This window comes from Diadema antillarum, unplaced genomic scaffold, assembly GCF_040938485.1.
Source record: "Diadema antillarum isolate AM-2024a unplaced genomic scaffold, OU_Dant_1.0 scf00000033, whole genome shotgun sequence".
NCBI lineage: Eukaryota > Metazoa > Echinodermata > Echinoidea > Diadematoida > Diadematidae > Diadema > Diadema antillarum.
Window position 1 is genome coordinate 205,764 of NW_027270922.1, and position 144,179 is coordinate 349,942.

At 38.7% G+C, this 144,179-nt stretch overlaps 3 protein-coding genes across 3 annotated transcripts; all 3 read left to right on the top strand.

The window, feature by feature from the left end:
- The first annotated feature begins 21,604 nt into the window (after window positions 1-21,604).
- On the top strand, window positions 21,605-37,295 carry LOC139743009 (uncharacterized). Its single transcript, XM_071653518.1, has 10 exons — window positions 21,605-21,699; window positions 22,547-22,906; window positions 23,912-24,238; window positions 26,846-27,169; window positions 27,602-27,886; window positions 31,413-31,664; window positions 34,326-34,451; window positions 35,662-35,735; window positions 36,147-36,278; window positions 37,001-37,295. Exons 1-10 carry the CDS (start codon window positions 21,606-21,608, stop codon window positions 37,220-37,222), a joined length of 2,196 nt encoding a protein of 731 aa, XP_071509619.1. The 5' UTR covers window position 21,605; the 3' UTR covers window positions 37,223-37,295.
- Window positions 37,296-57,623: 20,328 nt separating this feature from the next.
- Window positions 57,624-117,929, top strand: LOC139743020 (ATP-binding cassette sub-family C member 4-like). The gene is given in 33 exon segments (XM_071653529.1): window positions 57,624-57,694; window positions 59,291-59,404; window positions 60,330-60,390; window positions 60,392-60,448; window positions 62,996-63,211; window positions 68,919-69,008; window positions 69,950-70,113; window positions 72,794-72,919; window positions 75,283-75,532; window positions 76,175-76,285; window positions 78,362-78,451; window positions 82,014-82,205; window positions 82,929-83,110; window positions 86,586-86,682; window positions 87,790-87,792; window positions 88,411-88,608; window positions 90,546-90,689; window positions 95,697-95,765; window positions 96,293-96,506; window positions 97,836-97,915; window positions 98,633-98,783; window positions 99,551-99,773; window positions 102,099-102,112; window positions 104,717-104,817; window positions 105,983-106,177; window positions 106,891-107,046; window positions 107,754-107,843; window positions 108,472-108,644; window positions 109,350-109,455; window positions 110,156-110,323; window positions 111,333-111,485; window positions 112,147-112,362; window positions 117,535-117,929. Coding segments are annotated over 33 exon segments (4,530 nt in total). The 3' UTR covers window positions 117,790-117,929.
- Window positions 117,930-129,494: 11,565 nt separating this feature from the next.
- LOC139742650 (uncharacterized) lies at window positions 129,495-130,873 on the top strand. The gene has a single exon (XM_071653180.1). It carries the CDS (start codon window positions 129,510-129,512, stop codon window positions 130,689-130,691), a length of 1,182 nt encoding a protein of 393 aa, XP_071509281.1. The 5' UTR covers window positions 129,495-129,509; the 3' UTR covers window positions 130,692-130,873.
- The last annotated feature ends 13,306 nt before the right edge of the window (window positions 130,874-144,179 follow it).

Here is a 144,179-nt window from a genome sequence, read left to right on the forward strand (position 1 = left end):
ATAATAAGGAAATACAGAATATTTTTAATCAATTTCTCAATATTCCATGTTATGTCACAAGTGCGCAGTATTACTGGAAAGGATTAATTTTGCTCTATCTGATGATTGACTTATGTTGAACTGTTTAGAATTGGTACTTAGCACATTTTTGCAATAAAACTCTCCACTTGTAATTCCATGGTACTGTCATCCAATTATTTCTGTTTTGTTTACATTCAGTGAAAATATTTAAAATCGATCTGATTTTATCATCCAATGCCAAATCTCAATAGAATATCACTTTCAATGTCAAATCTTAATAGAATATCACATCACACTGTTCCCTTTACTTAAATTTGTTTTATCAATAAATCGAAATCGAATAAACAGTGAAGTGGCTCTGCGGTTCATTTTCAAGTGTCCTAAACTTTCTGTGATTTTCCTCATTGAAATGTGAATCTGAGTGAAAGTACAAACTCTGTCACAGTGACGGAAACAGATACACTATACGGAATTGCAACGCTGGCACGTTTGTTCCTATATACACGTATTTAATTATGAAAACCGCATCATGGAACGAATGTGCTTGCCAACGATTCCCTTTCAGCGTTCGCACTACTTGATATATGAAAGTCACGTCAGTTTCGTAATATTCACTGTGCTTCTATTGCTTAGTCGCTTCACATGCAGGAAATGATATACATATTAATATAATAACCGATCTTTAGATCCTCGACGCAAATACTGAGGCGAATGTGCAGAACACCATTTTTGGTTTATATTTTTTGGTACCCTTTTATATAAGACGTTAACTGGAATGTTATATTCATGACGGAGCGTAATATTTTAACTGTTTTTTGTCGACGCATTAACTCATGTGAAAAAATACCGTTAGCACGCCTTTCATTGTTTCTTTTCAGAAGTTCCCTTTCACGCAGCATACAGATAATCATTTGCGTGTGTGTGTGTGTGTGTGTGTGTGTGTTTGTGTGTGTTTGTGTGTGCAGTTTGGATGTCTTAGAAGGGATGGTTAAGAAACACACAAACAAACACACACACAATACACAGATGACCTTATAATAATATGCCATATATATTGTACAAGAAATTCCTTTAAAAAAAAAAAAAACTCATTTCATCCTTCCTATACCTCCGAACTCTCTCGTAGATCCAGCGATAATCTTTAGACCTAAAGCATCGACGAACTGGAACGGTGAGAGTTGTACAGCCTCCCTGTCGTGCTCGTCCGACGCAAACCCACCAGTTAATCACTTCCGGTGGGTCAAGGTTGGGGCAGAACGCATCTCCAACTCAAGTCGAACTCTTCACGTCATTCATGCTCCTGGAGGATTGGATGACAACGAGAGAATAGGAACACTTCTCATCGAGGACGTCCAGGCCTCCGACTACGGCTCGTATCAGTGCATAGCCTATGACGAGGACGGGGAGCAAAATTTGACGAGTGCAAAGCTATCTTTTCTTAAACCCAGTAAGCGCAAAATATAAGATACCTATGTTATTATAGAGGTGGGGGAAGTATTGAAGAATGTATTACTATCATTTTTTTTTTTTACTTGTCTTGATCCAGAAGGGGAAATATCTGTGTTTTCGAAAACATAGTTAACAAGTCCTTTGGGGTTGGTTTTATGGATGTTAAAGGGGAAGACGTGACGCATATACAAAAGTTGGGGATTTCGTGCTTGACATTCTCAATAATGGAGATATTGACTGGAATGGACAATGATCAAATGATCGCGATTGTCAAGTAATGTCAGAATAATTGTTACTGCACTTTACGCGAGACAGATTCATTGGTGTATCAATCTCAGCTATAAGTAAAATCTTTGAATGCTAGTTTTATTACACTCTGCAAGGAGGAAATAACATAATTATTTGTTTACAGGAAATGTAGTAATTCTTCCTTCAAAGGCGACACGAATGATTATATTCTGGTGATTTCCCAAGGCCAGTTATACCGACCAAACCTCACAGCATATCCCGGCAGAGCGTCAGCATCCTCCATCCATGTTGCTTGGCAACCAAACCGCAATGACAGCATGGATGGCACTGCCAGAGTAGAATACTGTCGGGTTAATACGTCAGAGGAGGACTGCAACACCACCACCAGTGCATCAGGTGCAAATACCACCTTGACTGGACTCCAGTCGTTCACCTGGTATCGATTGACTCTTAACTTTACAAACTGCTCTGGAACTTTCACCACCCAACCCCTGCTGGCATCGACAGCTCGTAAGAAACATTCTCTACCTTTGATTACTACACATGCATGAACGAACAAAATGTATCGTAAAACGATAGGAATATCATTCCAACCCTCATGCTTCAATCAACCGGTGTTCCTGATATATATATATATATATATATATATATATATATATATATATATATATATATATATATATATATACATGTGTGTGTGTGAGTGTGTGTATGTGTTTATTTATTTATTTTATTTTTATTTATTTATTCTCCACTCATGGGATGGATTGCCCTGGTCAGCTAAAAGCTGGTTTTCACAGGGGTCCAACCAAAATACAAAACATGCCATCAGTACAAACAACAAATCAATCAATAATATACAACTGAAATTACATAAAAAAGCCAGAATGGCATAAGCTATACAATTTAACTAAGGAAACAAAAAAAAAACCTACATACTAAGAAATTAGAAACCATATAATATAATCAACATCAAAAATCGAGGAATAGGGGTGGGGGATGGGTGAGAAAAATCGTTCTTGTACAATCTCAATTAATAATCTACTGATTTCGTTGACTCATTATCCTGCAAAAAATATGTATATCGGGGCTGTGATTTACGTAGCGTTTGAATGCTTCAATTGATACAATTGTTGAAGAGGGATAATGAAGCTCATTCCAAAGTTTGGCCCCTCGATAAGATAGGGACCGTTTACCATAGTCGGTCTTCGGTTGAATGAGTTTCAATTTGGACGGGCCGGACCTTGTGCTATAAGCAGTCTGTCGAAAACAAAACATTTGATTTAAATAGGGAGGGTATAATTCATGTAATGAACGGTACATTGTACATGCCAGTTGTTTAGCCCATCTCACATGTAGCCGATCTAATTTCAATTGTATCATATAAATTATCAGAAGGATGCATATAATCAACATTCATAACAATACGAAGTGATCTATTTTGTAGTATTTGTAATTGCGAAAGGTAAGATTTGGAGGCATTTGCCCAAACCGGACTACAATAATCAAAGTGACATTGCAAAACTGATTTATAGAATAACAAGGCAGTGTCATTACTAATATACGGCCGCAATCTCTTGAGAAGATACATACATTTAATAACTTTTTTCTTAACATGATCGACCTGATTATGCCATAAAAGGTTTTGGTCAATAACAACCCCTAAATACTTACAAGCTTCAACCTTTCTAATTTCACTGTCATCTATATAAACATGGCAATCATTAAAGAGGTTATTAACTCTTTGTAGCCTTTGGCGTGAACCAATAAACATCACTTCACATTTCTTTGGATTAACCATAAGCTTATTATCTTTTAACCAATTTGACAAACTCAACAAATCTTCATTCAATTTTCTTGTAATGTCCCTTGGATCTTTGGATGAGGTGAATAAACAAGTATCGTCAGCGTATAAAGCTAGATCACAACAGTGTGCATTATTCGGCATATCATTAACAAAAATAGAGAAAAGTAGGGGGCCCAATAAAGAACCCTGGGGTGCTCCGCATACTATATCTTCTTCATCAGAAATGTAGCCATTTACAGAAGTGAATTGTTTCCTACCAACAAAATAATTCTTAAACCACTCCAAAGTTATTTCACTGAAACCATACATTTCTAATTTTTCTAATAATGTTTTATGATCTACCGTATCGAACGCCTTTTTTAGATCAATCATTACCACCCCAACTATATTACCGTTATCAATTGCAACCAACCATTTATCACAAACATTTAGAAGGGCACTCTGAGTCGAATACATTGGCCTAAAACCCGATTGGCAATCAGATAAAATATTATTCTCCGTTACATAATGAAATAATTGCTTATAAACAATCTTCTCCATTATCTTAGCTAGGATAGGAATGACAGAAATCGGACGATAATTCTCCATGCATGTCTTATCACCTCCTTTAAAAATTGGGGTTACACGTGCACATTTCCATTGACTGGGAATTATACCCGTACGTAAAGATTGATTAATGATGTGTGTTACTGGAGGGGAAATAATAAGAGCTACATGTCTAAGGAGCTTGGCTGGGAGATTATCCGGTCCAGTTGCTTTATTCAGCGGCAACGTCTTAATCATATTTTCAATCTCATCCACTGTAACAGCATTAAAAACAAATTGAGCCTTATAAGAACTGGGGGATTCAGTGTAACGCCTCTTTACATTACCATCAAAATTATCATGCAAAACTTTACCAATTGTTACAAAATATTCATTAAAGGCATTTGACACCTCTTGACCATGAATGTAATTATCATTCACCTTGATAGAAGAAGCACCGCTGTCAGCTTTCTTTTCAGGCGCTAAGTAGCGAAGAGTTTTCCATACCTTTTTAACATCTCCTACGGCAGATTCAATATTAGTGGAAATGAAATTACGTTTTGCTTGACGAATATGGCTTGTAACTATATTTCGAGCTTTTTTATATTTTTCCCAATCATCTATGCTTTTAGATTCTTTGGCTTTATATTTCAAACGATCTCTTTTGCGAATTAATTGTAATATGTCGATTGTCATCCAGGGAGATTCTTTTTGTTTAATTCGTGTATTCCTGAGTGGGGCGTGTTTATCAACAATTGGCATTATTAATGAGAAACATGTATAACCATGTGTGTGTGTGTGTGTGTGTGTGTGTGTGTGTGTGTGTGTATGTGTGTGTGTGTATGTATTGTAAGCATTTCAGGGAGATAGATACGCTTAGCCATTAGATCAACTTACTTTGATGATATATTATGTTTAACATTACTTGATTTCTGCACTATGGTTATCATGATTGAAGTATCCTTCTGAAAACAAATGTTGAATATTCAACGATTAATGAGAATTAAAAAAAGGAAAGAAATTTTTCATATTCTAATCCTTTATATCCTAATTAATAAGGGATGACTGTGCAAAGTTGATGGAATCATAAATGCCTACTGGATTTAAAGCAAGAGATTATGAAACAGAGGGGTGAAGATATGAGGTATATGAGTTTTCTTCAATTTGTCTGCCCTCTGCTGGATATTTGTTACAAAAAGACTAGTGATATCTCATTGTTCACACTGTACCAAGGTATATTGAGAGATAATGACGTCATCACCAGGTCTAATTTGCATGATTGATTGAGACCGATATTACTGTATCATGACTGATATGTAAAGCAGGGGATTAAATTAATTCCTGTTGTTCGGATTTTTTTCCTCCATCTTTTTCATCTCCATAATCATGATCAAGCCCTGTCACCCGTCGAATATGGTAAGTGTTGTTATTACCCATATATTGGGAAGTATTCGTTTTTAATCATCCATATCCACTTCCCCTAGAAAATATGTAATTTCTACTTTTGCAATTTGTTTACATACATACATCCATACGTAAATACATAACATGATATCTATATGTTAATAATGTATTGTATCATAATATATATATTATATATATATTTATATATACATATATATGATATATATATATATATATATATATATATATATATATATATTTATATATAGATGTATATAGTGCGATGAAGGGCATGTACCATGTACAGAGATATAGTATCGCTTCTTCATAGTAGCCATATGTAATGAGAAGTCGGAAGGAGCAACAGGCGTAGCTATGGATTTCAACAGGTTTTATGCCTTATAACTTTCGATACGGACGGAGCGAAAGCTCGGAATAAAACCTGTTGAAATAGATATAGCTACGCCTACCGCTCCTTCTGACTTGTCATTACAGGTATATGTATATGTATATAAATATATAAATATATATATATATATATATATATATATATATATATATATATATATATATAGATATAATGATAGAAAGAGAGAGTAAGAGAGAGATGATTAACTGATGTGTAATATCATCATTGATGCAAATGTACACGAAATATAATATCCTTACCCATTGAACCAACTTCCTATGTACATAATTAATAAAAGAGAACCAGTGCTTCATGGGCTGGTAGAATTTCCCTCTTACATACTGCAAGAGAACAGTGCACTAGTTCCTGGTTGTGACTTTGTCTGGTAAAGGGTCTGGTCTGTTACACTGGCATCCAGACAAGCGTTTTGAATTACTCATTTTCTCTTTTTCTTTTTCTTTTTTCCTCCTGTTTATATAACACACCAACTCTTGAAATCACATCTTTTTTTCTGTTTCCCATAACTTTTATTTTTCATTTCAAGTGTGTCACAATATGTAGGTTTTTTTCTTATTCCTTTTATGTCAAATGTCCGTGTTTGTTTCAATTGCAGAATATTCTAAAACCGTCTTAATTGTTAAATTCATTACCGATTTCTTTCATTGGCAACGAATTTTTGAGAGATTAAGTTCCTATTTTCTCCCCTCAGATTCAAAAATATTGTCTAAATTTTCTTTCTCATTTCATGCTGATTTTATGAATTGAACTAGTTTCATCACTGTCTCTTTCTCCAATGTAAGTGTTACGCAGTTAAAGGTCCCAACTCGATGATGAGAAATCATAATTTCTCCAACAAAAATCCCCTATGTAGGCTTGGTGGGTAAGATGTTATGCTTGAATTAATATTGCATTTCGTATGGGTTTATCTAATGCAAAGTAATATCATAATCTTTCCGTCACTGGTCATTCCTCTATATGCTCTTTTAATGTGATTGGCTCACAAATGGTATTCTCCTGAAAAGATACTTAATCATACTATTGTTCACAGTTGAATCACAATACATCGGCATGTAAACATGAAGCACCCTAGTTTCTTTTTCTTTGGCTTATGTCATTCCATTTTACGTTCGGTTTGCAATTAATTATCGGCATTATATCTTTAAATACATTTTATTGACCACTTAAGACGAAAGCAAGTTAGATACTTGGAAGCAGAGGACATATCAGTTTCGTCTCTGTTGTATGGAATCAGAACTAAATTCTTAAATGAACTATGCGTGACGTGAGTAATCAATTTGATTGAATACTGCATCGAGATATAGTTGAAAAAACATTGCACTAACTTATGCACACATTGATTGAAAAGGTACATCAATCAAACATAGATATTATTCGCGGAGACACAAATACACACAGAGAGATGTTATAACGGAAATCTGCTGAAAAACAGAGAATGTAATGAGAATATATCAGTTCAATTTCGGTTTAGTTTATTTTACAGCAAGCATTAAAAACATACAGAACATACAATAAAACAAGAAGGTACACATGACGTTCATGAATCATACAACATCCAATGTGGAGGTATGAACACAAACAAAGACAATGCCATTGGTGGGGGAAGCAGCAAGAAAGGAAAAAGCCCTAGTGAATAGCTTACCCATGTGCTGTAACATACAAACCATTGACAGCTTAATGTCAGTTAAGTTGACAAAAAAAATCAAAACAATACAAACATTACAAAACAAATTACGAAGGTATGAACGATAACAACATGAAAAAGCAAAAAATAACAAATACCCCTTAAGTTAGCTATGTGTATAATCTTTCAAAGGAATTTTTATGGATGATGACGCTTTAATTTCTCTAGGGATAAAATACCATTCATATGGATCCTGAAATGTAACTGCATTCTTGAGAATATGATTATGATATTATTAATATAGTCATTAATGTATACTTATATAAGATGTTAACAATCATAAAGAATATATGATTACTAGTATTTTTAATACAGTATAGCTTCAAAAATATTCCTTGTTATGCAATGACTATACAGCATCATTAAAAAGATTCTATTTTCCTGTATTTGATGATGACCCTATTTTAAAAGACGTGAAACTGGCGTTTATCCAAAACTTCGAGTACGAAAGATGCTGAATCACCTTACACTTTTGGTGATATTAATGATAATTGTTTCTCTTTAAGGCATCAGACTTGAGTACGACATGCAGAAAAAGACGTTGAACGTATTAAAATCTTCGGAGAACCTCACCGTGCCCAACGAGATCTGCTTTAAGCTTTTCGAGATCTTAGATCCCATAGACTGTTCAAGACATAAGGAGGAGCAATGCGTTCCGGCTGGCTCCACTCTGCACAAAGTGGTTCCCCTGGAGAGTGGGTTTGTGGGCGTCGTCAGCTACGGTCGGAAAACTTGCAGCGTCCCGTCTTTCATACGAGGTGAAGATAACTGAAAGTTCCTTTGTTCTGCACCTTATAATAACAGCAGCGTCATTAACTGATCTCACAGCAGCTGATAAAATGAAACACCCTGTGATGAGTCCTAGCACTCGGCTGTTTAAACATAACGGAGCAAATAATGGTGATTGGCAGAAAATAGAAATAGTTGGCTCTGGGTCGATGATGACTTGATGACTTAATCAGGAATTTACTTCTTAATGTCACTATTTAGTTCTAGATGTTATTTCTGCAAAGTATATATGCATTGTTCGTTTTTATACCTTTTCACATTCATTCGCAAATACATTAAGCACTTTTCTTTATATACGTATACTTATTTCCTTTTTGCATTTTTCTTTGTATTTTGTTTCGCCTTTTGTACGATGGAAACAAAGAAAAATGAATTGAAACAGTATCCACCCATCTAAATTTCCCTGTTCTTGACACAGAGGCAAAACAAAGATAGACAGCTTTCTTAATACAAAATGAATAGGGAAATAAGCGCCGGCCTTTACAAGAACACCTATACGCTTGTATCAATCAAGTGTGTGGATATAACTCATTACTTACATGACTGGAATGAGAGGGGTTCTATAGTTGCGGATATGAAACTAAATCGTTTTCTCTACTGAATATGATGCTTATCTTTTGTTAGATGTATGAATGGCTGAACAGACGATTTTATAACCCTTCCTTGTGAAATTCCCAAGAGCCTTTTTTTTAATTGTACAGCACCCACCAGTCAATAGCGTTCAAAGATTTTCTTATGCCTCTTTCCCTAAGACTGTTTGTCTGTAGAACTGCATACAATAGGATTAGATTGTGAGGAAACCATCGTGTTACATGATACTGTTACGTGTATTATGAGCGTGTTTCTTTTGAAAACGTATCGAATGTGCCTAGTTGTGCATAAAGTATACTGTATACTTCAGTATACTGTCACCGCAATGACTATGAATTTTAGTTCCTTGATTTTTAAAGGCCGTCGGATGATTGCGCGCTGTCGAAATAGCTGATAACCAACAGTCATAACCAGCTTACTTCATTACCTTTTGTTGTCCAGAGTTTTCTGTTTTCTTGTGTACAAGTTTTCTAGTTCGTTTTGTAGATTAAATTGCGCTTATCGTATTCACAATGAATCAAGATGCCATGAGCATGGCGAAACTCAGAAGTCAATATCTATACTCAACAGCCTCATCCATTTCGCACATTATTGCCAGTCCAATATTAAGCATCTCGCTGTCTACATCTATCATTATACGTGTATGTTGGTCTTCAAACACTCATATTGGTATTTTCGAAGGGCGGAGCGCTGTGGCATAGTGAATAAGACTCCCGACGGGTCTAGGGCAATTACCCCCTGGGCAATTACCCCGGGCCCTTCCCCTGGCCCTAATCCTAATCCTAATCCTGAACCTAATCCTAACCCTAACCCAAACTCCTAACACTAAACCTAACCCTAACCCTAATCGGAGGACACGAGTTCGAGTCCCGCCCAGTGCTTACGTCCTTGGACAAGATGTTCCTATACCCACCACGTCCCTCTCGACCCAGATGTTTAAATTTGTACCTTGCTACGCTAGGGTAATAGTAATGGCAGGGCCCTCTGGCAGAGCAGTAACAGCACTCAAGAGGCTACCCTGGATAAAGAACGCCTTATTTTTATTATTGTTGTTGTTATCATTATCATTATTATTATTATTATTATCATTACTATTATTATTATGATCGTTATCATTATTGTTACGATATTAATCCATATTTCAAACGTTTCGTTACATGACAGTGCAGTTATTAGCCTACATTGTTGATGATGCTGATTCTTTATCATCATCAAAGCGCTTAAAGCTCAAAATGATTATGTGAATACGTTAAAGGGATCGTACAGTTCTGGTTGAGACCTAATTTCAGGTTTCTAACATTTTTAGGTGAGATAATGAGAAATCTCTTATGAAATATGAAAGAGCATGTAATTCTATGAGGAATTCAACGTTTGTTTGATAAAAATTGGTTTTGAAATGGCTGAGATATCCAAAAAAGAGCGATTCTAATAAATTGTGGGACCCACACTTTGTAACGATTGCTTTGTTTTACTTTGTTTTTGGATGTTTCAGTCATTCCAAACCCGATTTTCATCAAATAAACTTTGAATTCCTCTTAAAATGGTATGCTCTGTGCTATATCACAAGTGTTTTCTTGGTATCTCGCAAAAATTTAAAAGCCCAAATCTCATCTCCACCAATACTGTACTATCCCTTTCACGCATGACTGATGAAGGCAATGATGATAGAAAATAAAAGTTTATATCTTTGACAGTTGAGAATCGAAACTCTTCAACCCCACACGTTTTCCTACTGACGGTGACGGGTGCGACTGTCGGAGTAACTGTTGTGATTCTCGTTTTTGTATTTGGTGTCATGATACTGGCCAGGCTGTGCAGTAGAAAGAAAGGTAGGCCTATGATTACATTGCCTATTAATGTTCCCATCCCATCAGTTTCTTACCAACGTCTTGTCCCCATTACCGTAGGCCTTAATTATGGTAATGTTCTTAAAAAATCGTTCCTCACACTCTTTCTTCATTTCTCCATCGCCCTCTCTTTCTTCTTCCCACCCGTCCACCTTCTCTCTCCCTCCCTCCCTCTCTCTCTCTCTGAACTTGTTCCAATACTTCTGTCTAAAGCTCTTCCTTTAAGGATATCGAGCACTTTTCATAGAAGGATAGAATCACCAAGAATATATATATATATATTCATATAAATTCATATATATATAGAGAGAAATAGAGAGAGAGAGAGAGAGAGAAATAGATAATCAGTGTATATATATATATATATATATATATATATCCCGAGTTACTGTCATTATGTGGTGTGATCTTCTCAGTCTCTCTGTCTTTGTCTGTCCCCATGATTTTCCCAACTGTCATACTCAATCTCTTTTTATTGTCCGTTTCAGTTTCATTATTTCAATGTTTCTCCATGCACTTGCGCAAATTAATTCGTTATGAAAAATCAGCAGCGATCACCTTAAAATATGAATGACTGTACTTGAAGAGTAAATTTAAAAGAAGTATAAAATATCCAATTACGTGTATACAAAAAAGTTCATTTTTGCCGCATATTCTATCTGACAAGTAAGTAGAGAAGACCGTCATTGTCAATTTCTTTTGACTTCACGTTCTGTCTGTTCGATCATATAACAACTACTTTGTTTTCGTCTAGGATATACCAACATCGGCAGAAGAATATAGAAAAACAAAATTATCTTGCTAGTTGTGAGGACAGTTTCCTATTCATTTGTAATTGTTATTCATTTCTTAACATTTCTCTTTTTTTATCAACGCTGTCCCATCCAATACTTGTTGGCATAAGTTATCGTAATACACAATGCTTAAGAAAGGCTTGAAATTATTATTTTCCTTTACTTGTTGGTCTCTTTTTTTTCTCGCAAACAGCTACTAGACAGCATGAAACCTCTGCAACTTACCAAAGATCTGATGCCCCGGATCTACGTGGCGACGCAAGAACGGTAAGTAACACGGGGTACGCGGAACACGATGACAAATGTGGAACATTTAGCCACCTCAAGCGGGAATTCCTTGCAATCATATATTCTGCTTCTTTACACTCACTCTGTCTGTCTTTCTTTCTCTATCCCTCTCTTTCTTTCTTTCTCTCACTCTCTCCCTCTCCCTATCTCTCTTGCTAAATCAATCTAAAGTAACCTAAACTTCGTAACCAATTCAAAATGGAAAGAGAATATCACGATTTCCTAAGCCTGCATCAACATTGCAATTAACTTTACTGTATGTTGAGTCAGCTACTTACTAACGCATTTTGCAGAGCTTGCAATCACTCAGTGATGTCAATGCGTGAAGGAAATTGGACTGAATTATAACAATCATTATTGATACACCACGACTACCACCACCGTCATCATTACCTTAATCTTAATCCTTATCACTGATGTTGTAAGGTTGACGAGGATGGTTTGATATACATCTCAGTACATCACGAAGAAACTCGCTCTAACCAGCAAGCCACACCCATCCGAACTGAAGATCAAACCGTCTATTCCTCAGTCAGAACTGAAGGCAATGGAATCCACGTGAGTAGAATGTGCCAGTTACCTGACCAGGGCCCCGTTTCATTAAAAAAAAGTTGATATGATAGTGACTCTTGCTGGGTGTTATGGCAATTGTCATGTTAACGACAAGAATCCAGTTTCCTGATTGGCTGTTGCTATGGGAAGTTGCCATTCCAGCAAGAGTTGCCATCCTAACATCTTTTATGAAATGGGGCACAGGTTACAACTTTTTTCGTCGGCCTATTTGAGGATATCGCTCTCTGAAAGTGCAATTCCAGCCCCATTTTCATGTTTTGACCGATAAAAACAAAATGAGATCATTATATTCATGGAAGTTTCATCTAAATCGGATAAAAACTTTTTACCGTCATATTATTATCCCCCCCCCCCAAAAAAAAGAAATAAAATCAAATTTCAAATAATTTGCTGAGATGCTCCTCTTTCTCTAAAGGTGGACATACCTATATGTTTAATATTTTTCATTTCGTCACTAAATCAAGTGACACCTTCTCTCTTTTTATTTTAGTTCATGAGGCGATTTTCTTTGACTTACATGTACGTTATAAAAGTAGAAGTATGTAAGTAAATATATATTTTTTCATCTTTCCCCTTGATGAAGTACATCATATTGGGAAAACGCAATGTTTGAAAGTGCTTCAATGAAGGTACGTTTTTAAGAAGACATCCTCAAAAAGCTCTTACGAAGATCTCAAATCTATTAACCTGTACCCAATATTTCCAACAAGAAAAAACACAGAAAAATAGGTCCAAACTCAGGGTCGGTAAAACAGAATTCAACTTTGTTTTTAGCATTTACTGAGTAAAATTATGCTGTATCTGTTTTATACGTTTTGTCCCTTTAAAAAATGAGGCAATTTTTATATTAATGGTATGAAAGGGTAAAAATATGAAGATATAAAACTTATTTTATGTATGCAGTAACTGACCTTACAGGTCGATGAGAACAATTTGGTCTACTTCAGTATGGCGCATTCACATCGCCCGGACTCGTCCGACGTCCACGAACTCGTCCAACCGGAAGAGACAACGATCTACTCCAACGTCAACGGCAAGAAGACTCCGGTGTCGGCCACGGACGCTCATGAGGACGATGTGCGTAAAACCGATGTCGTCGCTGAACTCTATGCCACCCCTTTCAAAGAACGCAAAGCCTAGGAGGTTTTTGTCAACAGCAGCTGAGTCTTTGATCGTCTATCTTACTTGACAGTACGACCTCACTATTCGGACATGTCGGGACCGGCGCTCTTCCGGATAAGGGATTTGGCCAGATGTGGGAGACTCAGTGTTTAATACACGCAACTGTACTATACCCAATGGTAGCTACATGTATAATGTATTAATTTTGAGTGAACATGTCCCATCCTCGTCAGCTGGTCTGCGTTCAGAATTCCCTGATTATTTGCTCAATGAACGATCGCCTGTACCGTACCCTTTTTTGATTTAAAAAAATATATATATATGTTCATGTTTTTGCGGTGATATGAGAGTAGTGAATGTCTGAATGCATGCTATCTAGATGAAAATTAGATGTGAATGTATGTTAATGATGTTGGGAATGATATGTAATTCATTGGAGTTAGTGTAGGAATTATGATTGAGTTTGAAATTACTCCTTTTCCCGTAATTATCACTTATCAGAATGAAAAAAAAATCACGCCGAGATCGCATCTGGATAATAGAGATATCCGGAAAAGGGAGGCCGGATAGGAGAGGTCGGACTGTATAGGGTTTTTTTTCGCCTGTACTGAGATTGAGCATAAAGTAGTTTTTGCTTGAAAATGTAAGGATTGCGGCTGTTTTTCAAAGTGCCACGTCACTAAAGCACAAATTGGTTACAAATATACAGTTTTTTCATGTCTTTTGCCTTTAATGGTTATACGTGTTGTGAAAATCGATAGGCCTGTTCACATTTTGTTTCATTAATTACAATAAGCAATTAGTAGGCCTAAATCCAATACCCTCAGTTGCGGTAGACTCTGTAGAAGATTAACACGAGTTTGTAAGATTTTAATTCATCCAGTTGAACACCTTTCTTAGACGAAAAAGAATTTGAGTAGTCACCTAATTATCGGTATTTTAATTTATTGTTGAAGACAAAAGCATATACGTATGATTCATATAGTCTATGTCAAGTTGGTCAGGTTCTGTCGGTGTATAATTCTGCTGCTACTAAGAACTACAGTTTGAATGTCTCTAATATGTAACGTGTCTGTTGGTATTTGAGAAAAATATGACAATCATGATGACTTTGATTAAAGTCTACACATTTTTAGGGTTGGAAATATGGTACAAAACCACCAAAAAACTTTTTGTTATACTTTAATCACTACTTTGAAACATGTAATGGATAAAGTCAGATACATTTTACATTTTTGACCAAAATCACAATATTTCTCATGACAATAAAGGTTTGAAACTGCAATATTCATTTCAGACACAATATTTCTCATGACAATATAAGTTTGAAACTGCAATGTTCATTTCAGACTTTTTATACAAGAAAACGCCAGACAGAAGAAAAGATGAAAGAGGAACAGCGTCAAAAAGCACAATACGAAAATGTATATAACATTGACACACTAATACAGAAGTGAAATTTTTTTAAAAAAACTTTACGTATGCAATAAGTTATATTTTTGTAAATTATATCCACGTTGAAATAGTGAAAGCCTCATTTTCAAAAGAATATAAATACAATTTGACCACTTTGCTGCCATCAATTCACTTTGGAAATATAAATGGGGGGAAAAACCCTCAATCTAAATGACGTTTATTTTACCATACGCTTCCAAATCCGGCATGATTGATAAGTTTTCGCAATGGACATGATGGATCGTACCGGTCGTGAATCATATCCCACATGCGCTTCATTAATTTCAAAACTAACAAAATTCAAAAAATATTTTCTTATTGCAATGTCGTTTACCAATAATCATTCCTAACCAGTCTGTAATCTTTTCACATGAAAAGATAATTTCAGTCAAGTCACTTCAATAAAGATTCAGCATAGATCATAAAATCAGGTGTTACCCTTTCACTGAACATTATCGGCTATAAAAAAAAAAAAAAACCTATGGTAAAACTTCAATATGTCTCCTTAATTCATAACCCCATACTCGCTTACGTGCAAAAGAATGGATTAAATTTCATGCAAATGGCAGCGAGGCTCGATATAAACCTTTTTTTTTTGTCCAACGTTACTATTCGATTCAAAGGAAATAAGACGGTTGTGACTCCATTCTCGTAAACCATGTTGTGCTCAAACTCATTCATTTGTTACTGCTATGATATTGCCCACCCAAATGTATGTACTAAGTGCTACCAAGGACCTAATATACCATAGAATATTCACGGCAGTCTTTATCTGATGTAATGATCGTCACTGACACCTGATTATGTGCATCTTAATGAGTACATTCAGATGTCTTGACAATAACGATTGTGTGATCATGCATCGTATCGTTTCCCTCATTTCAGTCTTCTTTCGCTGATGTGCCTTTTTCTGACGGAAATGTTTTTGAATAAATACAGATGATGAGGAGCAGCAAAACCTGAGATCATGACAAATTTTGTGTCAAAAGATGGGCAATTGCTGATTCGCACATTTTCGCACGCGCATAAGACCTTGCCTAGTGGGAGGATATACCTGTTCTCTACCATTACCATCCCTTTTTGCTCTGGAATAAGCTGCGGAAAAGTGAAATATTGAGATCATAAATGACAATCATTGTGCCAAAATGTTAGCTTCTGTGCATATAGTTTTAGATTTCTCGAATCTCCGTCTTGTTATTCTCCCGGCTTGCTGGCGGTGACGGTCATGGGATCAAAGCAGTGAAGTACGCTAAAATGTCTTTGTGGGGTTTTTGAGATGTACAGGTCCATGAATTAATTACGATACGATGAATGTCCTTGTATATTAGGTCCATGGTGCTACAAAAAAAAAATCCCACTTTTGATCTTTAATAGCTCGAAAACTACATATCAGATAACACTGTAATTGCTATGAGTACTGTGTAATAGCTTAATAGTGTACAATTTAGTTGGAGGTAATTTGAATATGAAAGCACGAAGTATTTTCATTAAATCCATGGTTTATTTTAAAGTTAAGTGTCAGACATTGGTCAAATTTAAGCATTCTGTACAAAGTTGAACTTGACACAGGAATGAGTGGTGTGTATGTGAGTGTGTGCTTACAATGACCCTAAACAATAGACATGAATACCATAAATATCACCTTTTTCAGAGCTCTGGTGTCTTGCTCCAAGACATATTGATAAGTTATGATGGATTGCCCTGGACACTGCTGGTCTGAATTCATGGTAAAGGTTAAAATGCAAGCATATGAAAAAGAGTAAGCCTAATTATGTTTGCATGTGCTTGCATGCACATCATTTCAGGATGATAAAGATTAGCTGTGATAGTGGAATTTCTCACTAATATGTAATAGGGCATTAAAACCCTAACCATTGTGTAGGACCATTGTCTGGGTGTCAACTACAACTACACACTCCCACACACACCAATAGTTTATTGAGCCTTGTGCAAAGTTGGTACAGAGGGTTGAAAGTAGAGGAAAATCTGGACCCTAACTTAAAGGAAACCAAAACCCAAAGAGACATGTGCATTGAGTGAAAGCAGGAACTCATTAGTAGCACACATCAGTCGTTGAAAGCTTGAGGAAAATCGGAAACCCGATGCAAAAGTTATGAATAAAAGTTTTGATGTTAGAACTGGATAAGGAGACTACTAGAGATTATGCCGTCATGTGGAGTGAAATTATGCACAAATTATAAGAGAGATGCAAGTAATGATTTGACAGTCAGTATTAATCATATACATGGTGTCTTCGTGGACTTTTATACAGTAAAGCCATGGTAAAGGCCCTGTTTGCAGTGACTGTCCATTACAGCCATTTGACAGGTTGACTGTAGTAATGGTCAGCACAGACCAGGGCCGGCGGAACCGGAGGGGGGGGGGGGGTGGCTCGCCCCCCCCCTCCCCCCGTTGTTTGCATCATACAAAGGAATACATAAGGTGTCACCACTTTCGGCCACCCCCCCTTTTTTTTTACCCCGGAAGTGCTAAGTGGTTCTTTGTATTTTGTTTTGGTTTTGTTTTGTGTTTGTTTGTTTTTTTTTTTTTGGGGGGGGGGGTTGTTTTGTTTTGTTTTGTTTTGTTTTGTTTTGTTTTTTTGCTTGACAGCTGAAGAAAACCCGGAAGTGGAAGCGGAAGATGAGCTGAAGACCTTTATCTTTATATATATATATATATATATATATATATATGGTTGGCATCCATTCGTTGGCGTAGCACTAGCTAGGCAAGAAGTTTGCACTGCCTTGAGTGGCTGTAAAGCCCCACTCTTGAGTGGCAATCCTTAGAGCACGTGCAGCAGATGAAGTCTGTTGGGGCCATTACTAAGACTGCCCGTGCCTTTCTCTTAGCTCTCCTGTCGGTCTGCTGTACGTGCCTTACAGCTTCAGCTCTCTGAACGCCCTCCCTGACGGTGCCTCTCCATAGCGGACGATCTTCAGCTACACCCTCCCATGTGTTGGTGTTGATGTCCATCGTCTTCATGTCACGTTTGCACACATCTTTGAAGCGAAGATGCGGCCTTCTCATGGGACGAGACCCCTCGCTTAGCTCTCCATACAGCATGTCCTTCGGGATGCGACCTGGTTCCATTCGACGCACATGACCCAACCACTTCAGGCGTCTCTGGCTGAGGAGTGAAAACATGCTGAGAATGCCGGCACGCTGGAGGACCTCTGCATTTGTCACCCTATCCTGCCATTTTATGTGCAGGAGTCGTCTGAGGCAACGGAGGTGAAAGGTGTTGAGCCTCTTCTCCTGGCCAGCATATGTTGCCCAGGACTCAGAGCCGTATAGCAGGGTGCTGAGGACGCAGGCTTGGTAAACGCAGAGCTTGGTGTTCTTGGTCAGCTGACTGTTGTTCCATACGCGCCTGTTCAGTTTGGCCATGACTGCAGTAGCTTTCCCTATCCTATTGCTTATCTCATTGTCAAGGGAGAGGGAACTGGAGATTGCTGAACCAAGGTAGGTGAAAGAGTCCACTTCTTCCAGGTGTGTGACATTAATGGAGATGTCTGGAGGAGAGTCAGTGCCTTGGGTCAAGATCTTAGTCTTTTTCAGGCTGATGGTTAGTCCAAATTCGTTACAGGCATGGGACAGACAATCAACAAGCCTCTGCAATCCCGCTTCTGTGTGCGATACCAGAGCAGCGTCGTCAGCGAACAGCATTTCTTGGATAAGAACCTCTCTAACTTTGGTTCTGGCATGCAGTCGGGCGATGTTGAATAGCTTCCCATCCGCTCTGGTACGGATGTAGATTCCCTCTGTGCAGTCAACAAAGGCGTACTGAAGGAGCATGGAGAAGAAGATTCCGAAAAGTGTCGGTGCGAGGACACAGCCTTGCTTCACACCGCTGTTCACAGGGAAGGCATCAGAAGTTCTCCCGTTGTAGCAGACTCTACTTTGCATGTTCTCGTGATAGGAAATGATAATTTGGAGCAGTCTCGGGGGGCATCCAATCTTCTGCAGGAGACTAAAGAGTCCACTTCGGCTGACCAGGTCAAAGGCTTTCGTCAGGTCTATGAAGGCAATGTACAGCGGCTTTTGCTGCTCACGGCACTTCTCCTGTAGCTGGCGTAGTGAGAAGATCATGTCTACTGTAGATCGGCCTGCCCTGAAGCCGCACTGTGACTCTGGATACACCCGGGAGGCAAGACTCTGCAGGCGTGTCAGAACTTCACGTGCGAAGACTTTTCCCACAACACTTAGGAGAGAGATGCCTCTATAGTTGTTGCAGTCGCTGCGGTCTCCCCTGTTCTTGTAGACAGTGACGATACTGGCATCACGCATATCTTGGGGTACGTGGCCTTTTTCCCAGCAGAGACACAAGAGCTCATGGAGGTGTTGCAGTAGTACTGGCTTGCCGCTCTTTAGAACTTCTGAAGGGATACCATCATTTCCAGGAGCCTTCCCGCAGGATAGACGGTCAATGGCTTTGCTGAGTTCTTCTTTTGTAGGCAGGGCATCCAGCTCCTCCATGATTGAAAGGCTAGTTAAGGTGTCCAAGGCAGCATCTGTTACCTTATTTTGGGCTGCATAAAGTTCCAGGTAATGTTCTACCCAGCGTTCAAGCTGCTTACATTGGTCTGTGATGGCTTCTCCAGTCTTTGTCTTCAACGGTGCAGTCTTGATGGCGGTGGGACCGATTGCAGCTTTAATGCTGTCGTACATGTCCCTGGTATTTCCGCTGACTGCAGCTGTCTGAATCCTGCGGCACAGGTTCAACCAGCAGTCATTAGCACAACGGCGCGCAGTCTGTTGAACCTTGTTGCGAGCAGTTCTTAGGACATCGTGTGTGCTAGAGATGGGGTTCTGCTTGTAGGCCAGCAGGGCTTTCCTCTTGGCTTCAACATCTGATTGCATCACATCCCAGTGAGTTTCGTACCAGTCTTCGCTCCGGCGTTCCTTCTTCCCGAACACAGAGAAGGCTGAGGAGTAGATAGTATCCCTAAGGTGGCACCATTTACTATCAATATCATTGTCATTTGGAATTGAAGTAATCATTTTCTCACTGAACGTGTCATGAAATCGTCGACATCTCTCGAGGTCGTTGATACAGCAGGTGTTGATGCGTGGGAGACCTTTGGTGTTGGTTCGATGTATTTTCTTTGTCATCAATCTCACTTTGCTACTGACGAGGGAGTGATCTGAGTCGCAGTCTGCGCTGTGATAGCTCCGTGTGTGGAGAACACTGCTAAGGTCTGTACGCTTGGTGATGACAAGATCAAGTTGGTGCCAGTGTTGAGACCGAGGATGTCTCCAGGAGACTTTGTGGCGTTCTTTACCTTTGAAATAGGTGTTTGTCACACACAGACCACGATGGCAGCACAGCTCCAGCAGCCGCTGTCCATTATCATTCATCTTTCCCGTGCCTTGGTGGCCGAGGCAGGAAGACCAGGTGTTGTAGTCAGCTCCCACTCTAGCATTAAAATCTCCTAGAAGATAAAGTCCTTCAGTGCTGGGGATCCTGGATATCATCTCATCCAATTCTTCATAGAACTGGTCTTTAGTCTCTGAGGTGGAGCAGAGTGTCGGTGCATAAATGCTGAAGATGTTGATGAAGCCCACTGTTGTAGACAAACGCAGAGTGAGTATTCTCTCTGTCCCGCCAGTTGGTGGTTCAATGGTGGAAACCAGAGAGTTCTTCACTGCGAAGCCCACCCCGTGCTGTCTTGGGTCGTCCTGTGACAGACCCTTCCAAAAGAAGGTGTAATTGGCTTCCTTGATAGAACCACTGTCTGCCAGACGGGTCTCCTGTAGACAGGCAATGTCAACATTTAGTCTTGATAGTTCCTTGTCGATAACCGCAGTCTTTCGGGCATCATTAATCTGTTCGATGTCGTTATCAAAACCAGGGCACATGGTTCGAACGTTCCAGGTTGCTAGCCGAAGAGTTGGAGTCTTCATTTTCACTTCTTAACTTCTCCTTCTTACATATATATATATATATATATATGACAGGTTGTCATATATATATTGTCATATATATATATATATATGACAATATATATATATATATATATATGCTTTTTAACTCATGAAACCCGGAAGTGCCCCCCCCCCAACTTTAGAAAACGTGGCGCCGGCGGTGCAATACATACAAGAGCACTCACTAGGAAGATAATGATGTCAGGAGTGAAATACAACATACCAGAGTTTGTTGTCATGCCTGTAGACATCATTATAATTTTTCGGTACATATACAAACGCCTGAAACAAATACATCCTCTTTACAGATGGAACGCATACCATTATTTGTTTTGAAGCTCTTGAATGCTAAGCAACAAATTATGAGATCAGTTGAGAGGGCTGCGACACCTCCTTCACCTGTACAACGCATGCTCTCTTTCAAACCACAATGCGACATTGGCTGTGCTGTGGAATATTCCTACACTATTATAAAACTGTAGTGCTTGCATTACCTATTAATGGAGCTTAAGTGAATTCGGAAAAATATCATAATCGAGAGCAGGAAGTGGTCACTGCCAAGAGACACGCAAAGACAATTATACAGCGCAGTCTTAGTATGCTTTGCTTACTTGAGACCACACAGTATTATGCAGACTGAGAAGATGAGGCAATGAGGCACCGTGAAGCTATCACTATGAAGACGAATAGGCTTATCTTGGCACTCTGTTTGTTCGTCTCTTTGATCTTATCCTGCGTCTCGGAAGGTAAAGGCCACTAACTGTCGATCATGTACATAATACGATATATAGATACCCATTTTTCCGTGTTAATGCCCTTAGAAACGTCAGTATTAAGCGCTATATAAATGTTATATCGTTATTATAATTATTATTTCAGAAGCTATTTTCTCCTATGATTTTATTTCAGTTCGAGTGCGAGGTTTTGTATTGTGCTGACGTTTAGCGATAGCCACAAGCATTCCAGTATGTATCTTTATTCCATTAAAAAAAATCCGTCCATTCTAATCTGAATGGGTATAGCTATGCATGTCATGACATGATCGTATTGAATGAAAAAAAAAAGCACTAACAGGTAAATTGTAAATTAAAGATAACTTATCTTTTTGATACTTAGAAAAAAATATCAAAAGACCTAGTAGATCATCCTATTTGTCACTAGTAATGAAAAAAGTACGATAAGAATTTTATCTCTGTTAGAAGTAAAATAAACTCATATCTTTTAACTGTTTTATGTCCCTATAGGAAACGCTTTATACTTAATACTTATACCAGACTGTAAAGATAGGTGTGTTCTGTCAGAAAGCTTTAGTGACATACTATGTTTTGCTTCATAACTTTCCTCCTTTTTTGTATCGTTATTGGAACGTAGAGATTTTGGGACTGCTTTCGTATAAATCCTCAAAATGTCTTACAAATTTAAAACAAAATTGCAAGAATATAGGAAACGAAACAACAAATGGAAGACCCCACGGGAAAGGGAAGTAATGATGATAACGGTGGAAATGTTAGGTAGATATTAAAGCTGGTTAACACTGGAATGTTCATTACAATGTCGTCAGTCATGCCAATTTCATATGATTTTTGTCTTCAGGAACGAGTGAGCCTACAATGTCAACTTCCGTTCAAGGACAAGGAGTCGAGGGATTTGATGTGGTGATTACTTGCACGTATCGTCCGCAGTCCATCAATACTGGGAAATTCTACCTGTGGTGGTTTGTGGATAGTGATGTCAAATTGGGAGGTTGCACGCATGAAGACCATTCCACTGGAATACAGTGTAACCCCCAAGAGAGGAACACTTCTAAGTACATATTCACGGCCGATGGCGTATGCTGTGCTAATATTACCATAAAACGACTCACCAAAAACGATGAAAAGACTTACCGCTGCCGGGCAATCACCAAGTTTGGCCTTGGATCTAGTGAAACTAGTCTCACCATTATACATCCCAGTACGTTCACTGTTTCTTTATTATGTCATGGTTACCTTTTTCCTAAAACGACGTTAAAGTGACATGTTCCCATGATTAGGGTAATCAGTGGTGTTATTCAGGGAAGCGGAAGAAAGCTCGCACCTCTCAGCTGCATAACCCACATAAACAATGAAGGGCGTTAAGTTGCCACTAAAGCCATCGCGTTCTTTATCATTCTCACCCGGTTTATGTAATTTGTGAAATATATGTATAGCTTGTCATGAACAATGCGTTAACACCCTACGCTTTCTCGCTCTCGCTTCCTCCCCCGCCTGCTCTATCTCTCTCTGTGTATCATAATCGTGTATATTATGATATTGTATATCATGTTATGTTTATAAAAATATTAATGCAAAGAAAAAAATACATTCACATACATAAGATAACATGTACATACACACACATATATAATGATTTCTATGTACATTGTACTATATAACTATGCTTTTCCTTTACTTTGTATGTATATTATGATAAAGCAAATCTAACTGGGATAGGCGACTGTTGGTATGATAATACACATTTTTTTTTTTGTATGTACCATCATATCTGTGCATGTTTTTGCTCAGTAACAGATTGTATTCGCCATTATGTAGGCTACATCACATAGATATATCTCTACATAAAGCTGCTATGTGCAATTAAATGTAACAAAGGACGTTCGAAATAAATTACTTGCATCCATGTAATGTATAGGATGCTTATAGATATGTATGTATGTGCGTATGTATACGTATTGATGTCTTTCATGTTTATTTGTAAGTATTCATTATATACATATGTATGAATAGAATACGTACTTGTACGTGTATATAGATTCATATGATTATACATATAGGCCCTACCAAAATATATCATTTGGTATCCCTTTCAAGATGTGAAGTTGATACTGCCTGATTGCTGGTTGAAATATCAGATTTTGCCGATTTTATCAATCGTACTTTTACTGATTTTTGTTTATGCTTCTTCCCTAAAAATGAGTAGGGCTGCCGGATACACATGAGTTGACTGGTACTGACAACCTCCAAGTCAACCTATCTCAGGAGATCTCGTGCACTTCTGAGGGCAGCTACCCAGCCCCGACCTTCCGCTGGTACATTGATACCCGAGAAGTCACTGCTGACGCCGTAACCCTATCACCCGAGACCGATGGGCAGGGTGGACGTGGAGAGGTCGTCAACGCGACGAGTATACTCATTTACACGCCATCTCGCCAGGACCACGGGAGAACCCTTGTGTGCAGCCTGAGTCTTCGCGTCTCGCCTACCAACCTGACTGTTTTAAATTCTTCGGTCATCCTCGACATCCAATGTGAGTTTGAATGCATTCTTCTCAATTCCTTCTTTAAAGAAATGGATAACTCAATATTTAAGTCGATATAATAAAGATAGTACACAGTAAAATCTAACGAATCTAGCACGTTCCCATACAGAGCCATTATTTACTAAATATAAAATTTTGAAAACTAAGGATTTGAAAAGTTTGTTTGCAAAAACCGAGTCCATATTTGTCAAATGGAGATATTTGCGATTTAAGGTAAAAAAAATAAAGAGAATAATAAGAAATTGTTTGCTTCTTTTGACCATATAGCACTTCAAAAATGTACCTTTATGTGTAGTGACCAATATATCATTTAAAAGTTATTATTTTGTATTTTATGACAGATACCGTACTTCAAAATCTTCACAAATGGACTTATCGGTTTTTGCAAACAAACTCTTCATTTGTATTTATTTCAACTTGGTCAGTTTATGTTTGATTACAATGTAAATGCACTTCCCAATATTTTCAATTCAATGTTCCCACGGAACCAGTCTTTTCATAATTATCCCACTAGACAATCTATTGAGTTTCATTTATTCCTCCTGAGAACTTTACTGGCTCAGAATACATTTATATACACCGGTCCTAGATTTTGGAACTCACTAAGATGTGAAATAAGAAATTCCCCATCTCTGTATTCTTTTAAGCGCAAGTTGAAATTTTTTCCACTAAATCCTCTCTGATGTACTTTTTTTTTTCATTAGCTATAGGTTTCGTCAACCTCAGGGTTCATCATCAATCCACCAATCATTCAATCACTGAATTCATTATTACGTAATGAAGTAGCTATCACAATCCTTGCACAGCTGCATGCAGCGCCAACTCTGAAGCACATTCTCTACCATGCCCTGTTCTATTTCCCTTGTCCAGCGTGTAGGCATTCTCTCATTCTCTCTTTTTCTTTCTTTCCTTCCATTCTGTTCATCCATTCTGGCAAGTTGTGTCTTGTTGTTGTGTTTCTTCTGTTTTGTCCCGTCCTGGCCTATATCATATTTGTGACAAATGTTTGTAAATAAGCAATTCATAAGTTTTATGAGTGGTTCACAATATACAAGCTTTGCTTCTCAGTGGACCTCTCTATTCTTTTTTTTTTTTCAACTGAAGCATGACTTTGTATCATCTTTTTTTTTGCCAGTATGCGCTCTTATGTTTATCGATTTCATTTATCTATTGCAAAGGCAAATGTTTTTGTTTGATTCATGATTATCCTACCCGCCAAAGTGAAGCATTTCACCTTCCACGTACTCGAACAATTTTCGCTGAAAAAACGATAAAGTATACGGGCCCTAGATACTGGAATGACCTCTCCCCCGAAATAACAAGCTGCTCGTCTTTGTACTCCTTTAAACGCAAATTAAAAGTCTTTATTGAGTGCATATCTTGCAGAAACTGAATAATTGCAATGTCTTATGTAATATCGTGGTATGTTATTGTCCGATCAAACATTCTTGTCAACACGCTGCAGATTCCATTTTGGGTCTTGCTGTCAGGCTCTCCGAAATCATCATTAGCAATTCCACATTCTACTTCGTTTCCCTCTCTTCCTCTTTCCCTCTTCCTCTCTCTAACTTTCTATACAGAGCTTGACGGCAGGCACCAAATGGCTTAATAGCTGTACATGTTACTTTTTGTGTCTTACTGATCATATCCTGGCGTTATTTTAATGCAACAACAGTTTATAGTGTATATACCAAAGTAGGCTTTATGATTATGCAAATCATGGTGTACTCCTGAAACCAATGATAGCTCGGTCACAGTAATAGTTCACATTTTGGTATTTTTTTTTTCTTATTTGGCACCGTTACATCATCTGGTCTTATCTTCTATCCGTTCTCCGTTCCTTTTTCACAAACACTGATTACTCGGGGCTTACAGCCAAACAAGCTTGCTTTCATGTAGGTCCCGTCATACTTTTCTTTGATCAACCCCATCTCGATTTCGATTTTGACCAGTTATTATCACATAAGATTTTGACCAGTTATTATCACATAATTATAATTACCGTGTTATCACCATGTGTATTGTTTGGGTTTTGCACATTGTTTACAAGGTGAAAGAACTTGTTTGATTTCTGTTATAATGTCCATAAATGAGAAGTATGGAAGTAAATATATATATATAATAACCAACCGAGATCCGCAAATACTGAGACGAATGGGCAAAACGCCATTTTTGGTCTATATTTTTTGGTACCATTTTATCTAAGACTTTAACTGTACGTTGTAATGTTATATTCATGACGGAACGTAATATTTTTACAATTTTTTTTTCCGACGCATTAACATATTATATTATGTAAAACAGTACCGTTGACACGCCTTTCATTGTTGCTTTTCAGAAGTTCCCACTTCCGCAGCATACAAATAATCATTTGTGTGTGTTTGTGTGTGTGTGTGTGTGTGTGTGTGTGTAGTTTGGATGCCTGAGAAGGGATGGTTGACAAACACACACACAATACACAGATGGCCTTATGATAATATGCCATACATTTTGTACAAGAAAAAGAAGAAGTACAGGTATTCTCATTCCTTTAAAAACAAATTTAAAAACCTCTAGTTTCTTCATTCCTTCCTATATCTCCGAACTCTCTCGTAGATCCACCGATAATCTTTACACGCAAAGCGTCCGCGAAGTGGAACGGTCGTGAGAGGTGTACAGCCTCCCTGTCGTGCTCGTCGGACGCAAACCCACCAATTAATCACTTCCGGTGGGTCAAGGTTGGGGCAGAACGCGTCTTCAACTCAAGTCGGACTCGTCACTTCATTCATGCTCCCGGAGGATTAGATGACAACGAAAGAATCGGAACACTTCTCATCGAAAACGTCCAAGCCTCCGACTATGGCTCTTATCAGTGCATAGCCTATGACGAGGATAGAGAGCGAAATTTGAAGAGTGCAAAGCTATCTCTTCTTAAACCCAGTAAGCGCAAAATATAAAATATGTTATTATAGAGGTGGGGGAAGTTTTGAAGAATGTATTACTATCAATTTTTTTCAACTTAATCCAGAAGGGGAAATATCTGTGTTTTTTAAAACATAGTTAAAAAGTCCTTTTGGGTTGTTTTTATGCATGTTAAAGGGGAATACGTAACGCATATACAAAAATATACAAAAATTTCGTGCTTGACATTCATTGACTGGAATGGGCAATGATCAAAATGATTGTTATTGCCAAGTAATACATGACACATGTTACTATAAGCGAAACATAATCATCGGTGTATCAATCTCAGTTATGAGGTAAAATCTTGAACAGTTTATTACACTCTGCAAAGAGAAAACAGCATTAAGCAAACGTAGTATTCTTCCTTCAAAGGTGATACGAATGATTATGTTCTGATGATTTTCCAAGGCCAGTTATACCAACCAAACATCACAGCATACCCTGACAGAGCGTCAGCGTCCTCCATCCACGTTGCTTGGCAACCAAACCGCAATGACAGCATGGATGGCACTGGCAGAGTAGAATACTGTCCTGTTAATACGTCAGAGGAGGACTGCAACACCACCACCAGTGCATCAGGTGCAAATACCACCTTGACTGGACTCCAGTCGTTCACCTGGTATCGTTTGACTCTTAACTTCACAAACTGTTCTGGGACTTTCAGCACCCAACCCCTGCTGGCATCGACAGCTCGTAAGAAACTCTCTCTACCTTTAATTACTACACATGAACGAACAAAATGTATCGTTAAACGATAGGAAATATTAATCCATTACCTTACTTTTATGATGTATGTATGTATGCATACATACACCCACATGATAATTTTTATATTATATATATTTGATCATATTAATTACATATTATATGAATGTATTATAAGGCTACGACTGTAGTATGGTTTTGTAGACAAAAGGAATTTATATCCTATACAATATCATAGGTTCTACAGTGGTAACGATTTCTAAGTGATGGCTGTGCAAAGTTGAGGGGTTCATACTTATCTTGCCTGCTTGATTGTTCACAAAAGACTGGTGATATCATATTGTTTATATCATACCAAAGTATAATCAGATTATTGTTAGGCGATGACGTCATCGACAGGTTCAATTTGGATATTCAATTGAGACCGATATTGCTGTTACTGGAATAAAAAACAGGCGTTTGAATTAATTTCTTTTTTATGCATTTGTTTCATCATCATGAACATAATCAAGCCCTGTCACCCTTCGAATATGGTAAGTGTTTTTATAATCCATATATTGGGCAGATATTCTTTTTTAATAATCCGTATCAACTTTCCATAGAAAATATGTAATTTCTTCTTTTGTAATTCATACACTTTTACGCACATACATACATTATCTACTTATTATATATATATAATTATATATATACATATATATATGTATATTCATATATGTAATTGTATACATATATATAATTATCTATATATATATACATAATATATGTATATATATATATATGTATATATGTATATAAAGTGCGATGAAGGGTACGTACCATGTACAGTGTTGCTTCTTCAAAATAGCTATATTCTTTAATAAGAAGTCAGAAGGAGCGGTGGGTGTAGCTATTGATTTTAACAGGCTTCGTCTTACGGACGGACCGAAAGCTCGGCGACCATTAAACCTGTTGAAATCCATAGCTACGCCTACCGCTCTTTCTAACTTCTCATTATATATATATATATATATATATATATATATATATATATATATATGTATATATATATTTACATACAAATTAAACATATAATATGTATATATACATGTATATTATATATATATATATATATATATATATATATATATATATACATACATATTCAAATATGTACAGGTATACATACATATCCATATGATAGAGAGAGAGAGAGTAAGAGATAGACGATTGATTGATATGTAATATCATCATTGTGCCTGATGCAAATGTAAACGAAATATAATATCCTTACCCACTGAATCAACTTCCTGTGTATAAAACACCAGTGGTTTAATGGGCTGGTGGAATTTCCCTCTTACAAACTGCAAGAGAACGATGCAATAGTTCCTGGTTGTGACTCTCTCTAGTAGTTTATAGGGTCTGTTCTGTTATATTGGCTTCTAGACAAGCGTTTTGAATTACCTTTTTTCTCTTCTTTTTTTTGTCTCCTTTTTGCTCAACCCACCAACTCTTGACACAATTTTTTTTTGTTTACCTGTTTACCATAACTGTTATTTTCATTGCAAATGTGTCATATAGGGGTTTTTCTTATCCATTTTATGTCAAAATGTTCGTGTTTGTTTCGATTGCAGAATATTCTAAAACCATCTTAAATGTTAAATCATTACCAATATCTTAGATTGGCAACGCATTTTGAGAGATTTAGTTCCTATTTTTTTTCCCCTCAGATTTCAAAATAGTCGAAATTTTCTTTCTCAATTCATGCTGCTTCAATTTATCTAATTAGTTACATTATTATTTCTCCAATGTATAAGTGTTATGCAGTAAAATATGTCAAATTATGATGAGAAATCATAATTTCTGCAACCACAACAAAAAAACCATAAAAGGGCCTGGTGGGTGAAATATTATGCTTAAATTAATATTGCATTTCATACGGGCTTATCTAATGCAAAGTGATTAATGATCTTTCCGTCATTGATTGTCCCTCATACATCTCTACTCTTCCCAGCAGCAGCGAAATGATGTTATTAGATCACAACAGGCAATCTCCTCAAAGATACCTAATCAGACCATCGTTCACATATTGCACATTAAGCCAGTTCGTAATTAGCTCATGTACACATTGGTACAAATGACCTTTCTTTTTTCTCAGTTGGTTAGGCACTTCACTCGTTTTCAAAGCGGCATAATGCATAAGCTTGCACGACTTTACAATTTATGGAATTCATGTCCAAACAAAGAATGAACTTGCGTTGAGATCAGGGTGATCAGAATACTCCATCAGTTGTCAATTTTAACAGGCATCCATTTCATTGTTTTGTTTTGAATGCAATAACAGCCTATTTCCTTCTATATTACGAAATACCATTCTTGCGGTCAGGTGGATGTGCTGGCAAGCACCAGTTAGATAAGGGTCACATGAAAAATCATTGCATCACATCACAGATGCTTATCTCAATGAATTTACAAACCAAAATGCCTCTCGGTACAAATGACCTTTTTTCTGCTCATGCGCAAAGTGGAATTACGAACTGGTCTATACATCGACACACAAACATGAAGCACCCTTCTTTTATTTTTCTTTGGCTGGTGTCATCTACTTACGTTTACTTTGCAATTAATCATCGACATTATATCTTTAAATACATTTTGTTGACCCTTGAGACTAAAGCAAGTTAGATACTTGGAAGCAGAGGACATATCAGTTTCGTCTCTGTTGTATGGAATCAGAACTAAATTCCCACGTACACTCAGTGACGTAAGTAATCTATTTGGTTGAATACTGCATTGAGATAGTTGAGAAAACATTGCACTAACTTATGCACACATTGATTGAAAATGTACATCAATCAAACATACATATTCGCGGGGACATAAATACACAAAGAGAGATGTTATAACCGAAATCTGCTGAAAAAAAAAAACAGAGAAAGTAATGAGAATATATAGCAGTACAGTTTCATTTTAGTTTATTTTACACCAGGCATTAAAAACATACAGAACATACATCAAAACATGAAGGTACACATGAAGTTCATAAATCATACAAGATCCAATGTGGCGGTATGAACACAAACAAAGACAATGCCATTGGTGGATGAAGCTTCAAGAAAGGAAAAAGCCCTAGTGAGTAGCTGACCCATGTGCTGTAAGTACAAACATTACAAAACAAACTACGAAGGTATGAACGATAACAACACACACAAAAAAAAACCAACCTTTAGTTAGTTATGTGTATAATCTTTCCAAAGAATTTTTTATAGATGATGACGCTCGGGATCAGTTCCCATGTACAAGGATCCTGATTTATAACTCATTTCTAAAAAATATGATTATAACATTAATATAGTCATTAATGTATAATTATGTATTATGTATAATCATATACTTTATTATATGATTACTATAAGTATTTTTAATATAGTAGCTTCAAAAATATTCCTTGTTATGCAATGACTATCCCAATGAAATGCAATGACAATGACATATGCAATGACATATTACCGATAATTGTTCTTCTTTATTAAAGGCATCAGACTTGAGTACGACTTGCAGAATGAGACGTTGAAAGTATTAAAATCTTTGGAGAACCTCACCGTGCCCAGTGAGATCTGCTTTAAGCCTTTCAAGACCTTAGATCCCATAGACTGTTCAAGACATAGGGAGGACCAATGCGTTTCGGTTGGCTCTACTCTGCACAAAGTGGTTCCCCTGAAGAGTGGGTTTGTAGGCGTCGTCAGCTACGGCCGGGAAATTTGCAGCGTCCCGTCTTTCATACAAGGTGAAGATAACTGAAAGTTCCGTTGTTCTGCACCTTATATAACAGCGTCATAAACTGATCTCACACCGGTTAATGAAATGGATCCTCCTGTGATGAGCCCTAGCACTCGGCCGTTTAAACATAATGGACCAAGTATATGGTAAAGTGGGGTAAGTGGAACACTTAAGCCTTTATTCGTAAATCGCAAAAAAAAATAATAATAATAATAAAACGCGCCAAGAAATATTCAAACATCACAGTTTGACCATTAACACAATACAAATATGTGATATTGTTTTGGGTAAATGTTATTCATAATTAAGTTCAAGATTACACTTTAGTCATGACTACTCCATTGTCCCACTTACCCCGATGTATTGGGGTAAGTGGAACAGCATTGTACGCATACGATTGTCTACTAAAAATGAGAAAGGTGAAAGTACCCAGAACTGACAAAGTCACCAAGCCATCCATTCATTAATACACGCGTTCCACTTACCCCAACTACATGGGGTTAGTGGAACAGGAAATGTTTTAATGCTGCAATTGATGGAATGTAACATTTCTCCCATAATTTTGACAGTAAATTGAATAAATAGTTCCCTACAAGAAGTTTTGGTGAAAAAAGTAGCACCATAAACACGATAAATAATTATAAAACCAATTTTCAGTAGCGTGTGCATCATTTCGATTTTCAAATTTACCGCCCTGACGTCATGTTCTTATACAAGGCACAAGATGCAATTTCTATGAATAATTTATTCCACAAAATTATCATTTTTTTACTTATGAAATAATCTTCTAAAGACTAAAATGATTCATTTCAGGAGTTTTCTGACCTGTAAACTTTTCAATTAAATATTTTGAAGAAAAAAAATCAGCCTAAAATCAGTCTGAATAGAACAAAGCACTGACAGGAAGCTCTATCACCTCGATGATGACGTCGTTCTCAACACGCCGTCGATCAATATTTAATCTGAGGAGAAAATGCCCGATATTAAAATAAAAGAAAAAGAAAGCAGAAATCTACTTACGTTTTGTTGAACGTCTGGTTACCTGTTGTACAATTTTTCAATCACGACACAAAAATACGCATTTTTAATCAAATAGGACATCAAACACTACCATGTCTTATCCACTGTTGTTTATAAAATAGTTACGACGCAAAATCTTGGAGTGAGGCTGTGGGATGTTCAGGACTTTTGACGATTTTAGCTCTGATAATTCTAACTTTTGTCACAATGAAGGCGTCCATTTTGTTTCTACGTATTGTTTGTACGTAAAAAAACGTTTACTCCACTAATGCCTTCTCCTAAACAATGTACGTACCCATAATCCTTCAAGTGTTCCACTTTACCCCAGTGTTCTAGTTACCCCACTTTACCCTAATGGGGGCTGGCAGAAAATAGAAATAGTTGGCTCTGGATCGATGATGACTAACTTATTGATAACTTTCTCAGGAATTCACTTCTTAATGTTACTATTTAGTTTTTTATGTCATTTCTGCTAAGTATGCATTGTTTGATTTTGTACTATTATACATTCATTCGCACATACATCAAAGCACTATTCTTTAAATATTAATATACTTCTTTCCTTTTTGCATTTTCCTTTGTATTTTGTATAGCCTTTTGTTCGATAGAAACAAAAACATTGAATTTAAACAGCATCCAACCATTGGCAGATGATGATGTTTCACTTAAATTACCTTCTTCTTGACTGGAGGCGAGACAAAGATAGCTTCGTTAGTTCAAGAGGAATAGGGAAATACATACGCGCCGGTCCTTACGAGGAAGATACGCTTGTATAACTCAATTTCGTGGGTATAATTCACATTACATGATGGGGTTGAGAGGGCCTTCTACGGTTGCGGATGCAAAATGAATCGTTTTCTGTACGGAATATAATATTTATCTCTTGAGTATGGCTGAACAGGCGACATTATGACCCTTTCTTGTGAAATTCTCTAGAGCCGTTATAATTATACATGAACATTAATATATATATATATATATATATATATATATATATATATATATATATATATATTTCAATAGCGTTTCCTTTGAATATGCTTCTTTCCTTAAGATTGTTTGTCTGTAGAACTGCATACTGTAAAATTAGGTTGTGAGGAAACCATCATGTTACATGATACTATTATATGTATTATTAATGCGTTTCTTTTGAAACCGTATCGAACGTGCCTAATAGTGTATAAAGTTCAGTATACCGTCACCGCAATGATAATGAACTTGAGTTCCTTGATTCTTAAAGGCCGCCGGATGACTGCGCGCTGTCGAAATTGCTGATATCCAACAGTCATCACCAGCTTTACTTCATACCTTTTGTCCAGAGTTTTCTATTGAAGGATTTTCGTGTACAACTTTTCTGGTTCGTTTTGTAGATTAAATTGCGCTTATCGTATTCACAATGAATCACACGTGGATGGTATAAAAAGTTATCTGCAAACACTCATATCGGTGCTTTTTTGATCTCCGGCATTACTCCGTATTTCAAACGTTTCGTTACATGACAATACAGCTACACTGTATCAAATTGTTGATAATGCTGATTCTTTAATCATCATCAAAGCGCTTTTAACTCAAATAATTATGAGAATACGTTAACGTATGATTTATGAAGGCAATATGCATAGAAAGTAAAGATTTATATCCTTGACAGTTGCGGCTTCAGCCTCACACAGTTTTATACTGACGGTGACGGGTGCGACAGTGGGAGGAACTGTTGTGATTCTCGTTTTGGTGTTTGGTGTCATGATGACAGCGAGAGTGTGCAGTAGAAAGAAAGGTAGGTATAAACTCAATGTGAATTATGGGGTTATATTACAAATGAATATAAAAGGTAATGATTACATAATCTATTCATGCTCCCATCTCATGTAAAGAAAAGAAAGGGGAACTCTTTCTCTTTCCATTGATACCTAATTATGTTGACACATGTCATGCATAACTGAGTACATGAATTTTAAAGACAGCAATGACAAATTGCACTCTTTCCAAGTTTGAGTGTCACATGAAGGAACAGTGAATGTCTTGAATCAATGAGATCTGTCAGTGAAAGTGGCCAAATAAAAAGCAAGCCCGTACGGATGCAGATTTGTGTTTAAGGTCTGTGTTTAGAATTTCTTCTAACATTTTATGGTACATAACCTTCAACATGGCCACCTATCCGATAACGTGGTCACTCCTCTAAGTCCATTTATTCAACTCGTATTCAACACATCTAGCTCGCAGCAACAAACCATGTCTTGAATATGAAGAGAAAAATGGATGATGTGTTGGCCTTTGTGGGAGTGACAAAGTTATCAACGACGATGACCATGTTGAAGGTTACATACCTAAAAATGTTAGAAGAAACCTTAAACGGACATACAGTCATGCAGGCTGGCCTGTTAAAATTGACCACTTTGGTCGATAGATCCCATATACCCCGGCCCCCACTCAGGGATATATATATATATATATATATATATATATATATATATATATATATGAAGAGGTTGCAACCAAAAGGCGCTAAATCCATTGAAAAAAAGAAAAAAAAAAGGAAGCAAGCTCTTCATTGTATATATATATATATATATATATATATATATATATATAATCAAGTCAGCACCATTTACATCAAAATATAAATGATTGTACTTGAAGAGTGATTTCATGAGAAACATATCTAATTATGTGTATACACAAACATACATTTTTACCGTTTATATATAGTATTATATACTATCTTAAGAAACAAGTAGAGAAGACCGTTATTGTCCGTTTCTTTTGACTTCACGCTCTGTCTAGGGAACAAAATAAATCTGCTTGTTGTTAGGACAGTTTCCGTTTTCCTTCATTTATAATTGTTATTAATTTCTTAACATTTCTCTTTTTTATCAACGCTGTCCCATCCAATACTTGTTGGCACAAGTTATCGTAACACACAATGCTAAAGAGAGGCTTGAAATTATTGTTTTCTTTTACTTACTGGTCTCTTTTCCCTCAAACAGGTGCTAAACAGGATGAAACCTCTGCAACTTACCAAAGAGCTGATGGCCTGGATCAACGTGGTGACGCAAGAACGGTATGTAACAAGGGGTACGCGGAACATAAAGAAACATGGAACACTTAGCCACCTCCATCGGGAATTCCTTGCAATGATATCTATTCTGCTTTGTTACACTTATTTTTCTACCTCTGTTTGTATTTCTTTCTCTCTCTCTCATTCTCCCTTGCTAAATCAATCTAAAGTAACCTAAACTTCGTAAACAATTTAAAATGGAAAGAGAATAACACGATTTGCTCGGCTTGCATCAACACTGCAGTTAACTTTACTGTATGTTGAGTCAGCTACTTACGTATTTTACAGAGCTTGCAATCACTACTGATGTCAATGTGTGAAGAAAATTGGACTGAATTATTACCATCAGTATTGATACACCGTGACTACCACCACCGCCGTCATTATCTTAATCCTTATCACTGATGTTGTAAGGTTGACGAGGATGGTTTGATATACATCTCAGTATCACACGAAGAAACTAGCTCTAACCAGCAAGCCACGCCCATCCGAACTGAAGATCAAACCATCTACTCCTCAGTCAGAATTGAAGACAATGGAATCCGAGTGAGTAGACGGTGCCAGTCACCTGACCAGAACTTTTTTTCGTCAGCTTATTTGAGGATATCGCTCTCTGAAAGTGCAATTCCAGCCCCATTTTCATGTTTTGACCGATAAAAAAAACGGTACATCGGATAAAAACTTGTTACCGTCATATTATCATCCCCTCCCAAAAAAAAGAAAAGAAAAGAAATCAAAGCAAATTTCAAATAATTTGCTGAGATGTTCCCCTTTCTCTAAAGGTGGACATACCTTTATGATTATTTTTTTTTCGTCACTGAGTTATTAAGTGACACTTTGTTTTCTTTTTCTTTTAGTCCATGCGGCGATTTTCTTTGACTTACGTTATAAAAGTAGATGTATATAAGTATATATATAATAATATATTTTTCCCCTTAATGAAGTACACCATATTGGGAAATTGCATTGTTTGTATATGCTTCAATGAAGGTGTGTTTTGTGCTTTTAAGAAGACATTCTCAAAAAGCTCTTACGAAGACCTCAAATTTATTAACGCAATATTTCCAACAAGAAAAACACACACAAATATGTCCAATCTGTGTAAAATGGAGTTCTACTCTGTTTTGAGCATTTCCTGAGTAAAATTATGCTGTGTCTGTTTTATACATTTTGTCCCTTGAACAATGGCGTGTGTTTCTTTCTATCAACGGTATAAAAATGTGAAGATATAAAACCTATTCATGTGTATGTTATAACTGACGTTACAGGTCGATGAGAACAAGTTGGTCTACTTCAGTGTGGCACATTCACATCGCCCGGACTCGTCCGACGTCCATGAACTCGTCCAACCGGAAGAGACCACGATCTACTCCAACGTCAACGGCAATAAGACTCCGGTTTCGGCCATGGAGGATCATGAGGACGATGTGCGTAAAACCGATGTCGTCGCCGAACTCTATGCCACCCCTTTCAAGGAAAACAAAGCCTAGGAGATTTATCGACAGCAGCCGAGTCTTTGATCGTCGGCCTTACTTGACAGTCCGACCTCACTATTCGGACATGTCCGGATAAGGGATTTGGGCCGGATGTGGGAAACTCAGTGTTTAATACACGCAACTATACACCCAATGATAACTACATGTACATGTATAATGTATTAATTTTGAGTGAACATGTCCCGTCCTCGTCAGCTGGTCTGCGTTCAGAATTCTCTGATAATTTGCTCAATGAACGATCACCTGTACCTGTACCGTGCCCTGATTTAATAAAAAGTTTTCTATTATATGTTCTTGCGGTGATTTGGGGGTAGTGAATGTCTGAATGCATGTTATTTAGATGAAAATTCGATGTGAATGTATGTTAATCACGTTGGGAATAATATGTAATTCATGGGAGTGTGTGTATAAATTTTGTTTGAGTTTGAAATTCCCCTTTTCCCGTAATTATCAGATTGAAGAAAAAAAATCACGCCGAGATCGCATCCGGATGATAGAGAGATCCGGATAAAGGGAGGCCGGATAGGAGAGGTCGGACTGTATAGGGACTGCACTGAGATTGAACATAAAAGTAATTTTCGCTTGAAAATCGAAGGATTGTGGGTGTTTTTCAAAGTGCCACGTCACTAAAGCACTAATTTGTGACAAATATATACTTAAGTATAGCTTTGTGGTTTTCTTTTGCCCTTTCTATGGTTACGTGTTGTGAAAATCGTTAGGCCTGTTCACATTTTGTTTTATCTATTACAATTCATAATTAGTAAGTCCAGTACCCTCAGCTGCGGTAGACACTGTAGAAAATTAATATGAGTTTGTAAAATTTTGATTCATCCAGTCGAACACCTTTCTTAGATGAAAAAGAATGTGAGCAGTCACCTAATCATCGATATGTAAAAGACAAAAGCATATACGTATAATTCATTAAATGTCTATGTCAAGTTGGTCAGGTTCTTTCAATATATAATATTCTGCTGCTATATGTGTACAAAGAACTACACTTTGAATGTCTCTAATATACATACGTATGTCTGTTGGTATTTGAGAAAAATATGACAATCATGATGACTTTAATTAAAGTCTACAAATTTCTTAAGGTTGGAAATGGGGTATTGAACCACCAATAAGTTTTGCTTTTTTCCCCTAAATCACTGCTTTTAAACATGTAATGGGTAATGTGAGAGCCGATACACTTTAAATTTTTAACCAGAATCACACTATTTCTTATGAAAATAAGGTTTGATATATTCATTTAAAACATTTTAAGAGAAAACACCAGAAAGAAGAAAAGATGAAAGAGGAACAGCGTCAAAAAGCACAAAAGGAAAATTTATGTAACATTGACACACAAATACAGCAGTGAACTTATAAAATATATGTTGTGTATAATATGCAAAAAAGTGACTATAAAAAAATTTATCCACGTTGAAATAGTGAAAGCCTCATTTTCAAAAAGAATGCAAATACAATTTGACCACTTTGCTGCCATCCATCCACTTTAGGAATATAAATAAGGAAAAAAAACTCAATCTATGACGTTTATTTTACCATACGTTTCCAAATCCGGCATGATTGACAAGTTCTCGTTATGGATCGTGACGGTCGTGAATTATATTCCACGTGCAGTTCATTAATTTCAAAACTAACTAAATTCAACAAAATATTTTCTTACTTGCATTGTCGTTTACCAGGAATTATTCCTAACCGGTCTGTAATCTTTTCACATGAAAAGATAATTTCAGTCAAGTCACTTCTACAAAGAGTCAGCATAGATTACAGAATCAGGTGTCACCCTCTCGGTGAATATCATCATCCTAAAGATAAAAATAAATTAGGCCTATGGTAAAACTTCAATATGACTGCTCAATGCATAACCCCATGCGTGCAAGAGAATGGATTAGATCAAATTTCATTCAAGAGGCAGCGAGGCTCGATATAAACCTCCTTTTTTTTGTCCAGCGTTACTAATTCGATTTGAAATAGCCCTTTTCGAAACTAAACGTCACACCCAAACACTTACTAAATCTGTCACTATCAGTTTCATTCTATACGCCTGCTGAGCGACTTAAAATAAGTGTAGTTTGTTCTAAGTTTCGCCTTTACCTTAGCTTTACCTCGCTCTAGTACAACGTAACTATACGATGTAATGACAGTCTATATCGATGATAATGTTGTCCGCATGAATGATGGACCTCGTGTATCGGTGTCGTAAGCTGTGATACTGTACACGCCCATCCCTTCTGCGTAGTTTTAGACTGGAAAAGCAGCCTGCAGCGCTTGAACTACTGTCGTCAATAAATATAGTTAGCGCCATCTAGCGATTCTTCGTGCGTACACTTATCCAAGCGATCGAATGAATGAGTTCAATACAACTTAACGAGCTCAAGCTCATTCATTTGTTGCTGCTAGTGCCCCAAAGCATGGGCGTGTGTTGCAAAGGGAGTTTTCGAAGAACGCTGCATATCAGCCAAGAACTACAACAACAACAAAAATGAATACATATCAGCGAAATTATGCACAAATGCTAAGAGAGATGCGAGTAATGGTTTGACAGTCAGTATTAATCATCCTATACAAGGTGTCTTAATGGGCTTTTAAAAATCAGTCATACTCATTGTGATTACGCCTAGACTCCATACGTGTGTGTTGTTTCAGGAAGATACACTGATTAAAGTTTTTATGTGTACACAATATTGGCCAAGATCACAAGGTTCCTTCAATTTGTATATGTATGACAATATTATCATCATCTTCATTGGAACGTTTTTTCACTTCCAATTATTCTGCTAACGGACTATCGCTCCAACATTCTAAGAACATTAGGTCCAACTTTTCACCTTTGCCAGTGGCACATTGGGAGCACCTTTAGGGGTGCAACTTTCAGACCTTTTAAAGATACTTCCCGTGTTATATGTACTGGTAAAGGTGCAAAATTGAACCTATTTTTCTTAGAGTGAAGGGGGATGTTTACTGAAAATATTAATCCTTTCATATTTGATTCTAAGCATGTTAAATAAAATATCACCACTTCAATTTTATACCAGTCTTCCAATAAATTTCATTCTGGAACGGCTATAGTACAGCAACGATTGAATCGCCCCCCTCCACGTCATACGTGTTGAACAATGAGAGAGAAAGAGCGAGGTAGGATGAAGAGACAGAGGGACCGAAAACGAAAAAGAGAGAAATAAATTAACAAAGAAAGAAAGCAGTTGTTTCATGTCAAGCGATCACGACAACTCCAGTTAAACAGATTAAGTTGGCCTATAAGGACTGGAGACATGCAATGACATTGAGCATATGCATTGCATTTGCATGTGAACGAAATAAAAGATACAACGTTATCACGCAAATATCAACACGCATTTCATTTCACATCATATCATATACGATATATAACATTATGTCAAAATCTGTCATGCAGATGTATCGGAAATCCGCAAATTCTAAAGCTATTTTCTTTCTATTACATTCGAAAATTCACTAGTTTAGACTCGATCTGTGTATAGATACTGCAAAGGACCTAAAGCCCAGTTGAATGGACTATATAATGGAAATCATCGTGAAACTTAATACGCAGATGATTTCCACAAACGGTTAGCGTGAAATTTCGCTGAAAAACACTTCATATGAAATCATTCAACAATGTGCTGTAAGACATGACTGCAATACACACAAACCCATAATATTTCTTTCAAGTCGCTTTTAAATCTAAAAGCCAAATGACAATCAGTTTGCAAAAGAGGATCCGGAGTCCCTACAAAATGTGAAACTTTCGTATTGCTTAAAACAACGGGCCTGTGCACATCGTATATGTCATTATCGTTGAGTTCACATTGAGTCGGATCAAGGGGGCATCCTTGGTCCAGGTATAATTTAAAGCTATTAGTATAATTCAAAGCTATATAGCTTTGAATAAGCCAGTTCGGAGTTAGCTCATGGGCACATTGGTACGAATGACCTTTCTTTTTTTTTCTCAGTTGGTTAGGGGCACTTCACTCGTTTTCAGAGCGACATAATGCATAAGCTTTACGTAACAATTTATGGGATTCATCAATCCCGTTCAAACAAAGAATAAACTTGCGTAGACCAGATGAGCAGAATGATCTGTCAATTCACACTTGAGAAAGCATCCATTTCATTATTTTGCATTGGATGTATTGACAATCTCTTTCTATTGATCTTGCCAAATACCACTTTTGCTGTCAGGTGGATGTGCTGGCAAGCGGCATTACATAAATAATCATTACATGACAGATGCTTATCCCAGTAAATTTAAAAACCAACATGCCTGTTGGTCCGAATGACTTTGTTTCTGCTCATGCGCAAAGTGGAACTCCGAACTGGCTTATTCGAGAACCATTGGTATCACGATTACAGTAACTTTAGACCATACATCACAGAGCTGCAGATAGATAGAGAACATAATTTAGAGCTAGAATTCCACCCCTTGTTTTCGTGATATCAAAAGTAAAGACACGTCATGGATTATCTATGTATTACTGAATTAAGAACATCACGACTTTCTTATTTCATCTATAAGATTGTTAATCTATTATCATGATTATAGATATGCATGTTACCATAGTAATCGACGACCCAGGGGAGAACCAGTGCACACAGACTAAATGCCTTTTAATGCAAAGAACCTTGCGTATTCCTCCTTCTTTATTTTGAATGCCACTATAAAAAACATCAGATTCAGAGTCTACACATTTAAGTCTTCTTAAAAAAAAAAGGATGGGTTTCCTTCTTGAGGTTGCTTCCCTTTTATTCCTGATTGTCGCTATACGATACTGTTATTATCATGACCATACTATATATCATTATCATTATCATTATCATTATTACCATTGTTATCATTATCATCATCATCATTGCGATCATCGTAGTTTACATTCCTTATATCTTGCTTCCCCCCCCCCCCCCCTGCATCAAATTATTTCATGCATTCTTCCCTTCCATATCACGCTATTGGAGAGTTCCCTGTGAAATGAAAACAGACATTCATCCCTTTATGTGTATTGGCAAGATGTGTTATAAGCGTTATAGTGCTTGGCTTACGTATATATTAATGTGTATATAGTTAGACAAAATAATTATCGTCATTCACATTACTTTATATTGCAGCATTGAAGAAAGAATTGAATAAGTAGGTCCTAAGTATGATTAGGCCTGGGTACTTAATTCATATTCATATCCATGCAAGTCTTCTTTGAGGGTCCAGTGTGATATCAGAGTGACATCAATACTATTCCATCCACACACTTACATGATATTGTAAATAATTAGAATGCAGTTTGCTGCATCAATTTTTATGCCTCCGCCACGAAGTGGTGCCGGAGGCATTATGTTTTCGGATTGTCCGTCCGTCCGTCCGTCCGTCCGTAATGAATTTTGTGGACAGGGTAACTATCAAAACCTTTTGAGGTATCCTCATGAAACTTGGCATGTATGTGTATTATGGGGTGAAGTTGTGCCTATCAGCTTTTGGGTGCACATGCTCGAGGTCAAAGGTCAAAAGGTCAAGGTCAAATACATAAAATTTCACTATTTCCATCATATCTATGCAATGCCTGAAGATATTTTTTTTTAAACTTAGTGTATACATGTATTACCCAATTAAGATTCTCTGGTGAAAGTTTGGGTCATGAGCTAGGTCAAAGGTCAAGGGTCAAAAGGTCAAGTAAAATATTAAAACTACACCTTTTTTCTCTGTACCTTAATTGGAAATTGTTCAAGGTATCTTCATGGAACATATATATATATATTAAATATATATAATATGCATGTACTGACTGACAGTGATTATCTAGAGAATTTAGGGTTCATAGGGTCAAAGGTCAGGGGTCAAAGGTCAAGGGCAACACTTCAAAATTTTACTATTTCCCTCATGTTTATTCAATGCCAGCAGGATTATTATTTTTTTTTTTTACACTTGGTGTATGCATGTATAACCTAACAGAGATTCTCTGGAAAATGCAAGGAGAGAAAAAAAGGACAGGAAGTAAGAAGAAGTAGGCCTATACGCGGCCTACGTGGGGAGATTGAAGAGAGGACATTTGGAGGAATTCAATGAAGAAAGAGAATAGAGAAAAAAAGCAAAACAAACAAACAAACAAACAAACAAACAAACAAACATGAGGCACAGAGAGAGAGAGGGAGAGAGAGAAAGAGAGAGCAATATTGGGCAAACATGTCCCGCATATTAAATTATAACAACATCCGGCCGTCCCCTTTTTCGATTCCCCTTTTTTGATGGTGACGTCATCTGGCTGGAAAGCTGTAAACGCCGAAACAACGCACCAGTGCCAATATTTGGCACCGACTCAATATTTCACAGATAATTATTTACAATGTATTATACTGTAAGTGGGGCGAGTTCAAAGACGTGTACGTTTTATCGACGTCACGTCTGGCCACTGGGTAGATTCGACATCACGTGATTTCATTCATCTCTGTACTCTATTCGATCATCCATTGATACGTAGAGTGGAGCTCTCTTCCACTTCCCTGGGTAGCTCCACATGATACTAGTATACTGATCGTCCACACACGATATTCTCCAATATGATTGTGCATTATTTTTATCTGGATGGGGTAAGGAAGGCCTGATGGAGTTGAGGGAACATCGGTGTATATAAAGAGGAAATCCATCAAAAAATAAATCATAAACTTCAAAAAAAAAAAGAGAAAAATGTTCCCTATTAAATGAACGATACAAAAAATGACAAAAATAGGATAAGTAAAGATATGACATTTCGTTATCAAAATTAGGTCATTTTTTTTTCTTCCGGAAAACTATTGACCAGTATCATGAATATTCAAACCAGTGGGGTTGACGGTGTCATGAATTCACAATTTCTTATTCATTTCGTACATATAGAAATGACCGTCTTGGTATGGAACATATGTTTGCTCACAAAAACACTATCATATAATCCACTCTAGTGATGCTACCCGGGGTGGGGATCCGAGCAGAGCATGCCTTTGGCATGATGCAACGTCATTGCTGCGTTGACGCAACGTTGATTTCAAGGAATCGGTTTATTCAAGCGGCTTCACACGTGCACGGGCTGACTGACTCGCAATGGTACTATGCGCCACCCACCCCCCCCCCCCCCCCCCCCCCCCCTTCCTCTCTTCGTTAGCCTGTGGCGCCTGTGTTCCGTCCCATTCGCTGAAACGGACCGTGAGTGCAGTGGTTTCATTCATTGTTTACGTAATTGCATAGTCCTGTAGCTTTAGATGACTATGTGCGGAGCTCCTACAACAAAAGCAGCGGGTGATCTTTAACGCTGAAGTAATAGTGATGAACTGTAGTCATCAAGGTTCCCCAAGGTCTCGCGAATCTTTGCTTTATACCATTAGCCGAGAGAAAGTGGTGACAAATGATGCTTAAAGTGAGTACACTCGTGTCATAAAACTTTATATAGGTGCAGATACAGGTGTAGGTTTCCCTGCATCACCATCTTCCATGTCCGGCGGCCAGACCCGGCGGCGTGTGCACCCTCGCCTAGTGTGACGATTTGGACGCGGGATAAATTTCGATCGATCGGGACCCGTGCAACAAAACCATCGGAACACATGTGTCCTTTCGTATAACGCGGTCGGAAGGTAGGTATCTTACTAGGTTCGTGGCTGTGATCTTTGTACAATGGTTGGTTGAAGCAATGACAGTATCATGAGTACTTTTATTTAACTAGTGAAAATGACATTTCACTTGTGAAAATTTTATTGTTTGCATCTAATTCGTCTCGTGACGAGGTGATAGTGAGGAGTAATTTGAACGTTTGTAATTTTTATCATGTGACACGGTGAAAAATTTCTTCTTTCTTTCTTTCTTTCTTTCTTTCTTTCTTCTTCTTCTTCTTCTTCTTTTTCTTCTTCTTCTTCTTCTTCTTCTCCTCCTTTTCCTCCTCCTCCTCCCTCCATTTGTCAGAGATTGATACCATGGGCCACATCTAGCACAGATATTGTGTTTCCATATGTTATGGTTAGATAGTTGATATATCATGAATTATTATCAGCGTGATCAGGGGGCAGAGTTGGAATAGATTGATGTTCAGTCAGTTAGTATGAAGTTCAAGATAAATTGGAGGAAGCATGTCAGAATATTGGATGATTGTCATCAACAGACTGAGGGAGGTTTTAGGGTCATATTGTAAAAGTGTGGCATAAGTAAACTAAAATGGCAAACTTTATTAGTTTTGCTTTAGTCTGCATACAACTGGTGGAAATTTATGGTGGCAATATAATTCTTTTATATTGCCTTTTAAAGGAGGCTAAAAATGGATTAATCATCGCTGTGCAAGCTTGTTGAATAATGAGCACAGGTGTACCATTGATTTACAAGTTACATGTACCTCTTTCCAAATGAGATGGCGACACCACTAGCTGTATGAATTCTCCAGTCAAACTCTTTTCTGACTTTCCAATTTCGTTTTGGAAGCTGTGCATAGAATCATCCATATACTGACACCTGGTGCTGCACATTGACTTGCAAATTGTACTATTACATGTCACATACAGTTTGATGAACTCGGCTGGACTGACTGTGTGCCAAACAGTGTGTATGTGAGGCCTGTCAGGAAATGGATTATGCAACTGGTTATCAGAAGCGGCAGCAGTTTTTTATTGTCAGTGCTATGTGGGGTCAGTTCTCCCTAGATATATTTCTCTCATTTTAATACAAAACTGCCCCAAAGTCATGTGATCCAGCTTTCATTACTGCAGACTTGTTTGTTACAGTTCTAGGAGCTACACCATACATTTGTACCAACTTTTTAAGAAAAAAACATAAGAATGATTTCTTTCATGAACATATGAAATCAGGATATATGCCAGTAAACTGCAGATTTCAAAACAGTAAGTTTTTTTTATAGCTGTCAAGTGTGATCTGATTTTTGACTGAATAACTTTTATGTTGTCAAATGTTGCAAACTACACAATACTTACAGTAGCTTCTGAGTATGACATTCAAAAGTGCAATGTACACTGTAACCCATTGAGGACGGTTTGCTTTTGTTGCCTACAACACACATTTCCCATTTGCCTGAGTATACTCGGGACTCATCCTCAACGGGTTAAACTTGTAGGACCTAGATCTGTTTTTGTCCCCTATTCCACTCACATTTTCCACGAGTTCCTTGCAAAACCTTACAGGTGATATACAAATGATGCACAGGATATACATCATTTGTTTTATAAAATGGGTCGAAAACTAACAGCATTTTTCACGTACCTTTGTGGGTCAATACCAGTCAGCTACATGTAGCACTCGTCGATGTTCGTCCCAAACATTTACGCACGTCGCACTCGGAAATCCCGCACATATAAGTACTGTACATATAAGAGTGATATACGTACGCCACACATGTTATGCACACAAGAAAGGCCGGCCGGCAGCTCGAACTAGAAGTTGTTTACAGGATTGACAGCGCGTATAGTAGCGCGCGACGCACTTGTAACAACTGATTGAGTGCGCACTGCTAGTGTAAATATTGTGACGTCAGGCCGAGCATGTTAGTGAGAAATTGATGCACGCACACGTGACTCATTTCAGGGCTTCCAATTGGCTACATTCTTGAACCCATTTTATAAAATATGATTAACAGTAACAGTAGTAGTAGGGGCAAGCATGGTAGTATCGGACGCATGGTATTACCGGACACGCACATTTTTGCGTAGTAATGACATTCTGTACGCGCGAGACTTCGTAGAGTAGCCTCACAGAACTTTGTGTGGACCGAAATCGCAAAAAACACCACATAAAAATGTGAAAACACGAAAAAAATCACATTTTACCTCAAAGTTATAGTTGAGTGACCCGCACCTCGTATATAGTTAATATTCATGCATGTTTGAATCACATTTCACGACTGAAATTCTATGAAATCCCACTCACATACTGGAAAAATGCTGAAGATTCCAATAGAACCAAAATTTCACTGATCGATATCGGAAATTTGTAGCTATCGTCCTCAAACGCTAACGATGCGGAATAGTTGTGCGCTAAGGGGCCCGCAACTTATCACCCCGCGCGTGCAGCTCCCATAGACAAAGCACGTAAACTGAAGTAGAGTCTATAACCAGTTGTCGATTTTCTCACAAGGTTTTATTGCGTGAACTGTTCGAAATGTTCGAGACAGACATTTTACCGTAAAATACGAAATTTGAGCCTCATTTGCCGATTTTTTTCTTTGTCATCCGCTCAGTGAGAATGTGTACGGTGATTTTTGGGATGAATTGTGATTCTCGTGCAAGGACTAGGTGCGAAAGACCTCGATTACTCGATTACGAAAATCGCGTCCTGTAATACAATGCGATTTAGCACCGCGCAAAAAACAACTATTTTAAGAGGGAGAACGTTTGAAGCATATTTTCTAAAAACTGGAACGAAGAATTGACATGAGTTGGCTGAATTCGTAATTTCCAGGAGTCTGTGAATAAGTGGTGTTATTTTTAGCCAAAATTTCATCCTCTGAGTACAGAATTTAAAGCCACGAAAAAAAGCGTCCGGTAATAGGATGTACCACCCTACAATGTATTTGAAGTATGGGGCACTCTGTAAATTGCATTACAGCTTAATACAGTTTGCTTCAGACCCCTTACCATGCTGAAAATGTATCTTACCTTCACTTGCGTTGTAAAGGTGCATGAAGAGAAGAAAAGATTATCCATCTTAAATTATTGTTTTGTTGTTGTTTTTGTATTTGAGGCGCGTCATTCAGATATGAATATTTGCGCCTTCATCTACATGATATCATTATTTTACATAACTAGAAAAGCACTCCGAGAGTGCAGACCTCCGCCAAGCAGTTACTTTCCACTGATGATCTTGCTCTTCCATGGAGATATATTTTCACCTACTGAAAATTCACCCGATTTCCCAATGTAGAAGCCTTTGTTACGTCATAAGCCCTCAGATGCGCGGCGCGCCTCTCTCCAGCAGAAACTGGAGCACGCACTTTAGTGCGCGCATGCAAACCTCAAAATACGCACAGCCAGATCTCCCAAGTTCATTGACCCTACCTGTCAAAATATCAAAATTGTTCATAAATTCCCCAAAAATTATCAGATCACTACCAAAAGTTAATCGTTTGTTACTTGTGTCATTCTCAACCTTTTCTGCAAGTTTCATTACAATCCGTTAACTACTTTTTAAGTTATTTTGCACACGGACAAACGAACGAACCAACTAACAAACAAACCAACGGTAACGAAAACATAACCTCCCCCCTGGGCGGAGGTAATTAATTTCTCAAAAAATTAAACTTGTCATAATTATTTTTATGCGTGCTATGTGTCTGCTGTCATACGGTTGGGGCAAATAAGTTCTGGTGCATGCTGATGGCAAACTCTGATCAGCCCTGCTCTTTACATGCTGGCTTGTTTGTACGTAGTCTTTGTCAAAGGCTCTCACTGTATTAATTGGAAGAGAAGGGGACAGAAGATCATGACAGGGGAGAGAGAGTCAAGGTGCAGGAGACCCCAGTGAACTGGCCTGTGCTATGGAATTGGTTCACCCTTGGGCTATCAGAGCAAAGTGTGTGAAATGCATGATTTTTACTTTGTTTTCAATAAGATGCTGCTTCTAGTTTGTGATTTTCCCCCTTCTAATTGGCAGCAAATATTCAGTAAACAATGTAACCTCACAGTTAGACTAGTCCCAAGTACACTTGAGCAGGTTTAAAACATCATATATGATCTGTAGATACAATGGGAGGTAGATGTGTGTTATACTCAGTCAATCAGCCCATCCTCAACCTGCAAGCATGGACAAAGTGACCAAAAGAATCATTCAGTGCTGCTCCACTGGATGGTGCTCTCTCCCAGCTCCTACACTGTACGAGTAGATATATTTCGTTCACATGAGGTCCTTTACGAAAGGCTACATGGGGTTTTCTGGTTGAATGATCTTGGTTTAAAAAGAAAAAAAAAAGAACAAAATCTGGCTTGTGCAATGAACCATGATTCTTGACAAAACTCAGCTTTTCTGCTTGGTTCAACTTCAACATCAATCACCCCATTCCCCCGACCCCGTTCTGAAGCTTTTTTAATGACGATACGCCTGTGATATTAGACCATGATGTTAGACCACAATGTTAGACCACAAATTCCGTGGGCATGTCAAAACTTCAACAAGCATTATATGTGCATATTCTGATTCATTTGTCATAAGATTGATGATTGACAATTGGAAGACGCTTGCAAGTATGGCATTTCTCTTCATCAGCGACCAGCTCAGATTAATGGTATGCGGCATTTCATCTATTCAACAGCAATCCGCATCCTTGCTCTCACTTTGATACTTTTTAGATGAGAATTGTAAGTCAAATCTTGGCAGGCTCACAGTGTGCGAGCCTTGGATCTATTGTGGTCGAAGGACAAGGAGAGAAAGGGAGAAGATTATTGAGTGTGAGATCAGTGGGGCCATTCATTTCTCTGCCTGAGTCTTTTACAGTGTCTCTTTGTCAAAGTTTCCACTTTTCAGCATACAATTGAGTAATCCCATTTTACATCTATAGGCGTAACTCGTTGAAACGCAATGTAGCTGATCAGGTATGATTTTAATGTGTCCTGTTTCATCACATGCCAGTCAGACTCTACATCTGGCAGTGTGCAAAAAAAAAAAAAAATGAGGCTGCCCCCATGCTTTAACATATTGCTGGCATTCACACTTTGTTATTTTATTTACTTTATTTTTTTTTTTCAAAGTAAAACTGCCGAGAGCTGTTTGTTGGTTCATTTCCAAAATCTGGGTATTATGTATACTCCTGTGAGTTTTGAGAATTGGCGGCACCACTCTAACACTCAAAATACCGTACTAGCTTTCAGGGATGTAACATACGGAACCTGTACTTTTGGGTCAGTGTCATGGTCTCCTGCCAATTAGCCTTGCTTTCACACGTACCGAGAGTGCTTAATTTGCAATGCTGACTTACAAACATGATTGCAGTTACGATTACAATCATCGTTTGTTCACATGACTGACAAGGCTTCGCGGATTCTTCGGTTTTGAATTTTAGAGTGAGGAGGGGAGGTTTGGCTTCTTTTCAAGATCCCATCAATCTCTCTTGAGCCTTACGTAGCGTGCACTTTGACTACAGTGCGAGGATTTACAGAGCGCAGTCTTTCTGCGGAAGGTTGTGGAAAGGTTACCGGAAGCTCGGATGGGGGGGGGGGGGGGGCGGGGGGAGGCCCAAACACGATTGGTGGTCCATTGCATTCACACGGTCGTGTTGCTGCTTAATTCTGGTATAAAACTTGATTGGAAAACACCTCCGGACTGTCATATGAAATGTGATTGGAATTATGTCCTCACCTTCCGCGATTGCAGTTTGCATTCATACAGCAAGAATGCTACATTTTGTAAAGGAATAATTTAAAAAATGATTCTAGTTTATAAATGCGTCATTGCAATCATGTTTCAAATTTCGTACTCAATACGTGTGAAAGCTACAATGTAGGTATAAAGAAAACAGGTGGTGAAGAGATTTGAGATTTACAGCACTCAGGAAACGTTACCTCTAGAGGGCAAATCACATTGTACAGTCATGGCTTCATACAGATATCTAGACAGAGATCCATACACTGAAATTTGAACTACACGGGTATATGAAATGTGCAAAGTACTGCACAATGCACTACATGGCAATTCTGCAAATTGAGAAATATGTGGACTCCACAGTCAGCCGTACTTGGTTTCTGTTTTCTCGGAAGAGATCGTCTTCCTCAGAGTGTCTGTTTTGCATGTGATTTTAATACAATTTCTTGTGAAAATAAAAGGGAAATGATGAAATCAGAGTCTGTCCTTTCTGTATGAGGGTTTGTTAGCTCGATGAAAGTGTGATTTAGACTGTCAACATCATCATATTTTACCATTTAATTTCTTAAGGCTTCCATACCTTGTAAGCTTTCCAGTGATTAAAATTTGTTCTACTCATACTACTGAAAGAGAAAGAAAGCTGGCCATCAGTGCACCATTTTGAGAAAATCTGCTTTGATGTACAATTATGGTCAGGCGAGTAGGAACTAGTGTACTTAACACATTTAATGCCCCACATTCACTTGCCCTGAAACCGAGACTGAAAAGAATCCGATTTCAAAACATTTCTAGATTTAGACATTTGCTCAGGAGGTTGAGTACATGTAAATGTGTAGAAGTATTGAATGCTAGAATTTTGAGCAGATCATATCATTACATTCTTGTTTGTTGTAATACATACAATAGTTTACAACATGAAAATGATATATAATGCTGATCAAATACACAGCAAGTTTGGTATTGGTATGAAATTTGTCTTGACATTTCTCTCAAATGAGCCTCCCAATTATGGCCAGTGGTAGTCCAGAGGGAATTCCAATCAAGTTCTGCTTAAATCAGATTGCACAGTTGCAGTTTTGAAATACGTAATATGTAGCTAGAGCCTGCCTGTACCAACCACTGCCAACTACTTGTACAAGTACACTATGTACAATAATTGTATCTCCTCATGTCAAACTGCGCAGTGGAGCTGCGCAGTGACAAGGCCTGCCAGTCGACTCACGACTGAGTTGATAAAACGAAACAACTCAAGAAATATGATTCGAAAGGCATTTGCAACTTTAATAGGCATTTTGATAGTGACGAGTATTGAAATGTGTTTCAAGCGTGGGAAAGTTGATGAATGTAGCCATAATGGTTGAACATCTCAAACAATATTGATTCTACATACACTTGTATCTAGGCTGTACTGATGTGGACCTTAACTTGACCGTGGATGAACATTTTAACTTCCACTTGGTGCTTGCATGTTCACCTGTGTTATTGTCATTTAGATTTATGTGTCCTATTAGCGTGCCATCATGTTTTTGTCACAATAATATGAATTATGAATGTCTAAATTAGCTGTTCAAGGAGACCAAGTTTACTGCAAGCAACACTAGCTTTATTTGTATTATTTGTGACCGTGCACCTCAAAACGAACATAAAGTCGCACACACTGATTTTGCGTGAGGACTGAAAACAAGTGAAATGGGTCAACCTAGCCGAACTTGACTTTTTCATATTTTCTGAAAGAGCGTGTCTTCTTTTACATTATGCTAAAATTTGGTATCATAAAACGGGCAGGAAAGTGTGTTTTTTAGCAGTTTATCTCGAACATTTTATATAGAATAGTGTGATTAGCTGTGTGTTCAGAATCCTTTTTTCATTTCTGAAAAAACCTTGTCCGCACTCTTCACTTTCAACTCTAATAACTTTTGAAAGGATAGTGCTACTGCTTTGAAAGTTGGCATTAATTATGGACAGAATGTGTTAATGAGGCATGCTTAATTTCAGTTTAATCTGATAATCCCTTCATTGTTGTTACTCTGGTGGTTTACTTCCTGTTTTTTGTCCCATTCATCGCACAGCCAGCACGGTTTGGTAAAGATTAAGCGCTTGATAGACACTGTACTTCAGAGCCTCTTTTCTCAGTTCACACTTTTCCTGAGTTTTGTGCTTTCTTTCCAATATTTAGATAGGTTAGGCGAGTCCATTTGATTTGAGTTGTACATCATTTTAAAGCTTAAAGTCTGCTCTTTCAGAATATGGTCATAACTAAAAATGCATGTCTGGCGACTTTTTGTTTGTTTTGAGGTGCAGTGTCACATTTGTTAAAGTGATGTTCAGAAATAATGGATACAAGTAAGCTATTTCGCAAACAATTGTGTGAAATCTGTGCTCCTCCGTCATATTGCTTGAAGCCATGATGAATCCACACACGGTCGTTGAAAGCTACTTGGGAGGATCTTAAAGACAAAAATTTTTGAAATTATGAGTGACAACCCATAAGTCCATTGAACCTGTATGGTTCGCACAATGAAAGTCTTTTGCAACCGCAATGCCAATTTAACAATAAACCACTTCCTCTTTTGAGGTACATGTGCAAGGTGATTTGTGGTGACTCAAAAAGGAATTTACATTTAGATAAAATCCAAACAATGCCATAGTGCTGTTCAAAGATTTTTTTTTATATTTCTCCCTGCTTTTGGTGCTCAGTGTCTTTTAATCATTTAGTGTTCAAACTGTCAAATTTCTTGGTAAAATCTGCAACCCTTAGAGGCTGATGACAGTCTGAGGCATGCCATAGTTCTGAGATCTATAACAAATGCATCTTTTTATTAGGTTTTTCCTGAGCAGATTCTGTCTGTCCTGCTAATATTCCTCTCTCTGCTATTAAAGTTATTCTATTAAGCAATCACATTGTTTTTTTTAATTAAATGATTCCACACTTATACTACTTCTGGCCTTTATGTTTATTTCTAAGCATCAAGTATCTGTAGGTTAGTTTGTCTCACTCTTCACAGTCAACCTGTTTCTTTTTCTTCTTTTTATGCCTCCGCCACGAAGTGGTGCCGGAGGCATTATGTTTTCGGGTTGTCCGTCCGTCCATCCTTCCGTCCGTCCGTCCGTCCGTCCGTCCGTCCTTCCGTCCGTCCGTAATGAATTTTGTGGACAGAGTAACTATCAAAACCTTTTGAGGTATCCTAATGAAACTTGGCATGTATGTGTATTAGGGGGTGAAGTTGTGCCTATCAACTTTTGGGTGCACATGCTCAAGGTCAAAGGTCAAAAGGTCAAGGTCAAATGCGTAAAATTTCACTATTTCCTCCATATCTATGCAATACCTGAAGATATTTTCTTGAAACTTAGTGTATACATGTATTACCCAATTAAGATTCTCTGGTGAAAGTTTGGGGTCATGAGGTCAAAAGGTCAAAGGTCAAAAGGTCAAGGAAAATGTTAAAATTTCACTTTTTTCTCTGTATCTTGGAAATTGTTCAAGGTATCTTTATGGAACAAAGTATGTATGCATGTACTGACTGGCAGTGGTTATCTAGGGAATTTGGGGTTCATGTGGTCAAAGGTCAGGGGTCAAAGGTCAAGGGCAATACTTCAAAATTTTACTATTTTCCTTATATTTATGCAATGTCAGCAGGATTATTTTTTTAAAACTTGATGTATGCATGTATAACCCACTAGAGATTCTCTGGGATTTTTTTTTTTTTTTTTGCCAAGAAGGTCAAAGGTCAAAAGGTCAAAGATCAAGTGAAAGTGCTGAACTTCTTTCTCCATATCTCGGAAGTGGCTAAAGTTATCTTTAAACTTAGTACATATTTATGTATGTTCTGCCTGACATTGATTCTCTTATGAATCAAAGGCCAGATGAAAATGATAACAATTTACTGTTCAAGACAGAAATTGCACTTTTTCTTTATACCTTGACAATTACTCAAGTGCGTAAACTTATGAAAGGGTCAAAGTCGAAGTTAAAGTTCTTAAATCCCCAAATACATGCTCTCCTATTCATCCAATTAAACATAGGTCAAGGAAGGTGAACATTTGATACATTTGTGACAAACATGTCATTTTAATATTTTGCCAATTTTGTGAAAATGTAATCACACATTGTCCACATGTACTATAGACCTATTAGGAGAATCATGCATTATGGCGGAGGCACACCAGTCACCATAGCGACATTTCTAGTTTCTTTTTTTTTTTGGTGTCAGATGACATCAAGTAATTCATTTACAATTTCAGCCTTAGTCAGTGACTTTGATTTTTGTTATTCCATGTTTATTCAATATCAAAAAGTAATGCCATATACATGTATTGGTATAAATTTGTAGTTGTAATGGGCTGTCTTTGACAAGATTTGCAAGAACCTGTCAAAAACTTTGTTGCTTTATGGAAAATACATTGTAAATATCTCTAGTCAAATATATTGTTCTCAGTCTATATAATCAGTGGACTATGGAAATTAGGAAAACCCTATTGTGCCTCTCTCCATTTATAGCATGATATTATTTCTTTCATTGTTTTTACAGGAGCTACTGTTTGGTTTTCATTTACTGGTTTTGATGTGAATGAGAAAGCAACCTTGTTTTAATGTGGAAGATCTGCAGCTATAACCTTTGAGAGAACGTATCGGAAGGAAAGGAATTATTGGAGGGATGGCGGACCACGCTCAGCAAACGTCGCCGACCTCCAACACAGTGGAGCCCCAGCAGCGAAGGGCCCAGCCAAACCATCTGGCGACAGCCAACCCCATCTCCAAACTCTTCTTCAGGTATGACAGACCACTGCTGTTTAAAGGGGTGGTACAGTATTGGTGGAGATGAGAATTGGGCTTTGAACTTTTTGCGAGATACATGTACCAAGAAAACACTTATGATATAGTACAGAGCATACCATTTAAAGAGGCATTCAAAGTTTATTTGATGAAAATCAGGTTTGGAATGACTGAATCATCCAAAAACAAAGTAAAACAAAGCGATCGTAATAAAGTGTGGGTCCCACACTTTATTAGAATCGCTCTTTTTTGGATATCTCAGCCATTTCAAAACCGATTTTCATTAAATGAAAGTTGAATTCCTCATAGAATTACATGCTCTTGCATATTTCATAAGAGGTTTCTCATTATCTCACCAAAAAAAAATGTTAGAAACCTGAAATTTGGTCTCAACCAAAACTGTTTGATCCCTTTAAGCACAGCTATCATTGCGTATCACCAGTGCAATATTCCACTGATGCACTGAAATAAGTATCATTCTCGTGTTTTATAAACTTGTTTCATCCATGCACAAAAGTTTATATAGTATTCTTACATACTTGCTGTTTTGTAACTCTTCTGCTTTAAAAGCTGAGGAAATGTACACTTCATATTCCTCATAATAGTAAGACTGTAATGTAATTATTCAGGCAAAACTGGAAATCGCTGGTTGAGAAAGATAAGGGTGTTGAGGCTTCACTAACCCTGTGGCATTGACGCCCTTATCTTTCTGAAGCAACAAAATGTATAGGAAGTCGGATTGCTGCTTAGAACTTTGGAATGGGTGATATGATGTCATAGAAAGAGCTCTACCGTATGTCCCCCCCCCCCCCCCCCCCCAAAAAAAAAAAAAAAAAAAAAAAAGAATTACAACGGGACCCTCTGCAATGATAACTTTAAAAAATAGTGAATCAATCCAAATACAATTTCAGGGTACAAAACTGTAACTCTTTGCCCACATTTTTCAGAAAACCCCATTCGAATTGCTTCAGTGGTCAAAGAGAAATCAGGAATTTTGTAGAGCATGTCATGAATCTCTTCCCTCCAAGTTCTGTCTATTGTATTCACACACAAGAGCATCCAAGTGCTAAACTTGGAAGAATCAGACTCATGACATGCTTTACAACAATCCACATTTCTCTGTGACCACTTAACCAAATTCAGTGGGGTTTTCTGCAAAATAGAGCTAAGATGTTATACTCCAAGACCCTGAAGTAGCATTTAGACAATTCAGTCATCTTGGGTGTTATCGATGCGAAAATCTGATTGTAATTTTTTTTGGGACATACTGTATACAATAGTGTCACAACTCTTCATAAACGTATTGATATTTCATCTTTATAGTTTACAGCTTGTATCAGTGTGCTGGGCTGTCCTTGTGTTTCTAGCAGCTACCAGCAGAAAGATGTGATTTCTTTTAGAAGGTGTCGTTGTTGTAACCTGACGCCTGAAATCTAATCTTTATGTGCTCAATCAGAGAGAATAAACTATTACTATCACACTGTTTCCTGTGCATGTGGGTCACATCTAAATTGCCATTTAAAGTGCTCCAAAACCCAGTGGGCCATTGGAAAATTGGATCAAAATTTTGACAACTTGATTTTCAGGGCATGATAACAGGGGGAAGACAGGGAGGGAAGAGACAAAATATTCACAGTATGTGGGGGGGGGGGGGGGGGGAGGGGAGAGGGGGGAGAGAAATTGTGCAACCAAGATCTTATTGCCTGTATACACGTCTGAGCAGAGACCCATCAGAGGGTGGTACAATGTACAAAGCATCCTGTGCCATCCATTATGGGACAAGAAAGGAAATTGTTTGCAATCGTTTTCACAACTGAAGACATCATTTTGTTTTTGATGAGATTGCAATGAAGGTAAGCAAGGAAAGCGAGACTCACTGCAAATCTATTTGCAGTTCCCATCAATAGAAAGTAAGTGAGATTACCTAGCTCATGTAGTGTGTGATTTGACTAATATCACTTTGTCTGCCATCAAATGATTGCATGCCCATTTCCAAATTGCAGTCACTCATTCTGTGTTTTAAAGCACCTGTTGTGGACTTATTGTGGTTTTTAAATACACACTCGTACATATCCATCCTTGGTGTTGTATACATGCCAAGCCTGTACACCATCGTGAACAATCACAATTCTTTGCCGGGCAAATGTTGAATATCATGACACTTTGCCGCAATTTGTTGGATAAATTTTGTCATTCATTATGAAATGCACAGCGTGCAGTTAAAGAAGTATGTGAAAGTATTGAATGATATTGAGCAGAACATCAAGACATGCCATGAATCCTCATGCTGTAGCATGAGGCAGCAAAACATTGATCAGACCAAGGAGACGAATCCTCCACAGGGTGTCATAAAGCCTCATACGGGGTGACTAGAACTCACCATCATAGGCAAACTTCTAAAATGGGGGCCATTCCCTTTGAAAAGTACATGTATTATAGATGAATTGCCTGAAAATGCCCAAGTGTGGGCAAGGGGAGAAAATATTTGTTCTTGCAATGCCCTGCTTTGAAGTTCTGTGGTGTGTCGTGGGGGGACAACTTTTTGACCCAGAGGGGAAAGACTGGATGTATAGACCAGTTGAATTTAGGTGCTGTTTTTTTTATGGTAATTTCTAACTGGGGGCTTTGAATATAATGCCAAACAAAAGATAATTTATGCACTGACATAGCAATTGCACCAAGTTCATGATGCAAAACCCATTGACAGTGCTTTTGTTCTTCCTTGGAAGCCCTTCAGTTATGGCTGCCATAAATTAAGTGCCCTGAAATCAGATTCATCTTCACTGTATTATAGGAATTAGATAGGGCAGGTGTACCAGAACAACACCTACAACACCTGTCAACAGTTCACATTATACTGTTTTATTATGAAGGAGTTTGTTTGCTGCAACATTTTATATGCATGCATGTAAAAATACAATGTACTTGTGTGTTTGCCTAGATTTGGTGCAAACACTGCTATCTGCAAACTTTGTACTGTCAGCAAAGGTCATGGCTCTGTCAAAAAGAGCTAAAAGTATACAAAGTGGTTTGGGCCTCAATATTTTACAGCAAATAAATCTTAAATGCAGTCATGTTGATTGTTCTGCAAAAATTATGGGCACTCATGTACAATTCTGTACATTTATAGGCACTCTATGGGGGGGGGGGGTGCTGTCTCAGTTGACATATTGTACTTACAGATTTTATTAAGTACATTATGCTGCCATATTTTAATAGTAAGTTTGTAGAGTACATGTATTTGAATATCATCTTCTGGTGTAGACCAAGCATGACAGGAAGGGATGTGATATTGACAGGCAAATGATGTGTTGAGACAATTCTGACACCCCTTTTTTGATTATGAATAATCGGAATTAATGAAAACATCTTCAAATTATGAATGCTACATACTAAGTGTGATTAACCAGTTTTTCAATAATTTTGATGGAAATATGTTTGTGAAATCATAATACTCTGGACAACTCTACCAAAAAAAAAAAAGAACAAGAAAGCTGCTTCAGGTAGAGAAAGAAATTGTCTCCTTACAGCTCAAAAAAAGAAGAAGAAGAAGAAGAAGATATAAGATGAAAGAGACAGACAGGGCATGAATATAGAAGCAAAAGGCAGATGAAACAAGAATGCTTTCAGGTGAATCTTTGAATAAAGATTTGACAATGTCACATTCATGAATACATTGAGTGATCTCAATGCAAGTGCCCCATAAGATCTGCTCAGTGGTCCTCCAGAAAAACCAATGTTCAAGGAGGAAAGGGCTCCTGTTTTGTGATACTTTCACAGGGTCAAAAAAGCTGTTGCCTTTGGGTGCAGAGGTTTTTCACAAAGTGAAAAGCAGAGCATCAGAAGTTTTAGAATCTAGGTAAAGTCGACAAATCCAGCAGGTTGAGTGCTTTGACATTCTCTTAATCTGAGCGGCCTGCACTGTGTAATTTTTTTTAATGTCGCGTCACTTGACTTCCAGTTGGGCACGGCCGATCTTCAAGTCAGCATACAAGAAGAAGACGGTGGTTCCTAGCGACCTCTACGAATGTCTTCCGGAGGATTCATCTGACACTCTCGGAGGGCGATTAGAGAGGTATATGCATATTTTACTGAGTGCCATGGTGCCAGATCTCAACTTCATTTGAAAGGTCCACACACTGATAAAAAAGGAATGCAAATGTGAGGAACAGAGTTTGAAGATTGGAACTTTGATTCTGGATCATGTGAAGCAAAAAAGTACATGAAAATACTTTAAGCATGTTCAATTGCAAAAAAGAAAATGACATGACTTGATACTGCATAAGGAAATAAAGACAAAAATCAAAACTGGCACTAAAAAAACTATAAGCACCCCGTGCTTCCCATTCCCTATGCAGGCATTACTCTTCAGTCTTGCAGTGTCTTTATACTACATTTTTCTGATCTCAATCTTTAATACATATGAAACCTGGCCGGCTATTGTGTTTTCATTGTCCACTTGGAGAGTTTGAATGAGAATAGCAAGGCTAGATACAACAGGGCGTCATTTCCAGAGACAATTCGAGCTTTGTGTAATTATACACAATGCACACTCTTTGTTCACCTCTCTTGCAGGATTGCTGACCTCAATTTTATCAACCTTCATGTCAGACATTGGACTTTGTCTCTTTGTTGTTGTTGTTGTAATATGGTACTACATGTACCTCTGTTCATCTGTTATTATTTTACTGGTCTCCCTATCATATTGATATGTCACAGGCAATAAAGATGTAGATCGACCACCCAAGTACAGTGAATTACAGGGCTGAAAGGTCTCCCCTTGAACAGGTTGATTGCAATTTATTGAAGAAAGAACATTTTTCGAATACCATCTCACATGACATTGTTGTAAAAATGATCTCATAAGGAAAAAAATCAAACACACAAAAAATTTAAGTCAAATGATTATCAACCTATTGTAAAAACTGTCCAGAGCAATCTTCATGACAATTTTCTAACATTCTTACCATTTTCCCTTCCCTTCTTCTTGAACTTTCCAGAAACTGGAAAAAAGAAGAAGCAAATGTAGCCAAGGGAAAGAGAGCAAGCCTGACAAGAGCTATGTTCAAAAACATTTGGTTTCACATACTGCCTTTATGGCATTCTGTTTATGTGGGAGGTAAGTAATTGTTTAGAGTAGATAAACGCCCATGCATTTTCTTTATGTTGTTTGTCTATTTGTCATTTGTCAGCTTGTCTGTCTGTGTTTGTGTGTTTTTTTTCAGTATTGCTGTAGTGGTAATGGTGGAACATTTACTTCCACACAGTAACCATTCTGATTGTTCTGCTGAGGTACGAGTGTACTACATGTACGTGTGACGTGGATGGTCAAATCCATAATAAGACCGTGATATTAATTGTGCTCTTAGAGGGAAGGTATAGTATTGGTTGTGGTGAGATTTTTAACTTTATTTGAGATATTTAGAAACAACTTTATAAAAAGTTAAGAAACCTACAATTCTAGAAGGAATTAATTGTTTATTTGAGTAAAATTGGTTTTGAAATGGCTGAGATGCCCAAAAACAATGTAAAATAAAGCAATCCTGATAAACTGTGGATCCCACCATTTATTAAGATTGCTTTATTTTGGTCATTTCAAAAACAATGTTCATCAGATAAACCTTGAATTCCTCTTAAAATTATATGCTCTTTCATATGAAAGTTATAAGAGGTTTCTCATTATCTAAAAAAAAAAAAATCATCATTAATAAAATGTTGGAAACCTCAAACCCCATCTCAATGGAAACTGTTCCATCCCTTTAAACCTCATTATGTTGCCTTAAGTAATGAAAACAAAGGTGATCAGAAAAAAATGTAAAAAGCGATTATAAAATCAAATACTAAATCTTTGTTGACAATGTCCCATTAGGCTTCCTGTGATTCCACCCACTGTAGATTCATGTAAATTTATTAGTGACTTATTTTTTTTATTATTTTCTTGATGAGATCTCAAAATTTTGACATGTTTGTGCAGTCAGTTTTATGTGATGATTTTATCTTGATGACATTTTTGGATGATACTGCATGTTAGCCTCCCATAGGTATACAGTTTGATAGGTTCACTCAGTTTAATACTCTATCAGAAAAGGATGTAGAAACTCTTACTTTGAAGCTGAGTAGGGAATCCTGCTCAATGGAATGCATTGATTTGATGATACCTGTCCTGACAAAATTTATTAATCGGTCTCTCGCAAAAGTGATCAGGTTCCTTCTAATTGGAAAGTGGCTCTGGTTTTTGCCCTTTGTCAATTACAAGCCAGTTCTTTAATTCATCCTTTCAAACCTGAAACCAGTCAGTAATTTACCGCAAGTATTGTTCTTGCATTGATTGGTGTCAAAATTGGTTACTGCAATATTGTATTGTTTGGGTTACCTGAAGTACATGTACTGTATGTGCATTATAATCATTGTTGTCTAGTCATCTAACCTCATTTGTGAACATGCACACATGGAACTGATCAACATGTATCACATTACTTTTTTATTTTGATAATGATTTTTTTGCCAGTAAAATTTATTCTAATTTGCATAGGATCTGGTTTACAAGCATGTTTATAGGTAGAGTGGATTTTTTTTTGTCCCTCACACTGGTCATGGAAAGTCCCGAGTATGAAAAGTTTGTGTATTGTACATGTAGGTATGGGGAACGTATCCATTTTGGCTTTAAATACTATATGTTGTCAGGTAAGAATTTGAACAAACATAAACTTAAAGCAACACCACGACATTTGATTCTTTGTAATGGAATACTTCTGTCATCTCAATAGGTATCTCAGGCATGATGGAGAGAAATTTTGCTGTTCCTTTTTACTTTTTGTTCATCCACCAAGAAAGCAGATATTTGTAAAACACATGGTGCATGTGACATCGACAGCCATGTAAAGTGCAAATGACATTTTTTGCATGGTTGTGATTATTTTTGTTTTTATAGTATCTAGTAAATATCTTTAGAGGGTGTTGAATTAAGGGTGTACATGTATATTTGGATGGCTAGATTTGAATGGCTAGATTTTGTAGTGATACCATTTGCTGATTAGTACCACCGGTAGTTACTTTTTATGAATGGTGTCATCATTCCCCCCCCCCCCCCCCCCCGAAAAAAGTGCAAATGGCAAGATTTGTAACTTTTACAACAAACAAGAGTTTAAAGGGATCGTACAGTTTTGGTTGAGACCTAATTGCAGAGTTTGTAAAATTTTTTGGTGAGATAATGAGAAACCTCTTATGAAATATGAAAGAGCATGTAATTCAATGAGGAATTCAACGTTTATTTGATGAAAATTGGTTTTGAAATGGCTGAGATATCCAAAAAAGAGCGATTCTAATAAAGTGTGGGACCCACACTTTATTACAATCGCTTTGTTTTACTTTGTTTTTGGATGTTTCAGTCATGGCAAACCCGATTTTCATTGAATAAACTTTGAATTCCTTTTAAAATTGTATGCTCTGTACTATATTATAAGTGTTTTCTTGGTATCTCGCAAAAAGTTAAAAGCCCAATTCTCATCTCCACCAATACTGTACCATCCCTTTAACACACTGCCAACTGTACAAAGCTTGAGAGATATCAACATTTTGTGGGTCCAAGCAGGTTGAATGTATTCAAGGAGGATTCTCAGTGCCATCTGAGCTAAGTGGTCCCGTCTTCCTTTTTTGGCACCCCTAGGAAGGCCTGCGTCTCATACAACCCCTCCTCCTCAAGTGGCTGACGGAGTACTTCTCGGTGGATTCCACCGTCTCCACACGCGATGCCTACCTCTATGCCATGGGACTGGGGCTCTCTGCCCTCCTTCTTGCCTTCGTCCATGGTGTCAACTTCTTTGGCATCCAGAGACTGGGGATGCAGTCCAGGGTGGCGCTGTGCACACTGATGTACAAGAAGGTAAGTGGTTGGTTTGTGTCTTGACCATTGCTTCTCTTTTTCTCCCTCGCTTCCCCCTTCTCTCTCCTTCCATCCTGCCCCCTCCATTTCTCTCTCCCCCTTTTCCCATGTTCTTTGCACATTTTCGTCTCTATGTCTTTATCTGTCTCTTTCTCTCTCTTTTCTTTGTCTTTTTGTTTTTCTTTTATTTCTTTCTTTCATATTCATAGTGTTACTTTCTATCTGATTGATTCATGATATTTTATTATGGAAAAAAAAATTGCCAATGGGTTGAAGCCTGGGGCAAGTCCTACACAAAGGTTTAGCCTACTATGCACCATAATGCTCACTCATAACCCTGTTGTTTCACATCTTTGTCGTATGTTTAACATGTTAGGAATGCATTTATTGATTGATGGGCCTGGCGTGATTTAAAGTGGTTGTGCACATGTCTTGACGTTATATTGTACAATGTGGCTCCAATGTGTAGAAATTCAGTGGAGATACTGTACTTCTAAAGCATTCAGACAGTTGATTTCTATCAAACCTCATCATTCATTCTCCCCTAGAGATTGATTTACCCTTGGTAGGCAGGTTGAGTGGGAAAATAATGATGAAATAAAGCCAAAGTAATGGCTTGAATTTCTGATGCCACAATGGGCAAATTACATTGGAAGAGATTGAGGGGGGGGGGGGGACAGGATGAGGAAGGGGCTCTCAGCCCTTTTATTCAAGCCTTTCTGTGCACATGGACTTTTCCATAATGCTTCCAAGCTATTCTATCTTGGCATTGAAATGTTCTCTAGCAGTCAGGTAAGTGCAATAATCCAATCAATTTGAACAATGAAAGCAGTCTGCCCAGGGAAGGTCATTGCAATACAATAGGCCCAAGGAGACTCACATCATCCCTATTCATTGAGAGTAGAGACGAATGTCTGCACTGATTGGCCAGAGTGGTCGAATGAAAACACAATAACAGTTCAGAATAGATGCCTTAAAAAAGAAAATAAACCCTTAAGTGCTTCGTCCGCCAACTGGCGCACAGGGGGAGTGGTTTACTTTACCGATTGGCACAGATGTTTAGGAACTTATCACCGGTAGTCAATGAATAGACTAAGATAACCTTATCTCCCTAGCCCTATTGTATCACCATGGCCTTCCTGTTAGACTGAGGCACATTGCTACACCTGAGTGGGTTTGCTATTAAATGTACAGCTAGGTTTAGATCGGATGGATTACTGAATGCTGCTGAAAGAAATGTGCTAGGCACATACAGGTTTTTAAGCTAAGCATAGTAAGGGTCTGAGGGGAAAGACTATGTATGAGTAAACAATAGTTGCAGGAATCCTGATGAATAAATGCTGCTCCACATCATATTTACATCATGTTTCCATCAATTGTCATAGAACAAAGCAAACATTTGGGGGCAGCATAAATTTTGTTGGCTGAGTGTATTTTTTTTTTTTTTATATACAATTTTGTTTGTTTCTGTATGATTGATGGCCAATTACTTATAGACCAATTCTGTGAGGCGGTTGTGTATTATCAGCATGGGCAGCGCCATTACTGCGGTGTCCCGGCCGACCCCTCTCCACCACCCCTTCCCTACATTAGCACGCGCACGCAATGAAAAACTGATGCATGGTTATTTTAGCCAATAGGTGTCTCGTACTGAGTGCACGAACGCTTGCTTATTGCGCGAACCTTTGTAACAAGTGCGCGTACTTCTGCTACAAGTGCGCGATAAACATGTTGCCCGCAGGGTGGGGGGGAGAGGAGGGGGGGTAGGCTGGGACATGGCAGTTTGAGCTGATGGCTGCGCCCAGCGCCACAAATTGCCTCCTGCCCTCAACGAACCCGAATCGGTCTATTATCATCTTAGTATTGTTTTCTTTAAGGACATTGTAACAAAAAAAAACAAATCAGAAACAGGAATACAGGGTCGATAGAAAAGAAGAAATCTGGAAAAAAAAAGAAGAAAACAATCATTTGGTGGTAGTGAAAGTATCGAAAAATCCAATTTCGTTACAGAAAACATGTTATCATATGGCAGTCTTTGAGACCACTTTGCAAAACCATGATCATCTATCAATCCACATGTATTTCCCTGTCTCTGTATAGAATTAGAGATGATAGTGAGATAGAAAGATAGATCTAGATAGATAGATAGATGGACATGCAAATCTAAAAATATATGGAAAGAGATATTAAGAAGGTAGGTAGGTATATAGAGAAAGAGAACGAGGGAGAGAATAGAAAACATATTAAAGTAGATGGACTGACATATCATGTATTTGATCTGAGGGGACTACAGTGTATACAAGCTTGCAGAATAATGTAGAAACCAGTTATCTAAAAGGAAGTTACTCCAGCAAAAGATAATTTTCCACAGCGGAGGAAGTTTAAATTTTAGGTCAGGGGAAAAAAAAATGCAGGAAATGGGACAAGTGGGAAGGCTATTTACCCATCCCCTTCAAAGCAAGGCTCTCTGGTGCACAAAGACTATGTACAGGAAAAAATCAGGATCTTGCGGGAGATAAGGGTCAGTGACCTTTTGAAGGCCAGTGAATATCAACTTATAGATTATGTTCCATTCAGTGAGCATTTTGTGATGCAGCATTCTGTGTTGTGAGACAGTGTGGTATACATGATTACTCTTGTAGAATCCAATGTTTGTTTCATGACCTGATAGTTTAGTACATGTACATGTATTTCAAACCAGTCAGAAATAAGTATTCAGGACTTTTGTTTGTTTCATGTCATGATTTCTTATGATATTCTTTCTTCAAGCAGGAGGTTAGCCTCTAGCAAAACATGTTATTAAAAGCCTTTCCCCCACCCCACTGCATTGCCTCAGCTTGTCAAGTTATTCCTCTGTTATTCAGTTTCACCTTCACTCCTCTTTGACACCATTAAAAGAGACACCCAAACAAAACAAAGCAACTGACCCTTCAACAACAACGATAACAATTGAAATGAGACGTAGGTCAAATCAGGTGAAACAATGTAGCATTCCCATACATGTATGAAGGTAATTGCAATGTGATTGGAGTTTAAAAGGTACAGGCTGTAGCTTGCGAAGTTTAAAAGGTAGCTTGCAGAGAACTGACTCCTTGCGCTCATTGATCGCTGGCTTGTGGCCTACTGTCATCACCATAGGAAAGTGCTGACCTGGGAAAGTAGAAACACAGAATCACGTTGTTGTTTTTTTTTTTTTGTCGGTTTACCCGGTGGCAGATATTGAAAGTTTGACATTCACTGGCAGGAAGGTGCACGTATGAGGCATGTTTATAAAATGTAGTGCTGTGTTGGCAACAATGTTTGCCTTATTACATCACATGACAGATTGATCACATGCTGCACATGTTTATAGTCACACGATCATCCGGCTCAATATTCACCTAAGAAAGCATATTAATTTTCATTGTATTATATGTGTTTGTTTCTTTTCTTTTATCTTTCAATGTTGTGGAAGGGACGCAACTACTTTTCTTATAACAGCAGTGTGGAAAAATTTTTCGAAGGTTGGGAGATGTTTGACCCTGTTTTTCCTCCTCAGTTCCTGTTGGCGACTAAATACCTCAAATACCATATGTAGCCCTGTGAAAATATCCTGAGGAGATTAACTCTTTATTCACCACAGTGCAAACCCCCTGCATGCCACATTATTCTGAGACTGAAATGCAGGCATGGACCCTGTTTACAGTGCGAGGCTCGGCCGCGGCCGAGCCCACCTTCATTTCTGTGTAAATGCACAAAAGGCCAAATGCGAGGCCAAAATTGGCCGCGCATTTGGCCACGCTCTGGAGGTGGTCTTGGCCGTGGCCGAGCCGCGGCCGAGCCGGTCTTTTCTCAGTGTAAACGCAAACTGGGCCAAATGCGCGGCCAATTTTAGTCTGGCTTCCAAACCCTCTGCCTGTACTATTTCGCTATTCAGGATATTAACCCCCTCAATGTCGAAAACTAGTATAATTTAAAGTGGTTTTGTCCTGCAAAGGATTTTTTCCTTCGGCAAAGGCCTTTGCCTGAACGGCGACTTCTTCGCCATGGAATTCAGTTGGCAAAGGGTCTGAAAACCAGACAATACCAAATTGCATTTGTTTACAAGCAGAGCGCCACTACGACAAAATATTGAAAGGTTTGAATCGAAAGTGCGGCCAAGCAGTGTAAACAGACAAAATTGCGGGGCTCGGCGTCACAATTGAGGTTGGGCTTGGCCGCGGCTCGGCCCAGCCCCGCACTGTAAACGGGGTCATGCTTTCAGAAAACATTCTGTTTCTCAAATCTGTGTAACTTTTTATCAGTTTTGTTTTGCTGGACATGCAGTGAGCAAAATTGTTATGAAAAGAAAATCCCAAATTTCACTATGATGTAAATTATATGACATATTTTGATTATATATTTTTTTCAAATGACCGGTAGCTAAAATTATTGTTCAGGCATGGCTTTTGCCAACAAGCAATACAATAACAGAAAGTTGAAATTTACACAAAATTCCAATGCAGAACACTGCTTGATATTTAATCACCACACAATGCAAGCTACACGTGGGTGGATAAGAATCTTGAGCGAAGCTTTCATTACACTGAGTGTGTTATTTGGCAATTTATCCATCAGTTTGGGCAGGTTAGTGCATTTGAGCAAAATATATGTATGCACAAGTTGGGTATGCAAATGTGGCACATAGAAAGAGTTAAGATACACAGTGAATGAATGAGAACAGAAATAAACTGTATGAATAGAGGTCTTGCACACAACTGTTTTCTTCTTCTTAATCACAGCAGTGTGATACAATTGTATGTACAGTTTTTATCTTCTTCATTCACAAACTTCTTCTGAGAAACTATGAAGTGATAGTCAAGAGAGTTTGTCTCATGAAAAAGGTAACAATATCAACAATGATTAGTTTTGTTTTGTTTGTTTTTTTAAACTGAGCACAAAAGAGGTACAATATCATGTGTATTAAAGTGAAGATTTTTTCAGCATTATCTCTGAATTGCCACTCATTTCCAGATATGTGCTCAGAAGAACATTTGAATTTACCTTTAGCAATATATCTTTCATTCAAAATGAGAGCTCTTGTGAAATTGATATATCAAAACTGAAGGAGATAAAACATGAAGCAGATGCAAAATTTATCTCAAATGTAATTTTCTGAGCAATAGTTCATGGTAAATACCAGTGATATATTTTACTTCAATTGGTAAGTTATTAAATCCTCCATCCCCCTAAAAAAAGAAAAAGAAAAAAATCAAAACTTTAAAAACTACTCATTGACTTGCTGTATAGAGAGGTCAGTGAAAGCAATGGCAGACTTGAGCAGCATTCTGTAGTACTGTGATCCACTTTCTCTCTATTGTATTTCACCATTTCAGCCCAGTATATACCTAACTTGAATAATATAAGTCAAGCGAGGAGTCAGTCAACTTCCATATGCATGGTTACATTATATCATTGTGAGACAGTTTGCCATAAAATTGTTTTCAAGTCTGGTTTCACAATTACCACTCTCTGGTCCACCTCCAATTTTTTCCAACTCTCAGCCACTATTGTGTTCAGTCCTTGATAACAAGAGGAAGTTTCCTTATCGGGGACGTGGGTGGGTGGTGTTACTGACTTGGGTAATATTGTTGCCATTTGGCTGATCAGTGCGTACGTACTCATCAAATTCTGATAATGTTTCCTTTTAAATCTTTGGTTTCTCTAACTTGCTTGTGCCCCACCGTAGACCCTGAAGTTGAACAATTCATCCCTCCGGATGACCACAGCTGGACAGGTCAACAATCTCATGACCAACGATGTCAATCGATTTGATCAGGTGACCAACAACGCTAACTTCTTCGTCTGGCGGCCCATTTGGGCCATTAAAATCTTTACATCTTAAATTTTGTGGCCCTAAAAAAAAATATGCAGTGCCAAAAAAGAAAAGCAAAAGTAACAGTCCATTTTGAATCTTAGTAGCCCAAGTGGGCCACCCAAAGATAAATTTGATGGTCCTACATCAATATTTAGTGGCCCAGGGCCACCTCTACTGTTGAGCCATGCTCTGTAGTAAAGCTTTTACAGTGTGATGGCCAGCCCACACATCTTTATCATTTTTTTTTTTTTTTGATGTCTTTGCTTTATGAATCTTAGGTGCTGTTTTTTTCCTTCCACAAATTTTTTTTTTCTGGCATAATTAATGCAGAGCAAATAACTTAACCTCTTTCAGCAAGCAAGGAGAGTAATATTACCCTACACATGTTAGGAGTGAGTCAAAGGAATGTGTGCTTTTCTTCAAAAATTAATTTTTATTGAATTCTCGTTTTATCTTCTTATATTGTTGTCCTGCCCTGATATTATGAACAGTCTCCTCATCCAGCAGTGGCAGCACCAAAACTAGGAAAATTCATAACTTTTGAACAGGTGGTTCAATTTTTCTCAAACTTCACTGATCTACAAAATAATATTGCTGCATTCAGTCAATCCACATGTGTACATTGTACTTGATATATTTGGGAAAACTTTTCCCTTAAGGAAGAAAGCATAAAGAAATCCAAACAATGAGAACAAAGAAAAAGGAAAAAAAAATCTCTTCAGTGAAAGATGAAAAAGTAGCACTTATGTCATGGTGTGCTGATTGCAAAAAAAAAAAAAAAAAAAAAAATGAAGAAAAAGAAGAAGAAGCAGAAGAAGAAAACACCATTCTGTCCATCAATAGCAAAGATTATGATTTGTATGTTATGTGGTATGGTGTCTCATCCTTGGTACTATGCACAGCTTTACGTCTTCTTACACTACCTGTGGCTGGGACCAGTCCAGGCGGGCGTGGTCCTGTGGCTCCTCTGGCTGGAGATCGACTACCGGAGTCTGCCTGGCTACGCCATCATGATCTTTCTCATCCCCCTCAACGTGGCTCTTGGGAAACTCTTCACCCAGCTCAGGTGCGTGGTGCTCTCATTCTTCTGTTCATTGAGGAAGAAGAATTTAACGGATGTTAAGGGTTCAGAGATTAATGCCAGCCAACTAGTTACAGTTTTGTCAAAATGAAGAAAGAGGATAGAAAGAAAGAAAGAAAGAAAGAAAGAAAGAAAGAAGATAGAAAGAAAGAAGGAAATGTAAGAGTAGAAAAATTTTATGTATCTAAGTTTGTTTTTTTATTTAATCATTGCAAAGTCAGTCAGCTGCTTAAAGGGATCGTACAGTTTTGGTTGAGACCTAATTTCAGGTTTCTAACATTTTTAAGTGAGATAATGAGAAACCTCATATGAAATATGAAAGAGCGTGTAATTCTATGAGGAATTCAACATTTATTTGATGAAAATTGGTTTTGAAATGGCTGAGATATCCAAAACAGAGCGATTCTAATAAAGTGTGGGACCCACACTTTTTTACGATCGCTTTGCTTTACTTTGTTTTTGGATGTTTCATTCATTCCAAACCCGATTTTCATCGAATAAACTTTGAATTCCTCTTAAAATGGTATGCTCTGTACTATATCATAAGTGTTTTCTTGGTATCTCGCAAAAAGTTAGAAGCCCAATTCTCATCTCCACCAATACTGTACTATCCCTTTAAAGTTACAGGATGATGGTCAAATTGACTGGTAGTTTTGGAAAAGCTGTTATAACAGCAGTCACATTTTTACATTCATGTATAATTGATAAGAATATTGTTACAATATACTAGAGTGCATGCAAGAAGAGAAAGAAGGGAAAGATGAAAAAGGTGAAAGAAAGTGGAAGAAAAGATGGGTAGGAAGACAATTCAAAGGGGTGAAAAAACTTAGGGTAGCTCAGTCAAACAAATTAAACAAGTTAAACATTCAAATAAAAAGAAATAAGAAGAACACAGAAACATTGTTGATCATTCTGGTTCACTGTAGACAATGCATGCAGCTGCCAAACGGTGTGCAAAACTCAAACTCTGTTGTGAGGATTTTTCCCCATGCTGCAACATTCATGAAATATTTTAATAGCACTTTGGAAAAGGAGGCAGAGGATGAAGTCAATTTAGACCAGCCTCATCATCTGTTAATGGAAGGTCGCCCTTACACCCAGGATTTGACTCCTCGACAGACATAGGAAATGCCATCAATTATAAATGCAAACAAGCAACAACATCCTTGAATGCACTTGGTAGTGCATACCTCCAGTAACTGGGTAGTAGAGATCAAGTCATTAACTTTGTCAAGGATGCAGTGCACACTGCCTAGAATTCATTGACACAGAGGAAGAAAAGAGAAGAGACGGGGGGGGGGGGGGGGGGGGGGGGGGGATCGGGAGAGATGAAGGGTTTAATGAAGATTATATTTCTGTGTGTAGAAATACTTCAAATGGAGGGAAATTGACGTGTATGCATGCGCGCATGTGTGTGTGCGTGCGTGTGCGCATGTGTCTGTGTGGAGAGAGTAAGGATTAAGATTCTAAATCTCTTAATCTGCAAATCAATTGATCCTTTGTGCATGTGTGTGTGTGTGCGTGTGTGTATGATCAGTAGTGTCTCTGTGTGTGCCTATACATGTGTGACGAAAGAGCATTGATATATGTTTGTCATTTATTGTGTGTGTGTGTGTGTGTGTGTAGCCTGGAAGTGTATAATTGTGCATTTACATGTATCTTTCTGGATAGTGATTGTGCAGTCATGTGTGTGTCCTGGTCTGTGTGTGTGTGTGTGTGTGTGTGTGTGTGTGTGTGTATGTATGCTATTTATTGAGGAATAAGAGACATAAAATTTGTAGCCTGTACTAATGTGTGTTTTCTGAAAAGGCGGGGCAATGTGTTAATTTCCTTGAAATCAGGATATATGACCTTTGAGTCATAAATGCCATCCAGACTGGGGGGTTCCACCACGATAATGTTAGGAGTCCTGGTCAAATAAAGATGGTTGTTTGCTCAGTGACTGATCAAATTAACATAAATACCTGTTTTCACAGTTATAGAAGGAAGGTTAATTCCTTGGAGTTTCCTGGTATAGGTTGATGATTAGATAGTTCATTGACTGGCAAGCAGATACAGCATTGTATGTAACTGTCTAGACACACCCATTTCATACCAAAGTCTGAGATAATGTTGTGTACATGGTATGCAACCTCATTGGTATATTCTCTGGTACTTACCCTACCCTTCCCCTACCACCACCCCCCCCCCCCCCAAAAAAAAAAAAGGGGGGGGGGGGGGGAGGGGGTAGAAGAAATGGAATTCCAAATAACTCATATGGTAAAGGCTATAGTTCATTCATAGCTATTGAACTGCTTTTTATCCTTCCTCTATCCCCTTGAAGGTAATTGGCATTCTGAACCCACTCAAAAACAATGACAAACTATTTACAGTTACCATGTGTACCTATTTATACACTCAGTATTTTGTAAAGTTGTGCAGACATTTTGATGATACATGTGATGATATGGAGAGACAAAAAAGTTATTCGACAATAAACGATCAAACGACTTCATTAGTCTGGAACTTCTTCATACAATGTATATTGCATATGACATCATGATGTGCCTTAGAATTAATGAAAGACATGTTATTTCATTTGGGTGTACGGGGTATACAATTTAAAATCAATATTTAACTGGAAGAGAAACATAAACATGATATTCTCTTTCTCTTTTGATTCCAGACGAAAGACGGCTGCGTTCACGGACCAGAGGGTGGCTGTAATGACCGAGGTAATCACAGCGATGCGGGTCATCAAAATGTATGCCTGGGAGAAACCATTTGGTGAGCTGATCAAGAAGATCAGGAGGTAAGTTATGCGGCCTTCTGCAGCTCCCCCTTCATAAGCCTCTCTGTGCTGGGGACTTAAAATGGCCAGTAAGTACAATATTATGGGAATTTGAGTGTCAAGTGACATTGGAAGCACACAAAGGCTTAATCCACGCATTATTTCCCAATTTCATGTCTGCAGGGTAGTTCTTTTTATGCCTCCGCAACGAAGTGGCCGGAGGCATTATGTTTTCGGGTCGTCCGTCCGTCCGTCCGTCCGTCCGTACGTCCGTACGTCCGTCCGTACGTCCGTCCGTACGTCCGTCCGTCCCGTTTTGTGTTTGTCGATATCTCAAGAACCGTGTGGTGGTTTTACATCAAACTTGGTATGAGGGCAGATCCTTGGGGGATAATACTTTGTGTGGATTTTAGGGTCACAGGGTCAAAGGTCAAAGGTCACAGGTTATTTTGTGAAAAAAATTGAAATTTCATGTTTTTCTCCATATCTCGCAAATGGTTCAAGGTATCTTCATGGAACTTAGTATATATGCTTGTACCGATGGGCAGCGATTATCTAAGGAAGTTGGGGGTCATGGGTCAAAGGTCAGGGGGTCAAAGGTCAAGGTCAACTCCTCAAAATATCACTACTTTCCTTAAAATGCAATATGCCTGAAGGTTTTTTTTTTTAAACTTGATGTATGGCATGTATTACCCAATATATATTTTTGGGGAAGTTTCTTGCCAAAAGGTCAAAGGTCAAAAGGTAAAAGGTCAAGTGAAAGTGCTAAATTGCACTTTTTCCTCCATATCTCGAAAGTAACTCAAGGTATCATCATGAAACTTACATATTTATGCATGTTCTACCTAACAGTGATTCTTTGTGGAACTGTGAGGTCAAAGGTCAAACGAAAGGTTTAGATAATGCTATTTTCCCATTTGATACTGAAATTATACTTTTTCTCAATACCTTGAAAATTACTCAATGCATAAACTTATAAAAGGGTCAAAAGTCAAGTAAAAATCATCAGTTCCCCAAATACCTGCACTCTGACATTTTAATCATTCATCCAATTGAACCTAGTTCTAGAAAAGTGAACATTCAGCACATTTTTGTCAAACCTGTCATTTTAATATTTTGCCAATTGTGTGAAACTGTCATCACACATTGTCAAGACATTGTACTATACACCTATTAGGAGAACCATGCATTATGGCGGAGGCATATCAGTCGCCGTAGCGATATATCTAGTTTAACTATCTACCTGTTGGCCTGAGGCATATTAGCCACGGTTACACTGGCAGCCAAACTTGTTGACCTTTGGATCGAGAAGTTTGGGTCACTGGTGCGTGTGCACAAGAAAGAAGAAGAGTACACCGTCTGACAGCTGGTGATTGTGACAAAACAATGAAGACCTTCATATGAAGACCTTCATAACAATGGCTGCATGCTTTGGAGGAACAGTCTGCAAATAGGTGGTGAACTGTTCACTTGACAAACTTCTTGAAGTTTCAGTTTCTAGCCTTTACACTGGCAAAAGATGGAGAAGTTTGGCAGGATGGGGGAAATCTCTCTATTTGTGAGTGGGAAGTTTTTGCGAGAAGTTTTGTGGGAAGTTTCGCAGGAAGTTTGCGGTCACACTGCCGAAAGATCGAGATGGTAAAGATCGCAATCTTAAACTTTACGATCTTTCGCCAGTGTGACTGCAGCTATTGTTACGCCATATTGGGCTGGCTGTCTTAGAGTTAGGTCAAGTTTGGAGGCATTGATGGAATGGCGTTCAAAAGCATGGTATGTTGTGACTGTGTATTCAAAAGGTTAATCATCTACAAAATGTGCCTGTACATGGGACTTAAATTAATCCATCTTTTTCATGGCCATGAGGAAAAATTTCCTCTAGAACTTGACAGAACTATGAGTTACTGTAGACACGCAGCTACCACTGTACCACATATCAACAGCCCCATAGAGTGAGTACCACGATTCCAAATAAAAGAAGGGTCACAGGGTTAAAACCTTGTTTTTATGATTGACAGTTACTTCCAGCATATTGTCAAGTAATGGAGAAATCAAACCAGAGGTGTGCTGATTCTTGATTATACAGGGATTATAAAATCTAAAGATTACAGTAAGTCTTGATAAATCACATGTGATTAATAACTCTCCATTTTCTTCTGAGGATCATATCTATTAATGCAAATATGGAAGGAGACTAGGGGTTATCATTCTTTTACAAAATTGCATGATTCATCACAATATCATTTGTTTATATAACAAGTTAAGATTAAGATAGGGCTTCGATAGTAGGTTCTGAAGTACAGCTATGTTTGGCATCACATGTTTTTGTACTTGTATAGTTATAACAAACATTGAATATGTTTTGGTTTTTTTGTGTCTGTTTTTAGCAACGAGGTGAAGAAGATAATCAACGCGTCCTACCCGCTGGCCTTCAATGTCACTCTCGGCCTCTTTGGCAACCGCCTCCTCGACGTCGGCATGGTGATCTTCTATGCCCTGACGTCGGACACGATCAGGACTGCCAGTATCTTTGCCATCGTCAGCTACTGCAATTCCCTGCGCGTCTCCTTCATGAGGATGTTCCCGCGCTCCATCCAGTTCCGCTCCGAGTGCCTGGTCTCCCTCGGTCGCATCGAGGTATCGGGACAAAATTTCAACAACAAAAGATACATATGCCAAGCGTGTGGCACATTGCATGTGGGGAATATGGCCGTTATAAATGTGGCAAACTTTTGGGCCTCCATCCGGAAGGATGCTTTAAGTGTCAGTGGTATCTCTAGGTTGTCCATCTGTCTGTCCCGACCAGATCTTGTTCTTGCAATTTGTTGTTGTTGGTGGTGGTGGTGGTGGTGGTGTTGGTGTTGGTGTTGGTGTTGTTGTTGTTGTTGGTGTTGTTGGTGTTGTTGGTGTTGTTGTTGTTGTTGTTGTTGTTGTTGTTGTTGGTGTTGTTGTTGTTGTTGTTGTTGTTGTTGTTGTTGTTGTTGTTGTTGTTGTTGTTTGTAGCAGTTGTTGTTGATTAGTTGTTTAGTCCTTTTGGTCCACCAATTAATTAATTATGCAGTAAATGCATGTCACTTACTAGATGTTGGAGTTCAAAGTAGCATGATAGGATTAAACTTCCTTCTTCTAGGAACATTAGAACATGATTTTATTGGATAATGTTAATTTTTGTAGATATTTTTCCCCCATTGTCCATATCTTTTCTTGATTCTGAAAGTGCACATACTGTACATTCTATAAAGTTAGCCATTTCTCGCATAAATTTTCCACTCCCTGTAGAAATATCTCCTCTTGGAAGAAAAGGATCCAGAGCAAGCAGCAAGAAATGATGAAGGTCTTGCGCGGGACGATGGAATCGTTGCAGAAGAACTCACATGTTCTTGGGAGGAGGTAGGATATTTCTATGGTTTATTTTTTCATAAAATTGCATTCATTTCTAATACTTTAAGTGGCATAAATTGTCAAATTTCGCAAGTTGATTGCTATATCATGCGCATTTATCAATATGCAGAAATATCAACTCTGATCACGATATGAATCTGATGTGCAAGCATACATATCTCTGTTCATTACTGTACTTAAATTCAACAGCTTGCAAAATTGTTTGGAAGTCGTGATTCATGAAAAATTAGACTCACCGAATATGTGGTATTAATATACAGAAGTCATTGTGATCATAGATTGTGTGACTAAACATTTGTATTTTCAAGGATGTACAACTTGTGTCTGAAAGCATATACACTGTAGATGTTCTTTGTAGATGTGCGAGAAGAATACAAGGAGACATGTACATAAATTTTATGAGGAGAAGGAAGTGGATTACGAGGGGGAGGGGGAGGAGGAAATATGACTCAAGTATGTTTATTCTTTTGAGACATAACTATGTGCTATGAGTCAATCTTTTATTTCCTCAGTTTCACCAGAGTTCTGTCTGATACATAATGTATCTGACTTCCTTACCTGTAACTTGGTGTGTCGTGATGATGTAAACCCCCTGTGTACCTTATTGTTCAGAGACAGCGACTCATATGAGTGCTGTTGAAAAGCTTTGTCTTTGTGGGTTTTTTTTTCAAAGCCATGCAACTTTTTAAAGAGGCATCAGTGCCAGATCTGCCTTTCTTGTGATGTAAGTCTTATGATTGCCTATAACTACAATGCTTTATAATGCACTATAACATATTGTGATTCATCAATAAATTTGTGAGCCTGAGCAAAATATGCACAGTTTGCAAGCCTTCGTCTTAGTTAGGTGTGAGAACATGTCACACAAAGAGTTTCAACAACAACAACAACAACAACAACAACAACAACAACAACAACAACAACAACAACAACAACAACAACAACAACAACAACAACAACAACAACATAACAACAACAACAACATAACAACAACAACAACAACAACAACAACAACAACAACAACAACAACAACAACAACAGCTGTTTCATCTGCCTGCAAAAATTGTTTTCTTTTTTTTTACTCTTATCGTACAAAGGAGCAGTTAGGTACAATTGTAATTACCTCCGCCTAAGGAAGGTGGTTATGTTTTCATCGGCGTTGATTTATTTGTCTGTGTGCAAAGTAAACTGAAAAAGTTGTGTGAACAGATTTGAATGAAACATGCAGGAAAAGTTGATAATGACACAGGGAACAGATGATTAAATTTTGGTAGTTTTCCGGTAATTTTTATGGATTTGTGAAAAACTTTCGTTCTTTTGGCAGAAAGGGTCAATGAACTTGATAGTTCGTGCTGCGCGTACTGTGAGCTTTGCATATGCGCTCTAAAGTGCATGCCCTGCTTGGGCAAGGTGCCATGTAGCTGGAAGCTGAAGATATAAACAACTAGAGAAGCACTCTGAGAGCGCAGACCTCCGCCAAGCATGCAGCTCATTTCCACCACTGATCTATGTTCTTTCATAGAGATACAGATGTATCAGTGATTTCCACTTGTGCTGAAAGTTGCCCAATTTCCAAATATAGAAGCCTTTGTTACCTCATAAACCCTCAGCTGCACGGCGCGCCTCGCCTTAGCAGAAACTGGAGCACGCACTTTAGTGCGCGCATGCAAACCTCAAATACGCGCAGCCTCAACTCCCAGGTTCATTGACCCTATCTGCCAACATATAAAAAAATCCTTCATAAATTCCCCCAAAATTGTCGGATTACTACCAAAAGTTAATTGTTTGCTACTTGTGTCGTTCTCAACCCTTCCTGCAAGTTTCATCCCAATCCGTTGACTACTTTTTGAGTTATTTTGCACACGGACAAACTAACTAACAAACAAACGGTAACGAAAACAGTACCTCCTCCCTTGGCGGAGGTAGAAAGACTTCTATACTGGGAAAGTGGGCGTTTTTCAGCATGGGTGAAAAGGGTGGAAATGAGCTGTGTGGCGGAGGTCTGCGCTCTCCGAGTGCTTTTCTAGTTTGCTGAGTTTCTGCCTTTTTCTCTGTCTCCTTTAGGACATGGAAATGACTCAGCTGAAGGACGTAACATTCACAGTGAAGAAAGAGAAGCTGCTGGCTGTAGTGGGACCTGTCGGAGCTGGCAAGGTACTGAGTGTCTTACATCATGCCATCTCTTGTAGTGGGGCAGATATGTGAAAAAGATGCTCACATCCGGCGGAAAGTATGAAATTTTGCATATAGGGGTATTTTGAGGCGCTGATTTCAAAAATTGCCGGATCCAAGAGGTCTAACAACGGGGTCGACCGCCATTTTGAATACCAATATGGCCGCCGTCAAAGATCCCTATCTTCAGTTCTGAATGACATTAGCCATTGGAATTTGATATATTAAAGCATGGTGATATGATGACTTCAATAACAGACTTATTTGATTTGTCTGACAAGCTGCACGGCAGCCAATTTGAATTTTTATACATATTTGCCATGTTGGAAAGTTGAAAATCTCTATCTCGGTTTGTAAATTAGGCTACCTGACTGAGCGCGTGTTTGTAACTGATAGATTGCGCGCTGCTGTATTTACATTGTGACGTCAGTGAAAGGCGCTTTATGCTTCCTTTTTGCTGCACTTTTTGACATGCCCGTGAATGTTAGTCATGATGTTTGTCTTCGTAGTGACATTGGAATTCAAAATAGCAGGCATTGCGTTTGTCAGACACATCACATCAGTTAATATTTTAACTCAGTATGTTAAAATACTTGTTTATCCCTAATTTCAGGGTCACTCACCACTGAGAAATCGAGATAGGGATTTTGAATATTTCGTCGAGGCGGCCATATTGGAATTCAAAATGGCGGCCATTCGATGTTTGTCATACACTCCAAATCAATCTGTCATCAAATTCAATGTGTCAAAACGCTCATGTGTACCAAATTTAGGTGCCACAGGTCATTCAGAACTGAAGATAGGGATCTTTGAATTTGTTTTGTGATGGTGGCCATATTGGAATTCAAAATGGCGGCCGACCCCGTGATCAGATCTCTTGGATCCGGCAATATTTGAAATCAGTGCCCCAAAATACCCCTATATGCAAAATTTCATACTTTCCGCCGGATGTGAGCATTTCAACCAATTTTTGTTACATATCTGCCCTACTATTGCCAAGAGTGTCATGTACTACTTTGTTTGTGTTTACATATATATTGTATATGTGTGATATAAGCAAGTTTGTAGTTCCACCTTGCGCATATTAAAGCAGGATAAAAGTTGTTTGTGGTAAACAGCTGGACATGTTGATGTTTAGTTTCACTTGAGATACTGGTAAACATCTTTGATGTGATGATGATTCATGTATTAAGCCTTGTGATTCTTGAATTGTACCTGCCAGTACATTCACCTGACAGCAACAAAGTGTTTGTTAAAATGCTAGTATTTGGCTGTGAAAACAGGGGGGAAAAAAGTTTGTGAATGCATTCTATGCAAAACAATGAAATGGATGCTTCCTTATTAAAGGGTGATCACCTGGGGGCATTGTTTCTTGAAAGTTGGCAGCTCCGACAAGTTGTCAGTCTCTAACAATTTAAGTAAAATCCTTGGTTTTGTTTGGCTGAGAAGCTCTGGCCACTGACTGTTGCTATTAATGGTAATTGTCAGAGACTGACAACTTCTCAGGGGGGCATTTCATGAAGCGTTTTGTCAGATATTTCGTCTGACAAAATGTTAAAAGCTACTGAAATCCTTGCATCTGATTGGCTGAGAGCATTTTTGTCCGACAAGTTGTCGGACAAAAATGCTTCATGAAATGCCCCCCAGGACTGACAGCTGTCATGAAACGGTGCCTTGGTCTACACAAGTTCATTGTTTGTTTGAACGCAAATTTCATAAACTGAGTGTTACAACAGGCAGGCTTGAGCATTGAGTCGCTGTGAAATTAAGTGAAGTGAGTTTGAAGTCATCATTTTACGATAGAAAGATTGAATCACACTCCACCTGTGTGTGTTTTGTTGGAATGGAAAAGCTGAAGTCTGGATCTTGAGACTAACAGAGGATATGATGCAATGCCCAAGGAGAAGAAACATGTGTTGTGTCCCACTTCGTATTGCATGGATGTATGAGATGTGATGTTTTACTTGTTTGAAGCCCTCTGTCTCTAATATAAAACAAATTAATAAAGAAAAAAAATAAGACAAACATTCCATAAAAGACAGCAACTAATATTTGGAGCTGAACAAGGAAGTATCTCATTTAAATGGCTCACAAAATGAAGTTGGTACGTTGCATTCTGTTCGTTTGCATAGGGTTGTGCACATGAGCAGTGACAATAGATTTTACTGGAATAAGAGTGGAAGATATGATCTGTTACTTTCAGAAGAAGTGTTTTTCTAAGTGCCACCCAACCAATGAGATCACTCCAGTAGTAACTGTTGCCCTGTGATGCTGAGCCTACTGTACATAAAACTTGTCGTGCAATTATAAAGTAAGCAATAAATGGTGCAACTTATTGGCAAACTACGGTTGCAGCCACAATAACAATCGTGTAGTTGTCCCTAATACATACAGTGAGCAATGTTTACATTTCTTCTTTGCTGAGCAAACAAGTCTTGATAAGAATTAAGCTGTACTATGTTAGAGACAGCTTCAGAATGAAAAATCCTTGAAGTGTGTATGTCGAAATTCATTGTTTTTTCCTACGCAATTTACCAGTGAATGACTTGCATTTCTACTCATACATTGTAAGTCTAACCTTTGTTCAAGTCTTTTATATGTGAATGTACCCCGTATGTCAATGTGTAGTGCCACAATACAAGAATAAAAGAATTTGAATTTAAATATTGCCACAAAATGGGATAGGACTTTCATAATTATTTTTTTTTCTGTCTTCTGTCACAAATTCTTGACCACAAGCATCTCCAGAGAAAGTCGAAAGAATTGTGTTAAGATTGCTGTCCTCTTGTATACAAGTTTGATTTTGAGGTTGAAACATAAGTAATCATTAAACCAGTAAAGAAGACTTCTCGTAGTGTTGTTCAAGATGTAAGGGAGCTCAGTGAGATATATTCTGGCATCATTCATGCATACAATGTAATTATGGCATGATGATTATATTGTGTAGATTCTGATAAGAGTCAGAGCTGAAGAAATGACTATAAGACAAGTCTCGAAACTGTGCTCGACATGATTTTTCATGAGCATGCCCAGTCAAATGGAGAGGATTACCTGACTGTTGTCTTCATGAAGTTAGGTATGTTTGTGGTAGCATTAAGTAAATCAACTTTATACTCCCCCATAAATCAGTGGAGAGTTGTTATACATTATTTGACTTTGCCTATTGAGATGCACATAGCACACAGGAATCTACCGGATTGATCCTCAGAATCTCTATGACACTGTGATGTAGGAATGTTGGCATTCGAAGTGACAGTTGTGTTTTGTAAACCCTGCAGAGTTGTGGCAATGAGCTGCATCCATTTGTACATATCTTATACTGTGTCACTGGATTTTGAGCTTGAACATGTCTCTATTCAGTACACAGACAAATACAGTACATGTACAAAACTTACAATAGCCTTTTGCATTTTGTGTGATAAAGTAAGATGGAGCTTACAAAGCTGTTCTCAATCTTATGATTCAGAAGGATATCGGACATGTTTTTGAAGGTTGAAATCAATTTCTGTGTGTTTTGGTTCTTCTTTTCTCCCCCCACTTCCAGTCCTCCCTGTTAATGGCAGTCTTGAAGGAGCTGCCGGCACTGAGTGGGTCTATCAAGACCCAGGGGCGCATCGCCTACGCCTCCCAGCAGCCCTGGGTGTTTGGAGGCACCGTGAGGGACAACATCACGTTTGGGAGGGATTACGTTGAGCGGAAGTACCGCAGCATCATTAGGGTCTGTGCCCTCACAACGGTAAGCACGTTGACCCTGTCTTAACCCCCATTCTTGTTTATCCTTCAAGATATGATAGGGTGTAATAAGATGTCCTGTGCCAGCAGAGGTTATAGACGTGAAGGGTTATCCAAACGTAGCTCTTTGTTTGAAAGTTCTTGCTAATCCCACAGGAGGATAGTCATTGATGTGTAAATGATTACATTGTACTGTAGTTAGACCAGCTTTAACCCTTCTTATGCCTTGAGTGCTGATTGGCACAGAAAACCCCTTTTTAGCATTGCACACACTGTCAGAACACCTGGCACAGAGGAGGTTATATCATCAGAATATGTGTTCTTGGTGATGCATACATGTGATGTGTAGTAGTGACTTTATAGTAGATTCCTTTCAGCTTTGTAATAATGCTTTCAAAGATGATTGTATATATAGATGCAATGAATTAGATGTTACAAGTTCCAATTTTTGAAAAGTCTCAATACAGGAGAAATTCCAGAAATAGACAGCCAGTTCAGATTTCCAAGATCAATTTTCACCACACTGATAAACGGCCTGGTAGGCTGTAAGTATCAATTCACAACACTTTACCTGCCTGCTGTTTAAGTGAGAATTTTGTGTAAAACTCGCCCAGTCACACAACAGTTAACTCTCCATCATCAAGCATAAATGCAATGCCTAGTGGTTGATTCAAGGCTCATTCACTCTGAGAGTGCCATCAACGTCCATTTTTTGTCTGTGGCCCAGGACATCAAGCAACTGCCCGATGGGGACATGACTATGGTAGGCGAGAGGGGCGTGACCCTCAGCGGAGGTCAGAAGGCCAGGATCAACTTGGCCAGGGCCCTCTACGATGACGCGGACATATACCTTCTTGATGACCCTCTCAGCGCTGTGGACAGTGAGGTCAGCAGACACATATTTGAGAAGTAAGTCGGACTCAGGGAAGTGCAGTCTCGCTGACCCTCAGCAATCAGTGATTGCTGATTGGCATATCCGCTGTGGCTGGCTTGATTTTCTTCTCTAATTAGTAGACCTACAGCTGTCCTAGCTGTCCATATAATGAATACAGGCTATGTGAATAGTAGGTCGTACATGTCTTTCACTGAACATACTGAACTTACTTAAAGGAGAAGTCTGGACGATTTTGATTAAATTTCACCATAATCTACATAAATCAAGGACCAAGATGACTAAGTTTCATTAAAAAATACCCTCCCAACTCGTCACAATCGATTTTTTAGCATCACTAATTTTGAATCGTAACTGTTCAATTTCTGTACGCCGGCTAGAAAGATCACGTGACGGCGTGACGTATTAGCCCCACATTGCTCAACGGCAATACGGGTCGAGCAAGCGGTAGCGTACCGCGTGGTTCCGGCCATGCAGCGGATCTGCGGATGCACGCGGCATGAGCATGATCTATGTTATTGCTTCACTTCGCACGCGAAAATGCCAATGTGTCAAGCGTTTGGCCAGAAGAAGAGTTTTCTTTGCCATTCCGAACCCAGAAAATGAGAAGGAAAGGTGCGCCAGATGGCTCTCCAATATTAGAAGTGACAAGTTTGACGTCAAAACTTACAAACCTTGTAGGCCTACTACTCGATGCAGCCTCATCATACTCCCCACCGGCGGCGGTACTATGATGAAGCTGGCGTTTCTTCCGCAGTTCAAAGTTATACGGTCGTAATTTGCCACCGTCAGACATACTCAACAGTCTCGGACAACAAGAGAGGCAATAATTCTGAAATTGACAGACTGAACTCAGGTTGTTCACACTCAGAACGATAGCGGATTGTGATAGCATTTGGCAGCAGCAGACGTACTTCTGTAAATGTATGCCTGATCACGGCACTCTGATGGCAACAATATACATAGCCAATGAATGTACATGTAAATGATGGATTGGACACAAATAAGTACGGCAATATTACAATACATATAATATTTCAATAAAATGAAAATGTCGTGAAATTGCGACTATTTCACATTAATCTTTGACGGATTTTAAATATATATATATTGAAGATGATTTGAATAAAGGAATACAGTGTTTGGTAACATTACTCCGTAAACGGTGTACGGACTCCTGCGGTAGCGCCAACTAGGCAGCCCTTGGCAAGCATGCAGATACCGCGCCGCAATCAGCAGTGCAATGGAAGATCGATGCGTAGCTGGGCTGTGCTTGCGGTGCTCTCAGCTGAGGAAACTGAGCCTGATACGTCACGCGCAATGCATCCTGGGACAGATAGTACGCAGGGCTGCTCGCGACGGATTCGAACACGAAGAATTACCTTAATTTTTCAAAAAATCATTGTGAATGTATCTGATGGTCTTTTCTCATCGGTAAAAAGTAATAGGTTCATGAAATATTGTTCTTTACACGGGAAACGGCTGATAATCGTCCGAACTTCCCCTTTAAGTGCCGTACATCCATCTTGGTAGTGTACCAAAGTAGATTGTAGTGCAGCAAGGGTGAGGGGGCTATTCACCATTAGTAACCCTAGAATGACTGTAACTCTGTTTTAAAACTGTTGAGTGATGTTGCATACACTGCTGTTGGAGGGAGATTATTCCAATCTTGGATGACCCTCTGGCTGAATGAGTACCAAGTACTTTCTGATGTCAGCTCTCATATGTTGCTTCTGAATTTTGAGTTGATGTCCTCTTATACTCTGGTGTGTAGCAATTTGGAAGCTTGCTCTTGGGTTGATTTTGTATATGTTGTTGAAGATTCTGTCAACTTGAATTACAATATAGTTCTGCTCTCCTGTGTCTATCATTCGTCTAGTGTAGTGAGGTGGAGTTTCTTGAAGCTTTCTTCATATGGGAGGTGTCTAATACTTGAGATTAAGTTTGGTAGTCTCCCAAAACTGCGTGCTAGTGAATAGAAAATTTGTTTTCATATCAATCCCAAGAGTACTACTCTGACCTCCAAGTCAGTCTGTTAAAATATTTCCCTTAATAACCCTTTCTACACTAGGTTTAGGGCTTGCTGCTTGTTCCCCCCTCCCCTTCACTGATACTGTTGCTATTTCACTCTTTTCCTATTTACCCTTGTGTTGTTCCTGATCTTGTTTGATGTTGCCTCCCTATTCATCTTTATCCCTCACAGGTTGCCCCCTTTTGATCCTTGGGATTATCTCTGGCCCACCTCATTTTATTTTTCTTTTGTCTGCCCACCCCCTGTGCTTTAATACCCTGTCTATACCTGTTTAGCTTCCTGCATTTGACTTCTAACCCACCCCTTTTGTTTTCATTGTTCTGTGTCCCTAGTCCTCCTCAGACTGTGCTTGTTGTCTCTAACCCATTATTGCCTCTGATGAAGATTCTATTGCCCAAGATCAAAAGCTCAAGCCCCTTTGACTTCAAAATGTCTACCTAAATAGGATGCCAGACTTACAGTCGGGTTTGAAGGGAATCAACTGAACTTCCAGTAAAAAAAGCTTTGAAAAAATCATTTGATATAGTATTACTTATTCTGCAAGACTGCTATTGATGGTCGTCATTATAGACTGGCATGATATTATAATTTTTTTTTTTATTGCGAAAATAATTTTTTCCCCTCACATTTCTGCAAGAAAGTCGCAGAGCATAGTCATTAATTGTGTGTTCACAGGGTTGAAAAATGTGTGTTTTCCAGTGCTGCAGCACCTTCTACGATCAGTACTGTCACACTTGGTTGATAAGAGAGCACAAACTTGGTACCGGTATCAAGAGAGACAAGGAAGGCAAGAAAATATGTGATCATCTTGCATGGATCCTGTATAGCCACTTTATCATCTATTTATCTACTGTTATGTTTTTATCATAGCTGCATTTAACCCTGGGTATCTGAGATGGTATTCTGTTGTCCCATTTCAGGTGTGATGGCAGTGGGCAGACTGGCTTCTTCTTAAAAGCCCTAACTGTGTTTTTGTTCCCTAATTGACTCCTAGGCTGCAGTACTTTCTTTGTGGGATGTCTATCCATGAATAGAGATCACCTAATCCCCCTAATCCCTATTGTACCACCATTGTCTTCCTTTTGGACCGAGGCACCCTGCTATACACCTAAGTGGACTTGAAGAGTTTGTTCGCAAAAACCGATAAGTCCATATTTGCCAAATGGAGATATTTGCGATTAAAGGTCAAGAAAAATAAAGAGAAAAATAAGAAAATTTTTGCTTCTTTTGACCATAACTTCAAAAATATACCATTATATGTAGTGACCTATATACCATTTAAAAGGTGTTATTTTGTACTTTATGACAGAGACCATGCTTCAAAATCTTCAAAAATGGACTTATTGGTTTTTTTCAAACAAACTCTTCACTTGATAACTTTAGAACTAGGTCAGGTTTGAATGGATCACTGAATGTTGATGACCAAGCCTGGGCACATCTTTCTTTTCTTTTTCCTAAAGATGTATCATGGAGTATCTGGCTGACAAGCCACGCATCCTGGTGACCCATCAGCTTCAGTTCCTCAGTGCAGCAGATCAGATTCTCGTTCTCAAGGAGGTGAGTGGAAGAAGGCTGTGATAATGAGATTTATACAAAACCTTTTTTAGAATGTGGTAGCTGTCCGATTCGTTGATTGCCCATCATGTGACATTTAGTGAAAAGTTCCATCGCACGCTGTGGCTGTCCGCCTTGCAATTTTGTTTGAGCAAAAATGGATAGCGCATGGCTGACGTCACCCATTTCCATTGACTCCCGTGTTAAACTTACGATTGACTCGAAGTTTTAATTCCATGGCACAGCTCTGATGTCACAATAAACGAACATTTGCCGCGCGCACTCAACAATTACAAGCACGCTTACTAGCGCGTACTGTTGTCACTCGTTTTTGTAAACAACTTCAACCAATGAGCTTCGCATACATACGTACACAGTGACTGTGACTGTGCAGCTACTCATTCGTCTTTCACAGAAAATGGTTGCCATTTCTGTGCTAAATTCAAGAATCCGTGCGGACGACATCTGTTGACATTCGAGGTGTTGTATAAAACAAATAATGTATGGTCTTTACTCGTGCAATGAAGCAAGATTTCGCACTCGAATAGAGCGCCTCTATCGTTCACCTGGTGCGAAATCTTGTACCATTGCACTCGTGACCATTTGCTATTTGTATAATAGTTGAACTCTTTGCATGCCATGGTGTAACCCTCCCCCCCCCCCCCCCCCCCCCCCCCCACGGTGTAAACCTTATTCTGAGACCACAATGCATGAACACTTTTTGAAAACATTGTTTTTCAAAACCATGTAACTTTTTATACAAGCAGTAATGCTGGAAATGCACTAATTCAGTGTAAAAAAGAAAATTGTGAAAGGAATTGCAGGCTTTGCTGTGATGTAAATTTAATAACACAACTACAAGTATGGTTTGGACGCTTTCAACAAACTCCGGTACATGTACACAGTATAATTGCAATTTACCAGGTGGTTTGTAAGTGGTTTGAATAAAATTATCAAAGTTGGCAAGCCCGTTTATAAACTGAGTTCGGTGTGTGAATGTGGAACACAAGAGTAAAAGGAATTGTGTGTCCCAGTGCTGGTGAGCATGGAAATACAGTGTATTTCACATCCTGGAAATGGGAGTGTTTTCACTGGTCATTGGGAAAGCAGGGAGTAATATGTCCATATCACACTTCCTGATTTAGCGTATTTTTTCTGTACTAGAATTGTGAAAACTCCTCCTTTGTATGGAAATTGGCACAGCCTAGTGAGACCTCCCTCCTGTACTGACATGCTGGTGTGAATTCTTTGCTTTGTAAGGTTTAGTGCATTAGATGGGGTGTCCACACATGTACACCACATGAAGCAAATATTTGTCATATTTGGCACAATTATGAAATGCAAAATCGAACATTATATGAGTAAAAATTGACATAGCTTGATTTGTTACAAGGAAGATTTCATTTTAAGTTTGATTTGTACTGTACATGAATTTCAGTATTGAGAGCACGCATTTGTTAAATTCTTTGATTTCCTCGTTATGTGTCTTGCATCTCCCAGCAGTTCCAAAAGCTTCACACATCTGTCGTATCATATCTAACCTACAGTTTATGTTGTAATGGGAAATAACCTAGTATTTGAGTAGTGTGATAGGCTAAATATTCAGAACATACAAGTGTATCTCATTGTGCGGCAATTTCTCTTTCATATATCCCATAATAGATCTGGTATGTAATCTCGGTTTATGAGCTCAGCTTAGTCTTTCATTCCTGTTGCCATGGTTTTTTAAAGGGTCACATGGAGGCCGTGGGAACTCTGAGCGAGCTGCATGAGAAAGGGGTGGAGTTCTCCCGTCTGATGCAGCAGCCGGAAACCGAGGACTCCGACTCCGACGACGAGGCTGACACCAGCGATGTTCCGCTGGCCAGGGTCGCCTCGGGGTCATTCAAGAGATCATCTTCTTCTCGCCGGAGCAGCACTAAGGAGAAGGTGAGGCCTGGCCTGTACTCTAGGCGGAGGATGCAGCTATGGTCTTTATATTGTCACGCTAAACATCTGATGCAGCGAGACTATTGTCTTTGCTATTAAGTGATACGTCTGATGCGGCAAGACTGCATTTGTATGAGCAGTGGATTTGCATGAAAAACTACCTCCGAGTCATAGTCTATAATAAGAAAAAAAAACAAACACATGAAAGCAAGGCGAGTGGATATAGGCTGTGAATGCTTCGACTGTCCAGAGTCTTGCTGCATCAGGCATTTCTCTATATCAAAGATAATAGTCTTGCCGCATCAGATGCTTGACGTAACAGCAAAGACAATACAATTATGTAGCTGCATCCTCCGCCTAGATTATAGGCTAGGTGAGGCCAAGATAGGGAAGAGAAAGAGTTTTTTTTTTTTTGGGGGGGGGGGGGGAGGAAAGGGGTCACTGACCTAAAGATGGGAGGGGGAAGTATTTGTATAATGTAAAAATGGACATTTTTGCGTGTTGAAATTTTTGTGCATTTGCACTAACAGAATCTAGCATGAAAATAAAAGCGTGTATATATTTCTGCTTGTCCTATGTACTGCTATACAAATGAATATAATGTCCTGATTCTGAGGAATTAAAAGCACACAAAATTCATCTTACCAAGCCCAGTGTGAAAAATTACATCCAGTTGTACATTAACCGACAACAACACTATCAATCTGTTTTCATTTGATCATCACAATGCACCTAGGCTAGAGCCATTGATGTGAATGTAGCTTGTAAAAAGTTCTTTGGGTTCACACTCATCAGTGCCCCCCCCCCCCCCCCCTCCCCCTGTCATGGGAACAATATCAAATTTCTGAAATGGTGAAAAGGAGAATGAACCACACTGGTATCAGTTCTACTCAATTCATTAAAGGATGAGCTGATTTTGCTGTAACATGCATTTCCCAGAGACACCTGCCCAATTACACTCAAGACTAGTCTTCAACAGGTTAAGATCTCGGTTGTGGATCGCGCGATCCTCGCGAAAATTTGCACTAAGGTAGAGGCCAATGTAATCTACAAGACTGTATAGTTTGATTTTTCAAATTTCAATTTATGTTATTTATATTAATTAATTTATGCTAATTCATGCAAAAATATTTTTTTGCCTATAAATGAAAAAAATAAAGCTCCAAGACTTCTAATTTTTGGTGAACATGTTCTTTTCAATATCCTTAACAATAATATTGAAGCAAAAATTCAGCTTCATAATTATTTCTTATGTATTTTATTGTTTATTGAATTTCTTATGTATTTCTCTGTTTTTTACTTTTTGTTTTTGTTGTTTTTGTCGCCAAAATTTGTTGCAGAAACTTTTTAAAGCATAATCAGGCTAAGATAAATCGTTATCAGCCATTGAAAGTAAAAATATTTATATCTATATGAATTAATTGCGAAAGCACAATTTACATTGGATTTGTACACAAAATCATGTTTTTTAGTAATTTTTGGGTCGACGAATTTTTTTTCAAAGGAGCATGGCTTCAAAACGGTATGCCCAGGAGCGACAAATTTGGTCTCAAAAGTTGCGCGATACTTGAAAGAAAAAAGTCATAAAATGTCGCGGCGAGAGCATCACGCGTTAAGGAATAATCATGCGAAACGTTGCGGAATAATCATGCGAAACGGCCCTTGGTGGGAATAGGGTTAAGTATGATTATGTAGAAGTTACATGCATCTGATTACATGTTACTAATTATGAAAGACAAATGGTTTTTTGTTTGGTTTTGTTTGGAGCAGTTACCCCAAGCTGTACTGTGGTCTTCTGTATCTCTTCTGAAAAACAAGGGAGAATATATTTTCTTTTCTCTCCAGTTATCCTATTTTAATCTTCCCCACCAGACAGAGAAATGAACCCGTTGTCAAGTTCTTGTGTTGTAAAGATGTTGCCTTATTTTATTTGCAAGGCCAAGACCAAGACCAGCAAACTGTTCAAAGACGAATCAACGGTCAAGGGGGACATCACCTATGCCACATACCTCAAGTACTTCATCGCCGGGGGCAACACCTTTTCTCTCTTCTGGATGATGCTCTTCCTCTTTGGTGCCCAGGTACTACTAGCCTTGGATCTAGTCTTTTACATAATTTTTATTACATTGGCTGTGAGCTTGATAATAAGTTTCCTTTTTGAAGTCTGACAAGTTTCTGCAATTGATTTTTCTGACTTTGCTTTGCCAGAGGCTAGTCAGTTCAATTCATTAACCCTGTCTATGCCGGGGATAGTGTGTACAAATCTCTAAGGTTTCTGTGCCAATTGGAACTCAAAGCATACAAAGGATTGATTATAATGAAAGTTTAGACCACAAAATCAGCAGAAATTCCAAAAGAGAGAGATGTATTTGTGTGTGTGTGTGTGTGTGTGTGTGTGTGTGTGTGTGTGTGTGTGTTTGTGTGTGTATTGAAGAAGTCCTGCACACAAGCTATGTGTGATGACAGTTATGCAAGCTTTCTTTATTTTGTCCAAATTATTTGGTCCACAACTCATATACAGTGTATGTGACCCGCGACAACGGTTTCAGGCAAAAGTCACAAGAGCAAATTCCCTCCTAGGCGGGGTACAAAGATTTCGACCATTATTTTGGTCGATTTTGGTCTTTTTTTTCAGAAATTGAATCTTTCATATGTTTTGTACATCTATACTACATTTCACAGCATAACACTAAGTTTTTCCTACCGAAAATGGAATTTAGTATGTTGGACCGCACTCGTCAGTTTTGATCTTCTTTCGAACGCCGCGCCACTATGCCCAGTGTCGCCGCGCCACTATGCCCAGTGTTGCTACGGCGAGGCATCTCACGTGCGATTGGATAGTGCGTCGCACACATTTACATAGTTCAGCTTTCAGCGATACGCCTCGCAGCGTGTCGGAAATGCTTTGTCCACGCGTGCATGCTCCATTGTTGTTGCTACAATAATATAGCTATCAGTACGTTCGGTCTACTCTTACTTAGTGTATGCTCTTCGTTTGGCTTTCTATCCGAGCTTTTCTACCGCAATGTTCGACAACGGAAGTGAAACAAAAAGTGAACAGCAACGCTACGCAGCACTAACTTAACATGAAAAATAGATACGATAGGGAACATGGTTTAAGCGTATCAGAGTGACAAATCGCCACACAAATCGTGCAACATACGATCGGAAACTGACTTTTTAATTGTGCTTGTAGTAAATATGACAGCAGGTTGACTAAAAAAGACAGCAGAAGAGAGAAAAGGAGTGGTCATAAATGACCGGTATTCAAATAATAAACTGTAGTAAACGTCAAAATTGCACCAAACTAAGTAAAGTCGTGTTTGTTTGTTTGTTCGTTTGTTTGCTTGTTGTCTGCCACACAATGCAACACATTCACGGCTTGAAAAAACAACAACAGGAAGCTTGACCCCTTTCATGTTTCTGCCTTCGAAAGGGTCCCAGTGACAAAATTTACAAGACAAATCAACTGCTATGAAAATGTGATTTGTAAAGATTTGGAAAGTGCCACCTGCTCCCGTGACGTATACACACAGGCATAGCGTGTGGATGCCATTGAGTACCGGTAATACGTGCACCATACACATGCAACCAGCAGCTTGTATTTATCGTATCCGCAATCTTGAAAGACATACTGGTAAACAATCTTCAAAGCCTGTTTTCTCGCAGTTTTGTCAGGCTAACAAATCAAAAAGTGCATTATACAGTCAACCTCACCTAAGTCGACCTCACGTAAGTCAAAAACTCGGCCAAGTCGAAGCTCCAGAAAAGTCCCTATTTTCTCTTTACTTAATTCATTAAAATAATCTTGCACAAGTCGAAGTTTTACAAGTCGAATTTCGCCTAAGTCGAAGATAATTTCGAGTCCAGATTTGTGTAAATACATGTAATTTTCATCGCACAAGTCGAAGTTTTTTTTTCCCGTACGTCATTCAAACATGGAAGTGAAGCATTCTTTCATTCTTCGATTAAAGACACTCAGTCGTGGCGAGTGGTTTGTGCGGCACGGAGACGAACGCAACACGCTGCCTCCCCCATTCTGTATCAAATGTAGTGACCCCCGAATGAGAATAGCGCTGGCTCAATGGGTCAGCGAAAATACCGTAGGCTACAAGAGAGCTCCCTGTGCTTATCTCCTAACCCAAAATGGCTGTCCCAGCGAGCCACGAAAGCTTCCGAATGGACGCACACTCTCAGTGCGCATGCACATGAAGAGAGGCCGAAAGAGCCACGCGTCTTCTGGCCTCTCTCCTCCAATCAACGCAGCTCGCGGTGACAATATTTGTGTATGATGCGTACACACACACGCACACACACACACACACACACACGCCGCAGCGTCTTCTGGCCTCTCTCCTCCAATCACCGCAGCTCGCGGTGACAATGTTTGTGTGTGATGCGTACACACACGCACACACACACACACACACACACACACTTGTCTCAGTGGTAGCATTGCGCAATTGCATGCACAAACTTCGGTCGTTCGGAGTTTACGTACCATTAGGGATGGCGATCGGCTGCCTTTAATAAATGAAGGAAAAAACCACTACTTTTTGCAATAAAAACTCCCAAGGGTCGAATACAAGTTAACCCTAATATCCCTTGTATCCTTGATGTCCAGCTGAGAAGAACATAAATCACATCTACCAGGGTAGAGGCGAACCATGTGCGGGCAGCGCAGCAGGGTTTGGGGAGAAAAAGGAAGAAGAAAGGTCCTCACAATCCGGTACAAGCCACCAATCTCTGTTTGCGAGCGTCTTTGGGACAACAAAAACCGCTTCCGACAATAAAAAGAGTTTGCGAGTTTGACTGCAATTGTTTACGAATTTGATTCCAACTGTTGAAGAATTTTGAAATTCCCGAGTAGGTGCATATTCGCCACGCTCGCAAACATCTGCAACTCAGTGAGACTTTGCGGAGCACGCGAACGATTTGCGAAGGACGCGAATGCAGACTGTGAGTGCTATCCCACAATTCACAAGCATCTTTTTTTCCCCCCTAGGTTCCCCCACACATTATCTTAAGTTTCAAACATAATTTCCGCGTGCATTGGGAGTTATCTAAAGTGAATTTTGGGACTTTTTTTATTAACAAAATCATGCGTTTTCAAACAGGCCTACAGTGTATATACAGGGCTCGACACTAACGGCTCCGTAAGATGCTAAAATAAATGTCAGATGTTTGCTTTTAATTTTGGAAATGAATAACAGTAATGTTCGACTCCGTATGATACTAAAATGAATGTCGGATCTTTGTTCATACTTTTGGAAATCCAGCTCCGTACGGTGCTGAAATTAATGTCAGATATTTGATTTTGCGTTTGGAAATGAACAAGGATAACAATCGGCTCCGGAAGATGCTGAAATGAATGTCGAATGTTTTCTTTGACGTTCAGAAATGAATAATAATGATATTCAAGTCCGTACGATGATAAAATTAATGCCGGATGTGTGCTTTTACGTTCGAAAGTAAATAACAATAACATTCAGCTCAGGAAGACACTAAAGTAAATGTCGAATGGTCACTTTGACGTTCGGAGATGAATAACAATAAAATTCAACTCCGTATTTGTACCATGATTTGATAAATGTCGGATGCTTGTTTTTAATTTCGAAAGTAAATATAGCAATAACATTCGGCTCCGGAAGACGCTGAAATAAATGTCAGATGATTGCGTTTTACGTTCGGAAATGAATAGCAGTAATATTCTGCTCCATACGATGCTAAAATAACTGTCGGATGTTTGCTTTCAAATTTTGAAATGAATAACAGTAACATTTAGATGCGTTCGATGGTAAAATTAACGTTTGATGTTTGCTTTGACGTTCGGAAATGAATAACAATAGTATTCAACTCCGTACGATGATAAAATAAATGCCGGATGTTTGCTTTTACGTTCAAAAATAAATAGCAATAACATTCAGCTCTGGAAGATGCTAAAATAAATGTCGAATGGTCACTTATACGTCCGGAGATGAATAACAATGATATTCAACACCGTATTTGTACCATGATGAAATAGAATAGATGTCGGATGGTTGTTTTTACTTTCAAAAGTAAATAGCAATTACATTCGGCTCCGGAAGATGCTGAAATAAATGTCAGATTATTGCTTTTACGTTAGGAAGTGAATAACAGTAATATTCTGCTCCATACGATGCTAAAATAACTGTCGGAAGTTTGCTTTTTAATTTCGAAATGATGCGTTCGATGGTGCATCGGAGAATATCGCGAAACATGCGCGAGACATTCTCCGAAGAAGCTTCGGGGTCTGTTCGAGGTTTCACGATACCATTTTGCGAACATCGCGCACGTCTGGTGAAGGTCAAGCGCTATGTCGAGACAGTAAAGACATTTTCAAAAACAAATCACGACCAGATCATGACGCATTGTGCGGAAAAGTTCATTGAAAAAGGCATATAGATATCTAATTCAAATTCTTACCGGAGTAAAAACGTCCCCAAACAAATAACGGCGCGCCGAACTCCCGCGTTCGTTTCGCGATTTTTTGCAGAAATTACGTGCAACGCATTTCGATTATCACAGTCCAATAATTGAGCTCCAGGATTCTTTTTTAAAACGTAAACAAAACAAAAATACTAATTACAACATAATACTACCGTCTACTGTAATTTCACGGCCACTAAAAACATAATAAGACACTGCATTATGAAAATTCGTCTGGAAATACAAGTCGAAGAAAAATTCGACTTCCGCGGAAGTCGAATTTCGCATAAGTCGAAGTGTTTTCGCCGGTCCCAATAGATTTGACTTAGGCGAGGTTGACTGTATTTCGCTTTATATGACCACTTACAGTACCGGAGAATACAAGTGTTTTATATCAATGTAAAGCTTAGGAAATGGGCAAAGTAATTCAATGAAAAAATGAATTTTCAAAATTCCCGACTTTTGCGTGAAACCGTTGTCGCCGGTCACATATGTATCTAATGCAGCATAAAGAAAATTGATGTGTCCATCTGATCAATATGATTCTCCATTTGTTGGTTGTCCTTGCTTCATTGTCCTCAATTGTGCAATCTCTGTTGCCATGGAAACATAAATTTGATTGCTGTGTTACCTGACAGGTGATATATCTCATGGCGGACTACTGGCTAGGCTACTGGGCAGACACGGAAGAGGCCCGGGCAAATAACGTACCAGTGAGTTGTCCATTATGCCTAATTCATTGACAATTTTCTTTGGTCATTGGTCCATCTTAGTTTTGACAATGAATGCTTTCATGTTCCATTATGCAGACAGCTCAGTCATGGCCTTCATCTGTAGCCAGTTTCCTGAGAAAGAGAGAAATGACTAAACCATATTTCTGTAAATTAATTCCATCCTTTCCTGCAAGCCACTTGATAGCAGAATTACCTTTGAAGTGTTCCTACATGTAGAGTCATGTATATGTTTCTTGCAATGTGTACTGATTAAACTGATCTCTAAAGTAACTATCCATTATGCATGTGAAGAATGCTTTGTACCTTTATACATGTAATTGTTTAATTATCTCAGACTTTTAATTTGATTTGATTTGATTTGATTATTTCTGCATTCAATCAAATCATAGAGGTAGATGTACATCTCACGTGTGATAATGTCTCTTGGCTCTTCTGTGCTTGGGCACCTTCAAAAGGTCAAATATTCATTTCTTTGTTTTGGGGTTTGTTTTTCCTTTAAGGTTGATAACTACCCGATCTTTAAGAACGTAAACCTCACGACGGAGCAGTCGGCCGGCGTTTACGGCGGTCTGATTGGTGGGATGATGTTCTTCGGCATCATCCGCGCTTTCATCACGTTCCGCATCATGATCAGAGCAGCGCGAAACCTCCACAACCTCATGTTTGCCAGTGTGACGAGATCACCTGTTCTCTTTTTTGACACCACCCCAACTGGTGAGTGAGAAGCATACCGTAAAATGAGGAATGTTTGTGTGCATTTTGATTTCTTAAATTTCGCTAGTGCCAAGATTCGCGAAATTAAAATGCACATGAAAGTTCTTGTCTACACTATATGCATTGAATGCTAGTGGCAGTTCAGCCATCCGCATCCAATTTGCAAAAATTTCATGCCGTGAATATATCGTGATTTACAGTATTGTGCTCCTTTCCTCCATCAGGAAATTGTGCCCCATGCCTTTGCAATGAATAGGTCAAAAGGTCAAAGATCAAGTGAAAGTGCTGAACTAACTTTTTCCTCCATATCTCGGAAGTGGCTCAAGTTATCTTGAAACTTACTACATATTTATGCATGTTCTGCCTGACAGTGATTATCTTATGAATTTTAGGGTCAAAGGCCAGATGAAAATGGTAACAATTTACTATTCAATACAGAAATTGCACTTTTTCTCCATACCTTGAAAATTACTCAATGCATAAACGTATGAATGGGTCAAAGTCAAGTTAAAGTCCTTCAATCCCCAAATACATGCTCTCCTATTCATCCAATTAAACCTAGGTCAAGGAAGTTGAACATTCAACATATTTATGACAAACTCGTCATTTTGATATTTTGCCGATTTTGTGAAAATGTAATCACACATTGTCCACATATACTATCTAGACCTATTAGGAGAATCATGCATTATGGCGGAGGCATACCAGTCACCATAGCGACATTTCTAGTTGCATCATGTCATGTCTTATTGAATATATGGGATGTACATATTGGATGTTGGTATACATATGTATGTACATGAGAATGTCAGGAAAAGTCTTATATGTCTTTTTTTTTAACACAAAGCATGTATTTACTGCATGTGCCTCATAACATGCTCTTAAAAACAAAATATAGATATTCATCATGTGTTAACAACTGGTGCTTATGCCTAGCATAATTATGAAAGTGATCGGGATGCTATAATGTGAGCAAAGCCAACATTTTTGCCATTTAATGATGTTCTGGGTTTCTGAAGCTTGCTGGGAATGAAGTTATGAAATTGTGGATAAGTGAGTCCAAATCAGCAATGAATTCCATCTGCACAAAGATACAGTAAAACCCTCTCTCCTGTGAGGAAATGTTCAATGGCTTTGAACCATAAGCTTTACTTGGACAGATCTTTTAATTCATGTAATATTACCTGCATGTATTTATATATGTATTTTTTTTTTTTTTTTGAGGGGGGAGGGGAACTGCACCCTATGTACATCATGTAAGTGCGAAACACTTTCTCTGCGTGTGATGTGCCTCTTAAATCTTCTTCATTTTGTGTGTATTGTTCCTAGGGAGGATCCAGAATCGTTTCACAAAGGACATTGGCATCATGGACGACCAGCTTCCTCTGACTTTCTTTGATTTCCTTCAGGTAAAGATTTGTGGAGTGCAAGTGATATACCCTGATGAGATATCCAGAAAATTTTGCTCAATTTCGACTGAAAGCTACCTATGATGTGTGTGTTTGCCATATTCACTGTGTTCATGCAGTTTATCTAACATTTTTGTTTGTGTGTTTGTTTGTTTGCTTGTTTGTGTGTTTGTGTGTTTATTTGTTTGGTTGGTTGGTTGGTTGGTTTTTTTGTCATCCGAAAGAAGAAGATGTGATTTATCACTGTAAAGAGGGATTTTATATCTTTCTGGTGGTGTAGTTATGCACTCATAAAACAGTACATGTATGTATTAGTTATCTTTAATTTTTGAAATATGAATATTTGAAGTTGATGTATTATTTACTTCTGTGTGAACAATTGTGTCATATGTTATTGTTTACATCACATGTATCATAAATAGATGTGAAACCTTTATTTTTCAGTCTTCTCTGGCACTAACTTAGGTATATTCATGTATATGTACATTGTATGTAGACATAATTATTATGTCACGATCATAAATGTATGCTGAGTACCGTACAAAAGTTGTTTTAGATGTTTGGGTTGGGGGGATGTGTGGAGGGAGTGAAGGGCTTGGCAGCCTTGTTTACCAGTACTCGATCAGGTCAGAGAGAAATATGTGAAAATATTTGATTTTCTTGTTTTTGTTTTTGTGAATCTTCTCTCACATGCTGTTGTTTTTGTTTTCCTCACAGATTTCTTTACAAATTATAGGCACTGTACTCATTACTGTAATCATCAGCTACTACACCATCATTGCAGCGGTACCCCTGTTTATCGTCTTGATTTTCCTGACTCGGTATGCCCTCCTGTCGACGACGGCTATCAAGAGACTGGATGGGACTGGTAACCATGCTCCTCCTCACACTTATCAACCATAATATGTTTTTAAGTGCTAATATCCCTCTCTCTCTCTCTCGTTGCTTCGTCGCTATGTAAAGTCCTAAACACACGTGTGTTAGATTTTTATTTTCTTTTTTAACAAGGTGTCTTACTGCAATTCATGTTCTTCATAAGATGTTAGATAATACGTGTATACAAGTATATGTATTTTATTTTTCGTTGTCACATTTGCACATTCAAATTGTATTTCTAGAATGCTTGCTTGCCATATACATGTACATGTATGTTGTACATGTATATGGCAAACATGAAGCATATGCTTCATTTGGTTTCAGATGACGATTAAAAAGTTATAAGTTGCATAAAGTTGCTTGTCCATGTGGTGATGCTAATGACATTATCTACCTGTCATTGGTGTACTGTAAAGTAAGAAAAATATCTATGGCGTGAAATTTTTGTGAATTGAACCTGGAGGCCTTTTGCATGGCCTGATATTTTAGGGAATTGCCTCTTGCATCCAAATTATAGTGTACACAAAAACTTTCGCATGCATTTTAATTTTACGAATCTTGGCTCTTGCAGAGTTTGTGACATTGAAATGCATGCGAAAATGTCCGCAGGTACGAGTGCATGATTTTATCTTCTTTCTTCCTATCAAAGCATTTTTGTCTCTTGGGTTAAAGAGAAAGGTTGTAAAGAATTCTTGCTTTGATACAAACTGAAATGTTTTGATGATATTGTGAATTCCCGTTCCTTTTCTGTTTTGCCAGCGAGGAGCCCAGTATTCTCACACACCACCAGCTCTCTCCAGGGACTGTGGACCATCCGGGCCTACCAGAAAGAGAAGGACTTTGAGCACCAGTTCTACAACTACCAGGACCGGCACTCTGAGGCCTGGTTCATGTACATCGCCACCAACCGCTGGTTTGGCCTTCGCCTGGACCTCATCGTCGTCTGTTTCACAGCCACTGTAGCATTCAGCTGTGTGCCGCTGTCTGCAGGTAAGCACATTCTTTCTATTTTCTTTTTTTTAATATCTTTACTCTTTATATACTTATATATTTCTCACTCCCTTTGTAAAGTATAGAAATAAAGCTAAAAGATGGAGCGTTTTGAAGCTGTATGTTTGCACATTAATACACATATATTAATGGGAATGAAAGAGCTCTTATGAAATTTAGTGTTGAGTCTTACATTCTAAAAGTTTTGATGGAATGACAGAAATTTTACTATCTATTCATCACAAGGCAATAGTTGCAATGTTGTATGAGACAAAGTTGTAGACATAAAGGCAGAACTGTTACTACATGAAGTGACTAATACTTCCTCATCAAAATTATTGCAGAGAAATTGGTGTTTTTAAGATGCAGTACATTTGATTTTCATGTCGTCTGGACATTTATAGTAGATGATGTCTTTATTCACACACTGAAGTACAGCTTAGAGTGCATTTGATACAGCCTGGTTGTGAATAGGACTTATGGAAGGAATGACAGAATAACATATTAACATCATTTTATTCTGTATTAGGCTATGTTTCTTGGACATAAAGGTAAATCAGTGCAGTGTACCATACATACTTATGTGTTTTTTTGTTGTTTCATTTTGTTTTGGAGAAGGGTACAGTTGTATATGGTTTCATGGTGCAAATGTAAAGGCCATGCGAGGATTGATGGAGACTCTTACTGTATTAAACCAAAATGCTTGCATATATGCTCTGATCTAACCATACCCCCTTACCTGCCTTTTAGAAAGAGATGCTGAAGAGTAATGTCAAAAGTCACCAATTGTACTGCTTTTGGTTCAGTCTTAACCTGTTGAGGACGGACTGATTTTGCTACAAGACGCATTTCCCACAGACACCCGAGTATACTCAGAGCTCGTCCTCAACGGGTTAAGTTTCTCCTCTGTGTGATTAATCAGAGTTCAACACTCCCCCTTTTGCCTCAGTTATCTTTCTCTTCCACTTCCTAAATCTCATCTTTCTACTCCCCTTATGCTTCCGTCTCCTCCTTCTTTTCCGCCTTCTTGGCATCCTCCTCCTCCTCCTCCTCCTCCTCTTCCTCTTCCTCCTCTTCCTCCTTTTCCTTCTCCTCCTCCTTTTCTTTCTCCTCCTCCTATTCTTCCTCTTCCTCCTCCTCTTCCCTTTCCTCCTCTTCTCCCTCTTCCTCCTCCTCTTCATCCTCCTCCCCTCCTCCTCCTCCTTCTCCTCCTTCTCCTCCTCCTCCTCCTCCTCCTTTTCTTTCTCCTCATCCTATTCTTCCTCTTCCTCTTCCTCTTCTTCCCTTTCCTCCTCTTCTCCCTCTTCCTCCTCTTCTCCCTCTTCCTCCTCTTCTCCCTCTTCCCCCTCTTCATCCTCCTCTCCTCCTCTTCTGCCTCTTCCTCCTCTTCCTCCTTTTCCTTCTCCTCCTCCTTTTCTTTCTCCTCCTCCTATTCTTCCTCTTCCTCCTCCTCTTCCCTTTCCTCCTCTTCTCCCTCTTCCTCCTCCTCTTCATCCTCCTCCCCTCCTCCTCCTCCTTCTCCTCCTTCTCCTCCTCCTCCTCCTCCTCCTTTTCTTTCTCCTCATCCTATTCTTCCTCTTCCTCTTCCTCTTCTTCCCTTTCCTCCTCTTCTCCCTCTTCCTCCTCTTCTCCCTCTTCCTCCTCTTCTCCCTCTTCCCCCTCTTCATCCTCCTCTCCTCCTCTTCTGCCTCCTCCTCCTCCTCCTTTTCCTCTTCATTTTCCTTCTCGTCCTCTCCTTTTATGTTCTTGCTTCTCTTCTTCATCTTCTCTCTCAAAGGTAATCATCTAACTCTGTAAAGCTTTGGGAGCTGTGTAGAATCTTGTGCTGCAAGAAAAAATTTGAAAGATTCATTATTACTAAAATGGGGAAAAAGTAAACAAAATTACTTAGTACCGGTAAATGGCATAGTGATGTATATTGTAAGATGTTTACACATGTTGTTGGTGATTGTTATTATTTCATTTTGTTTTTGCCTTGTGTTAATAGTATTGGGTGCAGGCCAGGTAGCCCTAATGCTGACAAATTGTGTTGGTCTTGGGACAATATTCCAATTCTGTGTCAGGCAGAGTGCTTTAGTGGAAAACCAGGTATAATGTTTTGTAATTAGACTCTCAAATGTGCCTCTTCGTTCCATCAAACATACTGCACTGTTCATACACGCACACAAATAAGAAAATAGAAGAAACAAAACAAATAGCAATTCTCGAAGCTTAGTCAACAAACATGCTTGTTCCATAGATTAGAAATAGAACATATCATGTGCATAATAGTTACAAGTGCCTTTATTGTTGTTTCATATTGTTTGATATTCACAAGTGAAAATGTAAGATGTAAAGGATTATGTGATTCATCACAGTGTTCATCCACCATTTTACAGGCATTCCATTCTTTGTTTCTTTTTTTTGTGGTAAACACATGAGTACAATCGTGTAATTCATTCTTTCATCAAGTATTTTTTTAAGATGAATGTCATAAGGTGTTTGAGAGATGTTGATTGACTCATTTTGATAGTAGGGAATAGCTTTATTCACATATTCCTCACAAAGATTGCTGTGAGATGTAAACTCAATCTCTACCAGATTGTGAAATCCTAATGGATGCTATATGGGATCCAACCAGGGGGTGTTACATAAAGCTGTTCTAAAGTTACGAACAACATAAGAACGACTGGTGATCAGTTCTGATGTGCTATACTTATCAGGATTTCAATAATTCAGCACAAGAACTGATCGCCAGTCGCTCGTAAGTCATTCATAACTTTACGAACAGCTTTATGAAACACCCCCAGGTTTCTAGAGGGCATGAGTTAAGACCAATATCTGCCAGCTGGCTTCTCACAGGCTTGTTCACTTCTGTGAGCACTATGTTCAGGCAATACGAATGTTCTCTGTAGTGTGAAACTAATTGAAACTAGAAACCAGTATGAATTAGACTATCATGTAATTCTTTATAGCGTGCTAAAAACTTTTACTAGAATAATTATAATAAAGGATGGATAATTGAAAGAATAAATAATGAAATTATATAACAATATTGATAATACGATGATAATAAATGAAAACATGAGAAACCATGGCAGTGAAATGAGATAAAACATATGAAAGGCAATTGAATGAGCAGATCTGTTGTCCCACTGCAGGTACAGCTTGTGTTTGATTTTCAAAAGTGAATTTGTTTGCCTGAACCCGGGTGTCGTGAATATGTTACAATAAGAGGGCAGCATGTGGGCTCATACTGGCTGCATCGTGTACTGATATACTGCTAGGGATCCATTCCGTGGTACTTTACAGTTGTATACACTGTCTGTTTTCGTAACCAATGCTCGTAAAGCAGTTGTGCATGCAAAGATACATGTAGGCAGGGAGTGTGTGGGAATGTTTACCTTTTTCTTCTTTTTTTTCTTTTGATTTCGTTAGTTAACTGCCTCTATCTGAACTTCTCTGTCACATCCAAACAAAATCACTGAATTGTACGGTCAAAAAGCGCTAGTTCACAGACCTTTCATACAGAAAATGTTAAGTGACAGTATTTTCCGAGTAGAGCCAGCGTCAAATTTTTGTTGCTTGTATTGTGTGTGTCCTTTTACTGTTCTGCTTCGTGTTGTCTGCATATTGACACCCTAGTATCCCCACCCCTCATATCATCAGCCACAGGGAAAGTAGTCAGCATGCTTCCTTTCAATAGTTACGTGCAGAAACTGGATGCATGTGTTTTGTCTGTAATTGTGAGAAATCTTGGAGGTGATGGGAAATTGCATGGTATATTCAGCTGAGAAAAAGTAAATTGCAGTCTCACAAGAGTCTCCTGTTCCCAGCACTTGTGGGGAACTACTTGTACAATCATTTCATGTTTGGCAGTAGACATGTTGTACAGTGCTTGATGGTGTTCTACGTATATGTGAATGTGGTTTTCCCAATATTAGCCAAATAGATCTCCTCTTGATGCTTGCATTCCAGTGATCCGCATCACTGCCAGAATTTAATCATCTGTTGCGAGTGTAATCCCCACTTTTTTCTAAAGAATTTAATCCAAATCTGTTTGTGACATTTTAGGTAATGTTGCAAACAAACAGACAAACGAACCAATACCAGCAAGAACTCTATCCTCCCATGGCTGAGGTTATTAGAAAGTTACTATATTGTAGCTGTAAAGTGTGACAACTGGAAGTATGTGTTTATATTATGTAACACCTGAGGACAGAAAAAAAGAATAAAAGAGAGAAAGGAGTGTATTCCCTGCTGCATTGCAGTAAGATGGAAGAAGAGATTGAAGCTGCACCGTCTCATTGTAGTACCTCTGAATTGTACCGTATGTCCTCCCAAAAAAATTACAACCTGACCCTCCACAATGATAACTTTAAAAATAGTGAATCAATCCAAATACAATTTCAGGGTATGAAACTATTAGTCGTTAAATTGCCCACATCCTTCAGAAAACCCCATTCAATTTGCTTCAGTGGTCAAAGAGAAATGAGGAATTTTGTAGAGCATGTCAAGAATCTCTTCCCTCCAAGTTCTGTCTATTGTGTTCACACACAAGAGCATCGAAGTGCTAAACTTGGAAGAATCAGACTCATGACATGCTTTACAGCAATCCACATTTCTCTGTGACCGCTTAATCAAATTGAATGGAGTTTTCTGCAAAATAGAGCTAAGATGTTATATTTTAAGACCCTTAAGTAGCATTTAGACAGTTTAATCATATTGGGTATTATCAGTGCGAAAATCTGATAGTGATTTTTTGGGGGGGACATACTGTACATTTAAATCACTCATTGTTGCCAGGGATTGTGCATTGTAAGTTCTTGTACCATGTCCCTTGTTCTGAGATCTCCACTGTGTACCATCAATACACTCCACTCATCCATCTCAATTGTTGCTTGTCCCATCTCGCTTGTCACTTGCCCCATCTCACCCGACTCGCCCCCGCTGCAGCCCTGGATGCGGGACAGGTGGGCCTTATTCTCACCAACTGTGTTGCTCTCGGCGGCATCTTCCAATTCTGTGTCCGGCAGAGCGCCCTTGTTGAAAATCAGGTATACAGTCAGAAGGACACATGCCATCAGTCATCGTTGTAGACACTCATAGTTATCCATTCATCTGTCTGGGCTTACTACATTATGTATCTGCATTTCAATGTATTGTACATAGATTTACATTTCAGAAAAGCCCCTCTTAAACCCTTCTCACGTTGCTTTTACCTCATCTTGTACTGAAATAGCCAGTGTGTAATTTCATCCCAGTGAACACCTATTCATGTTTCTGACAAATTGCCCAACATCGACGTACCCGCTGCATGCTATCAAGGATTAGAACCAACACTTGCTATCGCGCGAAAGCTCGGTGGTATAGTGGAGATGACACCTGTCTGGTGATCAGGAGGTTGTAGGTTCGAATCCTGCTCAAGTATATACGCCCATGATTTTTTTATCATGATGGCTTCTACTAAAACATTGATCAATTCAGTGCTTATTTATGTCAATGTTGGGCAATTTGTCCATCAGTTGCAATGAAAACATCTCGACAGAAGAATTTCACGAATTTGAATATTCATGTTTAGCTCCCTGAATGTAATGCCACTATTTATATTGGCCAAGTAGCTTACGTACATGTTTTCAAATAAACTTTTGTCTTGGTTTTGTTTGTGCACTACTTTAATTCTATTTGGAGTACATCTTTATTATGAAATTTCTTAAAGAATTATTTTGTAAAAATCAAAAATTAAGATATTCCATGTTGTGTTCATGGTAATCTTTCTCGATGCAAATATGGCAAAGACAGGAATTTCCTGTGCAAGCCAGTCTGGTGGTGTAGTACATTCATCACAAGTAATTTACCATTCAAGACTTTGTAGAAAGTAGATTGTGCTTATTTTGGGGAGTTCGAATCTTGAAAGCTTTCCACAATAATTATACAAAATGCGTGATGAACATATTCTGTTATCAGAATCTTTAATACTAATACTGCAATTTATCTTCTAAGCACTGTTGCTAGAGCTATGAAATTAAGCATATGTGAATAATTATGCATGAAGAATTGATTACAGATGTTTATGGTGACCATCATTATTGGTATCACATCAGCTTTTTCTTGTGCATATTTTAAGTTAGTACTGCACTAGTGAAATTTTTTTCTCAGTTGACCTTTGACCCTGTATGCATTATAGTGTGTCATGACCCCTCATTCCATGTGTCCCACCAGATGACATCGGTAGAACGTGTGATGGAATACACCAAGCTCCAGCCTGAGGGTCCCCTGGAAAAGCCCGATGTGAAGCCCCCGCCCGGCTGGCCGCCAAAGGGCGCCATCACCTTTGACGGCCTGTCGCTGGCCTACTCCAAGGACACGCCTCGGGTGCTGAAGGACATCTCTTGTGAAATCAAGCCAAAAGAAAAGGTTCCACATCATTTATGATTGTTTGTTTGTTTGGAACTGATAATGTGGTTTTATTCAACCTTTGATCGTAAAGCAGGCATTAGTTATTGCCACAAAATGATGCTGATGTCAATTTTTGTTTTCTCTTCCAATGGTATCCATAAAGGGAATCGGGGAAAGCTGTAAATTCAAAGTGCATCTTACAAACTTTGTTCCTCAGTTATTAGAACTGAATGTGACAAGAAGAGGAGGACTGATCCTTATAGAATTAGGAGATGCTTTAGTTGATCCATACAACTATAGATTCCAAGAGACGATAATTGCTGTGTGCCTGGATTGAAACAAAAAAAAATTGATGGGGTATTAGAATGTGTTTTGGGGATGTGTGTGTCTTCATGATTTTTTTTTTTGTTCTTATTTCATTTGCTGTATTTCATCCTAAATTTTTCAGAAATCAAGTTTGGTCTGTGGATGAAACATTTGTAGTGAGACTCCCCTGTGGAAAGGACTCCTGTTCAGTCCTTTGATTAGCAGTCGGTGGAAATCTTGTCCCCTATATATATCACACTTTTGTTGTATACTTTGTCATCTTGTTATATAATGGGACTCTTTTACCTTGCCAGTCAATTGTTACTCCATTATGCACAAAATCAAATCAAATCAAATCACGTCAAATCAAATCAAATCAAATCAAATCAAATCAACTCAAGTGATCTTCTCTTCTCTGTTCTCAGATCGGAATCGTGGGACGTACAGGGGCTGGGAAGAGCTCCCTCATCACAGCCCTCTTCAGGCTGGCCGAACCCGTTGGCGGCCTCCAGCTGGACGACGTCCAGACGACGGAGCTCGGTCTCCATGACATCAGGAAGAAGATCTCCATTATTCCTCAGGTGTGTTTGGTGATGATACCCTATCAAGTCTTGGCTCACTTCTGCTTACTGCAAAAAAAATAGGGAGGGGGATAACCAAAGGCTAATGAAATTTAATTTGGAAAGTTTATGTTTTTTTAAACACACAAATGAACAAACTTACATGTCTAAATTATCAGATATAGTGGCAACACGTCATCCACATCTCAAATTTGTAAATGAGACATCAAACCAAATATTTTTTGTCTGTGTATCAGTGATAACAACTTTTACACCTATGTAATTTGGAGTCTTAGCAATGGTAGGATTGTGTTGCGTACGCATTCTAATAACCACATTTTTGGAAATGGAAAGGGAATTAATCAAAATAATCCTTGTATTTACTGTTTCAGCACCACAACCTGCATATGGGGCGATTACATTGTTTCCCCATGGATTTGTTATTAACAAATTGTAGGCCTATGGCCCCATGGAATGTGTGTGTGGATGGGGTGGGGCAAGGTATGCAACAACGGTAATAATAGAAGGACAAGATCTCATAACTCAGTGGACAGGCAATTGAAGAATTGATAAGCATACAAGTCATGTAACTTTTTGTGTTGAAAAACAGGTCATGAGGTATTAGTTCCACTGATGAGCATGAATATCATAGTAAGTGTTACCTTCAAAAGTACTGCAAAGAATGCATCGGGGAATAACATCCGAGTGTGCCTTTTGTTGATTTTCAGGATCCCGTCATCTTCACCGGCTCCCTGCGCAGAAACCTGGACCCCTTCGCAGCCTACTCGGATGTGGCGTTGTGGAGCGCCCTCGAAGACGTAAGAGGATGAAGGGAAAAATCTTGTAGACATTTTAGAGTGTGCCAGTGGCAAGCATGAGCATGGAAATATATGTGTGGTTCCCTTTTTTTCTGTGCTCTGTAAAATGATGGACAAGCCAGAAATTTCTTAGCCATACATACTTGTACCTTGTACTTCTAATGCCCCTTTGAGCTGTTCCCAAGTATTTTTGACTGTGTATGCAATGCAATGGCAACTTGGGAGGATTGTGATTTAAGAAGAGTTTTGTTGATTATTCATCACAGTAATAAGTAGGGTACGAAACCTAGTCTGTACGCATTGCATGCTGAAAATTTTTCCATTTTGTGACAGTTATCTCTTTGTGTACCTTCAAAACTTGCCAAAAAGGAAACAACAAGTAGTATTGCAAGTACCTTTTTGTAGCAAAAACAGTTAATTGTTGGAATATGGATTATGGGCATACAGTTGAGTTAGGATCATGGTTAGGGTCAGGATTATGAATATTGTTCCTGAACTTGCCCATGTGGCAGGTAGGATTGCATGTAAGGCACAGAATACCAGTTAGGAGGTCTTACCCCATGCTGCACTCGCAAACACTCATGCTGAGTTTCATCTGACCTGTCCTGTCTTGACTTTGCCAATGCAGGTGCAGCTCCACCAGGCGGTGAAGGAGAACCCTGCCAAGCTGGAGATGGAGGTAGGGGAGGGCGGGTCCAACTTCAGCGTGGGACAGCGGCAGCTGGTGTGTCTGGCCCGAGCCATCCTCAAGAAGAACAAAGTCTTGATTCTTGATGAAGCCACCGCCAATGTGGATCCCAGGTGAGAATTCATCTCAGCGTGCTCTCCAAAGGGTCCTACAGGCATTAGTTTCTCTCCATTTTTACCTATTTTTTATATTTTCTGGGGGAAAAACAAGGCACAGTTGGTGAATGATGCCTCTTTCAGCACTTTGAAACGGAGTAAAGAATGTCTCTTTTGTAGATGCCAGCATATGCTAGGAATTGTACAACTGTATTTCCACTGCAATATAGGCAGTTTTGAATGGAAGGTATGGAGAATTGCTGCCAAACAAATGTCCGCACACATTTCGATAGATATCTTATTGGAGAATGCCATTTGGTAGTAAGGAATGCATTTTTCAGCATTACAAGTGTATCAAGTTCATTCAATATGCTACACCTGTGTGTATTAGTGACACTCATTAATATTATGATTTTAATTCACAGCCTGAAGGGGGAGGGGGGGAATAGAAGGGAGTAGTGGTTTCTGAATTATCTCCAAGACACAAGAGGTTAGGCTTACATTCAAACAGACATGCAAAACATATTAAGTAGGCAGTAAAAGGTGTACTTGTTTGAAGTCCACTCCAAGAATTATTCATCTGCACTGTCTATCCTTGCCCTGCCTTGTCATGTAGACTGTCCCCTCATGTAGTAATTTCTTTAATTTCGTTTTCTTGTTGACATTCACTGTACAGCTGTATATAACTCTTTGAGCTTCTCTTTTCAACCCTGCCTTTTAAAGGACGGACTCACTGATCCAGGAGACCATACGGTCAAAGTTCCAGAACTGCACCGTGCTGACCATTGCCCATCGTCTGCACACCATCATGGACTCGGACAGGATAATGGTGAGTAGAGTTGCCACTATTACGTGTCTGCAAAATTAAGTAAATCCCTTTAAAGATTCATGTACATGGTGTGGCTGTAGCAAATACTTGGTGGAAGCTCAGTGGTATTGTGGGTAAGGGTCTGGATTTGTAAGCAGAAGGTGTGGGGTTCAAAACATGCACAGTGTGTTCATCCTTGGACGAGATGTGTACACACGATGTCTGTCTTCGGACTCTGGTGTACAAATGAGTATCTACTAATTAATGTTGGGGTAATGATAATGGCTGGGCCCTATATTCTAGCACTAAACTATTCTAGCACTATAATACCTTGTATATGTTTGCTAATGACTGAGAGATATCTACAAAATTCTCAGAAGTATACTTTATCAGAGAACTTTCCATTTCATTCCATTTTGCTTCTCATTTCTTTGAGGGTATCAATTGTGATACTGTAAAATTGTACATATCGTTGTGCTCATGGCAGATTGTTGTTAACCCGCTCCCTTTGCGCATGGCAGAATGTTGTACACCCTATGCCCACTCCCTCACCCTAACAACAATCTGCCATGTGTAGGGCTGCGCATGAACAAAAATTTGCCATGCGCATGATGATATAAGCTTTAGATGTGAAGTAGTTTTCAATCGCATCCACATCCTCTACTTTTTTTAACAGCTTGAAGTTATAACGGTGTGAATTATGTCCTAATTTTTCCCCAAGGTACTGGATGCAGGTGAGTTGATTGAGATGGACCATCCTTACGAGCTTCTGAGGGACCCCAAGACCCTATTCAGCAAGCTTGTCGACCAGACAGGCAAGAAAGAAGCAGCCAGTCTCTTCGGCATCGCGCAGGCTCACTACGAGAAGTCGCTGTGAGTTGAAATTGTAGTTATGTCTCTCCTATCCAACTTTGATATGTGAATTCAAAAGCATAGTTTGCTTTGGGTTTGTTTTGGTCTATGTGCATTGGTTTTTTTCTCCGTAGCTGGGATCTTTCACTGATTTCATAAACAATCAAAATGTTAACAATTCACTAACAAAATCTGATCCTTCTTAATCTTGATATGTTGCCTTTAATGCTGTTCTGATGACATAGAGTGTGCACTGTGAATATCGAATTTGGGATAACTGAATCTGAATTGATTCATATACTCAAGTCAGTTTTATGCTGCTGTCATTCAATTCTAATTTTCTCACAATCAAGCTTCAGGTTCATCAATAATGGTGATGTGAAGTATAAAAAAAAATGATAATAATTTTATTTAATCTAGATTACAGAGCCCAGTACTCCTGAATGATTCCTATTGTGAATTATGTGTCATTGGCATTGCTTTGTTAATTATTGTTTTGACCAAAACTGGGGGCTTTAGTAGAAGAAATGAATTTGTAAATTGTTTTGATTTCAGATGACTAGAAAGCACTTTTTTCTCTTTTATGTGTATAGAGCAAATCATAAAGTAATGAAGAAATGCTCATTATTTTTTACGTCTTCTTTTTGCTTTGCAGCTCTTCGAAGAAGGCCATAATGTATGGGCCATTGGTAAGAAAACATATTCATAACTTACTATTGAAAAGAAAATGTACAGTCTATTGTGATTATTCTTTTAATGACAATTGTTTGCTAATATTAATCAGAATATGAATGGAAAAATGTGAAACCATGACAATGGAGTTTCCGACTGCGAGAGGATTTCAGTAGACTTTTCTTTTCTTCCTTTTTTTTTTTACCTAGAACCTGTCAAATTTCCAATCTAACTTTGATACATTTTCCAAACCAACACCTCCTCCCATTTAGCATCTTACAATGAAATTACTGCTGCTCACAAGAGCCCCCAGACAGTAATGTCTCCTTCCAATAGTTCCATTATCTAATCAATGTGCCTTGCTCTGGGTGCAGGAGAGCCAGTGTGACTATCTGTACGTCATCCTGAAGCGGTCCTCAGAGGGCTTCGGGTTCTCCCTGAGGGGCGAGTACGGGTCGCTGCACACCCCCGTCGTGGTGGATGAGATCCTGGTGGGCACTCCGGCTGATGCTCCTGGGGCCCTAGAGGTAAGAAATCTTTGCCCTTTAATATTTAACCCATTGTGTTAATCCTTTATGTGGCCAGGCGCTTTGCTTTAACTTGCCATTCTTTCTCATCAGAATTCAGTTAATACATGTACCTCCAAACTTAACCTAATTGTAAGTTAGCAAGCCAACTCAGGTGCAACATTGTGCCTCTAACCAGCAATAAGGCCATGGTAATACAACAGGGATTAAGGGGATTAAGTAATCTGTAATCATCAGTCAATAGTTCCCAGACTTCTCGGCAAAGAAAGCACTCCAGCTGGACATGCCAATCAGTGAACAAAACAGAGTATGGGTTAACTATTGCATGATTATTGCACATTGCTGGGTACAGTACCCCTACGGACTAATATATATTTTCAGCTGGAAAGAGAAGTTTTGACTGTGAAGAAAAGAAAGGAGGATGATGAAATAGGATAAGAGAGGGGGACCCAAGCATATTTTAGGAGGCTAATATACTTTTCACATTCATTAGCTGGTATGTAAAGCAGAACCCCAGTCAAGATCTGGATGTTGATACACAAGTGCTGAAGGAATATTTATCTTGAGCTTTATGAATGGCAGCGGTCAAGAAATTAGGTGTTCTTTTTCTAGTGAGCTTTTTTTCTTCATTGTGATCCCGTTTTTCTCCGCATGACACAAGGTCGATGACGAGGTCCTGGCACTGAACGGCAAGAGCAGGCGAAACCTCTCCACCGCCGACATAGAGGGCGCCTTCAGCATGGATTCCTCGGAGATGAGCCTCATCGTCCGGAGGGGGACCAAGAAATTCAGGAAGGCCTCCCAAACTCAAGGAGGCATCATGGATGGCATGTCCTCCAGTTACCATGACAACAGCGGCAGCGGCGTGCGCACAGAGGTAAGTCATCCCATGTATGAGATTATTTGTGACTGTAGTTAAACTTTGTAACAACCTGGGTCATAAGTGTTATCTTTGCTATTAAATCTTTATGTGCCAGGTTCGCACACTTGACTCAGGTGACAGTGTGCTAAGTTTGCATATTTTGCTGAAATGCACATTCTTGCCCAGATCGATCGATAGTTCATCAATTGCCACAATGAAAGCTTCACTCTCAATTTTATTTCTCATGCAGAGAGCTTGCGTTGCTTGGTGATGGGAAAGCAGTGTTCCATAGGGGTTCTAAATTTCTGTTGCGGTTGTGCATAATATTTGCAAAAGTCATGCCTCTCAACAATCATGTAGCTTCTTGCCATTTGCAAGGAAAATAGTTATCATTTAGCTTTTCTATTGTAAGATTTACATCGCAGCAAAGCTTTGATTTTCTGTAAAACTTTGCTCACTGCATGTCTAGCATAAATGTTTCTTTGAAAAGTTACATGGCTTTGAAAAACATTGTAGATGTCTTCGAAATCGCTTATACATTGCAGTCTCAGAATTATGTTGCACACACTGGGTTTACACCATGTCACACATAGCATTAAAGAAGTAAAGTAACCAATCTTGCCATGGGCATCACAAAATGAAGAGAGCAAAACTCAGGGATACGTCTTCAAAGAGAGCCCTTTCGACAATCTGGCCATGTGTGAAGACAGTTAACAATTTGCTGTCACAACACAAATTTTGTCGCTGTTATTGTTATTTCCAATGCTCATATACACTAATAATGAAGTAATTTGTCCATTGGTCAGTCCATCGGGTTGGTTCAACAAACTGCATGATGTCCATGTAATGGAGTCATCAACTTTTTCTTTTCACAATGAAGATCATTTCAAATGTGGTTAAGTTTTGCTGTGGCAATATGAACTTTTGATCAGAAATCTTTCATGGATTTGCTGCACTGCAGATTAATTTTCTTACCTTTGATACATAGACATCACATGTACAGTGTGTCTAACATTGGCAATAAGTTCTCCAGTGTGGAATTGCAATGTCCATGACGCCTGAACAATAAAACGTCGTGGGATACATTTTTCTTTCCCAAGTCATTACTGGCAGATATTTGCTTGGTTTTGATAAAGCCTAGTAGACTTTGAGTTGAACAATCCTGTATGTGACAAAAGATGGCCCAACCCCATGATGGACTGACTCTTATACCAAGTGTAGAACATCCTGTAGACCTTCCTGAATGAAGGCTGAAATTGAGGTATCTATGGGTATCTATCTGCTTTTTTTTCCCCGTGTTTATGGTTTAAAGGATGTATTTGTGCAATGTGGGTCAAGGGCAATTACCCCCTGGGCAATTACCCCAGACCCCTTCCCCTTCCCTTAACCCTAATCCTAATCCTGAACCTAATCCTGAACCTAACCCAAACTCTAACCCTAAACCTAACCCTAGCCCTAATCTTTACTCTAACCTTATCACTAACCAGTATTTAGCTGTGGGGTAATTGCCCTCATACGGTGCAATCAATGTACATGCCAAGATGAAGAAAATTATCTGAATGCCTTTGAGCTACTTAACACTCCACAAGATGATTTATGGCCTGTCATAATGAAAACTGAATAATTGTAAAGTTACCAAACATGAAGTTCAGAGTAAGATGCATGCATTAGAATAGAAAGGATATTTTCCTGAGGATGGTAGGAACATGCTTTCTTATATTGGAACAGCAAATCCTTGTCAGGACTGCTCTCACATCGAAGAAAGAATACGCACACTGTAAACTGTAAAACCATCCGCGTCTTGCTGCATTTCCTGAATCCACTTGTGCATGTATGTTTGGGCAAAACTCACCACAAAACAGAGAGAAATGTAGGAAACTCAGAGCAGTGAAATACAGGAAAAAAAAACCAAACCCAGCAAGATATTGATATATTGGAGTGATGGGTAGTATTTAGAAACAGAAATATGCTGTGTGAGTGGATTTTTTTATTTTTAGAGCTTTTGCTGGCAGCACACTACGGGAGCATAAATATGTTTAAGATTCAATGATACTGATATTTTTTTCTCTCTTTCTTTCTCAAGCACTCTTGGAGAAACTGGCATTATCATGACCCACATAGTGGCGCTATTGATAATGATAATGATAATGATGATGATGATCCAGGTATTGGTTTCAATAATATAATGGTTGCCTCAGCATGCAGGCAGGCAGATCATAAAGCGTCGCTTCGGAGTTGTATCCCCCAATAACGCTGCTGCTTTCGATCATGATGTAACACTTAACAAATGCCTATCTTCACCTCCAAAGATTACTCTGTCGTTCATCAGGACAGATGGGACGACAAAAATTCAATAAATAGAAATATATTTAATTCACTTGATGGTATCCCGCTTGGTAATTGACATAATGCTATTCTCCATGCTTTTACTCAAGGTATTCATATGCCTGTCACAAGACTTTCCCAAACAAGACCAGTCTGTTCACTGAAATGTATTGAGATTCGTGCCTATTGAATTGTCATAAAACCTTGGCAAAGATAGCTTTCATTAAAACCTTTGTTATGTTGTTTGTTTGTTTTTTCATCCATTGTCTGCCTTTTGAGGTTTAGCCTCTGGTATCAGCAAAGTATTCAAGTGACAAAGGCATATTTTCACTGAGGAGGTACACATTGTATTGTGAAAAACTATCGTCAGAATTTTCTCCATAAAGAGTCATGATCATAAATTTATGATTGCAAAAAAATGAACAAAAGTCTGCAGTCTTTTGACGAACAGATGGATACCTTGAGTGTTGGGTTATGATTTGCTGTTTAATTTCAATCATTTTTACATAACTCCTGTGCAGGATTCTGGCCAAATCATGAAACTAATTAGAACTTCTGTTTTGAAAGACTTTAATCACTTTTCAAGGATGACGCATTAAGGACCCTTTTGGGCCAGATTAAATTGTTATGAGTTATATTCTTTTTTCTTTTTTCTTTTTTTTTGGGGGGATGGGTGCAATTTTTAGTTATGATTGCCACTTGCTCTGAATCCACACAGTCAGTTACTAAAGTACATGTATGATGTAAGTCACATCTCACACTTCTGTAGAATTTGTGAATCATCTGTCTGGTTTTCAGCTCAGTTGGGACACGGTATAGCTGCATAGCTTCTTGCAGTGTGATATCCCACCCCTCCCTCCAAGTTACTTCTTTCATTGAGAAGTACTGCAAAGAATTGGTCCATGTCCTGGACAGCTTTAGCAGTGCCATGTCAAAGTGTACAATATGTACTTTGTTAGTTTCTTCTTTTTTTTTTTCCCCTTCATCTTTTCATCATACCAACTACAACATGTACATGTAAGCATACAGTCATGTAATTGCTGTTCTTGCTTACTTTCGGGGTCTCATTCACTTAGCCGTTGTAGCTTAGTTGATATGACCTGAGACTCTTGAAGCAGAGGGCCCCTAGTTCAAGTCCCCTGGCAGCAGCTGTTGTGTCCTTAGGCACTCTATCTGCATTGCCTTGTGCATTGGTTGGAATTCGCACACATCAGCCCCGTGGAAGTTTGCTCATGAGCGAAAAATTATACAAAAGTGCCTCCTGATCCCAGAGTTCCTACCCGAAATAGATCCAAGTCCACACTGCGTACAATTTAATTTACTGCAAAACTACAGATAAGTTAGTGTTCTAACCAAGAATCGTTACAATGGCCATGTACTTACATGTATTTGCTGCAGAATAACAGAATACGGCAACCTTTGATCCACAGGTACTAATTCTTCATCTTCTGGCTGTTTATATACCACTATGCTTTTATCCACAGGTTTCTCATTGCTTCGTTCATTTCATTACAGTGCACTCCCGTTATAATGAAGTGCTCGTTACCGGCAGTTTTCTTTCATTATAACGAAATTTCATTATAACCGAACAAATACGATACATAACGAAAACAAGGAAACCACGTATATATATCATATTCTGTTTGCTGAATAATCATCATACACTGTAAAGCTAATGTGAAATGTGATGGGATAACTGTATTACAATAATAAATGCAAGTTCCCCTCAGAAACTATGCGTGACACAAGGAGCGAACACACAGTAGTGTGAAGCGTTCACCCATGCAGAGACGCTATAAATGCTTGTTCCGCTATGTATTTTCGAAAGCAATTCGCATTTCGTTATAACAGAGGACATTTCTTTTGTTTTTCTTTGTCTGTGGCGCTCGGAAAAGTCTTCGTTATAACGGAAATTTCACTATAACCGTGTTCGTTATAAGCGAATTTTGTACCATAGACTTTAATGGTGATAATTTTGGGACCAGAAGATTTACTCCGTTATAACGAAATTTCGTTATAACCGTGTTCGTTGTAACGGGAGTGCACTGTACTAAAGTTTTGACAAGCTGATGATACACCTTTGTCTCGTGCACATTGTGTACATTAACTTCCTATATTTCATGTCATCTGAGCAGCACAACTACTGATGTTCATTTGATGATTGGTCAACGAAGTGACATAAGTTGAAGCAGGAGCAAGATTGTGGGACATCCAGCGCTTCTTTGTATTATATTGACCGTCTAGAAATACATGTATAAAACAAATATTGTGATAATCAGCAAGGACCATAATCGTATTGGGTCAGAGCTTCAAAAATTATTTACAATTTAGTGTTGGCTTTTGTCTTGGGTTTACCAACATGTAAAAAGACTTCAGTGGTAATTGTGACATTGTCAGTGATTTGCCTTCAGATAATGGTTCAAATTGTTGTTTATAAGTTTGCGACAGTTCCTCCTACGTTGTTCAGCATGTAACTGTGTCTCATTCTCGCAAAATCAGTCTTTGAATTTTGTTAGTCCTGCCAGACAAAAACTTGCATCCAAAGCAAAGTCGTCGATGCAAAGCAAATGTCATTGAATAAGTGAAAAACTAGTTCAACCCTTACCACGAAACATCTTTCAAATTTACTCTGATGTGTTACAGCCTATTATTCCAGTTTCAGTAAAATTCAGAGATTAAAAAAAAAAATATCCCTTTCTCCAGCAAAATATTAATTCTCTTTCATGAAAAAGGGTATTGTAGACGCTTGTATGCACCATTCATGATTTCAGTCCGTTGGAAGTTGTGATGGATTCTATAGAAATCAATGAGCCGTGTGACTCTGACGCTGTTCCTTCTCTCCAATTGCCCCCGCAATACCAGGAGTCGGAATTTCTGACCGAGCCCGCCTTATTGAATAACAACTTGCCTCCGGAGTCTCTCGCTGACGAGGGCATCGAGTTGAGAGGGGATGAGACGATCACGTCGTCGACCGAAGGGTCCAACAATAGCCAGAGTGAGGAAGGAGAAAGGTCAAACGAAAACAACTGTGATACAGCACCGGCGGAAGAGGAAGAGGTAGCTGTAGTCAACAGTGCAGGGGATGTGTCAGCGTCCGAAGCAGACACAAAGTTATAGGCAGCTTCGGGAAATTCACTTCGTAGACCCTATTTGCGCTAAAATAGATATGGGATAATCTTGATATCGGGATCATGTCCGATTGGAACATTCCTACGGACTGCAGTAACAAGATTTGACTGGATGAGAAGACATGCAAAAGAAAGGTAACATGCTCTGCGTGAAGGCAGAATGCTTTTACAATGTACCTCTAGTGTGAAGGCAGAAGCATTGCTAAGCTTGGAACCTGTCTGTCGGGTAATGCTGCCCTTAGCAACCGAGCCCATAGCAACCAAGCTCATAGCAACAAGGCCCATAGCAACCAGGCCCATGGACTCTTTAGGATATTTGGGGGGTGGGGTATTGGTTTTTTGTGTGTTTTCTGTATGTGTGTGTGCATGTACAACATATGTACAGTATGTAGACTAGCGAACAGAGTGTACAAAGAAAGAATCTTCTTGGCTGCTCTTGCTACATTTTAGTTTGGTCTCCAAATTGGCATTGACCAAATACATTGTATGTAGTATTTTATGCTAATTTCATCCTCTAAATTTAGTTGCTCATGTTTAACAATGTCAAGCAACCAAATGAATGGGTCTTTGGATCTATTACTGCAAATGAATAGATTTTGTGAGAATGAGATCTAGCAACTACATGTATATTATAATACTGCTTGATATTTATTCGGACTTGATTTGAGTGGACTTGTGTGAAAGCAGTTCAGCATCATGTGTCTGTGTGTCAGAAAATTTATAGGGCATCAGCTGTCATATAAAAGTTACTCCATAAAAAGCTTTTCGGACACCATGGGGGTTGCCCAAGGCTGTCTAACTATCTTTTAAGCATTTTTGTCTTTGTTTTTTTTTGTTTAATGCCTTTGTGTAAGTAACATTGTGACAGTCCTTTGTCGAAATCCAACTAAGCATCTTATTTTGGTGCCTGGAAGATGCACTGCTGTAATTTTAATGCCCAACTATAGGATTCTTTGTGAGTGTCGGGGAATGCAAGAGACATGAGTAGTAATATATTAGGTTTCATGTACAATCTTATTGCAAGAAAGCATCATTTCAAGATAAGATGAAATTCATCTTCATTCTGTAGTACTGTTCATACTCTTGTCAATCACTTGGCTTGGTCACAAGTAGCATAGAAAGTGCACAAATGATTGTTCAAACAACTATTTGGAATGCTATTGAATATGGCATATTTACATATGTATTATGTAGAATATGGAAGACTATTTGTTCCATTGTTTAATAGTTCTTTGAGGTTTGAGTGAAAATAAGTATTTATTTGCCATTTGCAGGCTAACTCCATTTCTACATGAAATGGTATTGGTTGTTCTATTTGATATTTAGATTGGACTTCTTTATCCTTTTTCATTGATTTTAAAATGGATGGATGTTCATAATTCACATTTGTATTTGATACTTATGCAATATGCTTTGTTTTGTAAAGGTCTACTAAATGTCTCATTCCCTTTCAACAAATTTTACCATTCTTAAATCATATGTTTAAAGAGATGTGTTTTATACTACAGAAGAGTTATTTTTTTTTTCTAAAGCTCTACCTTTGTATTTATGTGTCTTCCTTTTTCGTACTTAAAAGTTACCAAAAATTAATGCTTTAAACGGTACTTATTGGTGGTCTGTGCCATGAAAGTTGTAATCGCTGACAAATCCAGTTGGAGGAAGCTGACTGCCTCGTGGGTTGGACAATGACGTAAGAGTTACTAAGTCGTAAAACGAAAGCCATGTGAGTGGTGTGTACCAAAGTAAATCGTGTGCCCTCCAAAGATGACTTTTAATCTGATTTAGTAGTGATTTTAACAGGTGTGTGTTTGTGTGTGTGTGTGTGTGTGTGTGTGTGTGTGTGTGTCGGTTCTAGATGTTACAATTGTGTAAAAGCAGAATGATTCTAGAAATGGTAGCATGGCTTTCTTGTTTGATATTGAGGTCCACAGTTCTTGTTAGTGTTGTGTAATATAGTAATATTTAGCAGTGATTCAGTGTAACTAGCCTTAGGATACAGTTTTGATATTTTTTTTGGTTTCCTTGCTTCCTTATATTACAATTTAAAAGAAAAAAATGGCCGCATAAACACAGTATGTGGCACAAATAAAAAAAAAGAAGAATATTTTGGGTTGGGTTTTTTTTTTGTAAATTTTGAATGATTCGTGTGCTGACATGATACACTTCTGCAGCTCTGTATAAAGAGCTGGATATGGAACTTATTTTCTATGTTGTTACATGTGAAGGTTCAGGATTTCTTCCAGTACATCATTAAATGAAGATTTTTCGATGAAATGCGACAGTGGTGGCATATTTTTGTACATACAGTCGATACAGACATGCAAATCGAAAGAGGTTAATGTTGGCAGAAGGTTCTTATTAAAGGAAAAAGGCTGTTGATGCAATTTTGCAATACATGTGTGTCAGTAATATACAGATGTATTTTTATTACATGCAGTTGACAACGGACAACTTGATGTGTAAAACTTGTACATGTTTTTTCTTACTTAAAACAAGGCTTTAGGAAGTGGTCTGAATGTTGATGATAGATTTGATAACTGGAGGTGGCTGTTACATTTTCTTCTACAATATACCATATATTTAAATCAAGGCTAATACATGTCTACATCTATCGATTGTTTTTCATCATGATATGTGTGGGATGCCAATTTCACATTTTCAATTTCAATTTGCAATTTTCCAGTTTACATGCAAATTTGAACTTCAAGTGTGGTTGGAATATCGATCTTGATTTCAATTATAATTCAATGTGTTGGCCCACAACCCATGTTGTGCAATGTAGCAGGATTATGCAAATGAATGAACGAAGCACAAAATGAATGATGAGAATCAGGAATGTGTTATGTTTTGAGGCTCTGATACAAGGCTCTGATGCATTAGTTTGAATCTCTGCACGTGTCCTCAGCCAATCGCTTGCCAAGAAAAAATCCCTTCAGAATGATCAATCTTCCAACCAAAGAGCTATGTGATACAGGAATTGTCATGTGTGATTTGTGCGGTACAGTTCCTTTTTCTTATGAAAAGTTGTGATTGCCGTATCTCCTTTCGTTTTCAGTGGACATTACTTCTCGAGATTACACAAAATTGTGTCAAATGACTTAGAAGTGAAAAATATGAAAAATGGGAGATTTAATGTAATTGAGATTGCAGACCAATCAGTATTGCAAGCAAAGCTTATCATCATATGCAGACTACGATGTATTTGAATCTTGTAATAATTTTGCTCGATTATATAATTTTTCTTTTCGCAAATATCTATTTTGTACCTATGATATCATTGATATTCAGGCAAAATGGTGCTACTGATGTTCGAAATTACTTCCTTAAATCTTTTGTGATATAGAATGACTTCACACGGCATGCTCTAAAGAATATACACCTCTTTTACACTCTAAATGCCTCTTTAAATATCTTTTTTGTTGTGTGTCTTAGAAGCAGCGAAGAGACTGAGGTGTGAAGAGAAAATTAACTGTGTACTAATATTATTTGTTTATTTTTTATTTATTTTTTTAATCTGAGAAGGTGGCTGGATAGCCTATCTTCAACTGTATTAGCTGGTCTTCCATGGGGTCCATTTGGATATGGAGGGGGACCACTTCACTGGGTTGTGCACCCTGCTCTTTGCGATGAATGAATGAAGCGGGATCTTTTACGTGCATGAGATGTTACTCTCTCACCCATCGGACCTCCATTTTATGTCCTATCTGAGGGACAGAGTGTTTTGCCTCTTACTGGAGGGGACGATATGATTACATACATTGCTCAGACTTCAGAAACGAGCCCGGGTCCTTTGGATCTGGAGGCAGATGAGCCACCAACAGAGCCAAATCATCCAAATTGACTTTCGAAATGAAGTTCAACAATGAACAGTTTCATTATATAGTCAGACAGTGCGTGCAAAGTTCTTAACTACATGTGTATGTTTAAAAAGCAGTGATGATATACTTCGCAATAATGTGTGTAGTAGACTATCATCTGCAGAAGTGTGCTCTACTATACAGCTGTACCGCTACCCCTCCCCCACCAACACCCTCTCCTCCCACCTCTCCTCTGCACACAAAATACTCGCCACCTTCAAACACTCAAACTCGCCAAGTGTAAACCATAGAGATGTATACTAATGCTCTTAGTATATATCTCTATGGTATAAACACACTCTCACTCATACCATCATACACACACACACACACACACACACCACACCTACACACACACCTACACAAAGGTGTGGAATTGTATTGCATTCATCTTGCATTGCTGTCATGAGCTGATGCACTTGGTAATGTCGAGGTGCGTACCAGGAGGTACTGTTATGCTAATTTCTGCTTACTTCACGATTGCTGCGTCATGGAAAGAATAACTATCTTCTAGGGGAAGTTGAGTAGGTGAAAACCAAAAATGTGGGAAATCAGGTCATTTAGAAACATTTGACAAATACACGTATTGTGATTTTAAAAAAAATCTCCGAATTAGCGTTGGCCTCGTCAACATTAATGTCATCACGGAAGGAGATTTCTTTTACCAAACTCGGTCTTTTAAGGCCTTTTTCAGAAGGAATGGACTGCGACCAGTATATCATGGCACACGTCTCCACACGATGTATTGCAGTGAGGTTCCATCTGGCATTTGCTCCTGTGTGACATTAACTCCCATTAGATATTTCCACGCTCAGCCAAACATAAATTCTACCGAAAAACATAACGCTAACCCTAATTCTCACGTCAAACCAAACCTAAAGCCCAATCACAACCCAAACCCTAATAAGTCCTTGGAGAAAATACAAACAGAGCAACTGTCCAGTCAGTCCGCAGCGTGTGCGATAATGAGGCACGAACGACAATTTTATTCAGAATCACGTTTACGCAGTTTGTGCCCTTGAGACTGACGAGATTTCGCGATACTTTGCGAGAGTTTTTGCAGAGGTCGCAACAACAGCTTTCATAGCTTTCGCAGTGCATTGTTTGACCCAGGATGGTTAGTTAAGTTATAGAGCTGATTATGCTCATTAATTCGACACCTAATTTCCCTATTTTTGATGTCAATATAGTAGTCCATTTTAGCATCAAAGTAAACGATTATTTTGCCAATGTTCAAGAAGCTTTCAGATCATAGTTTGATGTTTTGCTAGTTCCTGACTGGTATTGAAAATAGATCTCCGTAATTTCTTCGATTTCACAATCGTGAAACTTGAGCGAGTATGATCAATTAAAAAACGAAGAGGGGCACCATTTTCAAGGTTGTGAATTTTCCTGTTGAAAACAAGGCAAATTATGTTTTCTTACTGGAAGTGGGGTAGTGAATGAACACGCGTGGAATGTGTTGTTGATACCCAGACAATGGTCGTGGACAATGGCCAGGATTGGAATGTTTCATGAGGAATTCCACTATCGCAGCTAGTCTTTGTTCATTCTGAAATGTGGTGTGTGCAAGCACATGGAAACATGTGCTTACTTCTTTCATGTGCATGCATTTCACCCTGTGTCAAGAATTCAGACTAGCAGTGCTCGGGGCAATCCACATGAATAATTGATTAAGCATTCATGTGCCTTGCAGCAGAGCTCGGGACAGGTGGCAGCCAGGTCCATTGTTCAGGGTCATTGTAAGTGCACACTCACATACACATCATTGGTTCCTGTGTAAAGTTCAAGTTTTGTATAGAGAGTGAAAATTCGATCACAATCTGGAACCTAAAGCCCCCGTTCCACTATCACGATTTGGACCCCGATCTGTCCCGATCTAGCAGATCGGGAGAGAGCGGCAAAAGCGTACGGGGATCGGAAGCATCGTAGCAGCAGCGTGTGGAGGTCGGGGTTGGAGCGGGCAGTTTTTCAGATCGGGAAGAAATTTTGAACCGGTTCAAAATTTCTTCCCGATCTCCCCGATCAAAATTGACATATTTTTAATCGTACGGCAAGCGGGGAGAGCGTAGTGACAGCGTAAACGCAGCGGGGAGAGCGTAATGACGGCATAAACGCAGCGGGAAGAGCGTAACAAGGTCTTTCTGAGCGTAGTAACATCGGCACAAGAACGGGAAGTAATTTTAGCTGTAATTTTCGAAGAAGAAGAAGAGATGAAGAAAAAGAAGAGAAGAAAGCAGCGAAGCAGCTACCCAAAAGGCGAAGAAAGAGAGACTGCACGTGATGCTGAAAGAGGAGGAAGAGGACATAGCAGAATTTTGAAGAATATGAAATCATCTACAACTGGAGGAAGACGGACTATAAAAGCAAGAACATCAAGAAAAATCCTTTGAAAAATCAGCACGTCTTTGTTTATACAATGCATTGCTGCAAAAGAACCGTGAGTTGAGGAGGCTCTTCAAGTTCAAGTTCAAGTTGATTTATTTCACTTCCAACAAACAAATAATAAAAAATACAAAGAAACGCTCATATACACAGACGTCATGAAATCAGTACCACAATGCGATGAACAGAATAACATTGTAAAAGAGATACAGGCAAATTATCAACAGAGATACAAATAACAGTTACGTCACTGTGGTAAATGCATACAAAATATTGCTGGAAATGGAGGGGACTGCGAAAAAGCAGAGCTTGTAGTATTAGAATGCAGTCCCCTCATAGAGAAAAATATATAATTGCAAAAAACAACAACAACAAATTTCCCTAAGCGGTAGCAAAAAAAAAAGACAGACAGAGTAATACACACATAATTATATGCACACATACGGACGCACATTAACAAACACATGGCGGCTCTCTTGTAAGGAAAAACTTGATGAGAGGATAGAAAGATATAGTAGTGAAGAAGGTAGTAAGTCCGAGGTGGACAAGGGGGGGGGGGGGAGGAGGGGAGAGGAGAGGGAAATGGTGGGTCATAACCAGGGCACTGGAGGCACAGAAGCACGGGCTCGCTGATGAAGAAAAGTGAGAATAACGAAGCAACAACAACTTTGAAAATCAAAAGTAAAAAAAGAAGAATGAATCTTCGAGGTCCACAGTATATTTCTTCGGTTCTGCATGCTAATAAGTTGACTGACTGCTGACCCACAGTCGAATCGGGGTACATCGGGGCACATCGGGCACTTTTCAGGTCTCTGAACGGGGTAACAGCGTGATGAGATCGTATAGATCGTTCAGAGCGTAGATACAGCGTGCATTGATCGGATAACATCGGCAACATCGCACTAACAGCGTAGCTACATCGTTCTAAAGCGTACCGGCAGCGGCAGAGATCGCGATGTCTAATTCCCGATCATCGTAGTAAGAGCGTAGCAAGCACTTGGTAGTCGTAACTGCAGCGTACTTAGAGCGTTCTAACATCGTACTGTGTCCAGATCGGCTCAGGTTTTACCCGATCCTTCCCGACCTGAGAAAATTGTCAAATCGTAGCGAGAACGGCATAGTGGAACGGGGGCTTAACATTTAAACCTCACAGCATTGAGTCAGCAGCCAGTGGATACTACGCAATGCGACACGCCGCGTCTTGCGACAGATTTCGACCAATCACAGACCCGGAATTCCGATGCGAATGCGAGGATAATCTTTTTAAACTCGACGCTAGACATGTCTCTGAATTTTGCTAGTTCCTGACCCGTATTGAAATGAAGATGGGAAAACGTGCCCTTATTGTGATACTATATACTTTAGCGGACATAGTCTTCACCATATTTTAGAGGGGCATGAAAGATTTCAGGTTAGTTTTTTGGCGTCAAACGTGAAGGAATATTTTTGAATACAATACCGAACTTCGAGAGGGATTTTGATATTCTATATTCTTCTTTTCCGTTTATTTTGATCATGAGCATATTTGCTTATGTTTTCTCTTTCAGTCGATACTAAAAGTGTCGAAAACTGACGAGAAATACTCGTTCTACACGGATTTATTCATGACCATGTATCTGCTCATTACGTATGCAAGCACCGCTCAGCCGTGCATACGACTTGAATAAATACGTGCGTTTTCACTCGCGCTGCGGACTGACTGTGTCTCACGAGTAAAATGTCGTTTCACCGGCAATGAACACGTACCATGCTCACCCATGTTGACTCTTTATTTAGAAAGACATACAAAAGCCATTTAACAATCATTTAAATCTACCCCCACAAAACACACACAGGCCCTAAAATTTGCATATTGGATTGTAAACAAAACCCCCAAGAGAAGGGTATTATTATCCTTACAGAACCTGAACGTGTCTATGAAATCTTAGTATCGAAAGTAAAAAGAATCTTTTACTTCCTTGCTGAACATGGTACCATCAATCATTGATTTTTCAGAGTTTGATACCCTTCTAAAAATATTTGTCATCAGCATGTTAGAACGGAAGTTAGGCGTACAGATGCAAATGTAAAAGAATTAAAAAAAAAACAATGGAAAAACTCAGCTGCAGTCTCTGAGAAAATCAGAAAGTCTGCTTCAGAAAATTCATTTGTTTGTAAATTTGTTGGTTACTTTCATGGGCTGCACTCAGAAAATGCGAACTCTTACCAGTGGATTCATGATGTTACAGTAGTAGGATGACATTAAGAATAAGTGCAGGGAATAAGAAAAATAAGTTCCAGGGTACATTTCGTTTTTGTTAGTGCATAACGAAGCTCCTTCAGAAGGCGTGGACAGTGACTTGCATCGGGACCAGGTTAAAGAGTGTGTACTTTTCAGTAACAAAAGCAGAATGAAAAAATCAACCTCCTTGCCGAGGACAAGAGACACCGATCTTCTTGAGTATATATACAAAAGAAAATGATAATAATACATTGATTCTTATGTTAATGTAATCCGAAAGCCCCAAACTATTCTTTCGTTGTTAATTCCACTGTCTGTGCTGTGACTTACCCGGGTACCAAAAATAGAAACGTCGCACAAAATACATCACATGCATGATAGAGCTTTGATTCTATGTCTGAAAGTGTTGAAATTGATTACAACATTGAATTCTAATCATTAGATACTGTATATCAGTTCTTGCTGTGTATTCGCGTTTGGCGGTATGATATTCCTGGAATGACTACAGTATCTGTTATGTTCTCTTTGCGAACCCGTGCATCCATTGAGTCGTCTGGATGGTCACGTGACCCCCCCCCCCCCCCCCCCCATCGTATTCAATGTATAAATGTACACTTTAGTAATACATGTAAATATTCACACACGTATATAAACATAAGTAGGCCTACATACGTTATATACATAAACTAGTCATATACATGTATACAATGTGAGGGGTTAGTTTCCAAAAAGCTCCGGATTTTTGGACACATCAGGAGAAGAAATCATATGAATAAAGACTCTTATTCGAGAGGAAGTGGAAGGCAAAAGAAGGTGAGAGAGACCAATTTGTAACAACTTGGTCTGGAAACATTAAAGGGACCCCAATCCCAAAGAACAATGAAGACTGAGTGAAAGCAGCAATATTATTAAAGCACATCCACAAAATTGCACAAAAATTCACTTTTCTAGCATCATGAATGAGCACTTGACTAACAGCTTTCAGAGAGCAGGGGGGATAATTGCTCCCCTTAACATAATAATATGACAGTATCAAGTTGATGGAAGGTGTAATTTTCATTTAAAAAATGAATTTTTGTGGAATTTTCTTTATAATTATTTTCTTTATATTGTTGTCCATTCATACGTCATAACCTCTAGTAGTCTCCTTATCCAGCGGTTCCAACACCAAAACTTTAAAAATTCATAACTTTTGCATCGATTGTCCGATTTTCCTCAAACATTCACTGATGGTTTATACTAATGTTGTTGCTTTCACTCAATCCACATTGCTCTTTGGGTTTGGGACCCCTTTAAAAGAAATGCACAAGGCTTAGCTGCTCAGGCAGCTGCTTTACATCGGGCAATATTGACATGAACTCATTCATGTCACATCAGCACACATTTTGAGCTAACTGAAGTGATGATAATAATAAAATGAATGTGTGTGTTTGTACAATAACATGTATAATTATTTACTACACATGTCTAGGCAAGAAAGAACATTGATGCCATGCAGGAACAGCTTTGCATTTTATCCATTCGAACATTAATTCTGAGCGAGTATAATGTGTGGAGAATCCAGGACACCCAAACGGAAAAACTGCTTCCTGTTATTCGTAATCCTACACTTGTTTAGGCAAGAAAACACATCGATGCCATGCAGGAACAGCTTTGCACGTGATCAACTGGAACATTAACTTCTGAGCGAGTATCAAATATGTGGGAAAACCCACGACAAGAAAACGGAAATACTGCCAACAATGTACGCGCGGATCCCATGGTGCGATGCGCCCAAGACATACTTATATTTGTGGAATATTGTGTCAACTGTGCAGCCATTCGACTGAGGTCTTCGCGAGTGAGAAGTTTAGTGACAGGGACATCAATTAATTATCTCCATGTACAATGATACTATAGATTTAATCAGGACAGATTGTTTACTCTGTTGAAATTTGCAAAAACAGTGACTTGAGACCTGTCCTGATTAGCTGGTTAAACATATCACATCATACCAACAATTTACGACGTCAGAAACTCGAGGAAAAGTTCCACTAATTCTTGTATATTTTGTTCTCCGTTCTGACAGGATTAGGTAAGTAATCTTCTTATTTTCGTTTTATGGTTTGTATATCTCGTTTGACCCAGGCGAATGATTGCTTTTATAACAATTTGTAAGTAGTTAGTAAAATTGAGTAATTCAGTGAAAACTTAGCAGTTGTGATGCCTTTCCTGGCATAATCAAAATAGTAGCCTTTATGTGCGGAAAGATTTCAGGTTTTCGTTTCTATAAACAGTGATAAAAATCGCAAAATCCAAACCCACCTCTACTTTTCTGACAAAGGAATGCATATTGTAGTTCTTCAATCCTAGTTTGAACTGGCTGTGAAACCAGCTCCATCAGATAGCTTGGAAATGATACGATAATGGTGTCCCAGCAATGACCCATGCAAGACTACAGATGAGGTCGAATGCAAGATTATGGTACTGTCTTCTCTACATGCAGAAGTTTTGAACACTAATAATCAGTTAGACATGCCCATCTCAATCATAATGTGATAGTGATGACGAGAAATTTACTGAGATTACCCAGCATTACTCGTCTTAATTGATGATGGACGGACAACCCGAAAACATATTATGCAGTTTCGCCATTGTCCTTTTGGTTTTTTTCGATATTGTGGTGGTGGTGGTCATGTGACTTGTAATTGCTGGGCGTGAGTGTGGATGGTGGTGATGATGTGGCGGTGCATACACTGCAGTTTTGCTGTCGTGCTCTTGGTTTGTTAATGCCACTTTCCGGCGGGGGCATAAAAAATCTAATAAACTCACCTCGACACCTCGACGGAAAAATTTCATAAATTTAAATAATGACGCAGTTCTCGCAGCATGCTAAAAGGATTTGAACCAACACTTGCTGTCGGGCGGAAGCTCGGTGGTCTAGTGGAGATGACACCTGTCCGGTGATCAGGAGGTCGCAGGTTCGAATCCTGTTCGAGTATACGCCCATGTTTGTTTGTTTTTTCAATCATGGCTACTACTAAAACACTGATCAATGCAGTGTTTATTTACGTCGATGTAGGGCAATTTGTCAATCAGTTACAACTCCTTGCATGTCGTCACTTTCTACGTAATGGTGAAAAGAGAAGCCTGACACAGCCTTTGACATCCTTATACCAAAGTAGTCAGGAAACTGGTCAAAAGATTCAAAGAAATTCTTCAAAACTTTTTCTTTCATTTCTTCTCGTTTTACTCAGAAACATCACCATGACAACCAGTGTCAATGGCCTCGTGACATGTAACCTCCAGTGTCCCATTTGCCTAAACACCTTTGTTGATCCAAGGCTCCTGTCCTGCTCCCACACCTACTGCAAAGACTGTTTGAAACGACTCTCTAAATCTCAGAAAGGGCGCGAGATAACATGTCCACTTTGCCTCAAGATCACCATCGTCCCTAAAGGAAAGATTGATCTCCTGCAGCGTAGCCAAACAATCAAGGCTGAAATCGAAGATGTCAAAAACCAGACACAAGTCTGCACTGCATGTCGTAGAAACAAGATAGCCATCATCTACTGCCAAGAATGCAAAGACTACATGTGCGTCAACTGCCACAAGACTCACAGCAAGTGGGACAAGTTTGCGGGACACGAGGTTGTGAAGGTGGAAGACATTATTTCGGGGGTAGTTTCCAAGAAGGAGAGCCGTAAATGTAAGAAGCACAAGTCTGAGGACGAGGGGTGTTTCTGCGTCGAGTGTAAGAGGTTTGTCTGCTTCCGGTGTGGCATAATGGAACACACTCAAGCGGGGCACAAGGTTCTTGACGGCAAAGAGCATGAAGATGAACTGAAGGAGAAATTCGACGAGCTACGTGACCGATCAGACGTCAAGATGTCGAAGATTGATGCATACATCGTGTTTGTCGAGGAACAGGAGGCAAAGATGGAGCAAGTCCTGGAGAAGCTCTCCCGAGAGATTAAGCAGACATGTGAGGAGTCGATCGAAGAGCTTCAAGAGAAAAGAGACCATTTGATTAAAGATTGTACGAGGCGTATCGAGGTATTTAACAGAGAGCTGCAAGCCATGAGATATGCCAGTAAGCTACAGATCAGTCAGATCAAGGAAGTAAGTGAGCGTCTTCAGAATAATATGAAGAAAACTCTAGAGGGCAAAGAGCTGACTGCGCACGCCAAATGTTGTCAAAAACTGGAAGACATTCTCGGAAAGATTGATCCCGATTACGAACGGCCGCGAAATACGACTTTACAAGGACAGCGCGTTGCTTTTCAGCAGACTAGACGCGGAGAGACAGGCTGGAATGAGCTTGATCTTGGAAAGATTGTTATTCTATCGCTGCCCCCGAAGCTGCCGCCTGCGCCGTCGTCGTCGCAGCCTCCGAAGCTGCCTCCACCGCCGCGGTCTTCAAGGAGTCCCCCGCCGCCATTGTCTTAGAGGGTTCCCCCGCCGCCGTTATCGTCGTCGAGGAGTCCCGGGCCGCCGCCGAGGATATAATTGACTTGATTTGATTTGATTTGATTTCTGCATTCTGCATTCTGCATTGCTTTTTTCGCGATTCCCACGCCGCCGTCGTCGTTGCGAACAATTGAATACTCATCGGTACTGGCCACGTTTATTTTAGGGATTTTATTGAAATATTATTTCGCAGATATCTTGGTGTATCATTTATTAAACTTTAATGAGAGCGCCCTTGCTTTGTCTGTTTTGATACACAGAAATGATGATTTTTGTTTTTAAGGATCTGCTGTACTAAATATTCCTATTTTTTCCACAAAAAAAAATCGTATTGAGGTGAGCATGGTGGAATTTAGACTTTGCACTATTCTTTATTATGTTGCCAGTGGCGGATCCAGGATTTCATGGCCTAGGGGAGGGGGGTACCAAGTTCCAAAGTAGCGACTTGGAAAATACATTACTGAGAAATGTGTGCGAAGTTCCTTACGGCCGGGGATTCTGATAATTGATAGAATCTCTTAAATGCTTCATCTGATATTTTGCGGAATTTTGAATACATCGCCAACAGTTATCCTTTCCTTCGTATATAAAGTGGCCAAGTGACTGAAGTCTGAAAAATTGAGTGCCTTGAACCGAATTTTGGAATATGCTTCATTTGAAGGCTCGAAATTTTCTTCCTGCAGATGTCAATCCCACAATGTTAATCAAATCATAAAGCAGCAACACTTTCTGAAAAGATGGAGAACGTAAAGTTGTTATATCTGTGATCATCTCAAGATGAAGTGTAATGAAGACGATGTTTAAACATGCTTTTTGTCGAGCCCACCGGAGGTAAGGGGAGACTAAGGGATCGCCTGCGGCGTCTGTCCGTCCGTCGTCCGTCTGTAACGCTACAAAAACTTGAATTACTCTCTACTGAGGACTTCAATTTCAATCAAACTTGGAGGGGAGGGTGGTTATACAAAGGTAGACATTTTATCAAACATGAAAGTCACCCCAAGGTCAAAGGTCACAGGCAGGGGTCAACAAACTTTTAGGGCCCAATGTTAAGTTTTTACCGCGCGTTTTGATTATGGTTCATAACTTTTGATCCACATGTCTGTTTGTGACCAAACTTGGATGGTAGATGTCCCTCCGGGAGTTGAAGGTCACCACAAGGTCAAAGGTCACAGACGGGGGTCAACAAACTTTAGGGCCCAATGTTAAGTTTTTACCGCGCGTTTGGATAATGGCTCATGGCTTTTGATTCACATGTCTGTTTTCGACCAAACTTGGATGGTAGATGTCCCTTGGGGAGTTAAAGTTCATCACAAGGTCAAAGATCACAGACAGGGGTCAACGAACTTTAGGGCCCAATGTTGAGGTATTTTACGGCGCTTTTCGATTATGGCTCATAACTTTTTGATCAATATGTCCGTTTGTGACCAAACTTGGCTGGTAAATTTCCCTTGGGAAGTTGAAGGTCACCACAATATCAAAGGTCATCGGCGGGGTCAGTGAAATTTCGGGAGTTAGAAAAAAATCATTGTTTTCTTCACGAATGGGCGAGACACAATTGGCACTTGCCTTGTGTTTCATTTTGTTTTACCGCTTATAAGTTGCAACACACGAACAAAATTTATAACCGCAAATGACTATAAAAGCAGTAATCGTCCAATGTCTATAGGGAATAAATTAACAAATCCATATTGAAAAGCACAAAGGCCCGATTTCACGAAGGTGGTACAGTATTGAAACCATGGTTTAAACCATGGACAAATTGTATAGAGGGCCGAGTGTCGCATGACATATTTCGTTACGAAATCAGTCATTTCGTCAACGAAATGATCATTGGTATCATTGGTATCACCTGCTTGAGCTTTCGAGGGGGGAGCTGGCGTTTTGTACTCAGGACAACTTGTACATCTTTCGTAAGACCTTCTCTGTCTCCTGAATGGACATGACGGTTATCCTCCTTCTCCTGCTTCTTTTGATCTACTCCCTTTTCTTTTTTTAATGCTTCTTCCTTCTATGTTCAGTCCCAGATCTTGATGACTATCGAGACCTTTGCCTTTTGCCATTTAAAGAAATGTATGATGTATTGATTCTCCCTGTCTTGTTTACTTAATCATTTATTCAGAGATTCGTTTATCCCATCGTTGAGTTGTTTCCTGTAATTTTGCAACTTGATTTGCACCTTCTTCACCTTTCTTCATGCATGACATAGTTACCTTATATCTTTGTGCATCACAACTCTTCAACAAAGTCACCAATCAAATACTATAAGTACATGACATTTATTATGTTTCCCGTTTTTTGAATGTTTGAAGTATGTGATATCCAACCTGTACCTTCTTTGAAATCTTCATTCCTTCCATCTTTGTCAAGCAACCCTTATGTAACACAGTGTGCAACACAGTGTGGCACACAGTGTCGAACACAGTGTCGAACACATGTGTTTAATATGTGTTTAATATGTGATTTTGGGACATGTGGTAACACTATGTATTTACCACAGTGTGAAACACAGCGTCACCACACTGTGCAACATAGCGTTACCACATGGTCCAAAACACATATCAAATACACTGTCAATCAAACCACAGTCTCACACACTGTGACCACAGAGTCATAACCACATAGTCCACTACACTGTGGTAGTCACCACATAATCCACCACACTGTGGTAATCACCACCTAGTTCACCACACTATGGTATTCACCACATAGTCTACCGCACTGTGGCAGTTACCACATAGTCCACCACACTCTGCTATTCACCACATAGTCTACCACACTGTGGGAGTCACCACATAGTCCACCGCAGTACATTGTGGTAGTCACCACATATAGTCATCGGGTGTATCAATATAAATGTCAACATATAGTCATCAGCTGTATAAATATTTGTAATGCATGAAGGCATGGTTACTGACTAGATAACACTGCTATTGAATAAGAAATTACCTTTTCATAACAAAATTTATGACAATGGGTATAAAAACATTATTAGACATTAGTTCAAAGGAAGTCCCATCATAAATACTTCGAATTTAGAAGTATTATATGAATTTTCTAAAATTTAGGTTGCTTTTTATGAATATTCATGAGCTATGCAAAAATCTGTACCACAGGCATACCACAGCAAAACCACAGTGTTACCACAGGAATACCACAGGAATACCACAGAAATACCACAGTGTAACTCACCTATTAATGAGATTCTGGAATATGCGTTTTGCTTTGTTTTTTGCTTTGTTTTTTTTTTCAGTTGGTACTACTGTGTGGTACTGCTGTGTGGTATTGTCCTGTGATAGTCATGTGGTATGGCATGTCAAGAAAAAAACCCACAAGAATATCCTGTGACATTTTTCTGTAATTAAAGTGTACTAGAAAGCAGTTGTAAACACAGTTTGAATCCATAGTACTGAATATTCTCGGCACACTACCAGAAGAATCTATTGTGTACAAGTAACAGGCAATGAAGTGGCATTTGTACATGGTTTTGTGGTTTTGGAAGATGATAGTGATGCCTTTGCTCTCATTAAGTATGTAGAGCATGATGGCCCATTTGTAAAGAATAGAGACAGGGAGAGCCATGCTGATGCTTGACACATCAGAGTAGTTAAACGTGTGACAAATAGATTGCATGCAATACCTCTTGGTGAAATCATAAGAAATCATGTGATTTATGAGAGAAACAGGGAAGTTATAACATGTCACTTTTTGTTCTCTTTTCACAACTACAGATACTCCTAGTATTATATCGTTTCTGGTGTTTGATGTTATGCATCCGTAAACAGTAACACAACATTAAATGCATGATTTATTCATCTGAAGGTTGGATAAATGGCATGTTTAGGTTATATTCTGACATTAAATGAATCTATCGTTCCATGTCAGTATTTGAAATTTGAAAGGTATCAACTGAAATTAGAAAAATAAATAAGTATTGAACATTTGCAACTATACCGTGTACTTAAATTGTGTTGTATATCGTCCAGCTAAGTTATTGGTTTATTACTTCATTGGATAATAAGACCAATTAAGTTGCTTTACAAACTTGATAAATATCTCTGGGGAGTAAATGTAGTGATGAGGTATATTCTTTTGATTTGATGCATGCATGTACATTTATTAATAAACTACACTATTTGAATCCTTTGACCACACTGGTAAAATGCCCTCCCCCAACAAAACCAGAAATATCCTGGTTTTATAAGGATTAACATGCCATGTGGAAGTACAAGATCTGAAATCCCATACTGACAGTACTATAGCAAAGTTCAATATACACCACAATGTGGTAAACATGAGTCATTGTTTGTCAAAGTACTAGATGTTTAAAAAATAGTTTACGTTTTTGATTGTGAATAACTGAAAACCCATGAAAATATAACTTTCCACAAATTTACACAGTAGGTAGCTAATATAGGCATACGATTTTGTTGTATGCTGTTTCCTGCAATATTTTGGAACAGTACCTAACAAAATTGTGCGTTATTCAGCGGCTACCTACTGTGTAAATGTGACGAAACTTAATTTCATTATTTTTTAGTTATTCAAAATAACAAATGTAGTTGTTTTTCCTAAACATCAAGTACATGGATATTATTGTGTTAAATCAATGATCTGAAACCCCACCGTGTAACAACATTCATGGACACAGGAGTACACATATTTCTATGTATACCACACTGTGTGTTCAGTATGCCAAGTACGTGGATGATGTAGGTAAATGATTTGAAACCCACAAAGTGACAACACAGAGCACAGGGTTTACACATAGTTCAATATATAACTCACTGTAGTAAGCACAAGTCACAGCGTCCGGTATACCAAGTCTGTGTGGATTATGTGGTAAATGAATGATCTGAAATCCCACAGTGTGACAACACTATCAACACAGAGTGTACACATAGTTCAAAATATACCACACTGTGTCAAACATGATTCACAGTGTGTTCAGTATGTCATCTATGTGGGGATTATGTGGTAAACCACTTAAACTGAAATACCATACTTTGGTAGCATTATGAACACAGGGTTTACACATAGTTCGATACATACCACACTGTGGTATATGTGTGCCACTCTGTGTTAAGTATGCCAATAATGTGGTACACTATGTGATCTCAAATCCCACACCGTGACAACGCTGTGGCCACAGGTTAGCACATTGCTTACACATAGTCAACTATGTGAACACACTGTCGTAACACTTTACCACACTGTGGTATATGTGTGCCACTCTGTGCTCGGTATGCCAATTATGTGGTAGACTATGTGATCTCAAATACCACACTGTGACAACGCTGTGACCACATGGTTAACACATTGTATACACATAGTCAACTATGTGAACACACTGTGGTAACACTGTGTTTGTTCCATAAGGGAACAACTGATGTGGTTTGATTTTGTACGGGTTTAGCAGTATCATATATGATTTAGAGAATTTGTAGAATTTGTAGAATTTGCAGAATTTTGTTGACTCTTTCGACCCCCCCCCCCCTCTCGGGATATTGAAGTACAAACAAATATAGAATATAAATAACAGTTTAACAGACTAGTAAATACAATTCTTGAAGATTATACATTACCACACAAAGATATAAAAAATACAGTGATAGCGTGACGGGAACGTCGACTACATGAACCAGGATATGTAACTACAGAAATAATCATACAGTGTATATCAGTATATCTTGTCATCACTTTTGACCTTCTTTAGTAGACTATTATAGTACATGCCTCAGAATACAGATATTGTTACATTAACTATTAACGTGCACAGAACAACATACTCTTGTCATAAGGGTAAGAGTTAAGTTCTTTGCATGATGTTAAACAGTTGATCATCACTGTTTGTGCAAGAATATTTGAAATATATCGATGATGAGAAAAAAAACTGTCAAAAAATAGTTCAATAGTCGCTAGAATGTTCTCATAAGGAAGGGTGCGCACTAATCCATTCTGCATATACACAAAGATATAGATGATATATTTTCTTTTTATAGGTGTTAGTGTGATTAAAATGTTTTTGTTTATAAGAGGTGGTATTGTATTTATATGTATGTAAACGTATCATTAAATTGTGTACGTTAAGTAGTATGTATTAATGAAACTCATTATTAAATCATAATTGTGACTGATGCTTATATCGATGACGTTAATAGTTATGGTGGCAATAATGATAAAACATAACAATTACCTCGACGACATGGGGTTTGCAGATGTGATGGTCATGATGATTATGATCCTAGATATTTTCACCATTTACCTCTTTGCACTTTCGGTAGTCTGTTTTTATTGCTGTTAGTATGCATTATCATCGTTCGGTGTGAACATTCTTTTACTTAACAAAAATGTCGTTGTCACAAAATTGTCAGTAATGAATATTCTGGAAAATTTGTTAACTAGCCTTGTTTCTTTATGCAGCCAGTTATTTATATCCGAATGCATTCCTTTGTATAATGTTTGTATAGCGGTATTAGCGCTCTCTGTTTCTCAAGGCGGGGTACGTCGAGTATTGTAGCTTTACCGTAAAGCCGCTTGATGTAATGAATGCCCCTGTCACACTTTTCCGGATAAGGCAAACGCATGGGAAACGAAGGTCGGTTTTTGGCATCCGTTGATATCCGTTAAAACGCGTTTCATGTCCTTTTTATCCTTTGGACTGACGTTTATTTTCCTGTGATTTCCGTCAGAGCGGCCAGGAAACTTTGTGCATGAACAAAGTTTTTCCTCGCCAAAAACGGATAGCGCGATCCAACCCTTGTCCTATAGTTGCACGTTTTCTCCTGTATCTGTACTATACTTTGTCGTTTTCTACGCGTTTCGATCCGCTAGGCCTCCTGTAAAGTCCGTTGCTGCAAGAAATGGAACGGATAGAAGGACTATTTACAGCACATCGAACGCATACCCACGGCATAGCCACATGACAATTACCGGGCAAAACGCATATAGTTACTGATGAGAAACGGACAGGACGGTCATAAATGATGATCACAGCATATCTACAGGATATCCACAACATATCCACAGTATATGACTAGGAAATGAAGCTGATGTTTAACGAATATACCAGACTTGCTATACAATGACTCCTGCAAGGATATAAGAACGTTGAAGAACCTCGCCCTTATTAACTTATTGAATGCCTCTCTGTCTCGATGAACTGCCACCGGCTCCAAGCTGTACATCGATACATGGCAGCCTTACAGGCAGATCGGAATCTGCAGAATGCCAACATGGCCCTCCAAAAGTATATTACCGCCTTAAGGAGGCAACGCACGCAACAGCAAATTGGCAAATTGTTCCTGAGAGACGCAAGCAATTTGGTTTGTATGACCAATTGTCACAGACACAAAGGCGAAACAAATTCAAACTACTTAGTTTGCTAAGTCTTCCCGAATTTACCATGCAAATATGTTTTAGGTGAAAAGGTGAGAGGTACGCCGAAAAGAAAGCAAAATGAATCATATGTTTCAAGGTCGGAAAGACCATCATCTTCCTGGGGGAAAAAAAAAGAACTTCTGACCCCTCTGTGACAGGACAACAAGTCTTTCTGAAAAGCAAGATTTTCAGTCAGTTTTACGATAATGGCTGTTGTAAGATTGTTGTAAATAATGATGAACTGCAGAGATCTGAATTAAAAAAAAATTAGGAAAGCATCATTCTCACCTATAGTACACTAGTTGCAGGTTTTACCACCAAAGATGACAGCCTTAATCAGATTCACTATCATGGGGCAATGAAGTATATTCGATATGAATGGACATCGGCTGAGATAAACTGTTGGATATTCACAGTTAAGAGTACTTTCTCTAGGGGATATCCCCTCATGGCACCGAAAAAAAAATCCCTATTTTGTTACATGTAAATATTTCACGCAATAAACGTACTAATACGTATCACTTCGTCAATGAATACTAGGTATATCGTATAATTGTTGTGTATTATATGCCACAATCTACCTTCTCTATATTGCTTTATTTTTTTAACAAATGGATGCTGGCTGAGAAAAATATACATGTATGACAATCTAATATCTTACAATGTAGTACATTTTAATTATCATATATCACGAAATGTGCATGAATTTACTTAACAGATAAGTCGAAGCAACATGTGGTTTATACAGTTCCATTCTTCAATACTGATTTTATTATTAGAATGGTTTATAGTTATTCAAGTCATTAATATCCGATCTCCGTAATTTTCACATCCATGAATTTTGGGACCTGCAGTTTTACAAGCTAGCTTTTTATCTATAACCCCGTCATTATTTCTGTCACTTCTTGATACAGCTTTGTAGCATAACATGACCATTAACATCTGTGTTTAGGACTTATCAATTTTGTAATGTGAAGTCCAAAGATGTGGTTGTAGGCTATACATTGCATTCTTGTAATTGTTGTATCAATGTCAAAGAATGTGTCATTCCTTTGAGCAATATGGAAATTAGAAAATAAAATTCAGCTGGCCTGAACTGAACTGAACTATAAAAGGTCTCATTTCCCGTAACGCCTGTGCCCATAACAATTCTACTTGGCGACTGTAGCTTCAGTTTTTTTCGGGGGGGGGGGGGGGGGGGGGGGTTGGGGACCCAAAGCGATGAAATTAAGGAATGTTTATACATCTTCTTTTCTGGCACTGGAAGTGAAAAAGCTTTGTCGGTGACTGTATTATATTCAATTCAATTTCGGTCAAATATATTGCGATGACTGACCATATTTTGTTTCGCATCAATGATGCCAATTAACAATACAAATTCTTTTCAAAATACTATTAATAGATTTGAGGTTACTTTCATGGGCTGCGCTCAGAAAATGCAAACTCTTACCGGTTGATTCATGGTGTTACACTAGGAGGATGACAGTACAGGGAATAAAAAAAAGTACAGGGAATAAAAGAAAATAAGTTCCAGGGTTCATTTTTTGTTAGTGCATAATGAAGCTGCTTCAGAGGGCGTGGACAGTGACTTGCATCGGGAACAGGTTAAGAGTGTGTACTCTTCATTAACAAAAACAGAGGGAAAAAAATCAACCTCCTTGCCGGGGACAAGAGACACCGATCTTCTCCTTGAGTGGTATATACAAAAGAAAAGAATAAATATAAATCGATTTTCATGTTAATGTAATCCGAAAGCCCAAAACAATTCTTTCGTTGTTCATTCCATTGTCTGTTTGTTTGCGGTTTAAAAAAAAATCCCCGAAGTGGTGTTGGCCTCGGCGACATTGGAGTCATCACGGAAGGGGATTTCACGGGACCAAACTTGGTCTTTAAAGGTCTTTTTCAGATGGAATGGACTGCGACCATTATACACACACTGAAATTATATCGCGGCACACGATGTATTGCAGTGGTGTTCCATCTGGCATTTGCTCCTGCGACAGTAACTCCCATTAAATACTTCCACGCTAAGCCAAACATAAATTCTACCGAAAAACATAACGCTAACCCTAATCTTCACGTCAAACCAAACCTAAAGCCCAATCACAAACCTAACCCTAGCCCTGTAAGTCCTCGGAGAAAATACGAACAGAGCAACTGTCTAACGAGCAAAATGTCGTTTCCCCGGCAATGAACACGTACATGCTCACCCATGTTGACTCTTTATTCAGATAGACATTTAAAAGCCAGCAACGATACATTTAAATCTAGCCCCACAAACACACACACACACAGACCCTAAATTTTACATATTAGATTGTAAACAAAACCCCAGAGAGAAGGGTATTATTTTCCTTACAGAACCTGAACGTGTCTATGAAATTTTAGTATCAAAGTAAACATAATCTTTTACTTCTATGCCGAACATGGCATCATCAATCATTGATTTTTCAGAGATTGATTTCTAAAGAGGTTCGTCATAATCATGTTAGAAAGGAAGTTTTCGCTAAACATGTTGCAATGCGTTAAGCGTACAGATGCAAATTTAATAAAAGAAAAAAACAAAAATCAATGGAAAAACTCACCTACAGTGTCTGAGAAATTCAGAAAGTCTGCTTAATAATTTTGAGGTTACCTTCATGGGCTGCGCTCAGAAAATGCAAACTCTTACCGGTTGATTCATGGTGTTACACTAGGAGGATGACAGTACAGGGAATAAAAAAAAAAGTACAGGGAATAAAAGAAAATAAGTTCCAGGGTTCATTTTTTGTTAGTGCATAATGAAGCTGCTTCAGAGGGCGTGGACAGTGACTTGCATCGGGAACAGGTTAAGAGTGTGTACTCTTCATTAACAAAAACAGAGGGAAAAATTAACCTCCTTGCCGGGGACAAGAGACACCGATCTTCTCCTTGAGTGGTATATATAAAAGAAAAGAATAATGATAAATCGATTTTCATGTTAGTGTAATCCGAAAGCCCAAAACAATTCTTTCGTTGTTCATTCCATTGTCTGTTTGTTTGCGGTTTAAAAAAAAAAAATCCCCAAAGTGGTGTTGGCCTCGGCGACATTGGAGTCATCACGGAAGGGGATTTCACGGGACCAAACTTGATCTTTAAAGGTCTTTTTCAGATGGAATGGACTGCGACCATTATACACACACTGTAATTATATTACGGCACACGATGTATTGCAGTGGTGTTCCATCTGGCATTTGCTCCTGCGACAGTAACTCCCATTAAATACTTCCACGCTAAGCCAAACATAAATTCTACCGAAAAACATAACGCTAACCCTAATCTTCACGTCAAACCAAACCTAAAGCCCAATCACAAACCTAACCCTAGCCCTGTAAGTCCTCGGAGAAAATACGAACAGAGCAACTGTCTAACGAGCAAAATGTCGTTTCCCCGGCAATGAACACGTACATGCTCACCCATGTTGACTCTTTATTCAGATAGACATTTAAAAGCCAGCAACGATACATTTAAATCTAGCCCCACAAACACACACACACACAGACCCTAAATTTTACATATTAGATTGTAAACAAAACCCCAGAGAGAAGGGTATTATTTTCCTTACAGAACCTGAACGTGTCTATGAAATTTTAGTATCAAAGTAAACAGAATCTTTTACTTCTATGCCGAACATGGCATCATCAATCATTGATTTTTCAGAGATTGATTTCTAAAGAGGTTCGTCATAATCATGTTAGAAAAGAAGTTTTCGCTAAACATGTTGCAATGCGTTAAGCGTACAGATGCAAATTTAATAAAAGAAAAAAACAAAAATCAATGGAAAAACTCACCTACAGTGTCTGAGAAATTCAGAAAGTCTGCTTAATAATTTTGAGGTTACCTTCATGGGCTGCGCTCAGAAAATGCAAACTCTTACCGGTTGATTCATGGTGTTACACTAGGAGGATGACAGTACAGGGAATAAAAAAAAAAGTACAGGGAATAAAAGAAAATAAGTTCCAGGGTTCATTTTTTGTTAGTGCATAATGAAGCTGCTTCAGAGGGCGTGGACAGTGACTTGCATCGGGAACAGGTTAAGAGTGTGTACTCTTCATTAACAAAAACAGAGGGAAAAATTAACCTCCTTGCCGGGGACAAGAGACACCGATCTTCTCCTTGAGTGGTATATATAAAAGAAAAGAATAATGATAAATCGATTTTCATGTTAGTGTAATCCGAAAGCCCAAAACAATTCTTTCGTTGTTCATTCCATTGTCTGTTTGTTTGCGGTTTAAAAAAAAAAAAATCCCCGAAGTGGTGTTGGCCTCGGCGACATTGCAGTCATCACGGAAGGGGATTTCACGGGACCAAACTTGATCTTTAAAGGTCTTTTTCAGATGGAATGGACTGCGACCATTATACACACACTGTAATTATATTACGGCACACGATGTATTGCAGTGGTGTTCCATCTGGCATTTGCTCCTGCGACAGTAACTCCCGTTAAATACTTCCACGCTAAGCCAAACATAAATTCTACCGAAAAACATAACGCTAACCCTAATCTTCACGTCAAACCAAACCTAAAGCCCAATCACAAACCTAACCCTAGCCCTGTAAGTCCTTGGAGAAAATACGAACAGAGCAACTGTCTAACGAGCAAAATGTCGTTTCACCGGCAATGAACACGTACCATGCTCACCCATGTTGACTCTTTATTCAGATAGACATTCAAAAGCCAGCAACGATACATTTAAATCTAGCCCCACAAACACACACACACAGACCCTAAATTTTACATATTGGATTGTAAACAAAACCCCCGAGAGAAGGGTATTATTTTCCTTACAGAACCTGAACGTGTCTATGAAATTGTATTATCAAAGTAAACATAATCTTTTACTTCTATGCCGAACATGGCATCATCAATCATTGATTTTTCATAGATTGATTTCTAAAGAAGTTCGTCATAATCATGTTAGAAAGGAAGTTTTCGCTAAACATGTTGCAATGCATTAAGCGTACAGATGCAAATTTGATAAAAGAAAAAAAATCAATGGAAAAACTCACCTACAGTGTCTGAGAAATTCAGAAAGTCTGCTTAATAAATTTGGGTTTACTTTCATGGGCTGCGCTCAGAAAATGCAAACTCTTACCGGTTGATTCATGGTGTTACTCTAGGAGGATGACAGTACAGGGAATAAATAAAAGTACAGGGAATAAAAGAAAATAAGTTCCAGGGTTCATTTTTTTTGTTAGTGCATAATGAAGCTGCTTCAGAGGGCGTGGACAGTGACTTGCATCGGGAACAGGTTAAGAGTGTGTACTCTTCATTAACAAAAACAGGGGAAAAAATCAACCTCCTTGCCGGGGACAAGAGACACCGATCTTCTCCTTGAGTGGTATATACAAAAGAAAAGAATAATAATAAATCGATTTTCATGTTAATGTAATCCGAAAGCCCGAAACAATTCTTTCGTTGTTCATTCCATTGTCTGTGCTTTGACTTACCCGGGTTGCACCAAATACATCAAATGCATGATAGAACTTTAATTCTATGTCTGAAGGTGTTGATTACAACATTGAATTCTAGACTGCTAAAGATAACAGTTGTTGCTGTGTATTCGATTGGCGGTAAATTCCTGGAATGACTATCTGTCATGTTCTCTTTGCGAAACTGTGCATCCATTAAGTCTTCTCCTGAATGGTCACGTGACCTCCCCCCCCCCCCCCCCCAGCATATTCAATGTATTAATACACTTTAGTAATACAGTGCACTCCCGTTATAACGAACACGGTTATAACAAAATTCCGGTTACAACGAAATAAGAATTCGGGCCGCAACATTATCCACTCCATAATATATTCATATTGTTTATTTTGTTCGGTTATAACAAAATTTTGATACAATATAACGACAGAAAACTGCCGGTCCCGAGCACTACGTTATAACGGGAGTCCACTGTACATGTTTAGATTTACAGAATGTGAGGGGGTAGTCACCAAAAAAGCTCCGGATTTTTGGACACATCAGGAGAAGAAATCATTTGAATAAAGACTCTTATTCGAAGGGAAGTGGTAGGCAAAAGAAGGTGAGGGAGACCAATTTGTAACAACTTGGTCTGGAAACAT

What these genes read in the sequence shown, in the direction of transcription:
- LOC139742650 (XM_071653180.1), top strand. Translation starts at nt 129,510, where the DNA reads ATGACAACCAGTGTCAATGGCCTCGTGACATGTAACCTCCAGTGTCCC.
- LOC139743009 (XM_071653518.1), top strand. Translation starts at nt 21,606, where the DNA reads ATGAGGCACCGTGAAGCTATCACTATGAAGACGAATAGGCTTATCTTG. An exon ending in GGTCATCCTCGACATCCAAT is followed by an intron (nt 24,239 to 26,845) that starts GTGAGTTTGAAT and finishes ACTCTCTCGTAG; the next exon opens with ATCCACCGATAATCTTTACA. An exon ending in CGTCCCGTCTTTCATACAAG is followed by an intron (nt 31,665 to 34,325) that starts GTGAAGATAACT and finishes TATCCTTGACAG; the next exon opens with TTGCGGCTTCAGCCTCACAC.